Here is a 144,179-nt window from a genome sequence, read left to right on the forward strand (position 1 = left end):
CTTTAAAAGCACAAGAACAGAACAACTGTAATGTTTTTCACAGAAATATTTACAGAACAGTGTACTAACCAGTGTGTAGTGTCTGTTATATGTTATATGATACAGGCATGAAACACTTACTATATTCATAACCGAGTTAGCTAAGGTCCACTTCATGTGAGTTCAAAAACATGCACAAATTTTACATATTGAACCTTTAAGAGCAGTACATTAAGGAAAAGCTCATCTTCAAACATACAAATACATATTACAAAAAAAAGACATATTAGAGGATATTTACATAACAAATATAATTACAAACATTACATCCAAAGGAGCATCAGGTTCTGTGGTGAGGACAGACTTTGTGTAACACATGGAAGTGAATACATCAGTCACAGTAAAAAAAACAAATGGGGTCTGAGACATCCTAAAATATGTACAGTGTCACCCCACTGATGTACTTATTTGTGATTCTTCTAAATGTATTAACTGGAACAAGCTTATTTGGATTATTATGTACAGTTATTCAAAAAAGATTCTGCCGTGATTATATTTCTGCTTCATTTTGACTCAGTTCAGTGTCTCAGCGTGACTCAGGGTGTATTGACCCACAAAACACACACACAGAGAGAGAGAGAGAGAGCGAGAGAGAGAGAGAGATGATATTACAGTGAGTCATGTGTTCAATGGTTTAACATAGAGTTGTGAAATTCAGTGAAAGATTTATCACACATTGTCACCTGTTTTTTCCTTTTAAGGTTGCACAGTTCTCTTGCACCGACATGTAGCAGTAGGAACAAATGAAGTGCCTGAACTTCAACTGTAACTATTCTTTGTTCCTCTGTGACAAAATTAACACATGATCTACTTCCGTATAATGCAAGGTTTTACTTCTATATCCGTAACAATTTCCTAACAATTTTTTTTTTTCTCACGTATAGGTGAGACATGAAAGTAAAATACCCTGCGGCCATTGTGGCTGAGGGTAAAAACAAGTGCATCTTGGGTTTTCCTTGGGTTTTTACATTCTATCATTTACACACGTGTTTTTTTTCCTCTTACCTCATCAGTCAACCTACCTTTTACTTTTGTCATTCAAATATCTGAGTGAAATATGAAAGCTACAAACTGTGTGTGTGTGTGGGGGGGTTAGTGTTATGAACCAGTTGCCTAGGTCAGGGGTGTTAAACTCATTTTAGTTCAGGGGCCTTATACAGCCCAAAGTCATCTCAAATGGGCCAGACCAGAAAAATAATAAAATAATAACCTGTAAATAATGAAAATTTTTATCTTTGTTTTAGTGCAAAACAAAAAAGTAAAATGAAATGAAAATGTGCACTTTTACAAACTAACCTCTCAAAAAAAACTTTGAATAACCTGAACAAACATGAAAAAAAAGTGCAATTTTAACAATATATTGTCTCCACTTATCATTCATACATGTACATTACTAATCTCAGTCAGTCTACAAGAGTACAAAAAATTTAGTAACAGGCATAACTGTTAAAATTTTAGAGGTTGGAATTTGGAGTTGTCATTATTTATAGGTTATTATACTATTATTTTACTGGTTTGGCCCACTGGAGATCAAATTGAGCCGAATGTGACCCCTAAACTAAGATGATTTTGACATCCTTGAGAGTTAATGTCTTCATTATAATTTTTACACTTTTTTGCAAAATTTTTATACAAAACATTTTCTTTCTTTTTGACATAAATGTATCCTTTTCACACAACCTTTACTGATGAAAGTCAAACCTAACCATTTGTTCCATGCTGTCATTGAAGCTACACCTCCCCCATGTTTGTCTGGGAGCTGTTATCAAAAAAAAAAACACAGAAGTTTCCTGTCTTTGCTTATACTGTGTGACTTCCTCATACTATCCTGTTGCACATTTATGTGAAACGTTGTCTGAATTATTCATATGTTACAGTAACCTTGACCTTTGACCAACAAAATCTATTCAGTTCATCCAAATAAAGTCCAGGTAAAGAAATTCCATCAAAGCGTTCCTGAGATACCATGTCCTTCTTCCAGCTCCAGCCTGAATGTATGTACAGCATGAAAGTGTTCGGCTCAGAGCTTCAGCCTGAGTGACTTTGGGTGATGTCTCTGTCATCTGGGGGTTGGCTAAATCAGTCCGTGCTTTACAGAAACTGCAGCTCCTGTGAATCGCTGCAGCTCATCAACTGATCCATGTCCTTGTTGTGATTATCCAGCCTACGCCTTTAAAGGCACTTCACAATGTCGTGAGCGAAAAGGGATGACACCCATCACCTTGTAGTGCCCTGTCTTGTTGTGTTTGTAGTACTGGATGAACCAAATGATGAAGATTAAGGCTATGAGAACGATGACTGCTACCACCACACCAATAATAATGGGTATGTAGTCAACTGCACAGATGGATGAGGGACATGAGAGAAGAAAAAAAGGAAGAGAGAATATTAACACTTCAGAACCACTGTGAGAAAGCAGCACTGAGAGCAACACTGTGGTTATTTTCACCGACTCAGTTCACAGTCATTACCATCATGGGTCAAATGACAAAACATTAAACTCACCTTGAACCTGCACGTTGAACTCCACATGGAGAACTCCTAAGTCATTAAAGACGGTGCAGATGTATTGGCCTCCATGCGCAAAAGTAGCAGAGTTGACGGTAAAATTGCTGCTGTTGGAGACATGAGAGACTGATGATGGGAATGTCCAGTCATATGTGGGGCTGGGGTTCCCCTTAGCTGAGCAGTTCAGATGGAAAGGGTATCCATTGGTGACGATGACTGGATCTGAATGTGACGACCTGTCTTGATAAGGCATATCTGTGAAAAGAAACACGTGTCACTGCCGCACAATGGAAACTATAAATGTATGTGAATGGATCATTTAGTTAAGATAAGATAGAGTTAACCCTGTAGGACACAGGTGTCAAACATGCGGCCCGGGGGCCAAATCAGGCCCACCAAAGGGTCCAATCCAGCCCCTGGGGTGAATTTGTGAAAAATTGCAAAAAATTACACTGAAGAAATTAACAATCAAGGATGTTAAAATAATTTGGTAACACTTTACTTGAAGGTCTAGTTTATAATGCATTAAACGCACATTCATAAGACATTATAATGCATTTGTAATTCATTATAAAAGTCATTACAACAGTTTATGATAATGTACAACAACTTATACCAAGGTTAATATAGTACTATAAGTGTAGGCATAATGTATTATCAATTCTGCTTTCATAATGTTTTATACATCCATACTAAAGCAGTATGAAGGAATTTATTTCTTTAGGTAGGGGACTTTTGTTAGGTTTTGTCTCTGGTCCGTATACCCATCTATTTTAGGGATTTTGTTTTTCCAGAATAAAGAGTTATTAAGAACACTTGAATGTATAATTTTTGACTTACACTTTACTTAGAGCCAGCACATACTGCTCATACGTCCTCATACTTGTGCTATAATATCATACAATTGCTAATAACTTTATACAGTGTTGTCACTTTACGAAAAGCTCTTAAAGTCCTCCTGTAACTTATTATTGATGTTTATAAGGCATTATTCAGTTTCAGAAACTACTTGTCAGAGCAGTTCTCTGTGTCTTTATAACTATCTAGAGTTATGATGGTTAGAATGTGTTCTGTAACCCAGAAGTTGAGATTCTTCCTTCAAACACTGTTGTCACTTTGGTATGGATGTATAAAACATTATGAAAGCAGAATTTATTATACATTATACCTACACGTATAATACTTTATTAACCTTGGTATAAGTTGTTGTACATGATCATAAACTGTTGTAATGACTTTTATAATGCATTATAAATGCATTATAATTTCTTATGAATGTGCGCTTAATGCATTATAAACTAGACCTTCAAGTAAAGTGTTACCAATAATTTTAAGTCATTTCAGTCTAAAGTAGGTCAGACCAGTAAAATACTATCATAATAACCTATAAATAATGAAAACTGTAAATTTGTCTCTTTGTTTTAGTGTAAAAGAAAAAGTACAATTACACAAAAATGTTTACATTTACAGACTAGCCTTTTACAAAAAATGTGAAAATCTGAAATGTCTTAAGAGAAGTATGTGGAATTTTAATAATATTCTCCCTGTTATTTAATGTTTTGTGGATTTGATTTTAATTCAGATTCCACATACAGACCAATTACATATCAAGTGGGTCAGAACCAGTAAAATACTATCATATTAAACATATAAATAATGAAAACAGCAAAATGTCTCTTTGTTTTAGCATAAAAAAGTAAAATTACATGAAAATGTTTATATTAATAAACTGCTATTTTACAAAAAATGTGAATAACCCAAAATGTCTTAAGATAAGTGAATGCAGTGGTACCAATATTCTGCCTGTTATTAAATGTTTTGTGCATTTGTAATTGTAATGTCAGTTGTAATGCACATGAAAAAAGGATAAACTAATAATCTGAGGTATAATATTGTTAAAATTCCACTTGTTTTTCTTAAGATGTTTCCAGTTGTTCATGTTTTTAAGATTTTTGTAGATGTTAACATTATCATGATTTAATTTTAGTTTTTTCAATTATTTTACTGGTCCAACCCACTTGAAACTATATTGGACTGAATGTGGCCCCTGAACTAAAATGAGTTTGACACCCCTGCTCTAGGACCTAATTTGCGTCGGGTGACCAAAAGCATCTACTGATTTAAATGTTTAATACCTTCTGATCCACTAATCCTATCAATACATTTAAAGACCTGAAGAACATATGCATCCATTATATAAAATATTTAACCCAGTGCTACTTTTGTGGCAGTTCCCAAATCTTTTTTTTTTTTTTTTGTCTTTTTTTTTTTTCTTTATTTAACCTTTTTTAAGTGATTTATCACCATTTATCATAATATTATCCTCTATATTTTGTGTTTTTTCAGTGAAAATCAAGTATTTTCCTGTATTTAATTTACTGATCATGTACTTTAATCATCATGATGAGATTACATTTGAGGATTATATCAAAAAACAGACAAAACATAAGACGAAAAGTGACTTGTTTAGTCAAATCTTTCATTAACTGAACACAAACCAAGTGTGTCCATCCACTGTCCTTTATTAAAACTCTATGGGTTTTACTGGTGTTGAAGTTGTAGAAGATGACGGTGTTTCCACATTCACTACAGAGCCTCTGAACGTCCAAATGGGTCATATCTGATGACCATGAAAAGATGACAAACTGTATTTTACACCAATTATTTCTACATATTGATAGCATTAGTGTCTTTAAAGTTATTAATAATTTTAGATCAGTAGATGGTTTTGGTCACTGATGGATATTTGGGTCTTTATGGGTTAAATAATTTTGAACCCATAATCTTTTCAGTATATTGAAATAATTCAGGTAAAATGGAAAGAAAAGATTATGGGTAGCAGTGGCTTCATGAGTGACAATTATTTCCTCAAATAAAAACCTACAGTCTATTACAAGCCAGGTCTTTAATAATAGTCATTGTCAAGGTCAACACAAACAAAACAAAAAAACAGTTTTCAATTACAGATTAAGTAAAAATAAACTGGATAGATTTCTAGTGTACATCACATATGTGCTGCCACTAGTTTAATTTAATGCACTCAGCAGTGCATTATGTAGTGTTGTGATCTCAGACACTGCAGGCATGTGTATTTTTTTTTTTTTCTACCAAATTGTCCTATCTACAAACTTACAAGCACCACAGGAGGACACAATTAACAAAATAAAAGCTCAGTCAAATTATTATTTCTATCTATACTGAACAAAAATATAAATGCACGACTTTTGTTTTTGCTCTCATTTGTCATGAGCTGAACTCAAAGATCTAAAACTTTTTCTGTGTACACAAGGTTTATTTCTCTCAAATATTGTTCACAAATCTGTCTAAATTTGTGTTAGTGAACACTTCTTCTTTGCTGAGATAATCCATCCACCTCACAGGTGTGGCATATCAAGATGCTGATTAGACAGCAGGATTTTGCACAGGTGTGCCTTAGGCTGGCCACAATAAAAAGCCACTCTAAAATGTGCAGTTTTATCACACAGCACAATACCACAGATGTCACAAGTTTTGAGGGAATATGCAATTGGCATGCTGACTTCAGGAACCTCCACCAGAGCTTTTGCCTGTGAATTGAATGTTCATTTCTCTGCCATAAGCCATCTCCAAAGCTGTTTCAGAGAATTCATGAAGAAGACTGTGCGAGGAAAATGGTGGTCACACCAAATACTGACTGGTTTTCTGACCCCCCTGGACCACCCAATACAGTAAAAATGCACATTTTAGAGTGGCCTTTTATTGTGGCCAGCCTAAGTCACACCTGTGCAATAATCCTGCTGTCTAATTAGCATCTTGATATGCCACACTTGTGAAGTGGATGGATTATCTCAGCAAAGGACAAAGGAGAAGTGCTCACTAACACAGATTTAGACAAATTTATGAACAATATTTGAGAGAAAAAGGCCTTTTGTGTACACAGAAAAAGTTTTAGATCTTTCAGTTCAGCTCATGAAAAATGGGAGCAAAAACAAAAGTCGTGCATTTATATTTTTGTTCAATGTAAAAACCTGGCATTAATACAAGTCATCATCAAATAAAGGCGTGTTATCCTCTGCAGTTGAGGTAAATAAAGCCCAATGAGTAGTATTTATGTATTTCATACACTGTAAGCCCGGATAAGTAGAGTTTACTCAAAAAATTTGAGGCAAGTGACTGCACTTAAATGATTTGAGTAATGATAGACTAAACAGTTGTTTTAAGTAGGTTCAACTTTAATGCTAAAAGTATTGAACTTAAACTATTAAGTAGAAAACACTAAAAGACAAGTTATTTGTATTTTAAATCTGTTGTAAAACCAACCCCACTATCCAGCCATTCAACTCAGCATTTTAGGTTACACTGACTAATTTTCTCAATCGCAGCCAGATTAATATATCATTGATTAAACAACTTTTTTTTTAAGTTAATCAAAATTAAGATCTTATTCTAGACTAACATGGTTGCACAACTGTCCAAGATTACATACTGTCACATGAATGTAAGTCATTGTCAGAATAAGGAGTTCCCCTGATTTGACAAGATATTAAGAGTTCTCTTTCACAGTAATAGTCAGAGATGAACAGGAAAGCCATTGTTCTTCCTAAGGCTCTGACTCATGGTGCAGCTCTACAAAAATACAAAAACAAACACAAAAAGGCCAATAAACACTGCCATACACACATTAAATCCAAATTAACACTAACACCACAACCCTGCTGAACCCCTGCCCATAAAAATAACACATTTTCAACAACATGCCCAATACCCACAATGCAATACAAAGATAAAAAGGTGTGGTCATGACTAAAACTTAGTGATTTAATTCCATTCAACTTCAACTTTTTCGTACTTTCAACTATGTCTACAAATTAGTAAAATATACTTAACATTTTATAGTAACATCATAAAACTTAAATCATTTAAGTGCATTGTAATCAAAGCATTTTAGTAAATACAAATTCTGGGTTTACAGTGTATAACTTCCTTCCACTGTGTTTTCTTTGTTTCTGTACTTTGTTTTCTTTTCTCTATGTGCTCCTTTTGTTCACATAAAGCACACTGAACTGCCTTTGAATGTGAAACATTTTGTCTTGCCTTAAAAGTCCAGATATGTTATGTACTTCTGCAGTATGGACCTTCATATACCTAATTAATCCTCATTTACTTCCTCTGTTGTTGCTTTTTTTCATAACCTTAGTTTCTTTTTCATTCATCCTCCTTCCTCTTAAACCTATCATTTACTGGATGGTCATTAAAATGTCAGCTACTGTAGGGTGGAAGTGAAAGACAACTCCAATTTCTCTGAATTTGTGAAGATATCTTTCAATTCCCCTTCATAAAAAAAAGGAAGACTTCAGATACAGCACTTAACAGTCTCAGGAAATCAGAACGTCCAGACCTTTAACTATGCAAATTCCAAATCTATGATGAAACCAAAATCAATACTTTGTTAATTCTGAAGAGTATTTATGGCTGTCAGTTCGATGAGTCAATGAAATGAGGATGATTTTTTCTTTTATGTTTTTGTTGTGTTTTTGTTACAGTGTCAGCTGAAACACTTCCATAAAAACTGTTTTTAATATTCCATGTCTACATTTTGTGTGCATGTCATGTTCTGACCATGAAAATTACTGGTTTCTGTTTTTACCCAATTGGCTAACTTCTGACTGAAGGGGTATTGTAATCGTTTTGTCGTCTGTCTGTCTGCATGTCTGTCCATTCAACAACATAATTGCATTATCTGAAGAATGCATTGACATATCTGCACCAAATTTATACTGTGGAGGCATCTTGGCATGGAGCAGAAGCCTGTTGGAAATAGGTGACCCTGACCTACTTTTTCAAAGTCCAATGGCCTTGTACCTTGTACAGTTCTAATATCTAAGTACTTTCAAATATAAATATGTATATAATAAGTAACAATGTAATCTAAATTACAGGGCAGTAACTTTCAACAGAATCTTACACTATATTTGGCCGAGGGGTATTAAAAGTGTGCAGCACTTTACGTTAAAGTATGATTCAGAAACAAAAATCAGGATTTAAACTTCTGAGAAACAATGATTTGGCATTGTTATCAATATTGATGTTAGGGAAGTTATTTGCATTTTTATAATGTTTTGTTTTTTTGGCATATCACTCATATTTTTGCCAAGTTCAAACCCAGTGAAGACATACTGTTCATAAAAAAACCAACACCTAAAAATGGACATCAGTCACGTAAACAGCATGGTTGTAGCAGCCATAACTGAAAAAGGAAACTTACAAAAGTCTATGCAGGTTTTGTTACAATGAAATTAATCAAGATAAACTACAGCGCCTGTAAATGTTTGTCAAGTATACAACGGTAGAGTAATGATCAGACTCACAGTGCACAGTAGAAGTGATGTTTTCTGACTCCACCACTGGAGGATGCTCTGGTCCTTCAGGTCCCAGTTCCAGTCTGGCTTCACACCAGTATTGGGCTCCATTATCTTCTCTGCTGGGGTTGATGTCATGGGTAGCAGCCTTTGTCATCGGTTTCTTGTCTTCGCTGTGAAACTTTGATTGTGCCAGTTGTGTGTCTCCTTTGTAGAAGGACACAATAAGGCTGTTCACAGGAGCAACATCTTCAACTGTACACTGAAGAGTGTACGTATGATTCACAATCAGTGGTCCAGAGCCATTCATAAATCTGAGAGACACCCGCACTGGAGGATCTGTGAAGTCAAGCAGAATATGTGTGAGCTTTAACTCAAACTCAAATGTTTTCATCATCAATAGTGAAATGATTTACTTCACAGTTACTTACGGTATACAGTTACAGGCAGCTCTGTACAACACTGTTTACTATTATTATAATTATAGAAGCACAGAGCCGATGTGTCCCATTCAGTCAGCTTTTCAACCTTCCATGTTATTGTGGTTCCCTTTGTTGATTCACTTCCCAGAGATTTTTCCAGACCAATTAGCTTATTATGACACTGTTCTTTACACACAGTGCATGTGGCAGAGGTCGGGTCACCGTGCCTGACCACCAGGTGGGATGGACTGAACACAGGAGGATCTTCACAGATGTCCTCCGGGTTGACTGGAAGACACACATTACATATGAAACCACTTTACAGGAAGTTCAATGTGTTTTTTTTTTTTGTTTGTGTTATTGTGTTATTTTGTTTGTCTGTTATAAATCTAGCATCCACAATGGACATAACAGATGAGGGCTCTGCCCAAGGGATCAATACAGTTCTATCTAATGTAATCTAATCTAATCTAATCTAATCTAATCTAATCTAATCTAATTCAATCTAATGTAATATAATCTAATCTAACCTAATTTAATCTAATCTAATCTAATCAATCTAATCTAACCTAATCTAATTTAATCTAATCTAACCTAATTTAATCTAATGTAATCTAATCTAACCTAATTTAATCTAATGTAATCTAATCTAACCTAATTTAATCTAATCTAATCTAACCTAATTTAATCGAATGTAATATAATAAAATCTAACCTAATTTAATCTAATCTAATCTAACCTAATAATCGAATCTAATGTAACCTAATTTAATGTAATGTAATTTAATCTGATCTAATCTAACCTAATTTAATCTAATGTAATCTAATCTAATTTAATTTAATCTAATGTTATCTAATCTAACCTAATTCAATCTAATCTAATTTAATCTAATCTAATCTAACCTAATTTAATCTAATGTAATGCAATGTAATCTAATCTAATCTAATCTAATCTAATCTAATCTAATTTTTTAAAAAAAAATCACAACGTCTCAAATTTTTGTGCGTATGTATTTGAAAAGTCTTGTCTTCAGACCAGGTGTGTTAAAAGTTTGGTCTGATGGTGGCGCTAGAGGACAGGTCAACTTGCTGATAGGTTTCATTATCAGGGGGTTATTTATGTGTTCAACAAATAAACAAAGTGCCTGACACAAAAACTTAGTCAGCAATTTTATGTCAGTCATTTTCTGGAGGCAAATATTCTTTGGGTCAGATTGACCCCAAGGGTAAATGTGTTAGTAATATGTGAGGCTGATAGGAGGGTTAAAGCTGTCACAGCCACTCATTCCCCTTTCTCTTCACTCCACTCTCGTGCCCTCATCTGCATCACACATCTGTCCTCAGTCAACACTATTTAAGTTCACTCTCCCCTGCACTCTTTGTCAGTTTGTTGTTTTAATGACTTCACTAACATGTTTCGTCTGTGCCTCGCCTTATTCCTGGTTGGCCAGGTATTCCCCTGCAATACCCTACAGTTGTTTGTCTCATAGTTTGTATTTTGCGTGTCTCTGCACACCTCCCCTGTCTTAGCAACGTCTTTGTTTTAGTTACATTGTTGGACTTTCTGTGTCTCACCACACTCCCTGTGTTTGTGTTTTTGCCTTGGAGCTCAATAAAGAGCCTTTTTCTGTTAAACCATGGAGTCTGCTTGTGGGTCCTTATTCCCCGTGACAAAAACATACAGCCAATGGGCTAAAAACTGACCGTCTGAAGGGTCCAATCCAGCCCACAGGATGAATTTATCAAATGTAAAAATTAACAGTCAAGGATGTCAAAATTATTTTAGTTCAGGTTCCACATACACAACAATATGATCTTAAGTGGGTCAGATCAATAAAATACTATCATAATAACCTAAATAATGACAAGTCCGCTGTTGTCAGTCAACATGGACCATGTTGATCATCAGCCAGTGGATTTGAGCATCCCTCACTGAATTTAATATGAACAGGTATGATGACCACCTTCAATTCTAAAAGGCACCAGCTAGTTGTTTTAAATCACTTATAAAAGCCCCAATTGATAAGCTGTAATTATACATTGCTTCCTTCCTAAACTGGTCCCATAGCTGTCAATCATCAGGTGATGTTTAATGTCCTTTGACCAAATTAAGTTTATAAGACATACTGTACCTCTAAACACCTGGAACATTTTTATAAAATACATTAAAACTAAATGACTGCACACCAAATTTCAGTTTGAGCCACTGACACAACTTCTCATTTAAATTGTTTCATATGCGTGTTTTCTTTTTTCTCTATTTTCTTTTTCTTTATTAATCAATTTATTATTATTATTATTATCATTATTACTTTTATTTATTGGATTTTCTGGTCTTGATTATTATGCAATTTCATATCATTCTGATTTGGATAATTCTGATATAACTGTCAAGGAAACTGATCTGCAGACATGTTTGTTTACGGGATAACTGTAGCTATTCTTTTACATTTGAATGCTTTGTCCTCAGAAATGTTAATATTTTGATTTGTCTATGTATTTATGTGGGTACCTCCTGGAAGAGGGAGGGGTGTGGGACTGGGAGATAACAACTAGTTGTAGTGGTCAGGGAGGCCTTCGTGAGCCAGAAGAGTTGGAAATATTGACTCGAAACAGCTCTTTACCGTCACACTGCACATTTAATGTTTGCAGGGAAGCTCAGACATTCTTCACATGTCGCATAAACACACTTTTGTTGTGGAAAAAGTAAATAAAGGGTTTTTAGAGTCCTAATCATAAAACAAAAGCAGTGTATCGTACAGTAAGCAACTCGCGTCTGACCTCGAGGTATACAGGTTACATCCTCACATCAGTGTGTGTCACCACAATAATCACATGTATTTAAAGCAACAGTAGGGAGGCCATCATAACATAGTGTACACTGTAAAAAAAATCTGTAATTTAACGGAATTTTCACTGTTTATTTTACAGATTTTTCCTGTATTTTTAAGATACAGGAAAATATCAACAAAATTACAAAAATAGACTGTGATTTTACATGTCAAATGTAAAATAACATGAAAAAACTGTAACGGTGAATAACCATAAAATTTCCATTTTTTAAAAGAATTTTTTTCTTTCTTCACAGAAAAATACAGTTAAAATACATTTGCAAATGTATCATAATTTCACAAATATTTTTTTTCTATTTATGAGATTAAACTGTTAATTTAAAGTTAATACTGTAAAAAAATAATAATCATAAAATAAAATGAGATAAAATTACTGACAGTTCACCATAAAAGAAGTATTTGTTCTGTAAGTTTAACAAGACTTGTTTGTTTGACAAATATCTTGTGTAATTACGGGAGGTTTCAAAACAAAAATGTTGAATAAATGTATTTTTGTGAATGTGTAAGCATGTGTAACATGTATAAGCACTTATAAACTGTCCAAATACAGTTTTTATCAGTGGATTGTACAACTTAGTCTCACTGAAAATTATTTATATATATATTTATAGGTAATTTGATTGTTTTAATGCATGTAAATATTCTTTATTAAACATTAAAAAGTGAAAAAATATGCAAAATCTCATGTAAAGTTAGGGCAAAAAACTGTATTTTAATTATGGAAAATTACCACATTTTTATGAGATGGTTATTTTCCATTATTTAGCAGTATTTTTTTGGCACCCCCGCTGCCGGAATATTATGGGTTTTTTTAAAACTTTTTTTACAGTGTAATTAATGCATTTCGGTTCATTGTAAAATGTGTTTATAAAATGATAAATAAAGCTGTTTTTTTTTTTTTTTTTTTTAAAAACAACTAAATGACTGCACCTCAGAATGTTTTCAGACAAATAAAACATTTTTCTAAGAAAGAATTTGAGCCATATCAAAAGCACGCAAACTATCTTAAAAAATGCTGACATGGAGTTTTAAAGGCGATCAAAGCTTCAGCTGTAAATGTGGTCTGTGTACTGTATGTTGAATACTGTCACAGAAGCTTTTGCATCTAATCTAGTCTACAAAACTTATGAAATGCAAAACTAGAATATATAAAGATAACTGTGTAACTACTAGGCAAACTGCATGGTGTAGTTAACCTACTGTAAAAATGAAAAAAAAAACCATGCAAATAACTTGCCACAAAAGGAATGCTATGTTAAAATGTGAGTGAAGAGTACAAGGAAACTAGAAATGTGAGTGGGTATGATAATATACAACCATATTTTAACTTAAAGCTACACAAGGCACCACTAATAAGAGTGATACAAGTTCTGGCTACTTCATTCACAGAGAGGATTAAAGTTAAAATGACTGAATTAGAAGAAAACTCACCACAGCTGGACACATGGAGGTCATGGAAATGGTATAAAATGCAGATACCCAAAAGGATGCGGAGGAAAAACATGTTTTCTAAGTGTTAAACTGAGAGTTAAACAGTCGTTGAACGCAGGAACTCCCTCCACCTCCGTCTGAAGTCAGAGTAAAACTACAGCAGGTCCGTTTCCTCTGAGATAGTCTATGTTAAAAGGGAGGAGGAGGAGGAGGAGGAGACACATTCCTATCTCCTCCAATCTGTGGATCTGTGGCTTCAGCTCAGGACTCTAACGAAAGTGAAACACATTAGAATGCAGGGGTGTTTCCAAGTCATTTTTGGGAAATTCCGGCTTTTGTGTCCCTGAGTGCATGAACTCTGTCACTGAGCTCAACCAGGGGACACACCTAGCGAATGCAGCCCATAGCCACATAATCTGATTTTACTAGAAACAACTGGTTTTTGAAGTAATACTCTGACAACAGCTGTTTGTATGAGAATGAACATATAAGCTACAACTAAAAGTGAGCCATTGGTTTCAAAGTGTAAAAGTGTGGATTGAACAATAGCACAATAACATAAACTCTAACCAAAAGTAAAAACAAAACTGCCTTTCCTGTTTAATTCAAAGGCTCCGTCTGTGGTGTTTAGTGAAACTGTGCAATGAAGAAAATGCAGGATTCACAACTGACAATACTTGGAATTCTTGTGAGATTTCCCCTATTCATCACATGAAGGGAGGAGAATGGGTTGTGAGCTGGCACTTCCAGACAACTAACTGATGTGTCTCCTCTTAAGAAACTACGCAACCAAAGAATGTAAGAGTGTCATTGCTAATCCTGTCTGCTTTTGCCTCATGTTCCTTTTCCTCTGTCTCCTGTGTCCTTTTGACGGAGAAATTTGTTGTTAGTATACATTATATTAACTCTTAATCAGCCCTGAGCATTGTAAAGAGGAGTTGATAGTATTATTTATCTTGTTGTTGATGTTTTTGGGTTTTTTTTTTTTTCTCTTTTTTGTGTTTTGTAGGTTTGTTGTATAATTTGGGGGTTTTTTTGTTCTTTTTTTTTTTGTATTGTGTCTGTGTGGTTCCTTATGTCTACATACAGTACATGTTTATGACAATGCATAATTTTAAATAAATAAATGAAATAAACTATGCAACCAAAGAATGTAAGAGCGTCATTACTAATCCTGTCTGCTTTTGCCTCACGTACCTTTTCCTCTGTCTCCTGTGTCCTTTTGATGGAGAAATTTGTTGTTAGCATACATTATATTAACTCTTAATCAGCCCTGAGCATTGTAAAGAGGAGTTGATAATATTATTTATCTTCTTGTTTATGTTTTTTGTTGTCGGGGGTTTTTTGTTTTGTTTTTTTCCTCTTTTTGTGTTTAATAGCTTTGCAGGTGTGTTGTATTATTTGGGGTTTTTTTTGTATTGTGTCTGTGTGGTTCCTTATGTCTATGTACAGTACATGTTTATGAAAATGTATAATTTAAAATAAATAAATAAATAAACAAATATTAAAAAAAAATAAAATAAACTATGCAACCAAAGAATGTAAGAGCGTCATTACTAATCCTGTCTGCTTTTGCCTCACGTACCTTTTCCTCTGTCTCCTGTGTCCTTTTGACAGAGAAATTTGTTGTTAGTATACATTATATTAACTCTTAATCAGCCCTGAGCATTGTAAAGAGGAGTTGATAGTATTATTTATCTTGTTGTTGTTTTTTTTTTTTTGTGTGTTTTTTTGGGGGGGTGGTGGGGGTGGTGTTTATTCTCTTTTTTGTGTTTAATAGGTTTGTTGTATAAGGCTTTTTTGTATTGTGTCTGTGTGGTTCCTTATGTCTAAGTACATTAAAAAAAAATAAATATATATACAAAAAAAATAAATAAAATAAACTATGCAACCAAAGAACATAAAAGCATCATAGCTAATCCTGGCTGCTTTTGCCTCACGTACCTTTTCCTCTGTCTTCTCATCCTTGCTTTTACCTGTTGTTTTTATCTGTATTACATTCTACACATTTGATCATGTTTCAGTTCAGTTTTTTTATATATATTTTATTTATGGATTTTCAGTATATAAACAGGTTTGACATTAAAACAGAACAAGTAAAAAATAAAACATAAAAATACACGAAAAGAAGGAAAAGGAAAAGCTTGCTCATGCAAAATAAATTTGCAAAGGATATCATGTACAAAGCACCAGTTCGCGTTAAACTCAGAAGAATACGTTGACAAAGAGGAATATAAAGACACAGATAACAGGTAGGTCATTCATGACAAATACTTCACATCTTATCAAAGGTTGAAGAGTTAAGAGAGACATTGTGTCGAATTCATTCCATGTGCGACAAACTAGTGACTTCTGAAAGCCAGGCCTTAAAAGAAGGCGCCTCGTCACTCCTCCAATGAATTAGAATAGTCTTCTTAGCTATAACCATACCATATTATATTGTATTGTTTTACGATGCACATTAAGTGGAAAGATAGCGGGAGCTGCCTAAAATTGCAATGCGAGGATCTGGAGGTAGGCACAACAAACCCCGCCCCTCGCATGTATTGTAGCATATTTTGGCATGGGTCCAGCTGATGTCATCATGTCTATGCGTGTGCTGATGTCAGCATATCAATTGCCTCTATGTAGTCTTAAAGCATCTTTGAGTGTCCAAAAAAGCGCTATATAAGTGTGATGTATTATTATTATGATTATTATGATGATTTTATTATTATTATTATTATTATTATTATTATTATTAAGTTTGAAATAAATTGAAACAAAATTAATGTTTTTATAGACATTTGAAATTTTGCCCATTATAAGTAAATGGGAGAGAAAAACATTTTAAAAAATTCATAAAAAATGTGAACTTTGACCTACTTTTCCCAAAATGTAATCACATCTATTGTGGGTCACTGGCAATCTATAAACCCAATTTGGTCTGAATTCAACCAATAGTTTTGCTGCTACAGACATGTGAAATTTTGCCCATTATAAGTAAATGGGGGAAAAAAAGACTAAAAAATTCATAAAAAATTCAAACTTTATCCTATCTTTCCCAAAATGCAATGAGATCTATTCTGGGTCACTGACAATCTATAAACCTAATTTGGTATGAATTCAACCAATAGTTTTGCTGCTAAAGTGTTATAAAAAACAAACAAACAAAGGGGGGTGGGATAAATATCAGACAAAAAGTGGTTTAATTTGGGGCAGAACCAAAAGAGATGACCCAAGTTCCCTCAGCTGATTTACATTTTGGACAAGTAGGAGAAACAGAGGGGTAGAAGGAGTATAGTTTAGAATAGTGCAACCTAATATCTTAAACAGAATAAGCCGGTGTCTCCAATTAACTGAGCATTTGTGCATGTTTCAGTTTTAATATAGTTTGGACTGCTGTGCCCTTGTGGGCCACATATTCCATGAAAAAGGGATTTATTTTTAATTCTCATTGGATTTGATGCTCCTGAGACATGAGAATAGTAGCCGTGGTCAAGGTCAATTAGATCCATATGATCTCAATTTTGCTGCTTCAAACACATGAATTTTGACGTCTACACACTCACTTCCTGCCTAATACTGTTTATCCCACCCACTGGAAGGCTGGATGACAGTGAGATAACCACTTTAGTTGTCAGTGCTGATCAGGGTTCTTCACTATTACCTGTTTATGCTACTTTATTCTTCTAAAAAGCAAAGTTGTAGTTTGTAATGATGCAGTCACAGTCTTAATAGGATTTCATATGTATAATTCTTGTGTCCACATTACATTGACGTACAAATTGTATCTAATTTAACAGAAAACAGACACTGTACCCTATACACACATACAGAAGAATACAATCCCTTGTAAAACACAGTATTTGTCAGGTTGTGTGCACCAGAACTAAAAGGTCACGCTCTCTTTCTAACAGCTACAGCAGGGAAAGTTCAGGAAGGACAACCTCCCACTGGGATTGATCTATTTCCTGAAAACTCTGCCCCCCCATTCATGTCAGTAAATTCTGGAGACGCACACACTCGTCAGATTGAAGTACCATTTAATCGCATTTACCTCGTGCTATTTTATGCCCGTCTACTCCCTTCATACCATGCATATCTGCACCAATTTTCTTATCTGCTCCCTCCTCTCTTCAGTCTCTCTTCACCCCTCCCCAACTCAGCTCCGTATCAGAGGTTCAGATATTTTAATGACATGATGCCTGGAAAACAGCAGCACACACATGCAACTTCAGCAGAAAGAGGTGACATTTCAGGTATAACTCACCCTCCAGTGTTTAGGAAACGTATAACGGATAAAATTTACTTAAGGGGTCAAATGAGTGGCCATTTTTGTCAAAAAAAAATTGTAAGAAATGCATAGAACTGTGTTGAAATAATGCTAATACATTTGTGCACAGACTACTGATATTATTTGACAGTGGAAGCTCTATTTTCAGAAATATTGGATTTTGAATAGCACGTGTATGTGAAAACTTTTGCTGGTGGACGGACGTGACATTACCCATGATGATCTGGTCAGTACCAGTACTTTATTAGGAATAAACTTATGTACTTACTATTGATAATTCTCCTCTTATTCATAAATGTTAGTATTATGGATCTAAAACAATAACAGCTGACACAAAAACACAAAATGTGGCAGTGGACGGATGTGACATGGTTGTTACAGATCCCATCATACTGATGCTCGGCAGCCATGTCACCATTTCCACAAATGATCCCTGTGCAAAAACTAGGATCAGAATTATTTATTGTATAGTTTATCATCATACTAAAGAGTAAATAACAATATAGAATTGTTATTTCTTTATAAAAATGCTTATTATTAGAAAACTGTTGATTTAAAAAGTAACGTGTGACATTCTTAATGTATGTATTGGAGTAACATAAGCAGGATGGATCAGCACCATACTCCATATTGCAACCTGTAAAAATAAAACATGATATCTAGTATATAATCTTGTAAGAAAAATTGGGGAATCTAAAAGAATAGAATATTTGTTTTCAGGTAAATTCAGTTAAAATATAACTTGGCCATTTGTGACATGAAAATATAGCATTAATTGTGATGAAATTGGACATTTTTGAGCTGAAAACATAGTTCATATGAACATCAACATGTTGAACAGAACCGAAATCCTGTACATTTACATAACTTGCATTTATCAACACAAAGTTCCTTTGGGGATTCACTTAGATTGATTTCTTATGCACAAAGACAGAAATAGGACCTCTAAGCAAATTTTAGCTGATAGACACTGAAGCTAATCACTTAAAGCATCATGCAAAGTGGATTTTATTCAGCCTAATAGGATTTTTTTTGTCAATCTATGTGACACACCAATGTAAAGTGGAGATAGACTGATGACATGATGACATGTGTTGCTGGTTAACCCATAAGGACCCAGTACTACTTTTGTGTCAGTTCCCAATACATTTTTCACTCTATTTAACCTTTCTTTAGTGACTTATCACCATTTATTATAATATTATGCTCTGTATTTTGCATTTTTTCAGTAAAAATCAGTTATTTTCCTATATCTAATTCACTGATCACGTAGATGTTCATAAAAGCTCAGATTAAGGTTGAGGGTTTTTACATCAGAAACAGAGAAAACTGAAGAAAAAGTGACTTTTTCAGCACAGATATCAATAACTGGATGTAAAAACAAGCATTTCCATCCACTGTCATTGATCCAACTCCATGGCTTTTACTGGTGAATTAATGTTGTAGAAGATGACGGTGTTTCCGTGTTCACCACAGAGCCTCTGAATGTCCGAATGGGTCATATCTGATGACCACGCAAAGATGAATAACTGCATTTTACACCAATTATTTACATGGATTGTTAGGATTAGTGGATCAATAGGTATTAAACACAGTAGATCAGTAGATGAATTGGATCACTAGTGACTGTTAAGGTCTTTATGGGTTAAACAGTGCTGAAAGGATTTTTTTGTTCAAACTATCGATATCGCTGAAATTTGCACCAGTTGGTAGTTAGTATGAAATGTCTACACTTGTGCTCATTTCCACATTTTGACTTTGATTTTCAGTGATTCGTGATGGATTTATTTGTATGTATTTGTTATTTTGACTTAATTCAGCCGTTATCCAGTGCAGAAGTGCATCCACTGTGAAGACAATTTCCATAAAGTAACAGTAAAGACCAGGCAGCAGAGATGTAATTTACACACACGCACACACACACACACACACACACACACACACACACACACACACACGACGTTTGTCATAGCCAGGTTAAGTTAACCCACTGTGACGTTAAAGGGTGAGCGTATCCAGATTAAAGGAAACAACTTCTCTCACTTCCTGTTTGTGGTTTGTGGACATGCACATAGACTACTGATTTGGCCCAAGTTGGAGAAGCCTTTTCCTTAATTCATCCTGAACAAATTATAGACAGGGCTGGTGAGTCCAAGAATAGAAACCATTATTCTAAGAAATTCCCCAAGTAAAGCAAAACCGAAAGCATTTGTACAGCTAAAAACACAAATAAACATTTTAATACACCCTTTTAGAATATCAGTGTGTAAAATTTAGGGCTATTTAAAATGATCTAGTCGCAGAAATGGAATATAACATCCCTAATAATCACACAAATTAAGAATTATTGTATTTATTTCAAAATGAGTCATGTGTGTTTACTGATGGAGCTTCCACGGTAGCTTTGAACAGATTTTTCTTGTACTTTCTGTTTCGTAGCAGATAGTGTCTGGCATTAACCCTTAAAGACCTCAAACTACATTCTTTTGGCAATGTCCATATGGATTAACCTTTCCTAAGTGATTAATCAATACATATTATATATTATTGTAGCATTTTTCTGTTTTTCAGTGAAAAACAGGTATTGTCTCATATCAAATGTACTGATTATGTAAAAACTCTGTGTAAATGAAAAAATTATTATGCATAAGGGTCAAAACATGGTATTCTAAATCTCTCTGATGGGACATTTTAGTGACAATGTGATAGATTAGTGTTGCTAAATGACCCACATTTTTTATTTTAAATTAGTTTTTGCTTTAGTTGGACCATAAGGGATTATCCAAAACAAGGAGCTACTTTATATTGAAACAAATGTTGGAATGGCAATCAATTAAAGTTCGCTCTCTGACGGGACATTACTGTGTTTTGACCCATAAACAGAAAAACGCTGTCTGCTGTCTTTTATCAAATTACATGGGTTTTATTGGTGAATCAGTGTTGTATAGCATGACTACAGAGCCTCTAAACGTCCAAAAAAGACATATTTGATGCTGAAAATCTGAGAAACTACATTTTACTTAAATTATTTTCATGTGTTGATATCAGTGGATCAGTGCATAGATGCTTTGGCTGTTTGAGTGATTAGGTACGTTAGTGTCATCAACTATGTCTGAGTGTGAATCAGAGATGATATCCCCTAAAAGTACAGAACAAAACTGACACCAGCTCTAACATGGGACTTTTTTGTTTTTTTTTGAGGCCACTGTTGGTGAAACTGGCGGTGGGAAACCCCCAAACTATGGCCGCAAAAAAAGCAAAAGTCCCACAGAAAGAAACCGCTATTCTGACTCTAGATACATAGAAATAAATACATTCAGTGGTGAAAAAGCTGGAAGACATGAAATAGCATTAAGAAGGCAAATTAATAATAATGCCTCTTAAATGTTTTGTGTATTTGTAGAGCCACTGTGATCAGTTAGTTGAAATGCACATGTGTAAATTATAAAAGAGGCATAATGTTGTTAAAATTCCACTTATTTTTCTTAATAAGTCTCAGGTTGTTTGTTGTTTTTCACCTTTTTTAAAAAATATATATTGTAGATGTAAACATTTTCATAATGTAATTTTACTTTTCTGACTCTAAAAGATGATAAAGGTTTGGAGTTGTCATCATTTGTGGGTTATTATGTTATTATTTTACTAGTCCAGCCCATTTGAGATCATATTGGGCCGTATGTGGCCCCTGAACTAAACATCCCTTTAACTGAATAACTACATTGTTATTATGTACGTATGTGGACGTGATGGAAAACAGTATTTATGAATGTGACAACATAGTGGAATTTTCACTGTGTTACAAAAATAATTTCTTCCAATGTCGTCAAAAAATGAAGAAGTGAAACACCAGATCAGCTGAAGTGAATTCATGTGGTGTTAGCGTGGGGCTGGGGGTGGGGGTGTTAAAAGGAAGTGGACAGGAAACCAGAGTCAGATAGAGGTGAGGAGTTGCAGATGACTGGTGCTCATTTACAGAGGTAATGGAGCTTAGTCATACTTTGATTTCATCATTTAAAGGAAAAAATAACGTTTAGGGGAAGTAGTTTTGAGCTGTGTGATGAATGAGGTAATATTACAGCTAATAGAATATGACGTCATGTTCATGTACACTTAACGTAGTGATTTCCAACCTTTTTTTTTGTCTCATGACCCCATTTTAACATCACAAATTTCTGGCGACCCCAGACATTTAAAACAGAGACTTTTGTTTGCTAAAATTAATTTGTTTTTGATCATGTAATAGTTTGCTATACTATGTTGCAATTAAATATTAATTTTAGACGACATTTAGTCTATATTATGTATATTATTATGGACGGAGGCAGAAAAGCCAGGTGTAGATTACTGCACAAAGTCAGAATTTTATTTTCATTGGTCAGGATATGTACAGTCAGTCCAGCTTGGATTTACAAGACTGACAATTAATACTGAACAAACAAGAACTCAAACTATGAATTATGAAAGAGCTGCAGCATCTGAAACCAACTACATTTGAAGATAAACAGTACCACAGTGCTTCAGTTTCAGCTTCAGAGTCTGTCATGTCTTTTACGTGTTGTCAACTCACTATATATTTTTTATTACTACTTTTTTTTTTTTTTAATCAGTTACTAGAAATTTGAACCCATTTGAATTCCAGGCGACCCCACGTGGGGTCCCGACCCCAAGGTTGAAAAACACTGACTTAACGTGAGGTGTTTTTTTCAGGGCTGTCAAAAATAATGCGATTACTTCATTTCAGGTAATTATATGAAACACGTGTGTATTATGAGTAATAATAGTGAAGTATAAATAACAGAGAAAACAGTGATTATGACTACCTTGATGCACTATAGACACATTATGACTCAGTAAATCAACAATACTAAGTTGGAGTGATCAAATTTGACTGTTATGTAAAACATTTTTAAATTATATATTACATAGTACATGTCTATCCATGGAAACAACAAGACAAAATACAATATGTCAAAATAAAATAAAAAGGGCTGTTTGGCTTATGACAAGCAAAGAAAACATTTTTTTATTCTTTACCCTTAATATTTTAATTAATATTCCTGAACTGACAATCTTTCCAAGAGGAAATCCGCATTTTCCTCTGCTTAGATATGATGCAAACCATGCTTTAAGCTTTTTACTGGTTAATTATGGCTCAAAACTAGGTGAGAAATTTAAAAGACATATGTTTTCTCAAAATGAAGAAGTGTGCAGATGGAAAAACATGCATCACAAGTTTATTTTAAGGCTCATTTCCTAGAAACAAGCCTTTTCACTCTTTTTTTTTTTTTGCAGTAGGTGTTTAAATATCCTGACTGTGGTGCCTCCTGGTGGCTGTATGAATATTGACATGCAGAGTGAGCACATTCAACAGTGTGGGTCATATTTGCCCTTCCATGCATGAATTATGTGAACCTTAATGGGTCAAAACACAGTGATGTCCCGTCAGAGAGCGAACTTTAATAGATTGCCATTCCAATGTTTATTTCACAAAAGTAGCTCCTTGTTTTGGATAATCCCTTATGGTCCAACTAAAGCAAAAATGAATTTAAAAGTAAAAATGCGGGTCAAATTGTCTCTAAAATGTCCCATCAGAGAGATTTTGAATACCTTGTTTGGACCCTAATCAAGAGTGTTTTTATTCCTCTTTAGGCATGAAAAAAAAAACAATGCAATTGAAAAATTTTTTATGAACCTATTTTTCATGGAATTGCAAAAATATTCACTTAGCTGGACATCATGCATTTAATTTTTGAAGCAAAGAAACATGTATTTACTGATACACTGTGTGAAAAATATGAAATAAATGTTCTTAATGCTGTTAATCTGGTGTTTTATCACATTTTAACATACTCTAATATTAGTTAGTACTCACTTTATGGAGATAATATGCAAAAAAATAAAATAAAATACAGTCTAATCACAATAACAAACAATTGATTTCCACTTAAACATGTTAGTGCAGATCAGGTTTATCAAGAACAGCAAAGTTACAGTAATGGTATGAATTACAGTGTATGGGATGATGCATAAGCGTCCACTGTGTTGGCTGATATGGAACTAACACAATAAAATCCATGAATATACAAGAGCACAGGTGTAGAATATATGTCCACTGTAGTGACCAGTATGCATGAAAGGGTTAGAGATGCAGACTTATATTTTGGTATAATGTCTACGTGACTTAAACATGCATACAAAAGAAAATCCAACTCCAATGTTTGGTAAGTACAAAGAACACAAAATAAAGCTAAAGTTTGAGTTTTTATGGTCTTATGTGATAATATCCATGCACTTTCACTTAAAAATAGTTAAACGGTGGACATCACCTCACTATGTGTTGTAATGGAAATCTCAACTTCCTCAGATTCAACACAGGCGTCACTCGGAATTCTCCTCATCAATAAGTGATTAGAAGATGATTTGTTGTCTGGGATTCAATATTCTCTTAGACAATCTTCCCGTCTGGGCAGATTACAAATTCTCACCATCTTCTACTAAACTCTTATTGTGATAATGATTTTAACTCATTTTGTGAAATATATCAACATCAGCATCTGTATAGAACACAAAAAAGACAATCACGCAGATGAAGTTGGAGATTTTTTCCTTTTTTCGGCTGATTTGGAAATAAAAACACTGATTGTAAAGCTCTATGTAATCAGATTTGCTTGTTACACTATAATTAAAATAAACCGTACATTATTTGACTAACTTTTATTGGTCTAAAGGTGTAATATCATTAAAACTGCACTTATATTTCTGAAAACATTTTAGGTTGTTTTATATTGTTCAGATTATTCACATTTTTTGTGCAAGTATGAGTTGTAAATTTAAATATTTTCATAGTTTAATTTTACATTTTTTGACTGAAATACAGAGAAACATTTGGAGTTTTCATTATTTATAGGTTATAATTTTATTATTTTACTGGTCCGGCCCACTTTAGATCACACTGGGCTGCATGTGGGGCCTGAACTAAAATAAGTTGTTAAGGCTAATGATGTTCATTTCGTCTTCTGTTAATGTAATTATATTTTTCTTTTTCTTTTTTTTAGGCAACATCTAAAAAGTAGAAAAGCACCAGAAAAGCACCTCCCCCGATCACCACCAAAATTTAATCATTTGTTCCTTGTGCTAGTATCAACATTTCCTGAAATTTTCATCCAAATCCGTCCATGACTTTTTGAGTTATCTTGCACACGTACAGACAGACAAACAAACAGACAAACAAACAAACAAACAAACAAACAAACAAACAAACCAACACCAGCAAAAACATAACCTCCTTGGCGGAGGTTACTATACCTTGTCTGAACAAAAGAAAAAAAAAAAAGTATAAAATGAGTTGTGTGTTGTATTTTACATTCCTTCCATTTTTTTTAAATTATATCTTGCATTTATAACTTAGTAGAGAGACAACAACTACCAGCAAAGAATTTCTCGTATGTGTTTAAGTACTCAGCAAATAAAGATAATTCTGATTCTGAATTTAACTGTAAATAAACTTTTAATAAAATTATTTTTTGACATTCTACTAAGTGTATCTCTGTTTTCAGTGTTTAATTGCAATGATGAACAGAGTCTGTCAGAAAACTGTGGAAAACATGTAAAATTATGTCACAAAACTGTAAAAAGTGAGAGGAAATGCGTTATTTTCAATTCCAGGAACTGAACTATGAGTAGACATTGTAAATACTGTGATTACAATCTTTATTTCAGCACTCAAATTGTTTTTCAGTTTCCTGCTGGTGTAGACGAATGCGACACAATCACAGTATTATATTATTAAGCAAAAATAGGCTCAATAATAACAAAATTTAAGATCAAAAATGTGATGAATAGCATATTGTTAGGACAAATTTGTGGTTTCTTCAGCAGAACATAAGTCTGTGTGTGTTGTATAACAAAAACCTGACTCTCTACAGACTGATCTAAAGCAGGTTTTTAATAAATATCAAGGTTTAGATTGACTTCAGGTTATTTTACATCATCAGAGCAGAGATCTGAGTAAAATATTATGGATGAAAAAACACTGAACGGCACCAGCATTTCCTCACAGTCCTTTATTTTTGTTTTCTTCAGTAAAATACAAGGCAAAATATATGTAAATATTGTTGCATTATTTTTTCATTAGGGTCAAAACACAGTCATGTCCTGTCAGAGAGCTAACTTTAATTGATTGCCATTCCAACATTTATTTCAATATAAAGTAGCTCCTTATTTTGTATAATCCCTTATGGTTCAACTAAAGCAAAAATGAATTTAAAAGTAAAAATGTGGGTCAAGTTGTCTCTAAAATGTTCCATCAGAGAGATTTTGAATACCTTGTTTTGAGCCTAATCAAGTTATTTTTCCTAAGTGTTTTTAGTCCTCTTTAGGCATGAAAAAAAACAATGCAATTGAAATTTCTTTTATGAACCTCTTTTTCATGGAATTACAAAAATATCCACTCAGCTGGACATGGTGCATATAATTTTTGAAGCAAAGAAACATGTATTTACTGATACACTGTGTGAAAACTATGAAATAAATGTTCTTAATACTGCTAATCTGGTGTTTTATCACATTTTAACATACTCTAATATTAGTTATTACTCACTTTATGGAGATAATAAGCAAAAATGAATTTAAAAGTAAAATGTGGGTCATTTAGCAACACTAATCTGTCAAATTGTCTCTAAAATGTCCCGTCAGAGAGATTTCGAATACCGTGTTTTGACCCGTTAGCATTTTCCATACTGTCTCAACTTTGTCTTATTTGAGGTTGTGGCAGTTTTTAAAACATTTTGACATTATTTGCATATTTTCAGACACAGAAAAACACATTAGATAAAAGCACAATGTAAAAAACATAAGCCCCATAAAACTAAAACACTCATAAAACACTGGAAGAAGTAATAGATGAACAGCGAAAAGATTGTGCATTGTGTAAAAAAAACACTCCTGGTAACAGTAATAGTGCAGTTTATCTGTTGTTTTAGCTCAATATCTGTGTGTGAAAACATAATGTAATAACATACAGTGACATAAAAATACAAATAAACAACAGCATTACATTCACTGACAGTTTCTACACTGGGTTTCTAGTCATGATAAGTAGCCAGTCCACCATTTACAGACATAATTTTTGGTTTTCCAAGTTAAAATAAAGTAAATACAGTATATTTCTGAGGATAACATGCAATTTAACGTGCATCAATTGAGAAAAAAAAAAAAGACATTTGTGACTGTAGCCTCAGAAAACAAGTGGTTAATGAATAGACTAAAATAAATGTTGCTAATCTTGCATTAGCACCACAGGCATTTTCAGAAAATATATATTTATTAATATGAATTAAGGTGAATCATGTGTTTCACCATTAGTAAAACAATAACTTTTGATTAAAATGTACATACATAGTATTTTATTTCAAAGTACACATGTGGAATGAATCTATTTTTCTGTACGTTTTAGGTAATGATTCTGAACGTATCCAAGTTATTATGCACAGATACCTCAAAATTTGAACTCATTTTGTGAAATATATCAACATCACCATCTATATAAAACACAAAATAGAAAATTATACAGTGAAAGTTGGAGATTTTTTCCTTTCTTTTGGCTGATTTGGTAAATAAAGCACTGGCTGTAAACCTCTATGCAATTAGATTTGTGTCAGTAAAATTAAAACTAAAACAATTTACAAACTATTTGAGTAATTGTATTTTGCTTTTTTGATAATATGTCTTCCAATATGTCCTTCGCACTGATCAAACTATTGTTTCCACTAGTGATGTTTACATTTATGTATAATATATAAACTACATACACTGTGAAAAATGACCATAAAAATTGCAAAATTTACTTGAAAACTTTAAACTTTCACATTTGAGATAAGTTCACCCTTTTTCACAAAACACTTTTTTGATCAGTTAAGTTCATTTATTCACTTCTTCTTCATTCCTTGTTAGTCTCTGTTCTACTGTTGTATTTATGTCTATTGTTTTGTACTTTGTCTTCTCTTTGTTCTGTTTAAACTGCACTACATGTTTTCCCATCCTGGGATTGATAAAGTGTTTCTGATTCTGAATTAAACGCTGACATATTAATCATTTAACCAACATGAGTAATCATCTAACTCAGGGGTGTCAAACTCATGTTAGTTCAGGGGCCACATACAACCCAATATGACCTGCAGCGGGCTGGATGATTAAAATAATAACACAATAATACAAAAATAATATCAATTCCAAAATCTGTATGTCTAATTTCAATGTTTAGAGTGAAAAAAGTAAAATTATATTATCAAAATGTTTACATCCTTTAAAAAAATGTGGAAAAACATGAACAACCATGACCAAAATGAAATTTATTAGGGAAAAAAGTGCAATTTTAACAACTTATGCCATTATTTGGCCTCAGCTTCTCATTTTCACATGTTCATTACAACGTACAGATCACAGTGGATCTACAAATACACAACACATTTAACAACAGACAGAATATTGGTGCAATTACTCTTAATTATCTTAAAACATTTCAGGTTGTTCATATTTGTTCAGGTTTTTCACATTTTTTGTAAAAGGCTAGTTTGTAAATGTTAACATTTTTGTGTAATTTTTTTTTTTTTTTACACTAAAACAAAGAGAAAAATTTGTGGTTTTCATTATTTACAGGTTATTATGATAGTATTTTACTGGTCAGACCCACTTTAGATGGAATTGACCTAAAATTATTTTGACATCCTTGATTGTTAGTATCCTCAGTGTAATTTTTGTGTTTCACTAAGTCATCCCACGGGCCGGACCGGACCCACTGGCAGGCCGGTTTTGGGCCCTGGGCTGCATGTTTGACACCCCTAATCTAACTGGTCCTGGCTCTTTCTCTGATTTTTCTATAAAACATTAAAACATGGCTGTAAACTGATGAAGAGACCTCATTTTTCCCAAATCTCATCCATAAAAGAAACGCAACTGATGGAAATGAGCGAACAAATGTGCTCCTTCCTACACTCTGTTTTATTCCGGTCACTTAATAGACCTAGTGGAGATGCATACAATTCACACATTTTCTTATTTTTCTCTTTTATGGGAGTATACACCACATGCATTTGAGATAGACTGCATTTGATGTTTTGCAAACATAATGAAACACATCCAGGACATGACATGTTGGAACAGTCGAGAATTTTTTTTTTTTTTTTTATCTTGTTAACAATAAACCAAAAAAAAACAAACTTTGGATTTATTTGTGTCTGTCTGATGCAGAAACACCTTTAAAAAAAAAAAAAAAAAAAAAAAAATTCAACTAATATTTCATAATAATATTTGAGATTGTGTAAAATTTTAAGGGTGTCTGGAAACTTTTTTCCACTACTATAATAGAATGACGACTAATGTCAGCTTTATGGTTAAACTTTAAGCTTCGTCATGTGTTGCTGTGTGATATTTTTCTTTTGTTTCCTGGTGTTGCTTTCCTCTTTTTGTGCCAATACCCCCTGACATTAATCTTTCTTACTAATCTTTCTTACTTTCTTACTATATTATTAGTATCTCCTGTGTATACATCCATCTGAGAACTGCTGACATAAATGTTCAGGTTCAGACATCATTTTCATGTGTATTTACAGGAGATAATACACTTTACTGCCCATTTATTGCATTATGATAATGTTTTTACTCACTGCCTCCAGAACTCCCAAGAATTTAACTCAAACCGAAGCCAAGAATAAAAGCATGAAGCCCAAAGTGAACCTGTGAATCGGCGTTCTGCTGGTGCTGCCGGTGCTTCTAGTGCTTCTGGTGGTGACGACGATGCTGGTGGTGTCCAAAACCCTTTGTGTTGTTGTGGCTGTAGTTGTTGTGGCTGTAGTTGTTGCGGCTGTAGTTGTTGTGGCTGTAGTTGTTGTCGTCACACCTACAAACACCCAATAGCATTTTACTGTCAGTCAACATTTCTTTGCAATGAGTGGTGACTCAAATAATATTTTCTCTTATGTAGAAAAAAATTTGATTAGTTGCAGTTTATTGCAGTGTAAAGTGATTATTTTCATATGCAAAGTGAAGGCACTGTAATTGCTGAATTTCTTTTCAAAACTGCTACTTTTTTCTCCAAGTCCTTGATTTTATGTACTTTAACCCTTTCATGCATTAATTATGAGAACCTTAGTCTAGATTTTTTTTGTCTTGGGTGTTTTTATTCCTCCTTAGGCATGAAAAAAATAATGTGATCCAAGTTTTTTTTTTTTTTTTTTTCATGGAGTTACAAAAATGTCCATGCATTTAATTTTTGAAGTATAGAAATGTGTTTAAAACCCAATATCAGAAAGTGATATGAAAACAATGACAGAAAAACATTTTTAATGCTGCTAATCTGATGTTTTCTCACATTTTAACATATTCTAATGCTAGTTATTGCTCACTTCATTGAAATAATATCCAAAAAAAACCCTATTTTTGTCTCACAAATAACAATTGATTTACACTAAAACATGTCACTGCTGATCAGGTTTATCAAGAACAGCAAAGTTACAGTAATGGTATGAATGTCAGTGTATGAGATGATGCACAAGTGTCCACTGTATTGGCTGACATGGAACTAAAACAACAAAACCCATGAATATACAAGGAAACGGCTTTGAGTAACTGTCCACTGTAGTGACCAATATGCATGAAAGGGTTAATACTTGCACACCTACTGTTTTGGTTGAGTTTGTACCTGTTGTGTTTAGTAGAAAAGTTCATTTTAATAAATGTATGTATGTATGAATGCATACTTCGCAGTCAATTATGTTTTACTGACAGAAACATTTTCAAAACATATGAAAATCACAAAAGTGTATGAATATCACACAAGTTTGACTAGAATCATTCCAGTACCGACCAGTTCTTGAAATTATATCCAGTTTTTTATATGTTTTCCTCATGTATTTCTTATCTTACAAGATCATGTGCCTTTTGCGCATACTCTATAATTCTACTATGAGAGAAACTTTTTTCTGTACTTAATTAAGACTTTCACACAGAATTCCAGACTTTCCAAGTTCTGGAAAACAACGTTTCAAAATTCCATATTTTTTTAGACTTTCAAGACCTGCTCAGGCACCCTGTTTGATGTTTAATATGTAATATGCAGTATTTCAACAGTATTTCATGAAATTGGGGACGTAGGGGGGACGGCCCCCTCCTGTTCCAACATGACGGTCACCAGTGCATAAAGCAACGTCTATAAAGTAGGGCTGGGCAAGTTAATGTGTTATTACCGCGTTAACGCATTCATTAAATAACGCTGCCAATTTTTTTTTTTTTTATCTCGCGTTAATGCCATTTTATTCTAACTCCTATTCTTCTTCCTCTGCTTGTGTGCGTGTAGCGATTAGCTCGGCAGATAGACAACAGGTTTCCCCTAAAAAGCCGGAAGCCGAAAACTTTTCTCCAAATCTTTTACTTGAGACTCACTGTAAAACTGCAACATACAAACAGAATATGTCTGAGTTCTGTTCATTGTGTGGCACTATGTGAGTAAAAAAGGCATTAAAATAGTTGCCCCCCCATTTAATTTGTTGAAGATGTAAGCAGTGGTGCAGCTTGCCATTAGGCAAGGCAGGCAGCTGCTTGGGACCCCTAAGCCAGCAGGGGCCCCCAAAGGACCAAGAGACTTGACACAAACAGTCTAAAGAATAAGTTCACTACACAGCGGCAGTGAGAGGGTGCAGTAACAACTAGCTGTCTCAAATTCTCTGAAGGGGCCCCCTGAGTCCAAATTGCCCCTCCCCCACCTGTATATATATATATATATATATATATATATATATATATATATATATATATATATATATATATATATTTTTTTTTTTTTTTTTGCTTGGGGCCCCAGGGGACCCTTTCTGCGCCACTGGATGTGAGTAAAGCTACTGTTCTTGACTGTTTTGTTAGTGAGATGTGTGTTGTTAAAGGTATGTTTAGTTTCACCAGCAGAGGGCGCTTGGAGTCTTGTACAGCAGTAGCTGACATTAGTACATGATTATACAGAGCAGTTTAGTCAGTACGTGATGAGCCGAGAATGTGTCACCGAGTCCGCTCCGGTTAATAACTACATTCTGTGTTTTGGAGGTAAGCTGGTTGAATTTAACACACATAAAACAGTAGTCATGCTTCTTAAGCACCAGGTACCTTTTGAGGATAACACACGTTAAGCTAAAGTAGAGTTTTATTAGCGTGTGAACTAATGTGGCGGACGCAGGTTAACGGCGCGGTCCGTACATTAACAACTAGCATGCTAGGTGTGTCAGATATAAGCTAAATTGGACTAAACTAAGTGTCACAAATGCACAAGAGTTACATGAGACTGAAACTGTGAAGAAGACATGTAAAATGGTCTTGAATGTTATTAGCTAAGTGTTGCTACATGTGTGCACTGATACCCATGCTAATTTAGTTGCTAAGCTAATGTGATAGTTCGTGTCCTTTGCATGTGGCATATTGGTTAAAACTGTATGAAAAGAAACGGTGTTGTTAGTGGATAAATATCAGATCAAAGTGTACATGATGTGTCTTAAATACATCAAAACACATTGGTTTAAAGTAACAGTTCATAGAGTTAATTAGAGATTAAAAATGGTAATTAAAACAGGTAAAAGACTGGTTAACAGCAATAGTAAATGATTTATTAAGTTCATTAAGCATTTGTGTCAGAGTAAAATGCAGAAAGTGAATTTTGTTAATCGGTGAATCTTATGTTTTATGTAGAAACTGTACTTCACCCTGTTATAAGTGTCTGTTCAGAAGTAATGTTTCATATGTATTTGCCAGTACTAATAGTGTGTTGTGATGATAGTACATGATTATACAGAGCGAGTTTAGTCAGTGCGTGATGAGCTGTGAATGTGTTATCAAGTCTGCTCCGGTTAATAACTACATTCTGTGTTTTGCAGCCTTTGCAAACAGAATAAATATGTCGCACGCAGAATGAGTTGGCCCATCATTCCTGCACGTGTAACAATTGCCTTAGTACATTTACATGGCATTGTACATTTAAATGAATGGGAAAAAATCGCTAGCTCGATGCTAACTTGTATGGGAAAATTCATAAACACGCTACCGATTAGCATTTAGAGATTAATTTAAGATTTACAACGTCTTTTTTTCAGCAACAAAGGTTCACATCAGAGGTATTTTATACTATTCATTCTTACAACAACTGAACATAAAATACTCACAGGCAAATGTTTTTGGGGCCATACAAACAGAGTGAAAGAAACGTGTCTGTTAGTTCCTTCTTATGTCCGAACTGGCTACGGGAACACCGCAAGGACAAAACATACGTTAGCGCAATTTATTCCGACCACTAGAGGGCCCCCTTTGCTTGCTTTTAACAACTGAACTTCACATATTATTGGACTTATTAGTATTAGTACTTAATAGTGGGCTTAAGACTCCTGTCAATCATTCACAACCGGAAATAAACTGGTGTGGACATAAACATGGAGAAAAGTACCGGTCTGTTACATGGGCATTTTCATTTTAAATGTCTTCAGATGGTGAGGTTGATAAGGATGCCATTAAATTTTGTGAGGTCCCAATACATTTTACAATATAGTGTAGTGTGTCATGGACAGATGTACGGATGGACAACCCGAAAACAAAGGTACTACTTGCTAGTGCTTAAGCAGAAGCTTAAAAATCTAAGTGTAGTCAGAATACTGTATTTGAGGGGAAAGGGGGAGTTAGACGTCTAACTTAATGTGTGCAAAAGTCGTAAAATTAACAACTAAGCATCAGAAGAAGTGGCAGGCTAAAGAAAATGAATGATGTTGCATGGTTATGTGAATCCTATGTGTCCAAATCCTATGCCCAGTGATTTTATTAGCTATCTTCACATTTTGATGTTGTTGAGAAATGCAGAAAAAAAAATGAAACTTGTGCTTTCAGGGTGTTTGTAAAAGGGCGTAAAGGAAGGGTTGAACTCACGTTGAACAAACACAGAGTAGTCCACAGTGTCAGTTCCTAAATTGTTGCTGGCAGAGCAGATGTAGTGCCCTTCATCTGAGACACTAACAGGGTCCAGTGTGAAAATAGAATTGCCTGCGATGGTCTGGCCTGTCGGCAGCTTCCAGCGGTAATGAGTGCGTGGGCTTCCATAAGCTGAGCAGTTCAAGACTAAAGCATCTCCCTCGGTGACGTTGATTGGATTTGGATATGGTGGAACATCCAGCTGTGGTGGAACTGTGTGTGGATTCAAAAATGTAACAGATCAGTGACTCTAAAGGTAAAAGCAAAACACTTTAGTCTCTTCTTTTTTAGTTGTTATGTGATAATTTTACAGTCTGTGATGTAAGAGTAGGCTTTTATTTATAGAGATTTCATTTATTTAGTTATTTTCATATTATACACTGAAAACTATAAGTGATAGTTTGCTCAGTATCTGCCTATCATGACTTTTCCACCTTTTTTTATTGAGTATAGCCCAGATTTCAGAGTTACTACAAATGTTATTTTGTATTTTTCTATCTATCTATCTATCTATCTATCTATCTATCTATCTATCTATCTATCTATCTATCTATCTATCTATCTATCTATCTATCTATCTATCTATCTATCTATCTATCTATCTATCTATCTATCCATCCATCCATCCATCCATCCATCCATCCATCCATCCATCCATAACTCTAAAAGTTGTTTCTTATTGGTTCTCATCCCATCTGGTCACTTTCTGGTCACTTTCCCTGTGGTATTGGTTTTCTTCACCATGGCAGACTAGCAGAGTCCTTCACTTCTCCCTCTAGTGGACACATAGATCCCCCTTCCTTGTTGCTGGAAATAAATTCAGTTCATATCTCTACAAACCAATATATTGGTATCTTTGGCAGAACTTCATAGCTCTTGATTCTAAATATGTTAAAGGAGTGATATTTTGCTTTTTTAAAAAATGGAAATATGCATTTAAAAACATTTCCCTTTGGTCTACATAAACTGTAAATGCTATGTTTGGGTCTGAATTCTTCATTAATTCAACTCCACAGGTTCATCTTCAACCCTATTTCTTAGTAATGACACCAGAAAGGTCGTTTAAATGCAAATGAAGCACTTCATGGTTCTTGACTGTGCTGTTCTGTCCCATTCAACCACTTGTGTTCGTTAATACAACCAACGACTGAACATCTTAGGTAATCGGCTCGAAGTTTGGACATACTTTCAGTTTTTACTACAACCGCTGTTGCCAATTAACAATTATGTCATACTCAGAGAAATGTTAGTCGGAAGTCTTGACCTTATATGTGCAAATGTCATGGCATAGCTAGTTATAGATGTAACAAATTAAAGAGGAATTAAAACAGGTTGTAGAAATCCACTCGATTTTTGCCAGAATGAATATAAAGATAGCTTTGCAGCGCCTGGAGGGTTCAAATTCAAACTTTATGAACTATTAGCCCCCACAAATACACAAATAAATCTACCAAAGACTAATAAAAGTGGGTTTAGCAAAATATGACCCCTTTAATGATGATTTTAGGTCTTTTTTGAATATCTAACAGTCGAAGTACTACATGTATCACCTTTAAAACACATGACAGCAAAGTTAAAATCAACAGTTAAATGAATCATTATTTTAAAATCTGACTCACAATATGTATCTATGTTCACCTCTTCGCTACTCTTCCATGAAAAGTGCTCCGTTCCCAGTTGTAGTGTGGCTTTACAGTAGTAATTCCAGTTATGATATCCTCTCACAGGATGGTATTGAAACAGTACAGCTATCGTCACCGGATTCTTCTCTTCGCCATCTAACTTTGTTTCATTCAATTCTGTTTCTCCTTTGTAGAAAACCACAGTGAGTCCTCCCACTGGAGCAACGTCCTCAACTGAACACTGCATAATGTACGTATGACCCAAAATCATGGGCCCAGAGTGATTCACAAAGTTGAAAGACACCCTCACTGGAGGCTCTGTGAAGTCAAGGAGAATATGTGTGAGCATAAATACCTCAAACTCAAATCAGAAAATGGTGGATTTACTTCACAGTTACTTACGGTACACAGTTATTGGCAGTGAGCTGGAACACTGCCGAGACTCAGTGTTATAGTAGCACATAACAAATGTGTCCCATTCAGTCATCTTATCAACCGTCCATGTTATTGTGGTTCCATTCATTGAGTCAGTTCCCAGAGGTTTTTCCAGACCCATGTGCTTATTATGACACTTTTCTTTGCACACAGTGCATGTTGCAGTGGTCGGGTCACCGTGTTTGACCACCAGGTGGGATGGGCTGAAAACAGGAGGATCTTCACAGGTGTTGGCCTCTGGGTCGTCTGGAAGACATGCATTAAAGATCACATATTAAACTTTCATGAATTTTTAGTCATGAAAGAGCACAAAGCTGTCATATCCACTCACTGTATAAATCAGGGGTGTCAAACTCATTTTCTTTCAGGGGCCACATTCAGCCCACTTTGACCTCCAGTGGGCCGGACCAGTCAAATAGGAGCATAATAACCTACAAATAATGACAACTCCAAATTTTTTTATATGCAAAAAATAGGATTGAATTATGAAATCATTTACATTTTACAAACTATCCAAACAAAACAGATGTGAATAACCTGAAAAAACTGAAATTTCTATAGAAAAATAAGAAATAAAAAAATTTGATCAGTATTATGCCTCAACTGATGATTTATACATATGCATTACAGATCAGATCTACCAAGACACATAACAGGCAGAATATTGTTAAAATTACACATACTTTTCTTTAGACATTTCAGGTTGTTCATATGTGTTCAAGTTATTGACATTTTATTGTTAAGGGATATCAGAGTTTAATGTTCTCTGCAATAAATCAAAGAGAAGAAATTGGAGTTGACATTATTTGTAGGCATAATGTCATATTATTTTTTTCCACATTAAACCAAGAACATTTGGAGTCATTATTTCTAGGTTATTATGCTATTATTTTTGAGTTCAACACCCTTGACTGTTACTATCTTCTGTACTTGGCAAAGTCATCCTGCGGGCTAGATTGGAACCTTTGGCAGGCCGGTTTTGGCCCCCGGGCCGCATGTTTGACACCTGTGGTATAAATACTTCCATTTGCACTTTCTGTACATATTACAATGTAAAACCCACTGTAAATAATATATACATAAACATATATTTTTAATAGACCGGACCCACACTTCCACTCACTGTATAAAAACTCCAATTTGCACTTTGTACATATTACATAGGAAATTCACTGTAAATCCCAACCCAATGTTGTCTCTGTCACTTGTGGACTGTTTGTCTATATCAGGGGTGTCAAAGTCATTTTAGTTCAGGGGCCACATTCACCTCAATATGATCTCAAGTGGGCTGGACCAGTAAAATAATACCAGTGAAAAAAGTAAAATTACATTATGGTAATGTTTATATCTACATTGTTTCCTTAAAAATCTGAATAACATGAACAACTTAAAATGTCTTAAGAAAAACAAGTGCAGTTTTAACAATATTCTGCATCAGTTTATCATTCACACATGTGCATTACAACTTAGATTACATTTACAAATACACAAAACATTTAGTAACAGGTATAATACTGATAAAATTACATTTACTTTTCTCAAGACATTTACCATTGTTCATATTTCTTCAGGTTATTCGCATTTTTTGAAAAAGGATAGTTTATTAATGTAAACATTTTCATGTAATTTAACTTTTTTACACTAAAACATAGATAAAATCTGCAGTTGTCATTATTTATAGGTTATTATGACAGTATTTTTCTGGTCTGACCCAGTTGAGCTCTGTTTGGTTTATATGTGTATGTATGGAACCTGAAATTTAATGATTTTTACACTATTGATTGTTAATATCTTCAGTGAAATTTTGCATGTCACAAATTCATCCTACGGGCCAGATTGGACCCTTTGGCGGGCCGGATTTGGCCCCTGGGCCGCATGTTTGACACCTGTGGTCTATATTGTCTATATTATGTCTTGGTCCACATGTTCTGGGTTCATGTTGGAACTGTATGTCGTGAGAAATGTAAAAACCAAAGCCAAATTCCTTGTATGTGTTCGCATACCTGGCCAAGTAAAGTTGATTCTGATTCTGATTCCACACCAGGCCGTAACAGGAACTACTGCTACTACTCTGTGCTGCTCCCTTTAGCTAATCATCTTCTTCTATCCGATCTTGCTTTCTGCATCTTCTTCTTCCACACTAATTACCTGCACATCCTACCACGTGCCAACATCTGGGGCTGAAAACTCAACCCAGCATGGCATCAACTCAACCACGAGGCTACAAATGCAAATTGATCCCCGTAGACCGCCTTAGTTAAACCTCTTAGTGTCGACTGTCACATATTTGCATCAAACTGTTTCCATTATAGAATCAGCTGTGATGTATTTATACAACCAACGCTGCTTTAGGCACATGGGTGCTTCTATGAAACTGGTCCCTAAAAACAGGAAAAGATGTAGGCTATGAAGCAAGTTTGGAAGCACTTTGGGTCTATTTTAAAAATGAATATTCACTTAGATCAGTGGTTCCCAACCTTTTTGGCTCGTGTGACCCCATTTTAACATTTCTGGCGACCCCGGACATTAAAAACAGAGACTTTTTAATTTTTTGCTAAAACTAATTTGTTTTTGGTCATGTAATAGTTTGCTATACTATTTTGCAAATAAACATTAATTTTAGATGACGCTTAGTCTATATAATGTATATTATTATGGACGGAGGCAGAAAAGCCAGGTGTAGATTACTGCACAAAGTCAGAATTTTATTTTCCTTGGACAGGATATGTACAGTCAGTCCAGCTTGGATTTCCAAGGCTGACAATTAATACTGAACAAACAATAACTCAAACTATGAATTATGAAAGAGCTGCAACATCTGAAACTGACCACAATGAACATTTGAAAGATAAACAGTACCACAGTGCTTCAGTTTCAGACTCACAGTTTGTTATGTCTTTTATGTATTGGGATTGTCTCTGTCAACTCACCATATATTTTTATTTGTAAGTTGTTTTTTTTTTTTTTTAATCAATTACTTGAAATTCCAGGCAACCCCATGTGGGGTCCCGACCCCAAGTTTGAAAAACACCGACTTAGATAAAACAGATACTATTTTTTTAGATAAAACACATTTTATATTTTTTTAATATAAAAATATGCATGTAACATGGTAAAAAGGACACGAAAATTATGTGCCACTGTTTTTTGGAATATGTTTTTATTCTCTCACAGGTACATTTTGGGAATCGAACTAATTATGCATGGCAGAGTGTTTCACAAAAATGACCGCTGTTGCAAAATCATTCACTATTTATTTGAGTTTAACTGGGCAGGTTCTGCATGTAACTTCAGTAGACACGATGGGTTACATACGGAACCTGGAATGAGACTGAGATTCATGAAAAACCCAATTGTCTGGATTAGAAAAACCACTGGGATAAACAAATTTAACACAGTGCCTTTATTTATAGTGGTATATAAGACCATTTACAGGCATTTTTCCAGATCAAATGCACTGACACCGAGGTAGCATTTCATGTCCCAGTTTTGGTCCTATTTTTGGCCCCAATATTTCATTAAAAATGTATTAATTTTGGGATGGCTCAGAGCAAGAGTATGATTTTTTTTTTTTTTTGCATTTATCTGAGGTCATCATTAGGTACATCCTGGGGGGAAATATGTCTAAATTTCTCTTTTATTATTGGGTCTAAAAAACTGGAAAAGTGCCAGGTACCAAAATGAACCCAGTTTCATAGACGCACCCAGATTCAATACGTACCTAGTCAAGACACTGAAAATAATTTCTCTGTCTCCTGAAATGGAAAAATTTGTTTCATCACTATTGACTATTAGGCCTGTTATCACAAATTTTGCATCACATCCAAATTTATCTTATATTTGCTACAGTCAATTTAACAACTGCCACTTAATTTAGCACCCGCTTGAAACGAAACACACAGATAATTTCATTTTTTTAATATACTTGTATATAAAATTAGGCATTAAAATGACCAACCAATCAGATTTGATAAACACAGCATGAAATGAAACAGGACGTGAAACCTTGCGTAACAGCTACTGCAAGAATTCAGAGTTAATATTTGAAATTTACATATGTTTTTGCTATTTGTAATCTTGTTAAAATGAAAAGGAAAAAGAAGAGCTGGAAACAGGAAGAAACATCCAGTTTTGACCTCAGTGGAAAAGAGCATGGGCAGAAGAGACCATGTGGGTTCGGGTACTTACAATACTTGGCAAAATTCAATGACTTAATAATAATAATAATGATAATAATAATAATAATAAAAATAATAATAATAAATTGCACTATCCTTTAAGAAATAACAGTGGTCATAAGAGAAAATGGAAATTAAAGTGGGGCAATACAGTGAATGTTCTTGTGCTACTTGGTGAAACACTGGAATCTTACATACTTTAATAAACTGAATGGGAAAACAAATGGCAAAATTGCTGTTTAGTTGATGTTTTCAATGTATATTATAAGCAGAATGTTTGTGTTGCTTTTCATGGTTGTAAAATTGAATATGTAGCTGTTTTACTCTCAAACATGCAACTCCAACATGACTGAAGATGATTTAAAAAAACCCCTCAAATTCTGCATTTGTGGTCTGACGTACAGATTATGTGTTAGCTACACAAAAAACGGAATGAAATAAGGCCTCTCACATCCATTTTGACAATACCCTGACGGGGATTTTAAACACTTTTTACAGTAAAATGAAAAAAAAAAAAAATGCAGTTGGATAGTAAATGAAATTAAAGCTGCAAGCAGCATTGGGCGGGACCTCGCACCGGGTGTTCCGCCTCCCCCGTGATCTGCCTCCTGTGACCGTCGACACCTCAGCTCCACTCACCTCTCCGTCCCCATACCAGTTCCCACCCTTTAGTGTCTGTCCTCCTTACATCTGTACAGAACACCAGCGACCCTCTGCTGAAACCACCATCACCTTTAAAATGAGACTTTTATTTTGGAAACCCTACTGTGTGTATGTGCATTTGTTTTGTATGTGAGAGAAAGAATCAGTTAGAAACATGAATTGAAATTGTATGAATAATTGAGCATTAAAGTGATGATTTACCACATTTAAGGCTTTTATTTTGGAAAAACCCTATTGTGTGAGCATGTGTGTCTGTGAGAAAGAGTACTTTTGAATGAAGAAACATTGTACAAACAGTTGAGCGTTTGGTCATAAAAATGAAAAGAAGTTATGTAATAGAAATTTTGTATTATTGGTAATTGGGGTTTTATTTTGAAAAAATGTACTCCGTGTACTTTTGAATGTGTGCAAAATTTCCAATATCCACAATACAATGCAGTAAAACCTGTTTTAAAATGGAGAAAAAAAAAAAAAAAAAAAATTTGGTTTGCCTGGGACTTGAACCCTGGTCCTTTTTTTCCTTAGGCAGCTACATGAACCACTGTACTACAGACAGACACTTTCAAGTCTGCACCAGGAAGATTTTCATAGGGACTTTGTCATTGTGAAAAGTGAAAGTAAACATAGTCTTCAAAAAAATCACCATAATTCCATAACCGTAGGTCGTATCTGAAAAATTCTTTCATTTTTGGATTCTGCAGACTTGTGGGAATTTAATGAGGTATAAGTTTTTTGTCAAAAGTCTGAAATGAATAAGCAGTAATTGCAGAAACGTAGAGTAACTTTCAAAGGCAGATTGCCAACTTCCTGTTGGAGTTAGCTCATGAGTGTCAGTGTATGATTTGTCGGGCTCAATCAAACCAACATTTTGGCATTTGTTTCATGTTTCTGTGACATTCCTACTGGCCGCTAGGGCAGATTTTGTGTGTTTTTTAGTACATAGGTGGCGCTACAGAGTCCATTTTGGCACCCAAGGGGTTAATTTTGATATTGTATGAAAGTGTTCACCAGCCATGACATACATGGCAAATTTGGTGAGTTTTGGAGCATGTTAAGGGGGTCAAATGGCAGTCTAAAGTAGAAAAAGTATAAAAATAAACAAATTGTCATAAATCAATAATCGTACATCGTATGTCAAAAATTTTTGCATGTGAGCGTTGTGCTGAATCCCGTGAACGTGTAGATATGTCACATGTGGGGAAAAACTGCAAATTGAAACATGAGTTCCAAACATCGCAACTTTGCGGGCTTCTAAAAAAAAAAATAAGACAGTTAAGACTAAGTTACGAGACCACTTTTTTGAGGAGAGTCCACTCTATCTTTTGGGGCCATTTTGAAATCAATATGACAAACGGTGTCATCGGAGTTAGTTTTAGAAATTTTATTTTGAACGGCATATTGCGAACTTCCTGTTGGAGATAGGTCATCAGTGTCAGTGGATGATTTGTAGTGCTTCATCCAACAAAAACTTTGGCACTAGTTTCATGTCTGTACGATTTTCCTACTGGCCACTAGGGCTGTTGCCGTTTTTTTCCACATAGGTGGCGCTAGAGAGCCCATTTTGGCACCTATGGGGTTAATTTTTTTCATTTTATTAAATTTTTCGCCAGGCCTGACATGTGTGCCAAATTTGGGGAGTTTTCAAGCATGTTTAGGGGGTCAAAATCCAGGTCAAAGTGGCGTCGGAAAAATAATAATAAAAAACGAACGAATAACAATAGGGCCTTGCTTGCAGGCAAGGCCTCTCACTGTGTGAGAGGGCCTTACCTTTCGGCTCGGTCCCTAAATATAACTGGTTTATTTCTTTTAAATAAATTATTTGCCTCAGAAATTAAATGTGCTAAATCTCACAAGATTAAATAAGATGAACTGGAAAACAAATGACCAAAGTGCCGGTGCTGATGTTTTCAGTGTAAATGATAAAGTCTTCCACATGCACAGTCCCGGAAAAAATTATTAGACCATCAAAAGTCATCAAAAACAATAGTTGTGCAATCAAGTACTAATTCGTGTGTGTATCATGTGACTAAAACAGACAGAAAAGAAACCATGGAATGCCTAAAAGCACTGTTTTTGGCAGCACAATGCCATAGCTATTGATGTAAGAACTCAAGTGATTTTGGGTATTATCAAGAAAACATGGAAAATGGCTAGATATCAGCTCTGAAATTAAACTCTTATGAGCTATTTTTGTTGTTATCATCATATTTGTCCAAACAAATATACTTTTAGTTGTACCAGGCATTAAAATGAACAAGAAACTGAAGAAAACAAGGGTGGTCTAACATTTTTTTCTGTGACTGTATATCTGTCGTGGAGGCGTAAACGACAAAGAAATTCGTGGAGAATGGATTGGTTGTCCATCAGGCCTTTCTTTATTGTGCACAAGTGAGAAACTGACAGACGAAGCTTTGCCCTCTCAGAAGTCAGTTCTGACCAGTCCAGGAAGTCAGTCTAACTTATAGTAGTCTGCGCTAAGATTAAATGTGATTGGTTAATATGATGTATGATGCTGTCGCTAAGCAGAAGAAAGAAAATAAGATAAAAACAGACAGGATGTAAGACCTTGGAGTTGTCCTGGGAAGTTTTAGGGAGTTGGGTTATGCTGTACCTTGTGGTGTCGTAAGAGATAAAGTAGCTTTTAAAACATGCAGAACTGAGAAACTGACTGAGAGTAAACATTCATATATAGGCCTGTGGTTAGAAAGAGAATGAAAACTGAAGACCCATCACAGGTGTCTTAAAAATTAAGAGGAGACTTACGGTCAGGATTCAAATCAATATTAACGTATGTGTTTACGTACATTTATACAATAGATTTTAAATGTTCCAGTATAAAGACTACGGTGGCCCAGAGGTGCAACAACCCAAAAAATTATCCATAACAAGAAAAATAAGAGCACAGCCCAAAAAATTAGTCACTATAAGAAAAAAAAGAGAACAGCCCAAAAAATTATCCGTAATAAGAAAAATAAGAGCACAGTCCAAAAAATTACCCACTATAAGAAAAAAAAGAGAACAGCGCAAAAAATTAGTCACTATAAGAAAAAAAAGAGAACAGGCCAAAAAATTATCCACTATAAGAAAAAAAGAGAACAGCCCAAAAAATTACCCACTTGCCCGAAAAATTATCCACTATAAGAAAAAAAGAGAACAGACCAAAAAATTATCCACGATAAGAAAAAAAAAAGAGAACAGCGCAAAAAACTAGTCACTATAAGAAAAAAAGAGAGCAGCCCAAAAAATTTGTCACTATAATAAAAAAGAGAACAGTCCAAAAAATTTGCCATTATAAGGAAAAAAAGAGAAGAGCCCAAAAAATTATCCACTATTAGAAAAAAACCCAGAACAGCCCCAAAAAATATCCACTAGCCCAAGAAATTGTCCACTATAAGGAACAAAAAACAGAACAGCCCAAAAAATTATACAGTAGCCCAAAAAAAATATCCATTATAAGAAAAAAAACAAACAAACAAAAAAAAAAACAGAACAGCCCAAAAAACTATCCACTAGACCAAAAAATTATCCACTATAAGAAACAAAAGAGAACAGCTTTTCTTATAGTGGATAATTTTTGAGGCTGTTCTAGTTTTTTTTTTTCTTATAGTGGATAGTTTTTTGGTCCAGTGGATATTTTTTTGGGCTGTTCTCTTTTTTTTTTTTTTTTTCTTATATGGATAATTTTTTGGGCCATTGCACCTCTGGGCCTCCACAAAACACCCTGTAAAGTGAATGTATTGGAATGTACAGACTGTGTTTTGAAGTTGTTCTGGTTGCTCTGATACAAACATTCCTCTGGAGTTTAACCCATTCTCTCATTATTTCTCATAATTTCACATTTTGTCCTAAGATTGTATTACCCAACCAGCATTTGGACTGTTTTTGTTCATTAGTGACTCAAACTTGGTAAAGTTCCACTACTTTAATTCTGTTTGTTTTTTTCTTTCTTGACCACTATAATTAAAGATGGACCATATTCCTTATTAGAAGTGGGAACTATGGGCTTTTTGGAGCCATCAGAAGTCTTTATTTACAGTATTGAACAGGAAGCCCTTTTAAGGTACTTCTTTAGCATGTGTCTTTTAGAGTATATATACTAACCTTAATGTCAACCTGGTACTAACCCACTGTTGTGTTGTGTCTATCTATCTATCTATCTATCTATCTATCTATCTATCTATCTATCTATCTATCTATCTATCTATCTATCTATCTATCTATCTATCTATCTATCTATCTAAAAAACAGACTGTGATTTTACATGTCAAATGTAAAATAACACGAAAAAACGGTAACTGTGAATAACCATAAAATTTCAATTTTTTAAAAGAAATTTTTTCTTTTTTCACAGAAAAATACAGTTAAAATACATTTGCAAATGTATCGTGATATCACAAATATTTCTTTTCTATTTATGAGATTAAACTGTTAATTTAAATAAATAATAAATACTGTTAAAAATAATAAATAAATAAATAAATAAATAAAACGAGATAAAATTACTGACAATTAACCGTAAAAGAAGTATTTGTTCTGTAAGTTTAACAAGACTTGTTTGTGAAATGACAAATATCTTGTGTAATTACGGGAGGTTTCACAGCAAAAATGCTGAATAAATGTATTTTTGCGAATGTATAACATGTATAAGCACTGATAAACTGTCCAAATACAGTTTTTATCACTGGATTGTACAACTTAGTCTCATTGAAAATTATTTATATATATATTTATAGGTAATTTGATTGTTTTAATACATGTAAATATTCTTTGTTAAACATTAAAAAGTCAAAAAAATATGCAAAATCTCATGTAAAGTTAGGGCAAAAAACTGTATTTTAATTATGAAAAATTACTGTATTTTTATGAGATAGTTATTTTCTGTTATTTAACAGTATTTTTTTGTGGCACCCCTGCTGCCGGAATATTGCTGGGTTTTTTTTGTTTTTTTTACAGTGTATTTTTCTCTTTTTTCCATCCTATTTGCTCCCATGTCCAACATGAGATCTATCTATCTATCTATCTATCTATCTATCTATCTATCTATCTATCTATCTATCTATCTCTCTCTCTCTCTCTCTCTCTCTCTCTCTCTCTCTCTCTCTCTCTCTCTCTCTCTCTCTCTCTCTCTCTCTCTCTCTCTCTCTCTCTATCTATCTATCTATCTATCTATCTATCTATCTATCTATCTATCTATCTATCTATCTATCTATCCCCCCCAGTGGCCATCAGTAATATTACAACTTCATGTTACTTCTTTTCTGAGCCACTTTTTCACAAGCCTGATGAATCCTGGCACCATCATCTTGGAATGTTCCTGGAAAAAACCCATTTCTGGGAAAAACCTGCCCCTGTGGGAGGTGTTGTTGAAGCTGCTAAATCCAACCAAAGATCTACACCTGTGTAACACACACTGTCACTGCAAACACAGGTGAAAATCAGCCTCTACATAACAGATAACCCACCCTGAGGGAAATATTACACATCAGTAACCTTCTACAAACATTCCATTAAAAAAAAAAAATGCAAGTAATAAAACACACCATGCTTCACTAAAATACCAAAAGACAAGTTGTTATCATGTTCCTTTACTTTCTCAAAAAGCTCAGTGCATAAATAAAAGTTGAGTCTGTCCTGCTTAAAGAAACCGACAGTCAACAAATATTATTCCTGGAGTGTGGTGTAAAAGAGCTGAAGTGTGTTTAAAATAAAAAAAAAAGCTAAAGAAATAATGACTGAGTAGTGACTAAACATTACTAAACGTACAGAAATCCAACAGAAAGTCATGACTTACCACTGCTGCGAACATGAGATACACCCAGAGAGTTCACACAGATAAGGAAAAGAAAAACACACGGAGACATTATTCCATGTGTTTTATACGCTCAACTGGTGTAAACAGCAAACGTCCACCTCTGTAGTGCCCAAGGAGAAAATGAGACCACTTCCTTTAAGGTTTGTCTGTTAGAATGAAACAATGCTGGCAGCAGCCTGTTCTCAATAACACTTCCTCTGGGTTTTTTTCCAGAATGATGTTGAGTGACTGTGAAAGTGAAACTGGACGGAAGGCTGCAGATAAACACATATAAGAGCATGAACAACTGTAAACCATGGACATTATAGATAATTAATTTAGGATACATCATAAATAAGAACATTACAGTAAAATGGATAAATAAACATTCATTTCAGTATAAAAACAAATATAGTTTTAAACAGCTTTAGGTTACACTGTAAAAAAAATCTGTAATTTAACAGAATTTTCACTGTTTATTTTCCAGATTTTTCCTGTATTTTTTAAGATACAGGAAAATATCAATGAAATGACAAAAATAGACTGTGATTTTACATGTCAAATGTAAAATAACATGAAAAAACTGTAACTGAATAACCATAAAACTTCTATTTTTTGAAAGAAATATTTTCTTTTTTCACAGAAAAATAGTTAAAATACATTTGCAAATGTACTGTAATTTCACAAATGTTTCTTTTCTATTTATGAGATTAAACTGTTAAAGTTTAATACTGTAAAAAAAATAAATAAATAAAACAAGATAAAATTACTGACAATTAACCGTAAAAGAAGTATTTGTTCTGTAAGTTTAACAAGACTTGTTTGTTAATTGACAAATATCTTGTGTAATTATGGGAGGTTTCACAACAAAAATGTTGAATAAATGTATTTTTGTGAATGTATAACATGTATAAGCACTGATAAACTGTCCAAATACAGTTTTTATCAGTGGATTGTACAACTTAGTCTCACTGAAAATTTTATGTATTTATTTATTTATAGGTAATTTGATTGTTTTAATGCATGTAAATATTCTTAGTTAAGCATTAAAAAGTCAAAAAATATGCAAAATGTCATGTAAAGTTAGGGCAAAAACTGTATTTTAATTATGAAAATTACCGTATTTTTATGAGATGGTTATTTTCCGTTATTTGACAGTATTTTTTTTGGCACTCCGGCTGCTGGAATATTACCAGTTTTTTTTATGTTTGTTTGTTTTGTTTTTTTTACAGTGTATTTTTCTCTTTTTTCATCCTATTTGCTCCCATGTCCAACATGAGATCAAGATTATCAACAAATTTCCCCAAGGGGAGAATGAAATGTATCGCAGACAGTGAGCCTGAGACCCTGGAAAGTTAAAGTTTTTTTTTTTTTTTTTTTTTTTTATTAAATAATTGTCTTGATTGGTAACAGCATAATGCAACAGTTTTTTTCAAATACATTTATTTATCTTTTTATGAAATGTCCTCTGCAGTGGACAGCATTTTTATTTATTTTTTTAGTAAAGTTGTGAGACTCTTTACCCCTACAGAGGACAAAAATGCACTGCTGCAAATCTGATAACTGTTCATAATCAAATAACTGTACTAATCAGATCGGACACATTTATATGCACTTCAGAAGTACTTCAGAACACATGTGAATGTAGTGACGGTAGAATCAAACTACCTGTTATTGTCTTCCACACATGTTTGACTGTCACTTCCAATTGTCTATGATTTAATTATTTTTACACATGTGCAGATGTAAAACAATGAAATAAATCAGATTAACAGGTACATATGCATGAAGACAGAGTATTGGGGGGAAATCCAGGTGTATTCATCTGATTTCTCATAATCAGATTACTGCTGTTATCTGCTAAAACATATCAGATTATACTGTTTACATGATCACTGATAATCTCATGAATCCAGAAATCAGATAATGATTGGAGTATTAGCGTGACTGAGCCCATTTACATGCACACCAATACTCTGATCATTATTTCTGGAGTTATCAGATTATTCATCTGATCATGTAAACAGGTTAGTCTGATAGGTTTTATCAGATAACTAATCTGATTATGAGAAATCACATTAACTCTTTCGGTGCCAGACAGTTAAGGGGCTAATAAGCCTTAAAAGTGCCACAGAATTTGGCCGTTTTTCAGTATTCCGCGTCGTTTTTATAATATTTGAAGAATCCTGCAGGAAACCGCTCGGTAACATCCGACCGATTGCTGATTAGATTCAAAACGCACCAGACGCAGCCGATTCATTATTGATCGTAATTTGCATAATTTATAGTAATAATAATAATAATAATAATCTTTGTTTATATAGCACTTTTCATACATTAAAAACTGTAGCACAAAGTGCTTTACATATCAGTTTAAAAATCAGTACCGCCCCCCACCCACCCACACACCCGCGCACACACACACACACACACACACACACACACACACTCACACACACACATATACATGCAAACCCACAAGCTCACACATACTTAAGAAGACTGACTGAGCACGGGTAGACCAGAACAAAAATGTACAAGTAAAAGTAAAACATCAATTTAGGAGGCGCTGTCTCGGAGCCATCCGCACCAGGAGGCAGCCGCCGACCCCGGCGACCAGGCACCAGCAACACAGCCCCGCATCCCAACTAGTGGGAGAGGGCCAACTGGGACCCCCACCCACCAGAAAGGAGCGGACCCCAGGGAGAGAAGGCGCCACAGCCCCCGGAGTCCACAGCCGCCCCCCGGCATGGAGGGCTCCCTCTGATGAAACACCGGAGAATAAGAAACACTAAAAAGATATAAAAATATTATTCGGTCGCGTGACCTCAAATTCCCGTCTGCTTGGTCTCAAAAGGGGGACACAGAAAGAACGTCATCGAAATGTGAGAAAGAAATGGGGGTGGATGGTTTGTTTGTACACAAATGTGGCGTGTTCTCCAAAGCCGATCTGATCGGCCCGTGGCACTTTACAGGTTGTTTTCGTAAAGCCGATTTAATCGGCCCATGGCACTGAAAGAGTTAACACACCCAGATTTCTCCCCAATACTCTGATTTCTTCACACATGTATACAGGTTAATCTGATTTCTTACATTTTTTTACATCTGTGCATGTGAAAAAAAAATCTACATAAACAGAAGTTACGCAGCAACAACGTGAGCCTGAGGAAAAAGGTAAATAATGAAATGAAATGAAGGATGGCAGCGACATGTGACCTATTTTGTAGTCTTATTAGCTCCCACATTAGGACAGCTAATGCTGACGCCATAGGCGTCGCCATGGTAACAAGACCATATGTTTTGAAAATAACAGGAAGTGTACGTCTTACATCATAACGTATGTACGTACTCTGAAAGACATCAAATAATGGGCTGAAACATGTAAACCAGGGTTTTTCAATTATCATATTTCCAAAGTTCATGCAAACGCGTCGTACTTGATTACAGCAATTATCGGATTACTCCCAGTTACCAGATTTTTATGGTCATGTAAACAGGCTTAATGTCCCACCTTTAGAGAAAACATGAGCCTGAACAGATTAATGTCAAGTTTACATCCAAATGTGTCACAAATACTAATAGAAGTTTCAGCAAATCTGCAAAAATAAAAACTTATTTTAGAGTAAAATTAGTATGAGATATGATCTACCAAAACGATTTCTGATAAGGAAATTATTTTGTTCACCAAGTCACTTGTTTTATGCATTTGCTAAATTTGTGGCTTATTTTCTTATATGTTCTCAACAATTTTTTTATTATTCATTTCATTTTAGTGATTATTTTGCTCATTTTTAGCTACGTAAGCTATTGTCGTCATGTGGCATCCGGCGTCATCTGTCGTCGATTACAGAATTTTCAATCTTCTTCTCTGAAACTACAATTCTGATTAACTTCATACTTGATATACAGCTTCTATATAATGATGTCAACAAAAGTTAGTGAAATTATTTGGATCCGGATCTGATTCTGGATTTGGTGCGACTTTGAAAAACTTCCCCATTATAAGAGATAGGAAGTGGATCGATGCAATAACTCAGTAAATATAAATGATATCCAGTGTAAATTTCTACAGTCCAGCCCTGATGGGGAGATGAGCAAAACATAATATATGAATTATGAAAGAGCTGCAGCATCTGAAACTGACCACAATGAACATTTGACAGATAAACAGTACCACAGTGCTTCAGTTTCAGCTTCACAGTTTGTCATGTCTATTATCTATTGGGATTGTCTCTGTCAACTCACCGTAGATTTTTATTTTTAAGTTTGTTTTTTTTTAATCAATTACTTGAAATTACAGGCCACTCCATTTGAATTCCAGGCGACCCCATGTGGGGTCCCGACCACAAGTTTAAAAAACACTGACTTGGACAAAATGGACACTGTCTTTTTGATAAAACATTTTATCTTATTGTGGTATTCAACTCAGAAGATCATGTATTCAGGGAGTGTAATCTTCTCTTTTACTCAAAGACCATTACAGAGGGTCATGAAACAAGGGAGCAACTTAGCTCATGGTGCAAGAAAATGAAATCAACAGAATTAATCTTTCCACAAGAAAACAACTAACAATAAGGGTAAAACACATCATAACTAAGTAATCTTAACAGGAACAACATTTCTTTTAAACTTAGAACACTGTAAATACATAAAACTATCCCAAATAACTTTGTCCCAATGCGTGCTGGGAAACTTCCCCCAGCTGCTCCTCCAACATGCCACATTATTTTTATATAAAAATCTGCATGTAACATGGACACGAAAATTATGCACTACTATTTTTTTTTTTTAATGTTTTATTCTCTCACAGATACATTTTGGGAATTGAAAAATCCAAAACTATTATAACCTTGGTGTAGATTACTACACAAAGGGAGAATTTTACTTTCCTTGGTCAGGATATGTACAGTCAGTCCAGTTTGGATTTACAAGACTGACAGTTAATACTGAACAAACAAGAACTGAAACTATGAATTATGGAAGAGCTGCAGCATCTGAAACTGACCACAACGAACATTTGACAGATAAACAGTACCACAGTGCTTCAGTTTCAGCTTCCATTTCAACTCACCATATATTTTTTAATTAATAGGTTTTTGTTCTATTTTTCATCAGTTACTAGAAATTTCCGGTGACCCCACTTGAATTCCAGGCGACCCCACATGGGGTCCCGACCCATAGGTTGAAAAACACCGCCCTACAGGAAACTCCTCATCCTCCAATTGACTGCAAACCTTTAAAATCAACAGGAAGAAGATGAAAAAAAAAAAAAAAACATTATCTGACAACAAAATAAAGCAGTCAAAGAAATGTAGCAGACTCTATTTGCCTCTGAGATGCAGTGGAATATAACTATGGAAATACTCGAATAAAGTACGTGTATCTTTAACCTTATTTAGTTACATTTCAACATTGGTCGTGCTGTTTGCTCGTGTTGAAGCAGACATTCCTCCACTTCCCGGCGATGTGTATCTGAGTTTCCTGAGAGACCGCCCATAACTGATGGACAGATCCTATTAAAGTGCAATTCTACTGGATCTTTTCTTCCTGTGTTCAGAAATGACCAAATAACAATATTTTCGGTAACTCTGCTGTTATTTTACTTATCCCTTCATCGGCAGAACGTAGATGAGAACGAGGCACAATTTAAAGATACACATCAGCGTCCGCCACACTACAGGAAATGGGAGAGGTGTCGAACAGCACGACTTTCAGGAACTTTATGAGCCTTCAGAGAATTATGTAACAATGTCTGTGAGCCAAAACCAAAAACTATGAACTGTTTAATCCAGCTACCTGTTAACTTGAGGAAGAAACAGTCATTATTTGAGCAGAGGTTCATTCTTTCCTCCTGTAGAAGTTCGCATACGTGTACACAAAGTAAAAATAAGTCTGAAGTTTTTTCCTGCAGAAAAACCCAAAACTCTGCATTACTCTAAAATGCATAAAGTCAAATGTTGCCTTTGAGAGACATTTCTAAGGAGTGTTTTTGTACAAAGCTATAACTGAACCTCATGTTATATCTAAGTTTACTTTATGTTAGTTTGGTTTAGTTTAGATGCAAAAAGATAAAGCTTTAAAAAGACGAGAGGTTAGAGACAAAAAAAGTGGTTTATGCAAAAAAAAAAAAAACAGACAAGCTAAAAAAGCTAAAGCTACAGCTACAGGGGCTTAAAAAATTCTTGATTTTTTTTTTTTTTACTCAATGTGTCATCTTAAAATTAAAATTTTGCAAATTAATCATCTATAATTGCATTGATTTGATATCTGAATTATAGGTGATGTGTAATATTTAGTTATGTTCCTTGTGAAAGTAGCCTGTAGATAATTCATGGAATTATAGTGTATATACAGGGTGACCCAAAAAAATGGGAATTTTTGAAGTGCGTATTGGCAGACATGAGCAAGTGGCAGCACTGCGAGACAGTTACCTTGAGTAAGTAAACACACCCCCATTTTAGTAACCATCGGCGGCTGTGCGAGAATTGTTTGGTAACCGTGTGATCTCAAGATTCGGTAACGTTCCCTGGCCCCCTAGATCGCCAGATTTGTCCGTTTGTGATTTTTTCTTGTGGGGCTATCTCAAGAGTAAAGTGTACACGACTGGACCAAGAACTCTGGATGAGTTAAAACAGAGAATTCAGGATGAAATTCACAGTATCCCAGCTGAGATGTTGCAGCGGTCAATGAGGAATCTCAACAGCAGATTTCAAGAATGCATTCGTACAGGAGGACGCCATCTACAGGAAGTAATTTTTAAAAAATGAAAATTCCATCATTGTTTCTTAAATGGCATGTTTTAAGGTTTCAATTACTATGAATAAAATATTTTTCTTCCATCACTCTTGGTTTTATTGGATTGTTAAAAAGTTCCCGTTTTTTTGTGTCACCCTGTATTTGTGTTTAACCTCACAGGTGAACTGAGGCACTTCCATGATTATATCAAGCAGAATTATCCTGGAAAAGAACCAATTCAACTCAAAAATCTGGATCAAATCCTCTTTTAAGACAAGATTCATTTAGTTTTTCCTAATGTGGAAGCAATATTACCACTATTTCTATGTCTGATGGCAATAAAGTATTCAGGAGAAAAATCACTTTCACAGCGAAAGAGAATTAAAAAAAATGAACTGAGAGCAACTATGTCTCAAGAAAAATAGTCTGCGCTGAGCATCATGTGCATAGAAAGCCATAAGTTGCGTAGCATATCTTATGATGACATAATCAATGATTTTGCTTTTGCAAAAATAAGAAAGAAAATGTTTTAAATTGGGGGTAGACCTCAAGCAGTGTCCAAATATTTAAAAATTCAAAAAAATACAAAGAAATGTTATTTTCACAATATCTGGCTCAAGGAAGGGTATGATCATTAATTGGATTGTCAGGTTCTATTGTATGGTGTGTGTATATAAACATGGGGGTGCAGACGTGTGTGTACAGCAGTAGACATAAACTGGTGTGTATGTGACTGTATGTGTGTATGTAGATAATCACAATCTTATGTTGTATATCAAGTGATTCAGCACCAAAAGTCTGAGGACTGGAATTAGGGGGTAGGACTGGATAAGCAGTGGTTTCATCCTACCCCCTTTCAGGCACAACAGTTGTTCTTTTTTTTCTATTATTTGATTTTTTGTGTATTGTTTATCGGTTTTTGTTTTTTTTTTTCTCTATTGTTTGATTTTTAATTTGTGTATTTATTATTTTTATTTTTGTTTCATGTTTTGTATTATGTCTGAAATAAACCAACCTAAACCTAAAACCTTAGAGGATTCTCTAATACAATTTTTGTGATTTTACAACATGATCTTTATTATTGAATATTCATAAAAACTAAAAGGCAATATATTTTAAATTTTCCATATAATTAAAAGGCATATGTACATTTTAAAGCTTTCTGTAATTTCTTTTACATTGTTTTCTTTCATTCATTCGTGCGTATCATGTTATACTATTTTAGTTTCATAACATCTTTTATATGATTTTCATGCAATGGATAAACCAAAGGATGATCATGTTACAGTGTTTGTCCCAATGTTATAATATTTTTGGATTTTTCATTATAGTTTAGTTTTATTTAGTTTTGACCCTTTTTTCTTTAATTCAGTTAGTTTTAATTAGTTTTTAGAGCAGGTTTGCTCATTTTTTATTAGTTTTATTTTCTAAAAGCTTAGTTTTAGGTTTTTTTTTTTATATCTTTTCTCTTCTTCTCCACTGTATTCAAATAAATCCCAGACAGGACGCTGCTGCTTTCTCCCAACTTTAGTCTCCATGTTTCCAGGTAGAGTGGGGACGAGAAGACAACTGGAAACCACAAATGACGAGAAGTGACGGACCGTTAAATATCATTTGGTGCCAGCTGCTAAAATTACTTGAGGGAAATAAATTGATTTCATATCAGTCCAACACTGACAAAGACAAAAACTCAGGGAATTTTATCCATAATTTTTATATGTTTTAGTTTTGTAAGCACACGATACAGTTTCAGTTAGTTATCATTTTTAGAAATTACTTTTATCTTCTGACCTTTTTGTTACTCATGGTGTGTGATGATGCAAAACAGAAATAATATATAATTTCAGCACAAATACCTTGAAATTAAAGTTATGAACCGGTTTAGTGAAGAACTTTAGTGCTTAAAAGTGTGTAAAGAACATTTTAATGTAAAGTTTAGTAATCCAATGTAAAAATCAAATGTGCATATAACATCTACAGTCTGTACTTTAGGATTATTACCTTTCGCGTAAGACTATGCATTTTTCTGCTTTTATTGATTTTATCATGTGAGCGTGAAGTAAAAAATACAACAGGAAACCCGTAAACTGAGAAATTTATTTAACCCATAATTTTACCTTAAACAAGACACAGAAAAAAATACAAAAACTGTAAAATTATGGACAACATTTACAGAAATGTCTGTTCTGTAACAACCACAAACACTAAGTCTGAACATACTAACCAGACCCTTTTCATGGTAACTCGGAGTTCCAGTGGCGTTCGTTGGGTAACACCCGGCTGAGGCGTAGGCAGCAGCAGATGGTCGGCTCATAAAACACAGCGTCCGGTTCCTCCGACTTTACTTCGGTGTCACTTTTTACCTGGTGTGTGAAGCGGCTGAACAGTGACGGTTTGGGAGTTTTCCGCAGCGTTTTCTTCTTCACGCATCCCATATCTATGAGCGCCTGCAGAGCAGAGATGATGATACATCAGACTGATTCACGAACATCACAAAAGTCACTGTAAATGATGCACATGAAACCACCAACAAATGTAAAAGACACGTTTTCAGCGGCAAATTGTGAATTATTCCAATGATCTCAGGTTTCCTAGATGACAGTGAACGACCTATGAAGGAGTATTAGGGCCACACTGGCTATGAAAAGTATGATTTAAAAAAAAAAAAAATAGACAATATTTTCAGTTGTAATACCATAAGAACAAAGTTGGGATTTAAAAGTCAAATATGAACAGAATAAAGTAGGAAAGAATCATATTTCTGAAAATCTTGAACGATCTTTCTCATATTCTCTTTGTCTAATATGTACTTTTTACCTTCGGGAAGTGAAATAGAGCCTGTAAATATGAGGGAGAGTCAAAAAGTTCGCAGTCAAATGTAATAAAAAGTTTAGGAAAATAACTAAATTATTTTCCTACATTAGCTTCATTAGAGTCTAAACACCTCTGCCGTCTTTGTTTCCACTGGTAGATTCCTTCATTGTAGAATTGCTGGGGCTGTTTTTGACACAGTCTGAGAACTTTTTGACCCCCTCATATAAATCAAACCGATACAAGCGCCCGTTCCTTTCGTCAATCACTCATCTGAATAAACAACCTGAGTAACTTCAATCTTGAATTTAAACTCAATTTTAAATTCAGTTTTTATCTAGTCTTATTATTCTGTCTCATCAGTTTTATTGGTCTTAGTATTTTTATTTTTTTGTATTATTATTGGATTGGTTGTTCATTGATATGTAGCTGGGTCATTCCACCTCAATTCAACAAGTGCCTCCTGCTCGACCATCTTAGATTCGCTTGAAATTTTTACCATATAAAGTTCAACACTAAAAAACACCTCAGCCAAAATTTCAGATTGATATATCAAATACATTTGAAGAAAAAAATTCATGAACAGGGTACCCCTCTTGTCGTTTTTGGTGCATTTCGCGATTGTCTTAAAATGTAGCAAATTTTAGAGTGCAATATCTCAGTAAGTTTTCTAGCTAAATGCATGAAATTTTCAGCAAAGAATGACTACCACATATAGATTGCATATGTATATTCTCAATAACATTGTCTTTATTGGGACTGTGGTATGACCTTGTGAAATCTGGAAAATAAACTTGAAACTTTTACGAACCCCTATATTTATTGACCAATTAAACACAAACCAAATATGATATATTGCAAATAATTACACATCCTTTTACATAAGTATATAGGGTAATCAGATCAGCATTTATTAATGGGTATGATCCTTTTTTGTTGTTGTTTTTGTCATAATAAAATCGCAAAATAACATTTTTCATTAATTTTCACTTTCAAATACCACAGGTATGACATGGAGTACCAACCAAAAGAACTTATTTTCTGAAAGACCATCACATATACTTACAAAATGTAAAATTTCATGATGGTTCCAGGACTCACGATGGTTCTAGATTGGAGTGTAAGGATGTGTAATTATTTGCAATATATTAGATATTGCACTTTAAACTTTGCTGCATTTTAAGACGATCGCGAAATGCACCAAAAACGGCAAGGAGGGGGGGGGTACCTTCAAGAATTTTTTTCTTTGGATACATTTGATATATCGGTCTGAAATTTTGGCTGGGCTAGTTTTCATGGTTGAACTTCACATGGTAAAAATTTGAAGCAAATCCAAGATGGTCGAGCAGGAATTTTTTTCTAAACCCGTTGAATTGAGGTGGAATGACCCAGCTCTAAATGTAGACGCAGAGGTGTAGCACCATATGGCAGGAGGATCGGATGATGTCTACTCAGTCATTTGTGTCACCTGTTTTAATGTGATGTATATGACGTGTATGTATGTTTGCAGCTGTGTGGGACTGTTGTCCACAAAAAATTTCCCTTAGGACAAAATAAAGTTTATCCTGATCCCGAAATGATAACAGTCAGGAATGAGATCAACCCTGATACAGAAAACAAATAAGGTTGGATAAACTCCTGGTGCTTTTCACATAATGTAAATTTATTTAATTACGCCTTTGAGCACCAAAGTTGCAATACTGTGACAAGCAACATAACTGAATGAAACAGCTTTTTGAAATCTTGATATTAACCCTTTCATGCATGAATTATCAGAACCTTAGTCAAGATTTTTTTCTTCAGTGTTTAGCCATGAAAAAAACAATGTGATGTGTGTTTTTTTTTTTTCTATAGAGTTACAAAAATATCCATGCATTTAATTTTTGAAGTAAAGAAACGTGTTTAAAACCCAAAATCAGAAAGTGATATGAAAACAATGAAATAAAAACATTTTTAATGCTGCTAATCTGACGTCTTCTCACATTTTAACATATTCTAATGCTAGTAATTACTCACTTCATGGAGATAATATGCAAAAAAAACCGTTCTTGTCTAACAAATAATTGATTTACACTCAGACATGTTACTGCAGATCAGGTTTATCAAGAACAGTAAAGTTACAGTAATGATCTGAATTACAGTGTATGGGATGGTGCATAAGTGTCCACTGTGTTGGCTGATATGGAACTAAAACAACAAAACCCATGAATATACAAGAGAACAGCTGGAGAAGAACTGTCCACTGGAGTGGACAGTGCATGAAAGGGTTAAAATGGAATAATATTTGAATAAAAACAACACAAAAACCCTTTGTTGCCTAAAGGGTTAATTCAACATTATATACATACTATTTTCAACACTTTGTTCTTCTGGATGATTCAGTTTCAGTTCTTATGTGATTTCAGTCATTGGACGTGCATTTGTGTTAATATCTTAGATAAACTGTAGTTAAAAGCCTTATAAAAAATGAATGTCTACTCACTGCTTTTATTCTGAAACTTTTACAACAAGTACTGAGTTTGTATGAGGGATGTAACAATATGAAAATTTCATATCACGGTTATTGTGACCAAAATTATCACGGTTATCATGATTATCACGGTATTGTTGAAATTGTGCTCAAAATATTCAAAAAGTACTTATAGACACACTGAAATAATTTAACCAAGTTGTATTTTGAAAAAACAAAATAATAGGCACAATGCACTCTCTCTTGGCAGAAACGTTCAAGTATTAACCCTTAGTGGTCTGAGCCTATTTTGGCTGTTTTTCAGTACTTTTGAGTTTGCCTTTATATACTACATAAAGAAATGTTTACTATACCCATGTTTGGTATCTTTTTTTTCAGCACAACTTCATCTATCTCATCTGTCTATTATTTTTTCACTTTAACCTACTGTATCAACATAAAAGGCCAAAAAACACAGAAAAAATATAAAATCCAATTTGAAAAATGTATATAATTTATTGTATAAATACCACAAAGATGCTTAACGAACCTTTTCAAAGACTTTAAAAGTGAATACTGGTTCTAAATATTAGGTATATAAAATCTAAATTGTAATAAATTAAAACCATACTCAAATATTTGACATAAAAGCAGATCTTTACATAAGCATTTTCTCCGGAAAAGTGCGGTAATCAAACACGGTTATCATGATAATTAGAATTTAAATAGCGATACTAACCGTCGGCAATTTAACCAGTTTATTGTAATACTGGTAATCATTACATCCCTAGTTTGTATGAAGTGCAGAGATGTAACTTTAATAGCACAAAAAATGATAGTAAAAAAGACAAAAAAAAGGTTCACCAGTTCTACTTATTAGACAAAGGCCTCTGTTTCTGTTTGTACCTTTTGAACCAGAGAAAAATAAAAACACCTGTTTGAGGAAGCACAGTATTTTGAGTCATAATATTTCAAGAGAAACATATAAAAAATTGATGAGAATAAAACTGTAATATGTTGAGACATCACATTTCATTATGAGATGTTGAAATTCCCTGCAGACGTAAATGCAGCAGCAACTCCAGTTCTTTTTATTACAGATTTACTATTTATATTAATGTTCATATTATATGCTATTTATATATTTGTATGGTCCACATTCTATGTATGCACCAAACCACTGAAGCAAATTCCTAGTAATGTGAACCCTGTTTACTTACATGGCAATAAACACGATTCTGATTTTAAAAAGTCGCTGACATAAAACTCCTAAGAGTGCGAATGTTCATCTACCTCAGGGGTGTCAAACTCATTTTAGTTCAGGGGCTACATTCACCCCGATACGGTCTCAAGAGGGCCGGACCAGTAAAATAATACCAGTGAAAAAAGTAAAATGACATTATGATAATGTTTATATCTACATCGTTTCCTTAAAAATTTGAATAACATGAACAACTTAAAATGTCTTAAGAAAAACAAGTGCAGTTTCAACAATATTCTGCCTCAGTTTATCAGTTTATCATTTACACATGTGCACTACAACTTACATTACAATTACAAATACACAAAACATTTAGTAACAGGTATAAAATTGATAAAATTGCATTTACTTTTCTCAAGACATTTCACGCTGTTCATATTTCTTCAGGTTATTCACATTTTTTGTAAAAGGATCGTTTGTTAATGTAAACTTTTTCATGCAATTGTACTTTTTTTTTTTTACACTACAACAAAGATAAAATCTGCAGTTGTCATTATTTATAGGTTAAATGACAGTGTTTTTCTGGTCTGACCCAACTGAGATATAATTGGTTTATATGTGGATGTATGGAACCTGAAAAAAAATTATGTTTACACTATTGATTGTTAACCCTCTGGTATCCGGGCGCGCCTTTTAGGCACACTTTTCACTTCGTTTTAAAAAACTTCACATTATTTTTCACAATTTAAATAAGGTAAGAATTCAAAAGTTGTTCATTTTTGCATGATCTTTAAAATTCTGGCCACCAACTAAAATATGCACATTGTAAACAAAAGAAAATTACAAGACTAGCATCTGTCTCCCAAGTGTGCCTAAAACGCACTATTTCCTCCATTTGATATGTATGATTAGGGCTGACCTTGATTTACAAAAACAAAATCCAATTAGAGCAGAAAAATAAATCAATATATAATATTTAATAGTTTGATTTATAGGTGTGCATTTTTGGCACACTTGGGGACAGGTGCTAGTATTTTTGAACATTTGACCTAGCGCCAAAAATAATAATGCAAATTAACCAGTGTTGCTGTTAATCATTGACATATGCCAGGCTGCAAAAATTAAATAATATGTGATCCACTTTTTCTGTAGTATACTGAAAAAAATTTTTTTGTGTTTTTTGCATCCAAAAAAATGGCTTGTTTACATTACAAACACAACATTTAAAGGGTTAAAAATAATGACAATTATTGAGTATTTGGTATTTTTATTTACGGCTCAAGTTGATGAAATAGATAAAAGGGTAAAAGAATTAAAAACAAACTGTATTAATTTTTTTTTTTTACATTATTCCACAAGTGTGCCAAAAAGGCACACTTGGTGCTTAGTAAGGGCCTTGCTGGACGGGATACCGGAGGGTTAATATCTTCAGTGTAATTTTTGCATTTCAATAATTCATCCTACGGGCCAGATTGGACCCTTTGGCAGGCTGGATTTGGCCCCCGGGCCACATGTTTGACACCTGTGGTCTACCTGAACGAGGTCCAGTACGGCCATGGGCTGCAGGACGTCTTTGTAATGCTGCAGCAGCGTGTCCTGCAGGATTCCAGGGTGGGACATGATGTGGTAGAGGACGGCCTCCATCATGCCCTTACACACCTGCCGGTTCAGTTTGCCGTCGACCATACGCCACGGACGACTGATGAAGCTCATGTTCTCACTGTGAGGACGGAAAGGAAAATGAGAATCAGAGGAATGACGACCTGGAAAACACCGGACCTTTTAATGAACGCTGCTGGTCTCTGGACTCACTCAGTCGGATCGGCCTGTTCCGTCGGACCACAGCACGGCTCCTCACTCACACTGTTTCTTCTCAGTCTCGTCACTTTTTCTTGTCTCGTCTCAGTTTGCATCTTGTCTTCTTTTTCCGGCTGTGTCCTCTTTAACTCTTCCTCTTCTCCTCTCTCTTCATCTGCTCCTTCTTTCTGCTCTTCCTCCTCATTCAGTTTCTCGCTTGTATTTTCACTTCCTGCCTTTTCGTCCTGGTTTTCATCCAAAGCTGCTTTTTTGGCTGGAGTCTCCTCTGTCTCCTCCGTCCCTTCCTGGGCTCCTCTCCGGTTTCTTTTGCGCATGAAGGGGATGCGGTGCTGATTGTCCAGAAGCGGCAGCCCTTCGGGGGTTAGTCGTGACTGGGACCAGTGGTTGGATTTGATGGTTAGCAGCCACGGCTGGGCATGTTGCATGAGCACCCATCGAGCGCCTACAGCCCCGACCTGCAACACTTCGCCTTCTTCTACCAAGTCCTACGGCAACAAGAACATCACATTAGAGACAAAAGAAACTCATGTCTGAGAAGGTTAGGGTCATCAGCCTCATGGGACTTTTCACATGTTTGTTTGGTTTATAAGATGTTGGACGTTGGAATAATCCTACCATTCCATTCTGATCTCTTATTTCCTCTACAGATATGTCTTTTTATACGGTGCTTTCTTTTGCAGGGTTTAGTCTTTTTAATACCATGGTTCACTTCTCCACATCTGTACATGCCATTAAAACACATTCATCCCAAAACACTATTCTGCAAAAATGGCGGCAAGATAAATTTTAAAGGTTCATTATGGGAGGTTTGTGTGTACTTACATTAAGTTTGTGATGGAGTCTGTTTTGTGTATCTTTTTGTTTTGCTGTTAATTAATTCAGGGTGCTTGCTCTTTATCCAAATAAAAATTCCAGACTTTTTCAAAACCGCTATTCTTTCCCCAAGGTCTTGACTTTTATACTTGCATGTCTACTTTTTTTTTTTTTCCCATAACCTTTATTTAAGCAAAACACCAACTGACACAGAAACTTATGTACAATAATATACAATATTTACATTAAGTCATTATAATGTGGGGGAAGGGAGGGGGGTGGGAGTTAGGATATATGGCATGAAATGTACAAAATAAACTAAATGGATGACTGACCAGGTAGTATAAATCAATGTCCAGTCTTGGTTGTGTAAATGTTTTGTGTGTGGCGAAGTGTGTAAGGTGTGTATGTGGTGTGAATGTTGCAAAGTAGGCTTCTAAAAAAGTCAGGGGTACGACCAAAAATAATCATTAGGGAACTGAAACTAAGTGAGAAAAAGAGAAAGGAAAAAGAGAGAGAGAAAAAAAGGAGGGAAACAGGGGGTAATAAAATAAATAAATAAATAACCAAATGAGATTCCAAGTACAATTTATCTAAATATGATGCCATCAGTGTTAATGCTTTTGCCCCCACTGCCTCACCTCACCATCACAGCCATGTTGCCAATGTGTTTTTTTTTTGTTTTTTTTTTTTAATTTTATTTTACTTTACTTGTTTTTTTTTTTTTATAGTGAAAATAAACTCTAAACCTATATTGGGAAATGTTTGTAGGGAAGTGTCTATATTGCGCCATAAAAACATGCAAGGTTGTTGCGTGTCTACTTTTTTGGTTGAGATTGTACCTGTTGCGTGTAGTAGTAAAGTTCATTTTAATACACACACACATTTTTCACACACATTTTGGTTATATTATGTAAATACTGACAAGTGAGTTCATTCTAATTTGGTATAGGCCTATTTTGTTCATTGTTTTGGCTTGAAGTCTAAGGATAGGAGTGAGTATTTAAAACGTTCTTACCTCCGCCAAGGAGGTTATGTTTTTGTCGGTGTTGGTTTGTTTGTCTGTCTGTGTGTGCAAGATAATTCAAAAAGTTACAGACGGATTTGGATAAAAATTCCAGGAAATGTTGACACTGGCACAAGGAAAAAATTATTAACTTTTGGTGGTGATCAGGGGTTGGGGGGCGGGGGGGCTACGGGGGCCCAATGATCTGCCCTGACGGAGGTCTGTGCTCTCCAAGTGCTTTTCTAGAAAAGACGGCGGAGGTCTGCGCCGTCTTTTCTAGAAAAGCACTTGGAGAGCGCAGACCTCCGCCAAGGCAGATCAGTGGGCCCCCGTGGCCCCCCCACCCCTGATCACCACCAAAATTCATTTGTTCCTTGTGCCAGTATCAACATTTCCTGAAATTTTCATCCAAATCCGGGGCACTGATCTGCCTAGGCAGAGGTCTGCGCTCTCCGAGTGCTTGTAGTTATGTTAAGTTATTTGATGATGAGAATGGGGGTGGGATTAAATAAGTTTTTCGTCTTCCCACTCCTTTTTGAGTGTAGATAAATAATTTCTGTAAATGCTTGAAAGAAACAAACAAACAAATGAATGAATAAATAAGTGTATGAATGAATGAATGTATAATTCACATTAAATTATGTTTTACTGACAGAACTGTTTTCAAAAGCGTTTCAAAATTCCATACTTTTTAAGACTTTCAAGACCAGAGTGTTTACAAGCACCCTGTAATTGGATAGTGGTGCAGTAGTTAGTGTTGTCACCTTCAAACTTTTAGCTTTCGTATTTTGCACCAAAGATTGCATCCAATTTCAATGTACTTGTGCAATGACAACAAAGATTCTATTCTGTTTTATTCTACTGTCAGCTTTCATCCATGTACAAGACCTAGCTAAAGGTTCAGAGTTGTGTTTACCTGCATGTATCGCTGCAGGCTCCTGGTCCGTCCAGAACGCGGCTCCTCCAGGTCTCTGTGAGCCTCCTTGAAGTCCTGTACATCCACGCCTTTGTCCCCGGCTTCATCTAAACTCCTCCTGATTCGAGCACATACCTCGGTGTCCTGACGAGTGTATCCCTTCTGCTCGATCAAACGGCCGTCACGCTCCTCCGCAGTTTGTGATGAGGCAGAGGACCTGATGGAGGAGGTGAGGACCGGGGGCAGCAGGGATGGACCACATTTGGATAAGTCCAGCGGAGGAGAGCCTCAAAATGACAGAAAAGGAGAAAACCTTAGTTTCTACTGATCAGACTGTTTGTACATGTCTAGTCTGTAGTGACACTTACTTGGCACAGTGAACATGTGATGAGCAGGTGAGTTCCGCAGCTGCAGCCTCATAATACAAGACTCCACGACGATGTTATCAGTGGTGTTCAGGTTACGGAGTTTGACTAGAATGAAAAATACTTACATATTATAGCGGTCTGAGAATACATATAACAATAATAAATAATATAACAAATATGCATGAGCTCATTCTCGGATTTTCCTACTAGGTTGTTTGCCAAAGCATAAAAACTTCAACAAAATCATTAACCCTTTAACCCCTGAGATGTCTGTCGCGAGTGCTCTGAATGTATGACTTATTTTAAATAGTGATAAAAATTCAACTGTTTCCTCAATAGGAAACATTTTCAAACGTGCTGATCGAACAGACCTTGTTCTGTCCAGAGACACCTGAGCATGCTCAGTGCATCACCCACCACCAGTGGAATGGGGGGCAAAACACCCCCAGACCGACGCCCTATAAAAATAGATGGTTTAAGGCTTTTTTTTTTGTTTTACTGTTGTTTGCAGTGTTGTGGTGATTTTTCTTTATTTTCTTTTTTACGGTGTTTTTACTGAGTTTTGACCGTGTAACTGCTTTTTGTGGTTCAACCAAGTGCCAAAAAGCAGCTGGACTGATTTGGGGGAAAAAAAAGCCACCCCCCCGCCCCCCCAAAAAAAAAAATACAGAGTCAAAATTTAAATCCTTGTTGTTATTCAGTGTGTTCCAGTTCACAGTTCCTGTTCAACATCCTAAATCTCTTACTGATGTACATTCTGAGTGCCTTATTTAGTAAAAACCCGTAAAATGTCAATTCCTCTCTGTTTTTTTCTGTTATTCCACCTGTTATGACCTGAAAACACACAGTAAAGCAAAACCACTGAAGAAAAGGAACCCAAGCACATATTCACAGCAGCTTTTATGACATTGAAACAGACACACATTCACAGCAGCACGTTTACCTGGAATAATGTCTCAGGGGTTAAAGGGTTAAATATACCTGTGCACAAAGACTGCTACTAATCTGACTTTGGCTTCCTATTCCAATTATGTCAGAAGTCAACCAAATTCACCAAATTCAACACTTTACCTGAGTTGGTAATCAAATTCAACTTATTGACTATAAATCTGGTGAAGAAATAATAACTTCAGACTTTAACTCTTTAAGTGCCAGACAGTTAAGGGGCTAATAAGCCTTAAAAGTGCCACAGAATTTGGCCGTTTTTCAGTATTTCGCGTCGTTTTTATAATATTTGAAGAATCCTGCAGGAAACCGCTCGGTAACATCCGACCGATTGCTGATTAGATCCAAAACGCACCGGACGCAGCCGATTCATTATTGATCGTAATTTGCATAATTTATAATAATAATAATAATAATAATAATAATAATAATCTTTATTTATATAGCACTTTTCATACATTAAAAACTGTGGCACAAAGTGCTTTACATATCAGTTTAAAAATCAGTACCGCCCCCCACCCACACCCACCCGCACACACACACATACACATGCAAACCCACATACACATGCAAACCCACAAGCTCACACATACTTAAGAAGACTGACTGAGCACGGGTAGACCAGAACAAAAATGTACAAGTAAAAGTAAAACATCAATTTAGGAGGCGCTGTCTCAGGGAGCCATCTGCACCAGGAGGCAGCCGGCGACCAGGCACCAGCAACACAGCCCCGCATCCCAACAAGTGGGAGAGGGCCAACTGGGACCCCCACCCACCAGAAAGGAGCGGACCCCAGTGAGAGAAGGCGCCGCCACATCCCCTGGAGTCCACAGCCGCCCCCCGGCATGGAGGGCTCCCTCTGATGAAACACCGGAGAATAAGAAACATTAAAAAGATATAAAAATATTATTCGGTCGCGTGACCTCAAATTCCCGTCTGCTTGGTCTCAAAAGGGGGACACAGAAAGAACGTCATCGAAATGTGAGAAAGAAATGGGGGTGGATGGTTTGTTTGTACACAAATGTGGCGTGTTCTCCAAAGCCGATCTGATCGGCCCGTGGCACTTTACAGGTTGTTTTCGTAAAGCCGATTTAATCGGCCCATGGCACTGAAAGTGTTAAATATGAGCCACCGATCAATGAAAAATTGATTAAAAAAAAATATAGAAAAGCACTCGGAGAGCGCAGACCTCTGCTGAGGCAGATCAGTCATCCCCCCCCGATCACCACCAAAGTTTAATCATTTGTTCCTTGTGCCAGCATCAACATTTCCTGAAATTTTCATCCAAATTCGTCCATAACTTTTTGAGTTATCTTGCACACGGACAGACAGACAGACAAACCAACGCCAGCAAAAACATAACCTCCTTGGCGGAGATAAAAAACAGAAACAAAACCACACCTATTCCAGGAGAGCAGTATCCTCGCATCATCAGGTAGTTGGTGTGTGATGCTTGATGGGCCTTCACCTGCAACCTCTTTCGGCCCTCACACTCCTCTCCATCATCATCGTCGTCATCTTCATCCTCAAGCGTGGCCATACTGATAACAAAAAAGACAAGAGTTTACCTCATCTTACATGTCAAAATAAATCTGAAGGGATTTCATGACAACACATTTAAAGGTTCAATATGTATACGTACATAAATACACTAACTATTTCTAATGGTAGGCGGTGATATAAACTCTTAAAGGTACTGAACAACTCAGGCGTAGATGTAAGGATATTTATAGAAAACTGAGTCCTCTTCATTACATAAATCAGTTTACAGGCTGTTGAAGATGTAGACAACCTGACAACCATTATCTTAAAAATGGAATCCCTGCTTATTATCAGTATATTAGCTTATTGTATGTACACTTCTACAGTCATACTTGTTTTCACTCATTCACTATGTTTGTTTTTCTCCCATGGTCTGGGTTTGAATCTCAAAATTCATTGCAGCTTAAAGAAATTTACCAGTGCTTACAGAATTGAAAAATCCATCTACTTAAGCACAGTCGCTATTAAGTTACTATTATGTTGCACAATGTCAGTGGAATATTAATATGCAAACATGCAGTGATGTTTAAATATGTAGTGGTTGGAAAGATAAACATTTATGTCATAAACTACCATCCAACATCATGGACATGCATTTAAGGATAATGTTGGACTTTCATTTATTTCATTGAAGTACCTTTTTCTGAGGAATGATATATCTGTAACAGCTAAAAAATTTAATGCTCAAGTTTGGATGTATTTTTGGTTTTCTGTATTTCTTTATCAACTCATGATCAACATTTACACAGTGCGACTTCAATCAAATTTTATTTACCTAGTGTCACGTCATAACAGAAGTTATCCCATGTGTTATGACCCATAGGTACAGTAGATCTATGTCTCTGTGGGTGTGTGTTTCTGTGTGTTAGTGGATGATGTCTTGCAGGTATGGCACTTGAACTAGTCCATGGATTGGACCAGCCAGCCGGAGGTGGACTATATATGTGATAGGATCTGGGTGGGCCCCCTGTCGTCTTTCCCTCACTCCCAACCATGTTTGTTTTAGGTTTGTGAAGGCAGCAGTAGGGGTGGGCTGCCTTTTTCTGAGTCTCTGTTTGTCCTGTTTTGATGTAAGTAGGAAGGTTAGACTGTACTTTGGTTACTCTTTCTTTTGCAGGTCAGCCTTTGTTCCTCAGTTAGTTATGTTTGTTATTTTGGCCTTGGCCCACCCCCAAGGCAAGGCTGCAGTTATGCTTCATTTATGCATCACATTTATTCATATTATTTGTAAATAAATCCATGTCTGTTAAAATGCACAAACTCAAGTCCTGGGGGTTTTGCTGTGGCTTGGGAGGGAGGGAAGGTGTCCATTTGTTCATGTCATGCCCTAGGGTCCCCTAGCTGGGGTGTAACACATGACACTTTACATTTAGAACTGGTCTAAACCAGACTCTTAAAACTTAGACGTTTATAACTTTTTGAGACCAAGGCCTCTCAAGAAGTAACTGAAAGCCATGATGTTCATGTCCATAATCAGCATAAAAAGTATAAAATTTGCAGAGAAACTGCATCTCACCTCTTGACCACATCGTTGTCCACTAGGGTGCTGTCCACCACCACCATCTGTTTGGGGATGGACATGTGGACGGACACCAGCCCCAGGGTCATGAGGCTGAGAGCGGCTGCACATGCTCCACCTGGAAAGTCCAGAGAGAACTGCACCAGGTTGCTCACATCCAAAGACTCATCTGGACCCGGAGATGCTGTGTTTAAGGACCCTCCAGGATGCTCCGTTTCGGGACTGTCCGTTTCCTCTCTTGTGGAACCTGAAGTTAGACAATCATCTTGGTTTTTGAGTTCATCTGGTCTCGTTTCTGCCTCTGTTCTTTCATTATCAACGTCCACTTCCGTGATCTTCTGGTCTCCCTCCGTCTTGCTTTGGTTGTGGTCGTCTTCCTTTGTGCCGTCTGGTTCAGTCGTCGCTCCGCTTTCTTTCTTTCCCTTCTTTTGAGACGTCTTCCTGGACTCCAGCATTTCCCCAATCCCGGACCTGTTCTCTGTTTCATGGTGGAATGATGTGAAAGGTCTGTCGTCTCCTGCCCCACTGTTTAACAGAGTCCTCAAGAAGCGGAAGGTGTCAGTGCACAGAGTGTGAGGAAAACGAAATGAGAAAGACCTGTTGAGAAAGAGAAGCCAGGGCTTGGTCAGTATTCACCAATGTACTAACATCTCAAAACATCTGCAAATAACTGACTGATTAACAAAACCAGTGCAGTCTGAACGAATACTGTGCACTTAGAAAAACATTCAACACTTCTGGGAAAAATGTAATTAAAATGCCACTCACAACAGCTTTAAAGAACAGGAGTAAGAGTACAAGAACCAAAAATGTTTCTGAAATCCATTTTTACAGTCATCTATCTTGATTATATCTTAAGAGGTTCTAACTTCTAAGTTATTTCTTCATCTTAAAAAGTTTGCAGGGTCAGAATTTCAGACCATCTGGTTATGGAATATAACATATTTTTTCCTGGACACAAAGCTCTACTGTGTAGCTTTGTCCATTTCTGTTAACATAGTCTATGATTTGGTGAAAATGACAGATAATGGTGCTAGAACTCCTAAAATACCATTGAGAAATTTACTATGTCCTCCTAAATGTTTCTATCCAGGGTGCTGGCTCTTTATCCAAATAAAACTTCCAGGCTTTTACAAAACTGTTATTTTTTTCCCCAAAACCTTTACTTTATGTACTTTTATACTTGCATGGGTACTTCTTTGGTTGAGATTGTACCTGTTGTGTGTAGTAGAAAAGTTCATTTTAATAAATGTATTAATGAATGAATATAAAATTTGCAGTAAATTATGTTTTACTGACAGAAACGTTTTCAAAACATACGAAAATCACAAAAGTGCATGGATATCACACAAACAAGTTTCACTAGAGCACAGCCAGAAATATAAAAGGATGAATGTATAGATGGATGAATGTCATGTCTTCTCATGGGGTGTGTGGTGGTTTGTTTCCCATAAATGTAATATATCCCATAAGTTGAACACATAAGCTACACGAGCTTTGACTGGATATCCTTCCAGTACCGACTGGTTAATGAAATCATATCATCATAACAATCAAGTTTTTTTTAGATGCTTTGCTCATGGATTTCTTATCTTACAAGATTATGTGCCTTTGATCATACTCTAAAATTATGAGAGAAACTTTTTTCCATACTTTATTAAGACTTTCAGACTATGCAAAGTGGCCACATGTACCTCACAAGCTCATTTACCTATTCCCCACCTCCTGAAACTTCGCAAACTTTCTTTTCCTTTCTTACCTTACCACCAGAAAAGCTGTATACTCATGATTAATTTTTTTTCACTTTTTATCACAATGATGCACATTGTATTATGTTATAAACATCTAGAATTATGTTTCAAAATAGCAAAAAGTTTCGAATTAAAAGTAGAACACAAAGTTTTATCCAAAAGAAAAGGGAAGCCACTTGGCATTCTTCAGACACACTTGCACTGAGTTAAAGATTAAGATAAAAATGTACACGGAGTCGACCCGAGAGCACCTGCTAATTTTCTTTTTTGACATAAAGTTTTATTTTTCAAAATGTATCACCTCTCTGTAAGTAGCTTTGGCTTGCCATCTAAACTGGCAGAGTTACCATCAAAAATGAATAAATAAATCACATCACAGAGTTATAATTGCAAACACTTTCAAGCACTTAAACCAAAATTCAAGTACTATTCAGACCTTTAAAACACAACATTAAAATTCAAGCATTTTGAAGGATTTCAAGCACCCGTACAAACCCTTAACAGGAGATATAAAAGTCAACAACAGTTACATCACATCAAAGAGGATTAAACGGATAATACTGTTGTCAGTTACAAGCCTGGAGTTGTGGTATTTCTTTGTGCTGGAGGTACCTGAAGTAGGACTGGGACAGCTGGTAGGACATGGGCAGGATGGGCAGCGCTCTGTTCTTCTTCGGCCCAAACATCTTACTCACTCGACGTCTGTTGACCAGACCTCTCTTCCTGCAATGTATGAAGACTTGACACAGCAGCTCCTGGTTATACTGACTGTACATGTGGAAGGTCTACGGGAGAACAGACATGTAAAAGAGAATGAATGAATGAAAAGAAGTATTTCTCAACCAAACTGGACAATACAGATGTGAATCCATAACCATAATGGATGATGTCAGGATTTAAGTTATTTATACTGTTTTTCTGACTACTTTTATTCCCAAAGCACAGATGTTGAGTATCTTCCGGCACAAGGACCAGTGGGAAAATTAGTTACTTTCAATAAGTTTTAACAAGCGCTAGATCCTATTAAAACCTACCCAAACTGTATTAAGATTTCAAAGCCTTTTTTTTTTAAATTGTCAATTCACTAGATGCACGAGACATGCAGAGACTTGCGATACCATATCTCTCTCACCTTGTTAAATTTCATAGAATTTAAAAAAAAAAAAAGTTAAAATAGAATAAGGATAAGTGGTAAAAAAAGAGGTCAAAATAGAAAAAGAATAAATAAGTGGTATAAAAGATAAACAATAATAGAATATAAAGAGTGGAATATAAAGTGTATATATCAATCTATTTAAAATAGCAGTGGTGGAGGTGAGGAGGTGCATAATGGAACAAAACAGCAGCAGATATGACAATAATGACGGTCAGCAGCAAATAGGAGAGTATCACAGAAATGCTCTCTACTGAGTCTTGAGTGCATTAAAGACATTTAAAGGCCTAAAATATCCAAATCAGAATACTAGACAATGTCTTATCAATATGATAATTAAAGAAACACACATAAATAAGTGTGCAAAAATATTTTTTATTATTAAAATGATGCGGTTATAATGTGGCATTAAATAGTCTGATGGCTACAGACAGGAATGATTTTCTGTGCATTTGGGTGGTATCAATAAATAAAGACTTTTTAAAGCACTTGAGAGGCCCTCGATTGGGTTTATGAGAAAATTAAAGGTATCAGCACCTGAAAAGATCTGGAGTTCTTCATCTGAGAGTTGGTCATGGCCAGAGTGCTTTGAATCAGATTACAGAGGACGATTGCATGGATGTCCTCAGTGCTACAAACACAAACAGATAAAAACAAACAAAAAAAAACAGGTTACATAAAGACTCAGACATATTCAAAGTGCCATTTTCTAAGTCTAACTGAATACTTACCAGCTGAGTATGTCTTTCCATAAAACCTGTTTTCCACTGTCTATTGCACAGATTTTAAACCTGCAAAACATTCAGTGTTTTGTTAAAAAGAGGTCACTGCTTTTGTGAAGTCTGCAAATACAAGGGTGGTAAAAGTCCATATACTTTGTAAAATATATTTTTAAAAAAATACTACTGAACTCTGTAAAAATAAAAAAAGTAGAGGCTATGAGAAGAAATGATTAGTCTAGAAGGATATTTTACACACAGGCTGTTTCTCTACAAAGTACCTCACATCATATAAGTTCAAAGACTATAAAACCATTAAGAAAAAACAAACACTGAAAATGCTGAACAGAAATTCTCTCCAATGTGCAAAGTAGCTTTCAACAGCAACAGAAATTGAACTTGAAAAATTACAACACCATTTCTTTGCTATCTATTCATCGAGTAGATCTGATAGGATGTTTGTTTCATTAATTCATTGTCATTGATTTGTCTTGCTCCTTCTTGTATGTTTTCACCTTGTTATGTTTGTTGTGTGTGAGGGATCTTTGTGATGATCTATCTTTTCTGTCCCATCCACTTAGGTTGAAATCAGTCTTAATGTTGGGTAGGAAATGTAGTTTACAACGATGCAAAATAAAAGTACTCAATAATTCTGCTTAAATGCATTACAGCTAAAGTTAATGAGTCTGTGTTGAGGATGTAATGAGTGCAAAGTAGATATTTGCAGGGTTTATCCTATATACATCCTGCAGCGGTGCCGTGCTGCAGCAGAAAAAAACAAAACAAAACAAAACACTGACTTTGAAGAAGCGTGATGTGATAAATTTTAGTACAAGTTGTTAGCTGCTAGTTAACTGACTTGGCTATTGCTTTAGGCGTCATAACACAACCTCCTCCCTCCCTCCCCTCTCTGTCTACACTACTGAAGCAAACAATCTGGAATCCACATAGAATGGAAAAGAAATATTGTACAACCAGCTGCATACTGTAGCAGCGTTTTCAGACTGACAGAGACCCGTGCTGGTGCCGATAATAACCACTCTCACCATTTCCATAATCTTGTTTTATTTCTAGGTGAAGACTGACCTGCACAATAAATTCCAAGGGGAACATTTAGCGTCCAGTTTGAGAATCAGCATTAATGGTCCCCCCATCCCCCAGTTTAATTATCAACAAGCCTTGGAGCTGTTCTTACAACAGCCCAGACAGATCAAATGTTCAAATGGAAGATGTGGCCTATGCCATTAAACTGGCTTAAATCCTTTACCGGTGGCACACCATTATTTTTTCTTAATGTCTTTTTGTTATAATCAAAGCTGAAAATCAATACAAAATGGTACTTAAATGAGGTAACTAGTTCAAGATAACTTGAATCTGGTGATTGTTAAGTTGCAGTTTGTCAATTTCTTCCCACAAAACTCACCAGAAGTCACAATTTATAGTTATTTTGGAAAATTTTCCCCTGGACCCACCTATTGTTGCTGGTTACTGACACAGTACTGCTGCTACAAAAATTTCTAGGGGACACATTGTATTTGTGTTAAAATGTAGCAATCGTAATTGCCTAAGTCTAGTTTTTTTCAGGTCATAGCCAATGATGCAAAATGAAGCAGCAATGTTAGGAGAGCAAAGTTATGCAGATATCACAATCTGGCCAAAAATATGACTAAGGCAGTTATGCTATGAGGCTAATGATGTGGAGAACAGGGAAAAAACAAACTTAAGTGAAGCACATATAAAACTCTTCTTATGTAACGAACTGGTTGAATCATGTTTGTGTTTTTACCGAGAGCACAGCTGCTGTTTGGTGTCTGGCAGGATGCTTTCACTGGAGTTCATGGCTGAGCTGAACTTCTGCCTGAGCAGCTTGGTGTACTCTAGGAACGCCTTACTACAATCCTACAACAACACAGACACAAAAGTTAAACTGTGAACCAGACAACTGCAAATCAGGATTGAAAATGATCATGAACCTAAAGGCAGATCTACCTCAGGTTTATCAGGATCAGCAGGATTGTTCTCGTCCAACAGTCTCATGAGATGTTTGTCCTGGTGAGCTTCAGCCAAGCAGATCCTGAAACGAAGACTTAAGGTGAGCAAAGCTGAGTGGTTATAAAAATGTGTATTACTGGAATGTGTACTCACCTGTAGTTGAGGAGCGTCTGAGGATTCTTGAGGATGTATCGTGTACGACGTCCAGTGGCAAGAGACGTTTTATCCCTGGATTTCTCAAACTCAGCGTGGAGCAGGTCTCTTACCACACAGTAAGGAACAAAAGGCCTCTTGAGCTGCAAAAGATCAATATTAACTGTACGAGACGATCACAACACGACAAACACTGTGTGGGTGGAAATATTAGGACACATCACGTCTACAGCTTGAAGGAAATCCCATTCAGACTGATACGAAAAATTATCATCATAAAAATGTTCAAGTCAATAAATATTATGATACATGTTGAAAAGGTTCTTTTAACTTCAAAGGCTGATTTTTCTTCCTGAGTGAGAGTTGAAGGAACCAGGAAGTTACTTGTGGTTACAATGTAATGAATATTCCATAAATCTAGAAGTAGAACACATAAAATAAATATAATTCTGAACCCATAAGGACCCAGTGTGACTTTTGTGGCAGTTTCCAAATGAATTCTTCTCTCCGTTTAACCTTTCCTAAGTGATTTATCACCATTTATTATAATACTATCCTCTGAATTTAGCATTTTTTCCACTGAAGATAATCTATTTCTCTATGTTTAATTGACTGATCACGAAGATGTTCATAAAAGCTCAGAGTAAAATCAATGGTTATTGTATCAAAACAGAAAAAAACTGAAGGTGTCTTTTTCAGTAAAATATAGCTTTAATTGAATTTAAACCAAAAAACACTGAGGGATTTTTGACAATGCAAACCCTATTAACCCTAAAGAGTAAAAAATATTTATAGCAATGATATTTTTTGCATTATATTCTCATATTTTTGACATTTGTCACTATTCTTACCTAGCACAACCCTCGGTTAGTAATGAAGCAAATTAATTCAATGTGTCCCAATACTTTTGTCTATGTCGTGTACGTTAGGAAGCTCAAAAAGAAATACTTAATTTTGGTAACAGCAAAGTACAAGTGGAGATTTACCTGCTCAGGGAATGAGCTGTAAGTTACATTTCCATTATGTAATCATCAAATTACTCTAAACAAATCTGTTATTGTGATTTTTGCTTTGAAAAATGATATAAAAAGACAATAGTTGACAATAGTTTATCATGTGTCGAAGGCAGCAGTAAAAAGATTACATTTTGCGGAAAAATTGTAATGCTGCTACTGCAAGTCTAAAATATTGCATAATATTTCAAGATATATGGTGTAATTGTTCTGTAAAATAAGAACCAGTCAAACAATGAGTGCATACTGATGATGAAGTACTACCTCTCTGACTAATTCTTGTGTTCTTCTGTGTTTTTATGCGTACCTTGCTGTTGAGCAGGTGTGAGGCCACACTGCAGAGCATCATCAGTGAGTCCTCTTGCACAGACCAGTAAACTCTCTGTCTGGTCATCAGTTTTAAAGCTTTATGGTCTGCCTCGTCATGGGCAGGGGTTCTCTTTTTAGGCTCTTTAGATTAAAAATGATTTAAAAACACAGAAAATGAGGCACAAACACCAACTGTTAGCTCTTTATCTTGTTCATCTTGTCTCGTGTTGTACCTTTTTTCTTTTTGCGTGGGACCTTGACCACCTCCTTTTTGGTTCTCTTCCTCTTCTGCCGCCTTCCTCCAACCACCTGCTGGTTTCTGCTCGCCGGCTCTATCGCCACCTACAGGTGAGAAACCCAGAACGACAGAGAACAGAGTTTGCAGTCTGAAGTCTGTGCTCATGACTGATGCAGGACACGACAAAACTAACTACTGAGACGCAACCAGTGGAAGGTTAAGGCTTGATATTAATGTCGTGCCCATAATGAGACACATAACTCAAAACCCCTTCCTCCCAAAAAATATGCTCTAATATTTAGTCTTAGCCTTATTTAGCCTTCAAAGTCCCAACATTTATTTCTGTTGTTTCAAGCATAAAACAATTTCTGGATAAATTTAGGTTTAGGTCAGATTATAATAATGAGACTATACGGAGCAGTATTAAAAACAGGATGTAACCAACGGGTAAATGAGTGAACCAATGCTTGAAATATTTAATTATGCCATAGGAAGACAGAAATTTCCCAAAAAATACTCCCATGTTCTAATATTTTGCTGGACTCCCTTTAGTTTTCATTATGGCAGATGGTCAGTGAGTTTATGCAATGTCAGAATATTTATTTCCATAATTTTTTTGGACACATAACATTGCTGAACCTAGACCTGACGAACTGAATCAACCCCAGATCATAACACTGCCCCCACAGGCTTGGACTGTAGGCACTAAGCATGATGGGTAATAACTTCATCACTCTGGAACTGGGTCAATCTGGACTCATCAGACCACATGACCACTTCCACTAAAACACAGTCCAACCTTTATGCTCTCTATCAAACTGATGGTTATATTATGTGTATATTAAATATGTTAATATTAGGGCTGTCAAAATTAACACATTAACACAGATTAATCCATCATCATGATTAATCTGATTAAAAATTTTAACACAATTAACCCATCTGCAGCACAGAATGACTCTGAACGTCTCTGCCGACACATTTGGGGCACTTTGTCCAAGTAGTTAGCGTCGCACATGAACAAATGGGCAGTTGATCTGGTAGTGACAGGCAGCAGAACCAACCCATAAAGGTGGAAGACACTAAGCAGCACGTTGGCCCTCTGGATGGAAATATGACAAAAAACCCCAAGATGGAACAGCTGTTTCAAGTTGTTTTGTTGAAACTGTTGAAGGTGTTTAATAAACATGTTATGTGCATATATATTCCCTTCTTTCTTGAGTCTGTCTGCTCATGCAAAATTAAACACAATATAGATTAAAAATTAATGATATTTAATCATGATTAACTGAAATTAATCCACAGCAACCCTGTGATTAATCTGATTAAAAACTATAATCGTTTGACAGCACTAGTCAATATATGTCATATTATGAAACTGCAAATAGATGTAACAATTCACTCTTTGCTCTTCATTTCTTACATTTGTGGCTCTACAAATCAAAACATGTATGTAAATGGATAAAGACAACACTGTATTGCTGTAACACCATCAACTATTTAAAAAAAATACCAACAAAAATATCCAGGGAAATACCTCTTCTTAGTCTTGAGTGTTAATCTGAGTTGTGACATGTCCATATTATTACTATTGTTAAATTAGACTGAGGATATGTAACGGCTGCATCAATTTACACAACACACCTATGATAATATGTAATAAAAATGACATAATTCATACCTCGACAGTTTCCTCTGTGATGAGCATTTTCTTGGCAGTTACGTAACGAGGTGTTGCAGATCCTCCTGTTTACATAACATTCATGTAATGACATGATGGAAATACACAATAAGTACATTTGTGATGAACACAAACACAGTTATGATACAGCAGTGAAGTTGTAGATTACATCAAAAATCTATACTTAAAGGTCCCGTATTATGCTATTTTTCAGTCACGTCATATAGGTCTCAGACCCAAAAACATAGTATTTAAGTTTGTTCGCCCCAAAATCATCCTTTTTTCGGAGTTTCAGCGGTCAAAAAAGTCTCTCTCACCAGCCCTCCTCAGAACAGGCTGTTTCTGGGCCTGCTTCCGGGTATGCAAATGAACGCATCTGTCCACGCCCACTCCCCCTCCCCTCTCTGGGAGAGGACGCGGCTTCCGCTAGCGGTACAACGCGCTAATGTTGACTGTGAAGCCATGGCTCTCTCGTCTACAATACACATGTCTCAGACAGAACGTCTTTCCAAACACTGGCTTTCTTTGCCTTGAGGAGTGATTGAGCCCCGACGGAAAACGGCGGTGTTGTGTCGGGTTCGTGGACCTGACACGGAAAGACGCCTGCCGCCACTAATGCAGGCAGCTACTAACAAGCTTGATGCTAACTATACTGATGCCAACCACAAAAGGCCCGTGTTCAGAGTAGTTCTGTTGAATGTCTCTTGATATTATCAGCTCTTGCATGTTAACGGGGACGCAAACGTTAGCAGCAGTAACCGAGCTATGTTAGCTGCCATGCTAACGTTAGACGTACACAACCACCAGCTTATCCGTAATGTAGGGTTATGCAGTAAAGATACAAAAAAATGATAAGAACTTACATCTCCCACACTTGTACTTGGGTCACGAAGCGTTGGTACTGCGTCCTTCTGGATTCAGAGTCTTTGTGCTAAGCCGGAGCTGTATGGGCCCATGTTCGAAAAACACTCGTCCGTGAAATGCCGGGCACACACATACAAGCGTTTGGGAATGTTGTTTGGTACATGACCGTCACAGATAGAATCCAGCCACTTTTTACGGAGAGGCTCGGAAGTGGGGAGCAAAAATAAACTATCGTGTTGGTGTGTGCAGCCAACAACACCACAACTTGCGTGTCTGACCTTCGCCATGTTTGTTGTCCAAAAGGTACTTTGCCAGGGCGGGGCTCGCTTTGCCAGGGTGGGGGCACAGTCAGGGGGAGGAGTTAAATCCGTTTATGTCGTCATAAGCGGACCCAACTCAAACTCGGCCGTTTGAGCAGGCATTTTCACTAAATGTGGTGTAGCAAGGCAGGGAGGAAACAGACAGTTTTCAAATTCGAACCTCATAATGAGGCTACTGCAACACACACTACTATAAGAAAACTTTCACAAAGTGAGATTTCCATAATACGGGACCTTTAAAAAAAGAAATAAACAAACTGTCCTCTTCTATGTGTTTTGAGTCAAAACAGCAGAGTCTGCACTAATATATCAGACAGAAAAACCTCTCGTGTTTGATAAAGGTGTTAAAGATAGTATTGGTAAAAACAGCATCACCAAGTTGCAGATATCACAACTCACCAGCTTTAAGCACGATTCTCAGAGCAGTTTTACTCAGACTCTTCAGTCTCATCTGGGCCTCCTTTGGACCTAAACCAGGATGCCTCTGAAAACATTAGGACACATTTACAACACTTGATGCGCTTACTGCACAAATACACTTTTCTTTAGTACTTGACATACATACCGTCTTGACTGCGAGTAGGTGGTTGGTCCACAACCAGTTGCGTTTAAGGTGAGCAAAGAACTCAGAGTCCAGACCTCCTGCTCCTTTACCGTCTCCTGGTATCGAACCGTCATCACACACATCGCGACTCCCTCTGTGTAAGATTGGGCACGCATTAGAATTATTTTACTTTATCACACTGGACATTAACTACAGTGGCAGCTACTAAACCTGTTTGTGTTAAAGAGCTACTGAATCTTCACCTCACCCCCCTTTCTCCACCTGACAACAGGGGCAAACAGTCTTCACTACTGGGCATGGTCAGTGGTGCAGCTTGCCATTAGGCAAGGCAGGCAGCTGCTTGGGGCCCCTAAGCCAGCAGGGGCCCCCAAAGGACCAAGAGACTTGACACAAACAGTCTAAAGAATAAGTTCACTACACAGCGGCAGTGAGAAGGTGCAGTAACAACTAGCTGTCTCAAATTCTCTGAAGGGGCCCCCTGAGACCAAATTGCCCCTCCCCCACCTGTATGTATGTGTGTGTGTGTGTGTGTGTGTGTGTGTGTGTGTATATATATATATATATATATATTTATTTATTTATTTATTTATTTATTTATTTTTTTGCTTGGGGCCCCAGGGGACCCTTTCTATGCCACTGGGCATGGTCAAGCAGTTACACAAGGAAAAAAAATTGTTAAGATGATAATAAGTCAGCCAACATCTACCTGGGATATAAGTGTAATACATGGATGGAGAGGGTATTTCTAGTACTCTGAGGCCATGTTAAGACATTTGTCAATTTCAGCCATTTTCACTGAAATCTGTGTGAAAAACATCTTGGTTACGTCGGGTAAAAAATACTACATCAATAATTGGCACATTTTTCAGCATATCAATAGCTGCTGTTTTCACATGAAGTTGCCAAAATTAACATTACCATAGTGTCAGTGAAACCACCATGTGTTACTGTATTACCATATTGTATTTTAAGGAAAATGTGTAAAACCTACACCTACATTGTCAAGTTGCAAATAGGCAAAACTGGCACAAGTATGCCCTGCATCAAAATAATCCCTGATAATTTTTTCAGTGGTAGCCAAATCTATAAATAAACTTCTGGTTTTCCCACCTGCCAGAAAGACAATCCAGTCAGCCTCCAGATCCTGGTCATGGCAGTTACCTACCTTTTACGGTAGAACCTTTTTCATGTTTGTGTGATTTTCTTTTTCTTGTGTGTGTGGTTTTTTTTTCTGTGCCTTTTTTTTTCTTGTGTGCTTTGTGATTTGTCATTGTGGTTTGCCCTTCAGGGCCACCGTAGGTTTGGATATAACAGTTACTACTGGTAGAAATGAAACTTAAGGTCATCTCACTGTTCCTAATTTAGTGTGCTGTTAATAGATCAGCCACAGAAACAGATACTCATTTGTGAGCTTTTTTGGATAGTAGTTACACTTATTTCCATGCTTAGTAAATCTGGACCATAGCTTTTTTATCATTATCTGAGATACCACTGCATTGTTTTCTACATCATGCAGATAAACTATTAGTCTCTTACTTGAGCAGATATGCCAATCCTGCAAACACAGCGCGATCACGCACAAACGATGGAACTGCTTCCTCCTCTGTGATAGACCTTTTACTGCGGATGACCCCTGTAAATGTGGATAAACACACACACAGGAACCATTAAAAAGTGTAACACTATCAGATATTATTTTATCACTTTGATGTGTGTGTATTTACCCAGAGGTGTATTGAGACAGACGCACATCAGGTCAAACCAGTAGTTTTCTGTGTCTTCAGCTGTGTTGAATGTATACTGACGTCTCTCAAATGGTTTGTCAGGTGACTCTGTGACCAGCCAATAGTGAGGCTCAGCGTTGGTGGTGTCAACAATGGTGGCGTTACACTTCACGTACACATACACCTACAGTGAATTAGATCAGAAACAGATTGTTCAACAGACGTTTTAAATAAGTTTGAGTAAATATGGACATGTCTTCATGTTACGATGCTGGACATATTTAATATATTTTTCATATTTTCTATTCATCATTTGTCTTTAGTCTGTGATTAACTTGACTTTTTGTTCTTCTTGTGTGATGCTTACCTGATCTTTATCCTTAAACTTCTCCACAGGACCAAACTGTATCAGACCCATGTAGGCCAACTTCTGCAAGTTCTCATGAAAATTGAAGATGTACCTCCTGATAGAACAGAACAAATGAGTCAGAGTTACAATCAATTGAGAGAGTGGGAGTAAGCGAGGGAAAAGCAGAGAGAGTCACCGTTTATAAAGCAGCTGTCTTCTCATTTTGGACGGCAGAGACCTAACGAGGTAATGCTGCTTCTCTGTGTCGTTCAGATATTCCTCCAGTCCATCAACCTACACACCAAAAGACATAGCAGTCCAAACACTGGCTGATTAATACACATTTGTCACATATGGGCTGCCATGTCAGACAATATTACTTCACACTAGTCTGGTTCACTGGATAGGGTCTGTTGGAATAATCCTGGTACTGAATGACCATTTCAGCCAGCATTCTCTTCCTTTGCTCTATCTGTGAACTTATATCAATGTCATCCACACTACTTGAAGAAACATCAATCTACAAGCTGCAACTACGCACTAAAAATGGCATGTTTTGACAAAGACATACAGTTGTGGAAAAAAATTATTAGACCACCCCTTGTTTTCTTCAATTTCTTGTTCATTTTAATGCCTGGAACAACTAAAGGTACATTTGTTTGGACAAATATAATGATAACAATAAAAGTAGCTCATAAGAGTTTAATTTCAGAGCGGATATCTATCCATTTTCCATGGTTTTCTTGATAATAACCAAAATCACTTCAGTTCTTACATCAATAGCTATGGCATTGTACTGACAAAAACAGTGCTTTTAGGTATTCCATGTTTTCTTTTCTGTTTGTTTTAGTCACATGATACACACAGGAGTTAGTACTTGATTGCATAACCATTGTTTTTGATGACTTTTGATGGTCTAATAATTTTTTCCACAACTGTACATCTGTTTAGATGTCATTTTAACATGCTTCCCCTCATACAAATATTCAATCAGATCTTATTGATAACAACACTGGAGCACACTGTAGAGCAGTGTTTTTCAGCCTTGGGGTCGCCTGGAATTCAAATGGCGTTGCCTGAAATTTCTAGTAATTGATAAAAATAAAAACTTACTAATAAAAAACATATGGCAAGTTGACAGAGACAATAACACTACATAAAAGACATGACAAACTGTGAAGCTGAAACTGAAGCACTGTGGTACTGTTTATCTTTCAAATGTTCATTGTGGTCAGTTTCAGATGCTGCAGCTCTTTCATAATTCATAGTTGGAGTTATTGTTTGTTCAGTATTAACTGTCAGCCTTGTAAATCCAAGCTGGACTGACTGTACTCATCCTGACCAAGGAAAATAAAATTTTCACTTTGTGCAGTAATCTACACCTGGCTTTTCTGCCTCCGTCCATAATAATATACATTATAAAGTCTAAATGTTTTCTAAAATTAACATTTATTTGCAACATAGTATAGCAAACTATTACATGATCAAAAACAACAAAATTTTAGCAAAATTTCTCCGTTTTGAATGTCTGGGGTCGCCAGAAATTTGTGATGTTAAAATGGGGTCACGAGCCAAAAAAGGTTGGGAACCACTGCTGTAGAGACATAGCAATCCACTATATTCTTTTTCTTTTGAGGTTTATATTTCTTTATTTTTCATTTTTGTCTCCCTTCTGTATGTCCATACCTACTATGTGTTCTCAAAAAAGAAACAATAAAAACTAAGTGTTAAAAAAAAAAAAAATTCCATCACAGCAGGTTCTCCATGACACAGTTTTGCAAAGAAATTATTGCTGCTGTCCAACACAAGAATGATTTGCTTCAGAAAAACAAACTGACCAAAAAACACAGAGAATTTTTACCCATGTTCCAGAATGATAGTGGATTAAGTCAGACATATCTTCAGAGCTGGCAAAGTGCTAGTAAATTGTGATGCTAGATCTGGATATGGGAGACAGCTTCCACACGAAACAGGATGTGGTATGTTCTTTCTACCAAAGGTTTTGTAAAACTGGATTAAAATAACCCTTAAAAAATACACAATAGATAAGCACAATGCTGGTTCCAGTTTGACTGTAAATGGAAACAAACCAGCTCTAACTAATGACACAGGTATGAATTTCCCTGAGGATTTCTTGGGAGGGATTTCCTGTCATTGTATTGAAAATAATAAGTAGTTAGTTCTGACCTGATAGTTGATCTGGATGACCTGAATGAAGACAGACAAGGGCAGGCAGAGGAGTAGGTCACCCACCATGGCCCAGCCACTGCCGTAATCTTTATTAACACGGATAGGAGGGATGTATTTTTTCCATGAATCCTCATCCGAGTACACTATCAGAGGAACAAGAATACAAAAAATAAAATAAAGTGTTTTTTTTGGAGATTCTCCATGAAAGAGTAATGTACATCATCTATACAGCACATTAGTGGTCAGTGAGTGTTAATATGCAGTAAAGTGATATGTAACAAATAAAATATAAATGCTTTGCTACTGTACATAAGTAGTTTTTCTTTTGCGCATTACATTTTAACACAAATATCTGGACTTTCTACTCCTTACAAAAGATGAAAACAATATAACAAGATATAGCAAGACATAATTAAGATGAAACAAGACAAAAACAACAAAAAATGTAACAAGATGAAAACTTCAAGACAAAAATGTGATAAAAGAAAATGCAACAAGACAAAGACGACATAATAAGATGCATTGAGACAAATCCACATAGGATAAAACTAATGTAAATGACGTAACGAGATGAATATGAGTTTGATAGGATGTACCGGTCATTTCCGATTGGGAGTGACCAGCAGACATTGCATCGTCATCCTCATCAGTTGATGAAGTTGGATCCAGGCTGGTCACAGCTGAATCACCTGCCTCAGGCTCTACAGAGCTGATGGCAGCGGCTTCAGATGACTGTGTTATGGACTGAGGTGCATCTGAGGACTCGGTAGTGGCGTTAGATTCAGAGCTGTTTAAGAGAGTTGATTGTGAGCTGTTTCGGAGCGGGTGTCCATAAATCATGTGCCAGAGGAAGTTATGAACAACACGCAGACGATGCATCTTAGGCTGGAAGCCCAAACTCTTCCCCAGTCCTTTCACTGTAAAAACAGAGAATTAAACACAAAACAATGAGAAGAGAACAGGGATTAAAAGGGAGGAATTTAGCACTGACAGAAAATGAAGCAGGCTGTGCTGCAGAGTCAGAGGTGTGAGTAACACGTTGGCTGTACAGTCAGACAAACCTGGTGTGGGACTGAATTTTGTGTCTTTGCTGGGTTTTTTCTTGTTTGCTTTGTTTTTTTGGCTTTTTGGCTCTGTCCCATCTGACGCTTTTGTTTGTTCAATTTTTTTTTCATCAGCCTGACTGTGGTACAGAAGAAGAAAAGAGAGGGAGAAGACCACATAATTAAACAAAAGCCAACAAATAAGATGCGTTGACAACAAATTTGAAGTACGTTCAGTGAAGGTCAGGGGTCACTGAAATGCATAGAACAGAGCTCATACTTACATGAGGCTGAACAGTTCACTGTAATTCTCCACTTACCATCCAGCTGAGTAGGAGCTGGAGATCTTGAAGCGGACCTGTTCGATACATCTCTGAACAATGTCATCAGTAGGTTGAACTGAAGGATGAACAACCATCTCAAGCTGTGGAAACAAAGATAGGAAAGTTCACATCACATCAAAGAAAGGAAAGGAGGAAAGGAATACATATGGAAATGATCAATTGTCAACATAAGAAATACGCTAATGTGCTATATGTACAGTTACCCATGAAGTTGGAATCAAATATTTTTACTTCTTCTCATGAAATGATTGTGATAATGTTATTTATTCTTGATAGATAAAGTGTAAGTGGGACTTAGCATTGCAACTGAGAAAAATTTAAGTTCTTAAAATGCTATTTTTGTGTGGTTAAGTACTGAAACTAAAATTTTTGGGCCATAAAAGGGATGATTTTCATTTTATTATTACAGCCCTACTATAACTGGACCAACTCAGTCCACTTTTTTCCTTTTATCCTGACTTTGACATGACCTTGATCTGTCTAAAAAGGTACAAACTGAGGACTGGTTTAGTTGGTACGTTTATACAAAACCACAGCCACCAAAAACAATATTTCTTCTCAACTATGAAGTCATTTTTTGATGTTTTTAAAGTTTTGACAACTTAGCTTGAATGATGCAGAGGTCTGTAATACTTGCTTGATTGTTCTAATAAAAATCTGAGGTTTAATGAAATATCAATATACGTGAATATTGTGATATTATACTTTCTGATACTGTTAGTTCTCAAATCCATGTGAAGCATCTTCATTTAATGGATTACATGCATGTATTCATGTCCGAAGCATAATTTTGATCATATAATAAATGTAGCTGCAAATCTGACTGTTTTGATTTCATTACAAAGTACTTTTTAAACGCTGAAATTAGGCATATGGTGGTGTAATCTTAGAAAAAGCATTCAAAAATACAAAAATCCTACATGTATTTGCCTAAATCATTGCATTTTTCAGTCATACTCCCTGCATCATATCACTAGATTTTTAACATCAGTACATGATCTGAGAAATAAAAAAATGAATAACAATAATACAATGATACAGAAGATGGTCATACTGAAATACACAATAAAACCAATATAAAAATGCTCATATTTTTGTTTGCATAACGTGACTAGTGACTAGAGTGTAAACCAAACTTCTACTAGGCCTGTTGTCAAAAGAGCCATATTTGTTCTTTGTTGTTACTGATAAGCCTTTAATTGTTAGTTTAGTGTGAGATTCAATAATAAACTGTTCCAGTGCGATGTGTTTAAGTACCTTTTTGCTAACTCCATCCTGTATGACAGTGGTTGTGTAGAACTTCACTAAACCTTCTCTGGACAGAGTCTGAACCAGGCGCAAAATAGTTTTCTTGCAACACTTTGAGCTCATTCCATCCTCCTTCTCTTTCTCGTTGATCATCTTCTGCAGCCTGGACACATAATGCATGTTGATAGTTTTATCTCTTTCACACTGTGCTTAAATGTTTCAAAATGAAATGACAACATTGAGGCGAACTGACGGGAAAAGGCCGTCTATGACTTTGGCGTCGTGGACGGCCTCGACGATCATGTTCTTTCTCCTCAGGAGGCGGTACGTCTCGTGAGATCTCTCCAATGACTTTCTGGATTTGTCACTGCTGGAGACCTGCACCAATCAGAGAAAGGAAAGAAGAATTTTTTTTTTTTACATATATAGTATCATCTATTTAAAAAACCACAACAAATCACCAATGAAACTAACCAGTTTCGGAGGTGGAATATCCTCCACAACCACAACGCTGGTGTCTGCTGCAACAGAAACTGCTTCACTCTGCTCCACAGGAATGATTGAACTTGAGCAGAAATTGTCTTCGTCACCTGGGGCTTGCTCTGAAGAAAGAATAAATTTTTTAAAAAAAACTTTAATAAATGAGCTAATTTTTCTAGTAGTCTTCTTTGCAAATTCTGAAAGATGCTTTCTAACCCCAAAACAATTAGGATGTTTTGAATGACATTTGAGTCTCAATAGTATTTAATTTTGATATGCAGCATCCATTTTCTTCAGTTTAGTCTCTCAATCGAAACACTAACATGGAGCTGCAGAATGATGCATTTTTGTTGATTTATCCAGTTAGTAAATTAGTTGTCTAAAAAAAAGCTTGTCTTAAAAAAAATGCCATTCCGTTTTAGATCACTGCAGAAAACAGCTGAAGTAAAACATCAGCAACACATCACAAAAAGAAAAAAAAAAACAAAACAATAACTTAACTCCAGAAAATGAAATATGTTACAAATTCAAGCCTATTTTATGTTGTTATAATTCTTAATATTTCATCAGCTGCCATCAGTCCCACTCTTACCTGTACAGGAAACAGAATCTGTCCCGGTCCTGGACTCGTTTAAGGCTGAGGATTCACCTAAAGACAGAGCACAGAGTGTGAGGATTAGCTGCAAAACCACAGAGGCCTGGAACTACCTATAAAACCAGCCTTTTGATTACAACTGTGGGCGGCTGTGGCTCAGTTGGTAGAGCGGGTCGTCCAATGACCATAGGGTCGGCGGTTCGAATCCTGGCTCCAACTGTCGAAGTGTCCTTGGGCAAGACACTGAACCCTAAATTGCTCCCAGTATGGCCAGGCAGCGCCTTGCATGGCAGCAGTCGTCCGCTGGTGTATGAGTGTGTGTGTGAATGTGAGGAAATGTAAAGCGCTTTGGTTACCATGAAGGTGTAGAAAATGTCCTATTCAGTTCAGTCCATTGAACAGATCATGGTTAGGATGCAAGGTTAAAGTCTACTTTATTTATATAGCACTTTCAAAACAACGGAAAGTATTGTACAAAGTTGTAGATACATGCAAGACATACTAAAACTAGTAAAATAAGAATAAATACATGATATATAAAAACTGGTAAACTACACTACCCAGATGAAAAAAATTATGGATTTAACTGAGCCAATAGTTTAGGTCCTTCCATTAAATAATTACTGCAGAGGTTAATATGTTTCATGTCTTCAATTCTTTAACTGATGCTGTGAGTAGCTTCTCATTTCTTAAACATCTATCAGTTTGATAGAGAGCATAAAGAATGGACTGTGTTTCAACGGAAAAAGGTCATGTGGTCTGATGAGTCCAGATTGACCCTGTTCCAGAGGTGGACGAAGTGATTACCCATCATGCCTAGTGCCTACAGTGCAAGCCTGTGGGGGCAGTGTTATGATCTGGGATTGGTTCAACAACATTATGTACTTAAAAAATGATGGAATTAAGTATTGTGACTTTGCATAAGCTGACTGAAATGACAGTACAGTGAATGTGTGTCATAATCAAAGCTAAAGACTAATTAAGGCAAAGGTTAAATATTAGAGCGCGGGACTTTTTTTGTATACCGATACTTTGTGTAAATGGACATGAAAAAGCTCAGCGATATTTAACACTTGAATATGAAGAACTTCAACGTCTACTTACATTCAGCAGCTGCCGCTTCTACTACAGAACTCTCACGCTGTGTCTGGTTTATTGTCACATCACTCGTCTTGTCCGTCGTCTCTCCTCCTTGTGATTTATCTTCATCACTGCCACCGCCGGCTGGTTTCTCCTCTTCACCAGCACACACCGTCACATCCTCCTCCGCCTCTTTTTCTGCATCTCCACCTGCTTCCCTCTGCTTCCCCTTTGCCGCAGGTGTTTTGCCTTTTCTTTTCGTGGACCGCTTAGAGGTTGAAGGTGTTTTAGGTGAGGCAGGTGCACTGTTGGGTGGTACTGGAGCAGAGGAGCAGAGGAGCTTGTTGCGTTCCTGCTCTTTGGCAAACAGCTGGAGTTTATCACTCACACCCACACACCTGTAGAGGAACAAACAGGATAACATTTGGCATCACAGAGTTCCTATTAAACTAAATGTACAGGGTAGGGAAGCAAAATTGACAATGAACATTTAGTTGTTTTTTCTCAGCAGGCACTACGTCAATTGTTTTGAAACCAAACATATATTGATGTCATAATCATACCTAACACTATTATCCATACCTTTTCAGAAACTTTTGCCCATATGAGTAATCAGGAAAGCAAACATCAAAAGAGTGTGTGATTTGCTGAATGCACTCGTCACACCAAAGGAGATTTCAAAAATAGTTGGAGTGTCCATAAAGACTGTTTATAATGTAAAGAAGAGAATGACTATGAGCAAAACTATTACGAGAAAGTCTGGAAGATACTATTAAAGAAGAATGGGAGAAGTTGTCACCCGAATATTTGAGGAACACTTGCGCAAGTTTCAGGAAGCGTGTGAAGGCAGTTATTGAGAAAGAAGGAGGACACATAGAATAAAAACATTTTCTATTATGTCAATTTTCTTGTGGCAAATAAATTCTCATGACTTTCAATAAACTAATTGGTCATACACTGTCTTTCAATCCCTGCCTCAAAATATTGTAAATTTTGCTTCCCCACCCTGTACAATAGAATAGAACAGAACAGAATAGAATACAATAGAATACAATAGAATGCCTTTATTGTCATTATACATATGTACAACGGAATTAAGAAACAACTCTCTTGTGGTGCGTAGTGCAAAACACTTTAAAAGAAACAAAAAGTGTAAATATATATACAAAATAAAAAACAAGCATGTCAACCAACCAAGAAACTGTAGAGATAAATATATACTGTACTTGGACCCTGGCTGAACACTGAGGATATATGTTGAATATATGTCCTTATTCGAGGTATAGTCACTATTATGTGTTCAGTGCCCATATTGCACTTGGGTAAAATGTGCTGCTAAATCTGGACTGGGACAATTGAACTGAATTGAAGTTTTATAGATACTGACTTGTGGCTGATGAATTTTGTGATCCTCTGTCGACCCACATCCTCCATGAATCCCTGCAGAGAAAAATACAACACACATATAATGAAGAACCACAGGTATATACTCCAACAAGTATCCATTAAAAAGAATACAGCTCCCCTAAATGTGTATTCATGTTAAATCAGGGGTCACCAACCCTGGTCCTCAAGGGCTACTATCCTGCATGTTTTAGATGTATCCCTCTTCCAACACACCTGATTCAAATGATCAGTCTATCATCAAGCTCTGCAGAAGACTGATAATGACCGTCAGGTGTGCTGGAAGAGGGAAACATCTAAAACATGCAGGATAGTAGCCCTCGAGGACCAGGGTTGGTAACCCCTGTGTTAGATTTTGTGTACTGAAATAATATATTGTACTTAATGAACTCATAAACTCTAGTATTTTTTGAAGTTTATGCATTTTAACCAAAAATGACACAATTTTGTCAAAAATCGAAGTCATGTAATTGTCAAATACAAAGCATCTGAATGTGTGATGCATGGTTTTAAAGAAATACAAACAAAAAGTCTTTGTTTTCATTGTTGCTACACACTGTGATCAATCCCAACAACCAGTCTTGCAGTCAAACTAATTATAATATACAGAAGAAAAAGGGTTCTGTTTGACCTCTAAATACTGGATGCATAATGGTGGTCATGGTTTCAACACACTCTCTGTTGATTTCACATATTGACGCTGCAGGCTCAACAGATTTAACTAGTGCTGCCGCGATTAGTCGACGTAGTCAACCATGAAAATTAGTCAATGGCAATTTTTTTAGTCAATAAGTCGTTTTACAATTGACTGCCAATTTATTTTTGGCTGCGGCATCTGGGAATTGTGCCGGCATTGGCACTTGCAGTACCTCAAATACAGAGAGAGAGACCGTCGTTTTATAAGCATCTTGAGTTTCATTCCCCTGCTCTTACAGTTCACCCACCCACACACACCTACCCACCCGCTCATCCCCCCTCCCCGGTTCTGCAGATCTGTGCGCACCCGTTCATCCACCCCCACCCACCCCCTTATGTGGAAAACATCCCACTGTGTAATTTTTTATTTGGTAATTAAGTTATTTATATTGTTTACATCTGTCATGGTACAGGTGACATTATATGTTTTGGCCCTTGAGTTGTATTCAAAATAAAATGGACACAACAAAATAAACACTTGATTTTTTAACAAATTTGTATTTTAGATTAGTCAACTAATCAAAAAATTAGAGAAAAGATTAGAAAATTAGTCGTTAGTGGCAGCACTAGATTTAACCATATTAGAGCAGAATTAAAAGCGAGAAACCAAGTAACACAGACTGCTAGTGGAAAAAAGGCCACATTCTTTTGGATCAAAAAAATTACTTCAATTGACCAGCTTCCCCCTCAGAATTCATTGTAGATCAGTGCTTCCTTGAGATTAAAAGTTTTGTTTGTGATGGATGACCCCTGGTGGAGGTCATGTGGACGAGGAAACAACCACATATCCGACAATTGAGGCTGTGCTGCCATGATCTCATGTACAAATAATTTCACAGGTTTTATAATTCCTGCTGCAACAAACCAGATAAAGTTTGGATCTGTTGATGAGGATCCAGTTTATTTTGGTGGTACACTAATACGTCAATATTTTAGTTGTGGTGGACTTACCTTAATGACACCTTCTCTCTCCAGTTTTCTGCAGATCATGCGAGACTCCAGTTTGCCAACGTTCATCTTACAGCCTAGAGCCCTCATTGCAATTCCCTTTGTTCCACTGGCAACAACTATATTCACAAACAGAGAACCGACAGTGAGTGTATGACTCTGTTCTATTCACTGGAGTGTTATTAATGTCAGAACTGTCCTGCTCAAACATACTGATGTCATAGGCCTGTGACAGGACGTCCCTCTCCATAATTCGTCCCTCTGGGGTAAATGGCCCTCTTCTTGCTCCACTTTCATCGTCATCTTCATCATCATCATCATCGTCATCATCAGCCACACCCTTCTTTGAATAAGGCTTGACCATTTTCAAACAGCGCACGAGCAATTTATCCCCTAGAAAATGCATGTTGTACAATATCATTACAGTAATTCTCAAAATTATATTCCATATCCAGATCATTTGGAGTCTTTAAAGAAGTGGTGAAGGAGAAGTGTAGTTCTTTTCTTCAGAGAATGTAGTGTTTTCATAGCTTGTGTAAATTGGGGTGTTTTTTATATATACTAACTTTATACATTATACTTAACGGCAAGGGATCTGATGGAAAAATAATGAGTGTACGAAATGTTTTACAAATGTATCCTTCATGATGTCTTGATTTGTTTCACAGAAGTATGAAGGCCAGTGGAAATACAACAAAGAAGAACTGTTGCCTTATCGGTATCCCACACTCCAAACTGGGCCCAATAGAAATTAGTTTTGACCAAGGTCACTCCAACTTCAGTTAGCAGATAACTTGTCTGTTGTGGGGAAAACCATGATGTGTTTTGGGTGTAACATGCATTGTGTTTAAATAACGATGTTTTTCTCTGTTCAAGGAGCACCTCTCCCACAGTCCTTGAGTTCTGTGAGATTCTGTGCACTGTTTCAATTAAGAGATGCTGACTTCCACATCCTTGTTAGTGGTGATTTCTTCATCCACAGGATCCTAACATTCCCAGGATCATCCTTCCATTACTCAGTTCGACAAAAACTAAAATTCACACTTTCAACTACAGATTCACACAAAGAGGAGCCCTGGAGGTTTTCATCGATCTGTTCTGCCAACACAGGGTTTCTGTCTCTAGTTCTGAGTGTGTTCACACAAAAGTGGCGGCGTCAGCAAATGGTAATCTGTAACCAATATGGACTGCATATTTCTCATAAGAACCACATCCTATAATTTAAAACAGATATGAGACATTTAAAAAAAGAAAAAGGCTAAGAGAAAGACAGCTACTCAGGCCAAAGTCAGGAGGGAAGATAGAACAAACTGTTGAACAACAAACAATATCAAATTATGAAGATGCAAGTGGATCCGACTATAAATGCAGTAGTTTTTTTCATGAAATTACTGTGTTCTTAGATGTATTGTCATTGCATTCAAAACCCTGTATCTAGGCTTATACTTTCAATTAAATGAAGAAAAGAAAAGAAAAGAAAAGAAAAGAAAAGAAAAGAAAAGAAAAGAAGAGGAAAAGAAAAGAAAAGAAAAGAAAAGCCATACTGCTTATTACGTTGTTTCCGTTGCACACTACCTCTTTTGGTTTTGCAGGGCCCAGAACTTGGATCCACCTCCTCCATAGGTACACGGCAAAGGTCAGCCAATTTACCTGCTCGCATGTACTGATATACACGCTTGAATGTTCTGTCATCCACGTTCTGTACGAAAACACATTACTATTAGAGTAAAGAGATGAAAGATTACACATAGACTCAGTGATGCCCAGAGAGAGATACTGAGATACTCACAAGATGTTCTCTGAGTGTGACCAAAGTGGTAAACTGACCAGGTGTCCTCTGCAGGAAGGTGGACACCTGCTCCATTAGTATGTCATATTTGCTCCTTCTGAGAGACAACCACATATTCATATTTTAGTCAGAGATGAGGATGAAGATGAAGAAGTAGAAGAAGAAGTAGAAGAAATAGAATGAAAATGACAAAGGCTACATACAATTGAAGTCTTAAGTCTAGCGAGCCACTCAAACAAAAAAATGAGAAATGGAGTGAGACTATTTTTTGAGTCTAGACTGTTTAATTACAGCATTCACTTTGTAATTCTTTAAAAATATTCAACAAACTGCCTGTCTTTTATTTATTTTGTTTATTTATTTTATCTTTGATCTTTTATGTTTATGTTAATTGTTAATTATATACTACCTGTTCTTGTATGGAGAAACATGTTAAGTTCGCCATGTACCAAGCCTTTGAAAAATTCAATAAAAACTTGAATTCCAAATAAAAATAAATAAATAAATTTAACAAAGTAAAAAAAAAAAGAAATCTGTATATAAAATAATGACATGAGATAAATGATAAGTAAACATTTGCGTTAAACAATGAAAGTTTAAATGCAGCAGAATAAAAATAAATCTATACTTCTTCCAAGTCATTACTATGCATGTCAGTATTTGTTTTAGAATTTGCCGATCTTCAGTTAATTTTTTTTTTGCCTCTTTTTGGAATCATACAGTGGGTGAAGTTGGGTGAAATTACTCTTTTAAAGGATGTGGTCAAATGCCAAGACATTTTTTATTTTTTAATGTGTTAACAAGTTTTGAGTGTTTAATTAAATCCAAACCTGTTATAATATACTGTAAGTCATTCACGCCAGTAACAGTTCACTACAAATGGTCCTAACTGGTATTGAACCAGGATTACAAAATGATGAGGAAAAACGCATTCAAATGTCATCATAAATTACCATTTTGTCATTCGTTTTGGAAACTTTTTTCAAATTTGGAAACAGTTTTGGAACATTTTCGGTTCACAACCTTGATGGCAGCTCTACTTAACTGTTCTGAATGAAAGCAGCTGCAGTATTTTAAAGCAGCAAACACCAACCTGTTAACATGGAAGCGTTTGAGCAGCAGGAGGATGGAGTGCTGCTGCTGTCTGGACTGTCTCACTCGGGTGACGTGAGACTGTATGGTGATCAGTCCGTGTCTGACCAGAGACTTCCTCAAGTAGTGCAACTTACGAGCATCGATTCTGTGTAAATACGAAAGCAGATGTTAAACAGTGAAGAACCAAACCCAGGCTTGTTGTGCAAACAGAATGACTGCGTCGTACTTGAAGGAGCATACGTGCAGGTCCCTCTGCAGCTCTCCCTGCCAACGGGCCCGGCCGACTCGCTCCAACACACAGTAAGAGTCATCACTGAGTTTTAAGTCCGGGTCGCTCTCAGAACCAATCAGAGTTCGGAATCGCAGTTTCTGAGAGGCCACGACAACCAGCTTTCGATTATATCTGAAGAGGAAATGATATGAGAGGAGAAAAGGTTAGGTTGGACGCACTTATTGTAAATGTCATTGAATGTCATTAATTACTTTCTGTTTGCTGAAGTTTATAAGTGAAAAAGAGACAACATAAAAAAAAAAAACTGTTCTTCTATTGGGGCAGTGCAATATGATGATTTATGTCATGTGAATTGAACATGTGAACAAATATTCTAGAGCCCGACTAATATGGGATTTTTTGTGGCTGATGCTGATACCGATATTGAGGGCAAAAAAAGCTGATATCTGATATATTGGCCGATAACTGGTACTTTGGCCGCTATATGAAAAAACAACATTAATATTCACAGGATATAATAGTTTTATATTAGATAATGGTGGACATGTGAATTAACAGTTGCATAATTTTTTGTTTATCTCACAAAGACATTTTACACAACTTTAAAACACTGTATAATTCTATTTTATTATACTAGTATGTGACCCATGGGGAATATATACTTGAATAGCAACAGTTTTAAGTCTATAAATAAAGGCCCAGTCTGACAGGAATGTTAAGGAAAATGAGAATGGAATAATGACGTACAAATGTTCAGTCATAACTCCCTGTTTATCTGCTGACATGCATTTGCTTGACAAATGAGAAAGATCAGGATTTCAGCTCAAATTCCCCCCAAAAAACCCCACATTTCTTGGTGTTACAGACAGTCTATCATAGCGCATGGTTTCAGTCATGTCTTACTTCTGAGGTCAGAATGCAGGTCAGTTTGTGCTGATGTTTGTACACTTTGCTGTGTACTCTGTCCTCTATGTGGATCTGCAGACAAGATGTCTACAGCCAAAGGTTCATAGATATATCTCACCTAAACTATCTGCTTCTGTCTCCTTTAGGACAATGGATACATGTGTCAGTTATTATGTTGTCCTTAAAGTTTGGCACACAGATAGGTTATGGGTGTATTTACACACATGACCAAACCTGGAGGGACATCCTTTTCCACTTTCCATCAGATATTTGTACTATGTAACTTTGTGCAATGGGAAGTAGATTTAGAAGGTGATTCTTCAAACTCTTGTAGCATGCAAACTGCTCTGAGAAGCTTATCTGAATAAATGTTTCCTGTGTAATACATCCAGAGTCTTCCAATTGTCGCTTGGTCTTTAATGTCTTTCTACACTTGCTCACTAAAAAATATTACCATCATGGCATAACAAAACTGGAGTTTTTTAATATCTAAATAAAGCTGGACTGAAACGTGCCCTTAACATTTTTTTCTTTTTTTTTTTTTTTTTTTACTTTACTGCGATCTGAAAGTAAAGTCAATTTAATCAAAGCAAATCAACTGTGACCACTTTATCCAACACAATACGTTCATATCTACCACTTGTAAAATCCAATAACCAAATTAAACAACATGATCTAGCTGTATAAAAATGCCTTTCAAGTAAGGATTCCTTGATATTAGAAGAGTATATGAATATGTACAAACCCACCTTTTCAAAGCACCATCCAGGGTAATCAGCGGAGTGTTGGACTGGGAGCGAATATGCTTTGTAACATCTTTCCTCTCCTTGAAGTAGATGCAAGAGCCTTGTATCCCAGCCTTGTTTTCTAGAATAATCTGGACTGGGTAAATATCTTTCTTTGTTTCAAAGCATTCTTTGGTTTCAATGCCTGTTTCGGGGTCAATGTCCTGAAACCTAAAAAAAAAAAAACAAAAATAAAAAATCAGATGAAAACAAAAATAGACATGATTTTTTAATATATATATATTTTTAAAGGACTGTCATAGATTGAGCCCATCAAGTTTGACAGGCATTAAGGAAAAAGAAGTATGTAGTTTCAACATTGTGGAAACAGTAGGATCCAGCGTTTTTTTTAGTATTAACACAACAAAGGCAAGGGTTAACTAGTTCTCCATATATTAATTTATTTATTTAGATTAAAGACAAAACTGTATGAGTATTCCACTTACGACCAACTACTTCTTCAGCTGAAAAAATACAGGCACAGTGTGGAAAATGCAAATAACAAAAGAAAGCAGTGACATTAAAATGTACTTTGATATGGATTTTATTTTACACAGTGTGAACACAACATAAGTCATGTTGTGTTTGGTTAACTTCTTTTTCATAACATATATGTCGAGGCCCAAAACGGAATCTGGCCCGATTCAGATTCGGGCCGGCCCAGAATGGAATTCTATTCTAGGCCGGCCTAGAATGGAATCCTGCTGCTATAATGTTATTTTTATACCATGTTTAATGCAAATGATCTAAATTATTACAAAAATCAATACATGGAATTTGCAAATATGTGAAAAAAAAATGAAACAAACAACATTTTAATTGTAAACTATAAAATACTTTATTTACAAATAGAACCTAGTGGTACTCCCCACCAATATATGGTACAGTGAAATCGACTGAAATTGACAATAGTTACTCAAGGTATGTAAGACTGAAAATGTAAAATTATGACAAATTATGGAATTATGGATCATTTGCATTAAACATGGTATAAAAATAACATTATAGCAGCAGGATTCCATTCTAGGCCGGCCTAGAATAGAATTCCATTCTGGGCCGGCCCGATTCTGAATCGGGCCAGATTCCGTTTTGGGCCTCGACATATATATACATATCCATCTGTTTTGGGAATATACAAATATTATATCTAAGAACAGCCATTTAGTTGACCCACATTAATTTGCCATTAATCTGTCTAGCTCAGGGGTGTCAAACTCATTTTAGTTCAGGGGCCACATTCCCCCTAATATGATCTCATGTGGGCCAGACCAGTAAAATAATAACAGCAAAAAACGCAAATTTATTTTATAATAATGTTTACATCTACAAAGTTTCCGTAAAAATCTGAATGATATGAACAACTTGAAATGTCTTAAGAATAACAACAATATTTTCCCTCAATTTATCAGTTTATCATTTACACATGTGCCTTACAAATTACATTACAATTACAAATACACAAAACATTTAGTAACTGGCACAATATTGGTAAAATTGCATATACTGTGCTTCTCTTAAGACATCTTCAGGTTGTTTGGTTCCTTTGGCGGGATTTGGCCCCCGGGCTGCATGTTTGACACCTGTGTCTTAAGAAAAACAAGTGCAATTTTAACAATGTTCTGCCTCAGTTTATCATTTACACATGTGCATTACAACTTACATTACAATTTCAAATATACAAAACATTTATTAACAGGCAGAATATTGGTAAAATTGCATTTATTTCTCTGACGACAGTTCAGGTTGTTCACATTTGTTCAGGTTATTCACATTTTTTTTGTAAAAGGATAGTTTATTAATGGAAACATGTTCATGTAGTTTTACTTTTTTCCACTAAAACAAAGATAAAATCTGCAGTTTTCATTATTTATAAGTTATTATGATAATATTTTACTGATTTGACCCAATTGAAATGTAATTGGTCTGCATGTGGAACCTGAATTAAAATGATTTTTACACCATTAATTGTCAATATCTTCAGTGTAATTCATCCTAAATGGCTTGTATACTGCACCTAAGCTTTGTAATGGGAGGAAAAACCCTGAGACCAGATGACAGAGGCTGGACTCACCGGTCATCCAGCTCCACATCATCTCTGTTCTGCGGAAGCTCATAGAAGGTTAGCTCGTTGTTGTTGACAAGCGAGCTCCAGATAAACTCTTTGGTGCAGTCGTCGAGCTTCAGGGGAAACTTTGGGTTTCTATCCTCTAGTCGTATCCAGAGAGTGGGAATAGTTATACCGTCCAGCCCCTCCAACGACACTTCATCTACTACTAAACTCAGCGGATCCATGTCGACACACCACCTGGGGCTAACGCTAACGCTAGCAAACGACTAACATTTAAGCAGCTACATGAGTCCGTGCTGTCCTTCCTGCAACTTCGACAACAATAAAAAAAAAAAAAATATTCGTGTGCTTTTGTTATAGCAGAGTAGTTCTAATACACTTTAGGAAAAACACGCATATAAATACATGGTACAATGAAAGTATTCGGCTAGCGTGCAACTGTCTGTGTTTACAACCGTGTTTCAACTTTGACCCCACGCTCTACGTCCGACTGACGCAGAGGTAGACGCTGCATTGCGTCATCGTCAGCGCCATATTTGACAGGTCAAAACTGAAGTGTAAAAAAACGAATATTGTTCTCAGCCACCTCTGCTACGTAAAATATGAACCTGTGTAACAGAGGAACTGTACAGTTTGTTTCCTTATAATCTTTATTATGATTTTAATCCGGAAAGATCACAGCTCTAGTACTTTTATTGGTTCACAGTTCTGTCTTGACCGGTCCAAAATGGCAGACGCGTTCACGTATTACAGCAACTGGTTCTAGCAAAGTTAACGCAGAGGCCACAGGGGGGCGACCAATGACAGACCAAAGAAATGATACTATGCTTTTATCCTCCTGAGACACAGCAATGCATTTTTGTCCTCTGTAGGGGACAAAAGTTTGACAGTTTTACTTAAAAAAAATGCTGTCCATTGCAAAGGACATTCCATTCATAAATAAATAAAAATAATTTTTACAATGTATCTGGAAAAAACTGTTGCATTATGCAGTTTCCAATCAAGACAATTGTTTAATGTAAAAAAGCTAAATCTTTCACTTTCCTGGGTTTCACGAGGATATTACACATTAACACATGTAAATGCAAAAGGAAATAAGTGATTATTTTATTTTTTAAACAAAAAAAAAAAGATTTCCTGTTTGACAGAGTACTTTCTATTATTTAATGATTTATTCTCTTGAATAGTGAGTAAAGTTTTTTTTTTTTTTTTTTTTAGCATTTTTAAACACGGCATCTGGTGACCACAGAACAGCACAAATTAGGATAGATGAATAAAAACAAAACTGAAAAAAAAAAAAAAAAATCAACAAAAAATAAAACATGTAAGGTGAGTAAAAATATGATGAGACATGCTAACAATTACAACATATGGTAAATATACATTTATAGATATATCAATAAAATACGCCCAATGTTCACAAGAAATGGCATAAATTATAGTTATCTTCTTTATCAGAGACTGTCTGAAATATAAAGGAGACATAATTATATTATAGAATATAGAATAGACATTTAAAAACTGCATTCCAAACACATTTTTATCGATGTATTTAGTTTTATCATGTGCATGGTTATCACCTTCGCTGAATACTTCACTTCAAAGTTTTCACACTATTGAGTTATATAAGTAAAGTAAAACAGCCCTGGGATTCTGCGAGTTCGATTTTCACTTAGGTCTGTGCAGTTTCCTCCAGATTCTCTGGTCTCCACCACTGTTAAGAATATGCATGCTAGGTTAATTCTCTTGCCTTCATCCTCACAAAAGTTCTGAGTCAAACCCGTAACTGTTCACTGCTACTTTGTGGTAGTAAGATCAATAAAATGAAGATTTGTGTATCATGATTCTACTTGACACACACACATCTTATTTAGAGAGACAAAGCCCTGCAACCCATTTCTGGTTTTAATCAACACAGAATACTTAGCAACAATATCAGTGTGCTATAACTGCATAAACCTTTGTACCAAATTAAACATGATTAAAAATGGTGAAATTCTAAACTCTATCTGGTCTGTCATAATCTTACATTAGAATTTTGTATTGTAGATATCACCGAGTCAACTTCAAGATGGTAATATTAACTATTCTTTTGTTACAAAATCTAACATTTTTAGGTGGATTCAGTATTACTGGCCTTTAGTTTTTCTGAATTAAATTGGTGCAAATGTTACAAATACAAATCCACATTTAACAAACCTGATGCATCCTTTTAAAACAAGCTTTTAAGAGTCATAAATCGCTCAATTTGCGCATTGTTATTTGTCACTGACCCATACACAGAAGGGAAAAATGTCGGTAATTTAAATGAGTAATTAGTTAATGTGCCAGTACTCCAAACTGTTTACCATCATAACTATATGGATTATCTTTTTGCTTTACATGTTCATTAAGACAAAAGTAAACCGTGTTAACCATATCAAAGTCACTGAACAGCAAAGAGAGGGTTACACAAAACCACAAGGATTTATTCAACATCTTTATTATGAAGTACCTTTTTAAAAGAAATGTACAAGTGGAACCAGCACAGTGACATCTTGGCGTTCACCTTTGAAAAACAGAAACACCATGGACATGTGGTGCAGGTCTGAAGACACGTATGAAATGATAATGTACATATTTACAGCAGCGGATCTATCAGAACAGAGGTGAGCGAGCGAGCGAGCATGATTTCACTGTAGCTAAAAATACATCAGGACCGACTGGAAATAAAAACTTTACAGTAAAAGCATGGACTGGTTCAATAAAACATATTTTTGAAAGATAATATGATAAAGGCACTGTGTTTCACACAAATTGAAGACTCAACAGTTGTTTTTTTTTTTCTGCTGTAGGATAATCATAGTCACGAGAAACAACGCTTAACAAATGTTGTTGATGGACTGTCCCTGGGCGTTCTTTCTAACAAAACAGAAAATATATCAGAGGGCCAGAAGAGTTCATCAGAAACATTAAAATAAAATAGATAATTCAACTCATCAGGAAAACATTCCTTATAAAGAACATGCTTGGTGATTATTAAAATTACATTTTTTTTTATAAACAAATACATTAGAAACTAAATTTTTCATTTTATATCAAAGGCATAATGGGTTGAAGTAAGGACAAATACGTTTTCCAATCCCATGAGTCCCTTACTGAACTCATTTTGTTCGACATTCCTGCCGACGTTTGATGAACACATTCAGTTCATGAACCAGCATAGATGACGCAAACAGCACTCGCTGAGGTCCACAGTTTGAGCTCGAAACTGAAGACGGACTCAGAGATAATGACATGATCAATGGAGAGACCTCCTCTGCAGCAGGTATGTTTAAAAAAAAATTTAAAAATAAAAGGAAAATTACATTCAGCTTACGTAGCTGGTGTGTCGATAAGCACCGGCTGTCGGCGCTGCGTGGTATTCTGGCCTCAGGAGTTTACTGCAGTACTGTACTGATGTGAGCAAGCCAAGGAAAAGCTCCAACACTTTGGGAAATTTACTGTCTTACAAAGATATGACGTTCTTGGGCAACAGTCAATGTGGAAAACGAGATTCTGTTTTGTTTTTTGGTTAGGAATTTAACACACAGTAGGTATTTTTTGCCTCCTCATCTCAGACAAAACCTTAAAACATGTTGCAGATCCACCCCTTCATCATTACCTTTCACAATAAAAGCCTGAAACTAATAAACTGTGTGACTGAATATCAGAGTAAGAAGTAAATACAAAATAGCAGTTTAATTCAAATCACCTTTAGTGACGTATGTTCACGCTGTTATTTCACTGAAGTAAAATGATCGAAAAAATGGGACACAACACTGCTGATAGGCGACAAAAGAAAACCAACCATAACAGAAAAAATTCATTAGATTTCTCTGAATTTGAAAATCATTGGAAATATCTAATGTAACACACAGACACAAGGCAACTAAACCTAACGTAGGCCTAGGCACTTTTTTTACATTTTAATGCAGAAATGCTAGATGTGTATTTCGATTATGGATGCAGCAGCAATAAATGTATCAGTTTGTTCACTGCAATCTGTCCTTTTGCAAATAAGATGATAGTGTTGAAGGACTCCAACTACAATCTCGCTTCTGAAATATCTACATACTAATTGTTACAAGTCTTAATGTGAATTTCACATAAAAGCATTCCAGATATCCCTGCCATTTGTGACAGGTACCAATGTCTATTCAGATATCCTCAATTTAGTTGAAATTAAATTTCAGATGCAACTGATGTCTACAAACATTACTGACGACTAAAATGAACAAGAATTCTGCCGGAGAAATTGAAAGAGTAGCCTGAATACACATGAAATGATGCATTTTTTTTCCAATAGGAATTATAATGTGGGTATGTTAATTGTGTTTTGGTAGAATGTCATTATAGATATCTGTCATGTACAATTTGACTAGTAAGATCTGAATTAACTATATGCTTAATAAACATCCATATCCACATACGGATTTCTACAATATGACTACATAGAGGAGTGTTGTGTCTTAAATGTAAACAAAAAAAAACCAAACAAAAAACCTTGCTATATGTATTTCCCAAAATGCAGAGCGATTCATTTAGGCTACGCTGTGAATGTGGGAATCTAACAAGAAGAACAGATTCCCTTCTGCTCTGGCTAGAAACAACACATCTGATACTCGTGGACTGCAAAAGGACACTCGTGTAGGCTTTTACGCGACGCACAATATGCTCTTTGGCTGAGTTACACAACATGACACAGGCTCTCACACGTATTTCAGAGATAAGCATTCGACATAGTAATAATGGCACTGGCCAGGCAGGCGGGCAGGCACCTAGACTGAGCTCGGAGGTAATGTTACACAGGCTCTCAGTATCGCAGAAAAAACATGAGGTCCATTATGAGAGAGAAACCAGAAAAATAACAGACGTCATTAAAAAAAAAAAATCATGTATGTGTGCTCCTCTTTTTTGTGATAATTCACTAATAACTGATTTATCAGGGTGAAAAAAAAATCCTTATGGGATACTGCACACTCTAAGGTAAACAGTACAGATTTGGGAGCTGTGGTATAAAGGGGAAAAAACCAACATGACTGTCCTGAAATGACTAATGAACTAGCTTCAAAACATACACAATAATACGACATTAAGTTGAGATATGACAAAATTAGGCTGCATTAATAGTACCTGCCTTGTACATACACAATTCAAATAAAATGAAAAACAAGTAGCTAGGATACTTGTCTTATCAAAAATATGTAGCTTTGGTAAACACGTTTCGTAGAGAACTGTTGTCTGAACATGTTGACGAATCACTACATGACATCTAGGGAACGGGGGTGAATATGATTTGAGGCTACGAAGTCAATGAGAGGAGAAGCAGGCTCCTGTTCCACTTCCCAAGAATACTCCTCCTGATGAGGAACAGAGACCGCAAAAAGACAGGGAGGTTCTCAAAAAAAAAAAAAAAAAAAAAAAAAAAAACGAGAAAGAAAGAAGCGCCTTCTTTACTGTCCCGAGCACCGATTTTTTGAAGAGTTTCCGTGGTAATGTAGCAGCATTTGTAATGGTCTGCGGAGGAAACGGGCCTCCTCCAGAGCAGAAGTGGAAGACTACTCATCCTCTCTCCTTCAAGCCATCCTTTTTTCCCCCATCAGTTGTAGTGGAAATGGAAGACTGGCCAGATGTCAGATTTAACAGCCTTCACCGCAAAAAATCCACAGTGGAGACAAGACAGGTGAAATTATTTAAGTCCTTTCCTTGTTTCGTCCAGCCCAGCACCTTCTCCTTCTGTAGGTTCGATCCAGATATCCTGATATTTCAGAAAACTTTCTCCACGCAGCCCAATCTCCTTAAAGTCACACGTTGCTTCATCCATCTTTCTACTTTCTTATGTTCTTTTTCTCCCAGCTAACTTTCTATCCAATGTTCTCTTCCCATCTCCAACACATGATATTTATTTTTGCAATCTTCTGGTTCATCTTCTGTTCCCAAAAATTTCAGTCGACTTTCTCCACCTTCCCGATGATCTTCTCTTCAAATATAGGCAAGATGGCGTCATCATCGCGCACTTCCTCAAACACCACGCCGCAGTCAAACTCGTCGCTCACTTTCTTGAAGTAGAACCTGCACAAAAAAACAAACACACAAGAGTCACCCATTTGTCACTTACAGATGGAGTTGAATCTCTAGATACTTGTAAACACAAAGAAGAAAGAAGCTGAATATACCTAAACTGTTTTGAGAGGCTGTTTTGTGGTGTGAATTTCTGCCATATGTATGAGGTGTTCTCACCTGTAGTGGCCCTTTTTGGTAAGCAACTCCTTGAACTGGCCCAAAGTCACCACCCGGCCTTTTACTGATGTTCTGTATGGGATTGGCTCTCCACAGAAGTAGTATGCGACCGTCATGTTCTCACACAATTGGCGCTTCCCAGTCTTATGCCTAGAAAAAACAGAGACAAAGGTTAAACATTTCTGACAAAACTGTTTCAGAGCCGGAGTGAAATTAACACAATTTAAAAGGCCAACTTGTGATCGCCATACAATCACAATTTTGATACATTAAGTCTGTCACATTCTCAGTGATACTAATATTATGTAATACTGATGTGAGAAATCAGTATCTCTGCTCATGGCTGCAAACATGTGCACAAGGCAAGGCTGAGATTGCAGAAGCAGTGTCCTGTTTGTCCTTTTTAGCTGAGCTTCCCCAACAGAGGAAAAGAAACACGTTTGATATTTGTGGTTGTGGCTAAATAACTACTAAATTTACATCAAATTATATTAATATTTAATCCAAATTTTCGTTACATGACACATAGTTGGGTGACCCAAGAGCTGAATGGTTAGGATGCATAGAATATGGGTGTTCAGTTGTTTTATTGCATGTCTTTTTACTACTCTCTTGCTCCACATTTCTTGTCTCTCTAAACTATCCAGATTCAAAAAAGGATACTATATTATTTCGAAATCCCCCAAAAAAGACACTCTAGCATCCAAACAGTGTTATAAAATGACAGAACTAGAGAATTGGTTTCTTTTCTCGTAACAAACTGAATAATCCAGAAAGATGCTTATTACCAATGCCAATGGAGAAAGGCTATGGGTAGGGTAGTCAGTGCTGTCTGTGTGTCATTATGTTCACACAGTCACTTCATAAGAAATACGAGCTTATTTGAACCAACTCAGCAGTAAGGTTGACCATGACCTCCCCTGGTCACTCAGAAAGTCTGAGGTCAAACAATCAAAGTTCAAGATCACATGACAAAATTTATTTTAAACCACAAAGTCTACTATGCAGGCATATTAATGTCCAAATAGTGATTAAGACTCACATGCTCATTTCTGGTAAATATGAATATAAATATATATATATATCTCACGCCATGTTTTACAAAATACAAATATAACAAATAAAGGGATACTGAATTCGGTATTATGCCGTGTTTACACTACGTGTTACCGGCTTGAATCGACTCTTCCTTTTTGTGTTTCCATTGCGTAAAAGAACCTGGAATCTGGTACCAGGTAAAATTATTTTTTTTACTTGCTCGGGCAACGTTCCAAAACGGACGACGAGATACTGAAATGTGATGTGTACACACTGCAGACCACTGTTTGGTCAGAGAGTTGTCTCTGCATCATTGTGTCATCAATGTGTGACACGCCATTTTTTAAAAAACAGATTCGGAATTTTACAGTAAATATACCGGTAGGCTAATCCATGATGACAGCCCGCAAAACGACACTGTGGTCGGTCAAGGAGGTTCAGACATTTCTGTCCTTGGTGGCTGATGAAAAGATTCAGCGTGAGCTTGACGGGACAACACGCAACAAGCGCGTTTATCAGCAACTCTCTGAGCAGACATCACGGAAGTTACACGCAGGATCGCTATGACGTCCAGGTACTCTAATGTTGGTAGTATCCTGTAATGGAAGTGGTCTCCACAAATAGTACCTGGTACCCGAGTCGAGTCGGTGCCATGTAGTGAAAATGCAGCAGTAGATAAAGGTTCCAGGTGTGGTTCAGCACTAGTGACATCCCTTTATGGTGGCTCTTGGTGTGTGGAGTAAAGCTGTGACAATGCATTGCTGGGTTTGCTCAGGTGTATATGGTAACTGTGAGCACCCTGACCAGATAAACAGAATCAGCTGGACATGTTGTGTACCTCTGCTTGGCCTGCTGTAATGCGGTCCTCTTCCTCTCCTCTTCCAGCCTTCTCCTAGCCTCCTCCAGCTGGGTGAGGGGGTTTGGAGCCGGGTTGGGGGGCATAGCTGGGTCCTGGATGAAGGGGTGAGAGGGCTGGACCTGGGTGGCTGATGAGCTGGAGATGGCAGGGGACACAGAGGAGGTGTTGTTGCGCAGCTGGGCTGAGACCCAGGGGTGCACGGCTCCAGGACGCTCCACTGAGGTGGGACGTGGAGACTCGCTGCTGGTTCCGGTCCTCCTGGAGCCACTGGTGCTGCCACTGGGGAGAAAACAAAGCAGCCAACAAAGAACGTCAAACAGGAGGTTAAAAATAGTGCTTCATATTTATTCAGTAGCGTCCTAAAATGTAGTTGTATGGGTGACTGAATTATTATTTGGGAGGGAGGAAACTCAGTATAATGATGTAAACCTGCACAGTCGTGAACCACGGATTAGTATTTGGATTTATTTTTCGTATTTTAACTGAGGTGCCAGCTAGGTCTCTTTCTTCTGGAATGTTTACAAAGTCATTAAGTTGTGGTCGGTCTGTTGTTTGTTTTAGTTTAAATACCAGCCCCCAGACACAAAGGATGGAAGTAGAAACAAAGAACACCTCAACTCCTACACAATGAGTGAATATAAACAAAACTAAACCCAACAAAGGAAACAAACATGTTTTCAAGCAGTAAAATGAATATACTGTATATATATTTAACCAACCCCCCCCACCACCACACACACGCGCACGCACGCGCGCACACACACACACACACACACACACACTCCCTCCCTCCCAAGGTCTCAAAGCACAGTCCAGATTCACAAACCGAAAATTCAAAAACTGTCAGATTTAAAATACTAAAAAAGAAAAATACAAGTCATTGTTAATGTACTTTTGTAATACAACCAGTTGTATCTTAAAAATTACATTTGCTGTTTGAAGCAACTTGATTTTTTATGTGTGTAACACTATTTGGTTGTTCCTTGCGTATGCTTTCTCTTAACCGAGTTGTGTGACTCACCCATGGGAGCCCTTCTTGTGCCTGAGCGCCTCTCCTTCCATCATCCACTGCAGAATCTTCTGGTTTCTTTCCATATCCTCCAATGGTACCTGGCCCTCCAGTCCACGCCCACTTTCCTCGCCTTTGCCTGATGTCTCTGATGTCTTCTTGCAGCCTCGCCGCGATAGCGTGCTTCCTTTACTACTGCAGAATCAAAAGGTAACAAACCACACATTATTAAATCATTGAAACATTTAAAAGGACAATCTAGTCAATGATAACACATTCCTCTCTTTCATACCTGTAGCCCATGCCCTCCAGCGTGCTGGCCCCAGCGCCGTCAGCGTAATTGCGAATTCTCCCTGCATACTGGTTGGCTGGGTCTCCATTCCATAGGAAGTTGGGCTGAGACCGAGATCCCGCCTCTTCCTGTCCTTCTCTTCCTCTATGGAGGTACGGCTGCTTGTGGTGATGCATACCTGAGAAACATGTTGGGATCAAACTCATTAGATGCATACGAACTTCGACTAAAACATCCAAACACACTGCTGCAGCTTCCTTCCACACAGCATTACATAGCTGGTGTGTTCATTCCACGCAGAATAACAGATCATACATTGCAGTGTGTTTGTGATTTCTGTCTCTTTGCGCTCTCTCCCCTTCCCCATCCTCTTACCTTTGACCCCCGCAGCAGGCAGGCTGTGGCCTCCCCCTCGGTGTGGGGGGTAGTGAGGTGGGCCAATCCCTCCATCGGGTGAACGTGATGATTTTGGAGGAGTGTGGCGACCCCCTCCTAATGTGCTGTTGGTTGCCCCAGGTGACTGGCAGCCTGGTGTTTTCATCACACGTTGAACATGCTCATCCAAAATAGATTCTGGGTCATCGTCATGGGAATCCTCCATAGCAACTAGGCTGCCGTAAGTTGCGACTGTTGCCGTGTTAGCAGTGGTCTCTGAGTATCGGGCGCCATAGAGAGGTGGAAACGATGAGGGGAGGGGGAGTGGTATGCTATGAGAAGACATGGAGGTTGTCACGGAGATGTCTGCATCGTCCCCCTCTTCTTCCTGTAGGAAAAAATTAAGTACTTGTTAAGAGGACATAGACTGGTACATACACTAGTAATTAAACATACAATACAAAGACAGAACCACCATTTAATGTGCTACAGCAGAGTAAACTATTTTAACACATTTGAAGCTGTATAGTTTAGACATGAAACAACAGATCTGATGTGGCAACAAAACAATATGAAATGGTTTTACTAGGGCTGCTGAAGAAAAAAAAAGAAAGTAAAAAAAAAACAATCAACTGATATATCCCACCACTCACTTTGATAAGAGGCAATGCTCTATCTTGTCAGGACTAATGGTATTTAGTAAACAGAATATTTAAATGTAAAATAGAATTAATAGTCTGCCAGCTGTGTGATGTGTGACTGAAGACTTATCGGCCATTCTACATAAAATGAACAGCTGCTAAATGGAATAAATTACTCTTGAATGAAAATGACATCATGTCACTTGGAACACATCTGCAGCGGTCCACTCACCAGTCGTACTCTCTTGAGCCTCTCTTCGAGTCGCTCCTGAGCCTCTCTTTCTCTGAGAACCGTCTCCAGCCTGCTGATGAGTTCAGCTGCAAACCTCTCTGGCTCTACATGGATGTCCTTTGGCATGCGGTATGTGCGCTGGACAGAACAAGATGAATCATTGCATGACTTTGTGCGCTGGACAGAGCAAGACCAATCATCATATGACTTAAATTCATATACATATCTGATGAGATTTAGGTGAATAAAAATGAAAATTACCAATCTGAAGGCACAGAATAAATGGTATAAACTTTTAGAATCAAGACTGCAGAAAATACGCATTGTCTATAACACTCACAGGTATATGAGGTAGGGGAACACGTCCATTTGCTTTGGCACTTTCATGCATCTCCTTACGATGCTGCTTCCGATATCTGTATGGAGGAATACCATCTCTGCAAACACACAGATAAACAACAATAAATCACTGACAAATAATGAGTTGTGGTTATTAAGAATCAACAAAGAAGATCAATAGTGTTGAGTGTTGTCAGTAAATGTTTACTTACATACTGCTGTCGGTCAATGACAATGTGTCCGCGTCACTCGACATGCTCTGTTGCTCACTGTCATTGGCACTAGTTGCTGGAGCGCGAGCGTAGCCCATGTTTGCGTAGTATGGGTTCACCGGCTCTCTCCATGGTCTGAGGATGAGTTGACATATCATAATGGAATGTGTCATTTAGTAAAGGGTGAACAAGATCATATTAAGCATTTAAAAATGAGATTTAGGTCTGAATGTCAAAGTGGGATTGAACAGCAGGAGTAACTATGACTTATGAGTTAACATGATGATTACTATGCATGCATTTCTTACATTCTACGTATGATGTAGAATGTAAGAAATTGCAGTCTTTGCAAACACTATGACACATACACACACCTGTATTCCCTGCTGTCCTGCCTCCTCCTGCTGGCCGTCGCTCTCTGTGGCACTGTCTGCATCAGCAGGCTGTGAGTCAGTCTGCCAGCTGGTGTGTCTCCACACTCCTCATCTTTCTCTTCCTCCACCTCCCTCGTTCCTCCTCCACATCTACACAAGAGAGCAGTGAATGTGTCATTTAAGAAGTGAGAAATACTGCCTACATTTTTTTTGTAATGAACGTGAATCCAAAATAATGACAGTGGTGTAAATGTGATTCCACAACTCATCTCACCTCCACTCTTCATTCTCAGTGAGTGTGGGTAAATACCCAGGCACAGGCTTCGCTGGCCCCGATGAAGGGCTCTGATCACTGGGGTTAGGTTTGGGACTCTCTCCTCCTGTCCGAGTGTACTCCAGGTACAGATCTGACTTCAGGAACAAAGGGTAGGTGTTCTCCTCCATCATGGCCTGAATCTCAGTCTGAGCCTGGAAAACACACAAACAGCAGTCACACATCTGCACAATACTAAATGATATATTTAAATACAACCAGAACAACTGCTGATGAAGTGAGTGAGGAGAAGACGCACAGATGTAAAGTGCAGCAGTTACTCAGACAAAAACAACATTGACAGGGGCATAAATGACAAAGTGGCATTTGACCCATGGGCCAAAGCCAGTGTGTGAATGAGGCTATACAAAGGATGTACACATTAGACTCATTCAAAGTAAGTTGGATAGTTTACTATCCAGAGCTCAGAGATCATGTTCAGAGTCAAACTACAACTAGAGATATTGCATTTGTTACCTGAGACCATGGGATTTCATTAGCTAAAGACAGATTTTTTTTTTATTTTACTCAGAAACTTGATATTTATTAAAAGAATGTGCAAAATGTGTGTAAAGGGAGTGCCACTCAAACTAATTTGTGTCCTACAAAAATTAAACAATAAACCAAGACATATGCAGGACAAAATAGACTCCTGTACTCTAGTATTCTGCTAATGTCTTCCTGGTCTTGTTAGAATATAAATGAGTTACTGCTCAATTTGGATGAACCGTTATTTTTATCATCTGCAATATGGAGACTCTATTAACCACCACCAACTAGTAGAGGGGGTCATTCATAATCTGCAAGGTTGTTGGTTCAATCCCTGATGAACCAACATGTTCAACTGTCCTTGAGCAAGATACCGAAACCCACATTGCTCTAAGTGATTGTTTCACTGGCGTGTGTGAATGAGTGAGTGTTTGTGTGGGGAGAGGTAAGTCATACAGATAAGAAACCAAGAGAGGCGGAAAGTTTGGAGAAGTAAACCTGAAACTAGCTTTATTCAGTAATTATGCAATCTCACTTTGTATTTTTTTTGTTTATGTAACCACTTGGAAAAGTTTAGTTCCTGCAAGTATGATAGAACCTCACATTCTGTACAGAGGGCAAAAGGAACACTCGGGATACCCTGAAAAAAATGATAGGTGAACGAGGAGGGTATGTGAAGAGAGCATGCGAACAAAACACTAACCTGAAACTTTAGTTCTTTATTGTGGTTTATTTACTAGAGCAGAGGAATACCAGCAGTTGCACGCTTTTATGCTTTGACGGTGGTGTGTGCATTTCTGCAGCTGCTTTCCTTGTTAACATTTGTAAACAGGGACAATGAGTGGTTTTGATTCTGCAAACTTATTTTGGAACTGCAGATACTGAATTCTACATGGTTTTAGTCTCAGCTCCCATTTGTCTGTTATGAGGAAAGTATTGTCTATATATATATTATGAACGGTAGCCTCAAAAGTGAATTAAATGTTGAGCTTATGTATCCTCCCTGCAAATGCAATACATCGCTCCTAAACAATAATATATGGAAATTTTTGAGACTGACCGAGTGATTAATTTGGCCAATTAATCTGCGCCAACAGACAGTGTTGTAGACAAAACCACCAAAACCACAACAGTGTCATGACCAAGACCAGAATGTGCTAAACAGAAGAAAAGACTAGATCTTTGAAGGAGTTGGGACCAAGTCCAAACCCGACAGACAGACAGACAGACAGACAGACAGACAGACAGACAGACAGATGGACGACGACCTGTTGTGTTGACAATACCCTGCAGCATGGGCCGAGGGTAACCAGCTACAGAGTATGTCCATTACAGGTCATTGTTTATCATGGGCAATAATGCAACAATAGAAACAACAATTATTTGCACAAGTTTGGTCATTTCAGCAAAGACTGAGACTTTCAAAAAGAGACTGGTCTCAATACTGCTGCTAAAACACTGCTGCTAAGACCTTTTACCAAAACTGGTAGCGAAACTAAACTCTGATAATGGCTGAGGGCTAATGCTACATTCCAAGATGAAGATGGAGCTATGTTGACAGTATTCCAGTATAACAAGTTAGAACACCAATAGTAAAACCAGCTCTAGTTGTCGGAACTGGTTGCTAATTACTGACATGAGTAAGTGAACTGTGATGCATGTGGGCAGGTTGTAGAGTGCACATTAAAAGGCAGCCACACCAGCTTTTATGAGAGGATGGAACGGGACGAGGCTCTACAGCTTCTCATATCCAGAAGTAATCATTAACATATAAGGGAACTTATAAAAGGTCTTTTATTAGAGAAGAAAGCTGACAACACTAGAACTGTAATCACTTCCACGATGACTCTGTACTGATGGAATGTCACGACAAAGGATTACACGTCATTAAAGTCCAAAAAGGAAATTGTAATTCTTACTTTGCCCCACTGATCTATTCATTAAACTTACTTTGACATCATAAAAGCTCAAAATATATCCACCCGTGAAAATGAGATGAACTAAATATATCTTGTTGCAATTATTTGAGCGAACTGAAAGTAACTGTGAATCATTCAGCTCAGCTTCATTCAGCTGTGTAAAACTATCAGAAATGACATAATTCATCATTTCCAATTACTTTTCTACTATCTGAGATATTACTAGTGATCTTTGAATAAAAACATGGCATCTGAATGACATCTGAGTATAGGACCAGGTATTGTGTGAATTTTTCTTTTTCACTGATGTGTTGCATATTGCTGCTGTATACTGTTCAATTTCCCCATGGTGGGATCAATAAAGTCTTATCTTATCTTAATTAGATCAATTCCAGTTCTTAACAAATCCATGTTTCAATTCCAAAAAGGTTTAATTAAAGATAGCGTTCAAAGGTTACCTGATAAAAATGTATGCCAATTATAATGTGGGTAAATTGAAGTTAGACAAACAACAGACAAATACATAAACACAAGTGATTATGCTATTTCTACCCTCAATAATATAGGATACACCTCCTACAATTATTATTCAGCCTGATATCATTTGTTAAAAAGATCTGCCCAGTAATTTGAACATCTTATTTTGAGATTTGTTTGAGTGAGAGGAATATTTGGTTCTGTAAGTCAGTGTTTAATTCTGAACACACATCTCAACTGTCTAGAAGACTAAAACTGTTGATTCTATAATAAAATCTATTGGAATGCTTATTGTAGGTATCATCAGACATCAAACGGCAGATTAATTTGACCACAGAATCTTGAATATCCCTTTTCCCTAACCCAACAAATGTTCCGATCTGTGACTCAATAACCATGACCCAATCCGAACTGTGAGTTTTGTGATCTGTTGCACTTCTAATGCCAATGAATGACCATTATTATTCATGAAGTGTATTACTAGACAATAATCAGAATTTTGCTAGTAACATAATTAGAGCAAATGTACCTACAGCACTAGAGTCAATAATAATAATAATAAATGCTGCACTCATCTGTGTAATCCAACAATTATTACTCTCTACACAAATGATATGTAAACGTTTCACCCACCTGTTCGAACATGGCAGGGTCTGGGTGTGGCCTTCCGACACAGTCTCTGATGAAGCTCTTGGTAGCGGGCTTGATCTGCCTGGACACTATGCCACTTCCATCTACAATGTATTTCCTGTAGATGGCTTTGGCCAGCTTTAACCTCTTCTCCTGGCTGGTCTTCCGGAACCCCGAACAGGCAAACCAAAAATCAAGAAGGTCTGCGCAGCCCTCCTGACACAGGAAGTTTCGGAACAGCTGGATACCTTCTTGGTCGTCCAGGAGTGAGTGAAGAGATTCAGCCCACTTCAGGTAAGGTGGCGTTGGTGACGCCGAGCCCTCGGGTTCATACCCCAAGTCCAAATCTGGGCGGCGTGGAGTTGCAGATGATGAGGAGGGTGTGTAACTTGACGGATCCCCCATTTTAGATGAAGCGGATGACGGAGGGAAGCCAAGGGTTTGGGAAAGGGTGTTTGGACGGGTGTTGGCCGATTGGACTGGGGGGTCCACATCTGATCCCTCCTCACCAGGTACTGGGGGTCGTGGAGCATCCTCTGTGAAGTGCGTAGGGCCGCTCAGAGGAGCCACAACCCCACCTCCACCCCGGTACCCGATCCCGTGTAATTCTCTGACAACACTCATGTCTCTGATTGCACAAGGCAGAGGTCAGATCTTCCCCAAGGATTTTGCAGATAAAGAATTCTCCCTGCAGCAGAAAAAGAGAGAGGTAAGTGGCTGCAGAATGGAAAACATTAAGACACAATGTTTACATTTAACAATTATTCTAATTTTGGGATTTATCGTCACATTTTCCTCCAAATGAAACCTTTCTGATCAAGAAGTATGGGATAAGCTGACAGTGGGATCCTTTAGATGAAATGACAAGCAAGCAGTTATAACAGAAAGTAAGATCCATTACAATGGACAGTTTGTTAATCTGGGGTGTACAGACTGCACAGTCTGGGACTACAGATATCATATCTTTATGACTATTTAATCTTTATTCTGGGGCTCCATGTTTATAACACACAACCCGTTTACAATCAACAAACATCCCCTGTGGTAGACATGGATACCCAAAAGATAAGCACACCAACTAAAGACACTTATTATAACATTATGGAAGAGAATATCAGCAGGTTTTTGGATATGACCAAATATCAAAATACCATTGTTTAATGGAGGGTCATTGAAGGAATGAAATATTGGATTCACATGGTTGAACATCTGCTACTAGAGGAAAATTAAAATACATTATGGATTTATGCATGCGCAGCTGCATGTAAACAGGAATACTACTACAATATTGACTTTTATTAACCAGGTTAACGTTTTAGGAATACAGTCTTTCAGAATAAAAGCATAAGGCAATGGAATATTCTGTGCAGGTTAATGTCTTCAATATTTATTATAATCTGTTTACACAGATAATAAAAATGTGTATCCTTCTAATATTCTCATTTAAAAAATGATTTTTTTTCCTGTGAGGGACTTGCTTGGCCAAGTCACCTTATACTAACAAATAAATCGTATTTTGATCATTATTGCAATATAAACATATTGCACAAGAAATACTTAAAAAAAACTTATTTTATTCTTAAATTACAGATTGCCCTAAGTTTTGTGCCGATAAATGAATGACTAAAGCAAACTCTTTCATTCATCAAAGGTTGGAACTGCAGTAATTTTCATATTCAAAATCCCACCTATATGAGAACAAAACTTTTGGTATGTAATCATCAACTATAGTCTAGCATTTTAGGATTCCTAAAATGGAAACGTTTGGAGGTACAGCTGACTGTATTTTAGTCTGTTAACTCCTTGGTAACATTGTTGTAAGGAAAGACACTTTAAGAAATGATGACACAGACACAGAGTTTGCAATCTGATTGGGTCTTATCATTAGCAACATATGCTTCACTCATTTGTTGAACCCACTCATGTGACCCTTTTCTGGAAGAAAATAAGACTTTACTACCAGCTGTTAATTCAATGTGGTCATGGGATTACAGGCTTTTCTTGTTTGTGGTCTCTATTAACAGTTGTTGTACAGTTGATTTCTACATTTTATCATGCCGCTGACTTTAATAGCAGACAAGCTGTTGATTGACAATTTCTGACAATACCCATGTCCAGTTGTGGTATGAGCTCACATGGTCATGTGAGATGAATTTCAGGTATTTACAACTGACAGAGATGGTTAGAGAAATTTCATTGAATTTTGATGGAGGCCATTTTCATTTTAACATCAGAAAGTAACACTTTGAATGTAGACTTGTACATCCACACTAATGTGTGAACGTACACACTATCATAATCATCTCAATCATGTAGGTGTTGTGGCTGAAATGATGACGACAACTGACTTGACTTCAACTCTGCTCGCTTTAAGAGTGAGGAGAGTTAAGAGCTTCACAATCTACTATGTTATTATTGAAGAAGCAACAGTGGGATGAGCACGTTAGAAATTAAAAGCATTATTACAATCAGAATCCGTTTTAATGGCTAAATGTGCGTATACATATATTTAGCTCTTTTTCTTTGTTCTCAGTGTACTTAAGACATAAATAGACACAACAAGAACAGGACATGGAAAGTAAAACAGGAGGTACAAACTTAAAACATTTGGAAAAACAAGAAAGATTCATAAACAAAATAAAAGATACGAATAAAAAAACTCAACATTTGTTCGGTAACATCCAATTAGTATAAATAGTGCAAATAGCGTTCTAATACAAAACCTAGGTTACCTATGCTAAAAAGCTAGCATGTTAGCTTTGAAAGAAATGTAACACTTGAGACAGCCTGTAACTTGCAACTAGCAAGTAAGAATAGCGTCAACAACAAAACTTGTGTACGTAAATTATACAGCTGAAGTTTACGTCTAAGTTTTTCACGTCAGCCTAAATGAATCGCTAGTGCCAACAGCTGTCAAATCAAACCTCAAACTTCGTATGGGAAGACAGAATTTTCTACATGACCAACAAATGTTAACAAGCTAAGGCAGCTAGCTAGCCTCGTAGCAATGCCAGCAACGATGCCAGTGCTTTGAAGTGAGAATCTCATTCATCTTGGCCTGCAAAGACGGTGGGGGATGGGTACAGAAACAAACTCTACAACCACACAAGACGGGCCTGCGTGCAGAAACACTTCAGCACACAAGCATACTTGGTACATTCTTTCGCGTCGAGCAAAGTTGTACAGAAACAACACCAACTACTACTATAACAAACTTCAACAAACCAGCCGATGTGAGATCAAACAAAACAAGAAACCGAGGGCACGTTTTCGACTCTACGAGCTGCAGCGCCAGCTAGCCTGGTGCGCTAGCTAGTTTTGGTTAGCCTACTAGCTTGTTTAGCTATGTAGCGTTTAACGTCCCGTGTTTTCCATAAAAGTAATGTGTCCTACCGTCTCTGAAAGCCCGTTCCCCTTAATCCGCTGCATTGGGGATACTGGCACGAACTGTGTGCTCCAAAACGCAGCATATGGATAGCTTTCTGTTATTAAATATTAACGAAAATAACCCGTCGTCTTGCCCTTAACTCCCCATGGTGGCTGGCTTCTGAGCAATAATACAGAGCGAGAGAATACGTGCGTGCACGCCGACTCCGTGCGGCGTGTGGTACGTTTGTAGAACTACAACAGATAGAAGTGACAATATACGCCGACGGTGTTCGTACAAGCACTGAATCCACTTATAGATCAATATACGACTCTTTACAGTGTATTTGGTTTTGAAAAAGCAGGAATAACCAAACTGTAGCCTACTAACAAAGAGTAAAACCAAAGTACTCATAGCGATGGGAAATTTTATTTATCGAATTCGGTCGATTTTTGTGTATTTTCTATTTTCTTCTATTTTACATCTTTGTCTTAAAAATCTGAAGGTAATAAGTCTCCGTCACACGCATGCACTGGTGTAAAACATCCGAAATGTAGTGGATTAAACTATAAAGTGACTTCAAATCCTAGTTTTTTTTATCTAATTAAATTTAAACTTACACTCTAACCCTAACGATGGTGTAAATATATATATATATATATATATATATATATATATATATATATATATATATATATATATATATATATATATATATATAAAGGAAAATAAAAAATACTATTTACTCTCAAATAGTGGAGCATAAATTACAGTAAAATTAATATAGCCTACTCTAATTAACTTCCTGTATACTAAATTGCATTTAATCACAGAAACATTCAGTTACATTCAGTTAATGTACTCAGTTACTCTTCAGCAGTGGCAGTTAAATAGAAAATATTCTACTAGACTTAAAAGCTTTGTGGATTTGCACAATTGTTTAACGAGCCTACTGTATTTATGTCGCACTTCTACACCCTTGTGATGAAACGACGTCCATTAGCGCCTCTGCTGGCACCAACAGGTCATTACAACTAAACCACATAAATTAATATGGTAAATGCACTAATTAGTGGCTATTACAATACAATTTTAACGCGCTAAAAATAGCCTACAGGTCAATACCATAATAATGCAAAAACAGGCAATAATATATTTAAAGTAGAAACACAAACCAGCGTAGAAAATGTTGAGCACTTTGTAAATGAGCAGGTCTGAATGCAGGGAAAAGTGAAGCAGCTCACATGACAAACACACACAGAAGCAACAAGTCGACTCTTACCTTTGGACAGGTGTTCAGTTTACGGAGCTCATGTCTGCAGGAGGAGAGCCTGAATGCAGAGAGCAGGAGCAAGAGCACACCGCCGCCTCCGCCACCTGAGCATCCTGCTGTCACCCCCCCTCCCCTCCCCTTCCTCCCTCTGCCGGCTGTCAGTCAGTCAGTCCGGAGGAGAACGCACCGAGCCGCTGCCCTCTGAGGCTGCGAGAGAAAGAGCAGTCTGCACATGCAAGCACACATCTCTGCATTATCACATCCACAAATGATAAAAACAGTACATCCTGCAAAAACACTGAATTGTATATCATTCAAAACAAAATTCCTGCATCATCTGAATCATCATTAATCGTGAATAGAAGGTTTTTATAGATATCTCATGTGAAATATACAGTAAAAAAAAAAAAAAAAAAGATAAGGTAAGTAAATAAATTTTATATTTTCTTAATAAAGGCTAGATTATTTATTAAACAAATATAAAGTTTTAAATTGTTTATTGGTTATTGGACTACCACCATCACTGTGGTTTGATTTACATCTTTTATATTGTATTATAGTTTATCTTTTACACCACTTTATTTATTATTCTTCTACTTTGTCACATTTTTTTAATTGCATGGCATTTAAATATCAAGGTGAGAGACAAAGACTCGCTCAATTTTCTGTTTGTACTGTTCACCTGGTGAATTGACAAAAAAAAAAAGTAATCTTTTAACCAATTTCTGCATAAAAATCTAACTGTATAATAATGATTACACTTATGATGAAAAAGCAGGGATATTGATATTGTTTCATTCATTTTAGTACCACTAATTTCCACCCAATTTTGTTGCTTTCTTGATGTTATTTGCTAAGTAGATGAAGACTGATTACACTTCAGATAATTAAGAGGTTGTAAAAACCTATATCACATATTTATACCATTGATGTAAATCTTGCTAATGTGATAATATCCTGTAGATTGAAAATATTTGTCACATTTAATCATTTTCAATATTCATTTTAATTTCTTGAAAACATATTAAAATACACTACAGGTACAGGTAACCAGAATAGTGGTTAGTGACTGATTTTTTTTAAAGTTGTATTTCATTTTAAGTGACAAATATTGAACTTGTACAAATCAGTTTTTCATGTGAAATTAATTTGTTTACATTAAATATTCTGTCTGTATTGTATATACAAAGTACGTTTAAATATATTTCTGCAGTTTAGTTGAGTATTTTAATATGTGGGTCTGGACTGCAGGCTTTGGTTCTGCATTGGCTTCATCTTTCTGAACTTGGTGCTTAGGATGTGTGCAGGTGTGGTGTTGATACACGGAGGTCACGCCTGTCTGTGATGCGTGCATTAAGACCATCCATGTTACGCCCAAGAAATGCTTATTCTGGCGTTTTGGATTTTGTCCTTTATTGTTTTTACAGCACTTTCAGACTACACCAGTTAAAGTATACTATGTTTGCTATGGATTACTTATTTGTGGTGGATTTCCCACTAAAAACACAACTGGAAAGCTTTCTTGAACAACCGGCTCCATAATGCACTGTGGTTTACCATCTCTCCTGTTGCTGTCCCAGGTGGGGGGTTGGGGGTGGGTCTGGGGGCTCCTCTGGGGTCCAGATGATCATCCTCACCTTGGTCCAGTTTTGGATTGTCTGATTTTCCATCCTAAACTGAACCTGTGCAATAAAAAACAGAATCAAGTCTACAAATTATGTTTATTATGAAAGAGGGCAACACATTAACACCAACGTTAGTTTAATATTTTAACAGTGAGTTTTCTTTATGAGCTGTTTGGTCTGTCCTCTTCTTATTGGTCCAGGACTCAGATGAAAAAAAAAAATCACACACTTTTGACCAATAAGAACATAGAATATTGAGGTCACTGTCAATCAAATATGATCAACCCCAATTATAATTATTGCTTATTAAGTCATTAATAGTGTATGTAATGTTGTTCTATAGGCTTTGAAGACAGGATATCTTAAATTTTGTAATAGTAAGTATACGATACTATGCTATTAAACTTGTACTGTCTATCACATAAATATACTATATTTAAATAATCAACAGATTCATAATTTTATGACATAGGTTACATCTCAGAATGTTCATGACTTAGACAGAAATAGTTCAGGCTCGATTTGACCGTCTAACTTTGAATATAACTTTGTATAATATGTATAAGTTTTGATATAATTAATATGAGTATTTCCTGTGTGATGCATTAAACAGCAGTTTCTGTTTCTATATTTTGTTTTTGTCGTTATTTCAGCCGCATTAACAAAGAGATCTTCATTATAAATAGTTACTATTTTAAAGTATTTAAAAGTCATTTATCACATTATCTTTGAATGAACGTAGATTCAAACATACATATTTATGAAAAAGCAGATAAATACCTGCCTCTGCATTTAATGAAAATACATTTTACTGATTGTGGCTGAAATCAGCAAATATTGGCCGATACTCATGTCAGGTAGGTATATTGTTGCTTTGGTCACATAATGCAAAAAAAACTTGACCTCAGAGACCTGAGAGATAAAAATGTAATTACTGAAACATCTAAGCATCATGTTTGTGTCGTCATATTAAGATTTTAATGTTGTCTGTACCACTTACACTTCCATGAAATATTCAAAGTTGACCTTGAACTTTATGTCTTTCACTTTTTAACCACAGTCTTTTAAACCATTCACTTATAGTCACAGATATTCGATGTGTCACCATATAAGACTGTCAGGTGATAATGATGATGACGTTGGTGATGGGTTTGTCTGCAGTGGTGATTCGAGGAAACAGTGATAAAGTTTTGGCCGTGTGGTCTGCAACCAAACACACACACACACACACACACACACACACACACATACACACACTTCATTATGAAAATGTATTCACATCAGTTTGGCTTATGTCCTCCGTAGTCAGCACTCATACACATACACATACACATACATATACACATACATACGCAGGTTGCCTCCTGCTGCAACAGGCTGCTGGTGTTCAGACTGCTGCAGTGCCCCCAGAGACAATGAGGGGAGACAAAGAGAGAATACTAAGGAAGATGAACTTGACCTTTATGATGTCTTGGTGAGGAGGGGTTGGGGGCACGATGATACTTATGAATCTATAATGAATTTCAACTGTGTGTGTTTCTGTGTGTGTATGTCTGTCTATTTGTCTGTTGAGGTCTTGCATCTTAGCTGAAGAAAGGTCATCACATGGGGGGGGGCTCTGTCCTATACACTGTAAATGCACACATTCTATCTATCTATCTATCTATCTATCTATCTATCTATCTATCTATCTATCTATCTATCTATCTATCTATCTATCTATCTATCTATCTATCTATCTATCTATCTATCTATCTATCTATCTATCTATCTATCTATCTATCTATCTATCTACATTGTGATGGGAATTTTAATTATGTCATATGTGAGTAACTGTGACTAATGTATGTGGTAAGTATGTGGAATGGACTGTGATCTAGTTGAGCAAATAACAGCCAACAGGACAATAGTTAATCTATGCTGAACAAAGATGTGTATATGCTGACCAATGCTTCTTCCAAGTATAAAGTCACTCTCTATCCACATTTGAGTCAGTGGGCTCCTCTACACGTATGCTTATTCTTTTCCACCTTATAACCACATAATTTTGGTAACACAGCCATTTTTGCACATTTATTTATGTATATTTCTTTAATTATCATATTGATAATATATTGTCTAGTACATATTGTACAAATTGCTGTTCCAATTGTGTTTTAATAGAGTGTTTTAATATATATATATACTTACTTATTTGTTTGTTTATTATTTATTCCCTCTTTTTTTCCCTCTTTGTTGTATTGATAATTTCTCTCCTGCTACTTTTTATTATGCTTGAATAGAGCAATTGTAACAAACAAAAATGTCCCTCTAGGATTAATGAAGTATTCTGATTCTGATTATTGAGAGTCTGCGGACCCCGTCCTTGGTCAGCCAATCAGTACTGTTGCTCTGTTAATCGTTACTGTTTATGATTCTCCGTTTGTTTAATTTACCTCTGTGATAAACTCTAATGTGTTTGACATTACAGCGTTTGTTTGTGAAATCTTGTCTACCACCACACACGTCTATTCCTCCATTCCAACAAGCTTAATATGGCCTTAAGAGTATGACAATCAAGCTGTCTATCCCATCAGTCATTTCAACCCAAAATTTTGCAATTTTGCAATGATTCTAGAATTTATTGAAAAATTTTCTTCACAAGTGGGAAATGGGGCAGTTTTAACATTCTGTTACAAAGCAACTATAGTTGTACCATATCTAAAAATATGATCAAGTTGTTCAAGATGGGTTTCAGTCTAGTCCATCTCCTATTGTGTTGTATTGTATTGTATTGTATTGTATTGTATTGTATTGTATTCTATTCTATTCTATTCTATTCTATTCTATTCTATTCTATTCTATTCTATTCTATTCTTTTTTATTATTAACTTTCTTTATCGGAAGCAATTTTACAGGTAACAGCATGACAGTGCAATGTGATAGAAAGGACTTCCATTCTTTCCTTTTATTTTTCATCCCTCCGACAATCCCACCCTACCTAAAAGAAGACAATTCTTAATGTAAATCAAATATTGACATATGATCAGTACAGAATACATACAGCAATTGTCTAATTAAGAAAAATAAGCAACTAAAATGAAATAGAAAAAACAAAAATAAAAAATGTAAAAAAAAAAAAAAAGGGTGGATGGGGGCTCAGTCATCACTTATCAGGCAGAGATGTCAAGGTTTCAAAATAATTTAAGAGAGGTCTCCAAGTTTTTTCAAATGACTTTAAGAAACCATTGAGGGAAAATCTAAGTGTATTACAATCAAGCTGTCTATCCCATTAGTTGTTTCAACCTGAAATTTTGCAGTTTTGCAATGATTCTAGAATTCATTAAAGAATTTTCTTCACAAGTGGGAAATGGGGCAGTTTTAACATTTTATTATTTTCTCATAAAAGAAAGCAGCTATACTTGTACCACATCTATAAACCATCTTCTATTCTATTCTATTCTATTCTATTCTATTCTATTCTATTCTATTCTATTCTATTCTATTCTATTCTATTCTATTCTATTCTGTTCTGCTCTGTTCTGTTCTGTTCTGTTCTGTTCTAACTGCAAATGATAGAAATATGAATCCAAGTCCTATAACCCTGAGCATATGTTGAGGGTCAAGAAATTGATTTATAACATATATATTTCTTTAAGGGTGTTCAAATATAGTGGAATTATTCATGGTGATGGGTATGACCTAAGGGGGTGGTTGTCTAGTAATGGATGCAGCAATAGTGAAATGCTGGGCTGATGTTTAAAATAAACCAAATAAACTGATGCTGATACTGATACTGAACGAGCAAAATTCAGTCACACAAATGTATAAAACAACATTAAATACAACACAACAGATCAACATTGACCACTTCCACCAATGATGATTTAAAAAAAAAAAAAAAGATGTTTACTTTTAGAAAAGACATCCTGAATCATGTGAGAAAGTACATCTTATTTACTCAGTGTTTGCATTATGGGGATCTAGTAGAGTAAACATGGTATCATTCACCTTTTTTCACCTAAATTAATGCAAAAAAATTGACTGGACAAAGTGAAAAGTATCCAAGTGTTGTGCCAAACACAAACATTTGAGTGAATAACAATTATATAAAAGTTAACAACAGCTCAAATGGGGCTGAATGTGAGATACTGTGTCCTTGGCTCATCCTCAGCCTGATTCTCTTTACAGTGGGATTCAACCATCCCTCTGCCATGTTTTTGTCTATCTCCTAATATCAAACAAGAAACACCCTTAATGTCTGCTTATTTTTATTGTAATCAGCTTAATTTACATTTAATGAACACTGAGAGGTGATGGACAAAAAAATCTTTCTACTATATGATTTAAGGATTGTATGAGTCCATTTACTGAAGTTTCTTCTGATTTGTCTGTTATCACTTCCTCAACTTATATCTAATCTTAAAAAGCAGTAACCTGATGTCCAGGACTATTTACACCTCAACAACAAACAAAAATGAGCAAAAATAATCAACAAAATGAAGAAAATAACCAAAAAAAACGCAACATAAATGAAGGAACACTCAACAATATGGACAAAAATTAACTAAATAATCAATAAAACTTACAAAATATCCAACACAAAGGGTAAGGATCAGAAAAATATTCCAAAAAAAATGAGACAAAAATGAACTGAAAATAAGCAAAATAATCAACAAAATGAAGAAAATAACCAACAAACACAACATAAATGAAGGAACACTCAACAATATGGACAAAAATTTACTAAATAATCAATAAAATGAACAAAATATCCAACACAAAGGGCAAGGATGAGAAAAATGTTCCAAAAATATTCCAAAAATGCAATGAAAAGAAACAAAATAATCAACAAAATGAAGAAAATTACCAACACAACAAAAATGGAGTACTCAAAAACATGGAAAAAATTAACTAAATTATCAATAAAATGAGCAAAATATTCAACACAAAGGGGAAAGATGAGAAAAATAATCCAAAAATTTGAACAAAATTAACTGAAAATAAGCAAAATCAACAAAACGAAGAAAATAACCAACAAACACAAGAAAAATGAAGGTACACTCAACAACATACAAAAAAATAACTAAATAATAAATAAAATGAGCAAAATATTCAACACAAAGGACAAGGATGAGAAAAATAATCCAAAAATTTGACCAAAATTAACTGAAAATAAGCAAAATAATCAACAAAATGAACAAGTATACAGAAAACACTTAACAAAATGGACAAAAATGAACAATATACTTAACAAAATGAACAAGAATTGGAAGATAAAGTGAGCTCTAGAACAGTGTGGACACAGTTGCTGTTTATGGAGGTCTGCCTCTCGACTCCCAGGACTTCAGGGATCTGCTGCTAACTCATCTTGGTCCAGATAACACAGCACACCTTCAGAGGTCTGGTGGAGTCTAGGCCTCGGGTCAGAGCTGGTTTAGAGGAAACAGGGGAACCTGCACAATTTTAGACAGGTGGTAATAATGTTCTACCCCATAGATGATCGATTGGATGAGATCCAGTTGTGGTTCTTTAGATACTTTTGGTCAGCACTAACCACTTTACACTGAGAATGAACAACAACAACATCTGGAGAAGTTCTGGCCCAGTGATTTAGTCATCACAATTAGTCCCTTATTACTCCTTTAGGCAAGTGACTATTTTTGGTCATTTCCACATACATTACAGGACAGTGACAGCAATGGTCACAGGGAAGATAGTGAGTCAACAATCTTAGGTCCAATGTGGTCTACAGGGTCTGTAAGGTCCACCTCTGCATGAACAGTGAGTGGACCTGCTTTGTTCGGTACCATGAAGTAATGGTACTAATGTAAGGAATGATGTTCTGTGGGATAATGTGGATGTGGACGGGGGTCTGGATCAGCACTTATGTTGGTCTAATGTTCTGAAAGTGATGCTCTACTGTTGTACAATACATGTTCCTTTTACCTTACATGTGTTTTTCTTGTATTTTTTATATTTACTTCTTGGAATTCTTTTTTTGCCATTTACAGGTAAGGAACCAAATATGGTAACTTCATTCACCTTGACTTTTTTACGAGACAATAAGTAATAAGGTCTTGTTAGGTCCTCCAACAACACACTAAGGTTGAAATTTGGAATTTCAAAGTATTTCTATGTGTTAGAGAAATATGATATTAGACTATTCTCTGTAATATATACCAGCTGTCCAGAGCACAAGTCATAGACGAGTCGTGATGACATATCCTACGAGAAAGCACTCAGGATATGTCGACCATTTCTTCTCTATCTACATCAGGGGTCTCAAACTCATTTTCTTTCAGGGGCCACATCCTGCCTGATTTGATCTGCAGTGGGCCGGACCAGTAAAATAATAACATAATGACCTATAAATAATGACAACTCCAAATTGTTGTCTTTGTTTTATTGCAAAACAAAGAACAAAAAACAAAAAACATTAAATTATGAAAATACTTACTTTTATAAACTATCCAAACAAAAAAGATTTGAATAACCTGAAAAAACTGAAATTTCTTATGAAAAATAAATGCAATTTTAACAATATTATGCCTCAACTTATCATTTTTACGTGTGCATTATGGATGGGATCTACAGAGACACTAAACACTTAGCAACAGGCAGAAAATTGTTAAAATTGTGCTTAATTTTCTTCAGACGTTTCAGGTTGTTCATATTTGTTCAGGTTATTCATGTTTTATTGTTAAAGGATAGTTTGAAAATATAAATATTTTCATAATTTAATGTTATTTTTTTGCACTAAAACAAAGACAAAAATTTGAAGTTGTCATTATTTATAGGCATAATGTAAGATTATTTTTTTCACATCAAACCGAGAACAAAATATGGAGTCGATATATTCTGTAGGTTATGCTATTATTTTACTTGAGATCACACTGGTCTGTATGTGGAACCTGAGCTAACTAACTAATTCAACAGCCTTGACTGTAGAAATTTTGCACTTTGATAATTCATCCTACAGGCTGGACTGGAACCTTTGGCGGCCCGCATTTGGCCCCCGGGCCGCATGTTTGAGACCCCTGATCTACATGTTTTCTGTCTCGTGGCACCAGTTCGGTGCCAGAGCGGCCTGTTGCCCTTAGGGAGATCAGGCCATAGTGTAGGTGTGAGAAGAGCACAAACGCGGTCACTGCATCATTATGTTTGGGTACTTGGACCAATGGTTGTATTATCCATATTCTTTCATAAGAACTTAGACTTCCTGGTGTTAGTCAGTCAACTGCTGCATCTTGTTGTATGTACTTGACTCCTTGCTGCAAGTAAAATCATCTGATTCCAGAATCCAGTGACTCTGTCTTCATTCTTAGATGATATCTCAGAATTTTTCTGTCACTATGAGAACCTTATAAAGCAGGGGTGTCAAACTCATGTTAGTTCAGGGGCCACATACAGCCCAATATGACCTGCAGTGGGCCGGATGATTAAAATAATAACACAATAATAAAAAAAAATAATATCAATTCCAAAATTTGTATGTCTAATTTCTATGTTTTAGAGTGAAAAAAGTAAATTTATATTATCCAAATTTTTACATCCTTTAAAAAAATGTGGACAAACATGAACAACCATGACCAAAATGAAATTTATTAAGAAAAAAAGTGCAGTTTTAACAATTTATGCCATTATTCGGCCTCAGCTTCTCATTTTCACATGCTCATTACAACGTACAAATCACAGTGGATCTACAAATACACAAAACATTTAATAACAGACAGAATATTGATACAATTACTCTTAATTCTCTTAAGACATTTCAGGTTGTTCATATTTGTTCAGGTTTTTCACATTTTTTGTAAAAGGCTAGTTTGTAAATGTTAACATTTTCGTGTAATTTTACTTTTTTTTTTTACACTAAAACAAAAAGAAAAAATTGTGGTTTTCATTATTTATAGGTTATTATGATAGTATTTTATTGGTCTGGTCCACTTTAGATGGAATTGACCTAAAATTATTTTGACATCCTTGATTGTTAATATCTTCAGGGTAATTTTTGTGTTTCACTACAGGGTGGGGAAGCAAAATTTACAATATTTTGAGGCAGGGATGGAAAGACAGTGTATGACCAATTAGTTTATTGAAAGTCATGAGAATTTATTTGCCACAAGAAAATTGACATAATAGAAAATGTTTTTATTCTATGTGTCCTCCTTCTTTCTCAATAACTGCCTTCACACGCTTCCTGAAACTTGTGCAAGTGTTCCTCAAATATTCGGGTGACAACTTCTCCCATTCTTCTTTAATAGTATCTTCCAGACTTTCTCGTAATAGTTTTGCTCATAGTCATTCTCTTCTTTCCATTATAAACAGTCTTTATGGACACTCCAACTATTTTGAAATCTCCTTTGGTGTGACGAGTGCATTCAGCAAATCACACACTCTTTGACGTTTGCTTTCCTGATTACTCATATGGGCAAAAGTTTCTGAAAAGGTATGGATAATAGTGTTAGGTATGATTATGACATCAGTATATGTTTGGTTTCAAAACAATTGATGTAGTGCCTGCTGAGAAAAAACAACTAAATGTTCATTGTAAATTTTGCTTCCCCACCCTGTAATTCATCCCGCGGGCCAGACTAGACCCACTGGGGGGCCGGTTTTGGCCTCCGGGCCGCATGTTTGACACCCCTGCTATAAAGGATAAATTTGCTCAGATCCCTGCTTTTTTAGTTAACCATCAAGTTTGAGGGCTAAATGTTCACTTGCTGCCTAACATATCCACCCACTGACAGGTCCCATTGGAATGAGATAATCAATATTAACACCACTTTGCCTGTTCTTCTCATAATGTAATGCCTGACCAGTTTATAAAGTTGTCAGCAGCGATGTATAAATAGATGTCTATTCCAGAAATGTCAATAAATGCTCTGATCTATGTATTTTTGCCTCATTTTGTGCCTTTCTTCAGCAGTGTCAGTGGAAGGTAGACAGGAAGCAAGGACAGAGTGTATGAGTAGGATGAAATATATCAAAGGTAACCTATACTGGGACTCAAACCTGGGACAGAACTGACACAAACTGTCAGGATCTGTGTCTGGGTGACTCTTTGCTCCTCCCTTTTAGTTATGGACCTGTACCTGTGTGACCCTCAGCTCCTCCTTTTCATTATCATCATTAATCATCATCAGATTCACCTGCTGGCGCTGCGTGGCTGCAGCCAATTACCTTCAGCCTATTTAAGGCTTTGGTTTGCAGCCATGCAGCGCTGGTCCATTTCTCCATATCCTCTCCATAACCCGGACATTTATTCATCTCATCTACGGACTCTGACCCAGGTTTTGTGTGGGTTTTTTTTCCCTATGGACTCTGATTTAGCTCTTGTGTTAGGTTTTCTGTTGTGTTGTTTTCATTTTTTTTGTTAAATAAACTTATTTTTTTCCCTTCAGTACCGTGCATTTGAGCCCTCTCTTTTTCCCCGTCGTGACACAAACCACCTTGAAAAATTAAACCAAAACACGTTTGTTCCATCGAGTACCTTGAAAGTTATCACATCCAAATATCACAATATGTAAAACCTTCTAACATCCTGCGATAGAGGACTTACTCCATATCTGCCACTTATACTTAGTTTTACCCTTTTTGTTACTTAATTATCCATAAATATAAATCTATTTCCAAACTCTAGATTAGGACACGCAGGTGCATTACAAGAGATGTTTTTCTGAGTCAGCAAATCTACCTTTCGATAAAAATCACTACGTGTCAGTAATAGAATAAACCAGTATAGGAAGCCTCCCTCGTTAATTCTCCACCAGATTATTCTATTCAATCAGTCTTGATTCTGTCTTTTGCTGTTTCTACGGACGATTTTGACATTCCTTATCTTAGAATAGCACTGAAATCATTTTACAACTGGTAAGTAATTTCATCTAATATCTTAATAATACAAAATAAGCATCTGTGTGTGTTTTTGTTTTATAGCTTAAACAAAATAAATACAATAAATATGACTGTGGAAAAATTCCACCCCCTGACCCCCATATGTAAAAAAAACAAACAAAAAAAAACTAATGACCATAGTGATTATAAAATAATTCATAATGTTACACAGCATCATCTGACACAACAATAACATAATAACTCACCAATGGTAAGAAATGTATTATCAGTCTAAAAGGGTAAATGGTTGAGACGTTCTGCTGAAGATGCATTTTCTCTTTTCATTGTACCACTGTCAGATTCTTTTCCGTTCATTCCAAAGGGGTGGGTGGTTGGGTGGGTGGGTGGTATATGATCACAGTTTATGACTAATTCTTTTGCCCCTGAAGTCATACATAATTATTGAATCCATTTGTCACAACCCAGATATCTCCCAAATATTGTGACATTAAAATTATACCAAAGCTAGATAGTTTGAATTCTAGAGTTTTGTGTGGGATTTGAATTTGAATTTGTTTTTTTTTCTCCTTTCTTTGTTCACATCATAATGATTTTTTTTGCTGCTTCATTAATATGTAAATCTTAAAAACAATCATGTTATTCATCACCATTTTAATCATTTGTTCTTGCTTGCATGTTTTTATTATAACAGTAATCGTATTTTAGTAATTCCAACAGTAATCTATTTTTTAACAGGCCTCTCCTCTCCAGTGGGGATTTGTCTTCAACCGTGTGTTAAAACTGAATTGGTCAAAAACCGATTTATTTATGTAACAGCTGAAGCGATAGAAATATTGGAATTTAAAGCAGTGGTTCCCAACCTTTTTTGGCTCGTGACCCCATTTTAACATCACAAATTTCTGGTGACCCCAGACATTAAAAACAGAGACTTAAATTTTTTGCTAAGATTAATTTGTTTTTGATCATGTAATAGTTTGCTATACTATGTTGCAAATAAACATTCATTTTAGATGACATTTTGGTTATATAATGTGTATTTTTATGGACAGAGGCAGAAAAGCCAGGTGTAGATTACTGCACAAAGTGAGAATTTGATTTTCCTTGGTCAGGATATGTACAGTCAGTCAAGCTTGGATTTACAAGGCTGATAATTAATACTGAACAAACAATAACTCAAACTATGAATTATGAAAGAGCTGCAGCATCTGAAACTGACCACAATGAACATTTGAAAGATAAACAGTACCAAAGTGCTTCAGTTTCAGCTTCAGGGTTTGTCATGTCTTTTATGGACTGTGATTGTCTCTCTCAACTCACCATATATATATATTTTTTTACAGGTTTAAAAAAAAAAAAAAAAAATCAGTTACAAGAAATTTCAGGCAACCCCATTTGAATTCCAGGCAACCCCACGTGGGGCCCCCACCCCAAGGTTGAAAAACACTGATTTAAAGTAATGCTAATATTGTGTATAATTACTAAGTTTGTATTGACTGAAATGGGCAAACTGTCCCATGGGAGTATCTTCCCCTGAGCTGTGGGGGAAGATACACTTTTCAATTTTACATCCCATTTTAGAATAACAAACCTTTAACATGCTGTGATTTAACAACCCTTTATATATGGTCACAGTGTACATATTTTATATTATGTACATATTATATTGAGATTGAAATTACATGTATTTTGGCAGTTTACCCTCCTGAATATTCATGTTTTGATGAGTGTGCTTGTATTGGTGGTGTATTCTGCTTGTTTTGCCAATGACAGGAAAACACAGAGAGATTCTTAACTCTGCATAGATATGTTTCATTTGATTTATGTGTTTTATGTACATGTTTACATTGAAATAACATTGTGATTCATCAAACACATACCTCTTGGAAAAGGCAGGTTTATTTATTCTTAGATAATATTAAAATTGCCGCAAGCGAGGCAATAAAAATAGTCAGAGTTGTTTATTTTTATTCATATATTTCCCCTTGTTAAAAGGATTTTCATATCATTAGATAATGACAATTATCATGAAAACCTTTTTTTTTTTTCCTGTTTAAAATATAATTCATGATCCTTAGGGAAAGTTATGTAAACCACATGGTCATTTGTGGTTTTAAACTATTATTTATGGTCAGAACATGACAAAAAGTTGTGAAACAGCAGATTTCAGAAATCAAGATGCAGAATATTAAAATTATCTTTAATAATAAATCCTTTGTTGGTCAAAACTTACATGAAATATAACGCATTGAAATTCTTTGTAATGCATGGAAAATAAAACTTAAAGACAAATGCTATCATATTTGTGATATGTAAGTACATTATGATAATTATGGCTATTGTTTTGCTAACCATCCTCTACTTCTAAACAGGGTCTATTGTGATTTGAGTGGTGTTGTCATTTTTAATATGTTTGTGAGAACTAAACATTTGGATATGAAGCTCTTGTGACTATACAGCTGGTGTTAGATACTGTAATTAAAATGTCATTCATACACGAATGATCCGAAGCTTCCACGACAGTAACTAGTGACCCTGTTCCTTTACTTAAACTATTTGCAGCGTTGGTAAAAAAACAAAAGCCCCTGCATCAATCACTCATTGTCAAGTATGTGATGAAAACAACTATTTCCAGTGAAGATAAAAGTGGATTACTATTTCTTAAATTGAAGGGAGAGTCTCCCTTTAGACGACTGAGACGCAGCTTTTTGTCAGAGTGCGGATCCAGCTCAGGGGTCCCTTTTGTTCCAGCTGCCAGAGCAGATTTAGGCGTCTGTACGGAGGCCTGTCAGAAACAGGCTTATCTCTTGGGGGCCTCCCCAGCACAAAGACCCATTTAGATACTCGCAGAGAGTGAAATCTTCATTATATAGGTCTTTAAAAAAAAAGAAACAGACCTCTGCTCTTTAAGAAAATTAATTGAGGACGAGTTTTATGTCCAACTGGAATAGAAAGTCCGAAACAAAAGATGACGACATCGGTCAACACTCAGGATCATATCATAGACGATGTTTCAATTCTGTTTAGTTGCATATTTCATGTAGATTTGAAGGCAATGATGTCAAAGAGAATCAAAGCTTTTATCATACTTCTTAATTATGTAGTTATTCAGTGTCCTTTTTTTCTTATAGAGTGCCATTATTTGGTCACATGAAAGAAGAAGACAATAGATGAAGAGCTGGATCCATAATATCAACATCAAGGCTTTCCATCCATCTGTCCAAGTATCCATCTATCTCTCTCTCTATCATCCACCCGGCCATCCACCTATCCATCCATCTGTTGGCCTTTCCCAGCCATGGCTGCAGTAAGGGTGTCAGTATATCTGCCATGGCGTCCTGCTGATGTGTATTGTGATGGAGTTGAATACTCCAGCTACCAATATGGCCTGCACCAATACTGGATTAGCCACAGTGGATTAGCTGGCTGCCCTCCTGCTGCTTATTCAAATATTGTTTCACGTATTGTCATCAACCGGGACAGAGCTGTGGCCCGGTAGTCTGTGAGCTCCAAAATATTCTTAAAGGAAAAAAAAATATCTTTGAATCCATTTCCACCCGACAAAAGATTTCATTTTTCAGCGAATTGACCATTTCGGAGTTTCGGAGACTGAACTAGAACAAGGAGAAAAAGGGATGGATGGATGTAGAGATGATGGAAAGCAACACCCAACCAAGGCCAAAATCAGGCATGAAAGCGAGCCTTGATCTTTGATACATGGTGTTTTTCCCTTTTTTTCTCCTCCTGTTTCCCTTTCTCTCTTTCACCCTCTCACATACACTTGGGAGTCAAGGCAATTGATGTGCTGCCTTTGATGGCAAAAGGAGGCCTATATTAACCAGCCAAAAAAGACCATGATGAAAGGGGGCTGGAGAAAAAGAAAGAAATGGGTAGAAAATGTCTTATTAAAAAGAACTCATGATGAATGCTGGGGATGGAAGTGATGGTGACCAGACATCTGGGCGACCGTTGGAGGGTTTGATGGTTAAACGGCGGCGAAAGGGAGGAAAGGTAGACGGTAGAGCTTACCGTGCTAGCCCGGCGGTAGAAGTGCTGGTGTCTGAGGCCGGCTTGGTGGTTCCAGTGGGTCATCCTGTCTGAATGAGGGGAACGGACGCAGTTGCAGAATGGCCGCCGTTCCTCTTGACGATGCGGAGGTTCTGGACGCCAGTGGTGGACGTCCCATAGCATAAGCGGTCGCCATCTTTGTCCTGTTGTTGTCTTGGATATATCCTCTCCTGCGTCCTCATCCCTCCCTCTCTCTCCGTCTCTTTGATCATACCTCCCTCCCTTGCTCTCTCTTGCCGTATGACATCATCACGCAGCGGTATCGACAGGCATCAAAGAACCTCTGGGCAGGACTTTGTATCTGTCGGTCTATGTGCATTTGAAAGGGGTGTAAATATGGAGCATAAAGAGTAGTGCTGTAACCCACCCCCCCACCCCCGTTCCCAGCATCCACCACTGTTCTTCTCTCCCTGCAGATGGATGGTTTATTAGGCCAATACAAAACTAAACACACACATGCACACACCACCCATCTCTCAGACGGGTGTATCCCGAGGCCCCCTGCTGTGCCTGCAGCGTTTGAAGATGTGTTTAGCAGCTTTATTCACCCACAAGCTCGCTCCTTTTACCCTCATCCTCCTCATCCAACTCTTCATGTTGTTTCCAAAAACAGTCATTTAGTCAATGAGTTCATTCTTTCTCAAACTAATATAAGAACTCTGCCGCTTACGCCACTGCCCTCCCCTGCTCTTTCGCTCTTACCTCTTCCAGCTGGTTGGTACCATTTCCAATCCTGTTAGAGTTGTATGTCCTCTTAAGGAGCCCTTCTGTCTGTCTGTCATCTGCCTGAAAATCACATATACATGTTTCACTGTCACGTTCCCAATCCTCCTCGGCAGCTGTTATCCAATCCAATGAGATCTTCCCTGAAAACACACACGGAGTTAACAAAAGAAAGAGCAGCATTTGGCTAACATTAAAGCACTAGCAAATGACATGCACTTGATTTACAAACATTAATCCTGCGCTAGTGTCTTGTAGTGCTCAAGAACAGTTTTGGCCTCATCTTTCACTTGTGTTTTTATTCTGTCTTGTCTCTTGGACAAAGAAGATTCTGGATTTGCCTTGTTTTTCAGGGGGCTTAGATGCATGCAGATGCTGTGTTACACTGTTTTCCTTTGGTGTGTAGATGTTTAGAAGTTTAGGAGTTCTGTTTACATTACAAAAATTGACATTTTTCAGATAAAAAAATATATACATATAATTTCACAGAATTTTGACCAGTTTTAGAAAGATATATTAACAAACAACTGGAAAGGATAGAAGTAAAAATGAATAATAATTAAAAAAAAAAAAAACAGCTGAAGAAGTCCTCTAATACTCAGATCTGGGAAAAGTCTTCTATGATGCTCTCCACATGCTGTTTTTAGATGAATTTGGATTAGGTGTCCCCCAAAATAACTTGTGCACAGCACCAAAATTGCAATGGCAACAGCCAGTACATTGTCACCACAATTACTGCAAACAGTAGATGTCAAACTTCCTGCTTCAAATGCAACCTATTACTTGGCCCATTTCTAGAGAAGAAACTGCAGCTGCCTGGAGGAGATATCAGTGAAATATTCTGTAATAAAATTTGGCAATCTGTAAAGTCAGTAATGCAAGAGGACAGTATAAGTGACACTAACGAGGCTTGCATGACATTTTTTCCTTCCACCATGAATTCATGACACCTGAAAACAAGTGAAATTCTCATTCCCTGTTCTTTTGTCAGCTAGGTGCTGCTTATTCGGTCTTGACTCAGTCTTGGACAAAGAGCATTCAGACTACAAGACCACAATTGTTGATGATATTACTAAACTGCCTGTAAATTTATTGATTTATTGTTAACATCATTCCTGTTTTGTTGTGTTCGGCCATGAGTGCATTTTCAGTCCACTGTAAAGTCGCAATAACAAAACACGTTGGACTGTCAATCCCTGCTCTTTCGTTCTTACCTCTTCCAGCTGGTTGGTACCATTTCCAATCCTGTTAGAGTTGTATGTCCCCTTAAGGAGCCTTCTGTCTGTCTGTCATCTGCTTGAAAATCACATATACATGTTTCACTGTCACGTTCCCAATCCTCTGTACAGCTGTTATCCAATCCGATGAGACCTTCCTGCAAAACACACACAGAGTTAACAAAAGAAAGGGCAGTGCCTGACTGACAGGGAATCACAACCAAATGACAAATTGAGTTTATAAAAGCCACCCCGTATTTAACAGTAGCCTTTATCCAGTTTTGATAAAGACATTCAAACAATTACAATTACATTTTTTTTTTTAAACTTGAGAAGCAGTAAATGACTGTATTGCCAACAAGAAACAAACTGGAAAAAAAAGTCTCACCTCAACCCTCTAACTTCCACTTGAAGCCCTAATCTTTAAAAATTTAAGAAACTTTCACAACGGAGAATGTGGTGATCCTAAATATAAAAATGATTGAATTACATACAATTTTTTTGATAAGACAAAGAAAAAAAAAAAACATTTTAGAGGCAAACCTCTACTATAAACAACATAGCTAACTCTGAAATGTACTTTTTTCATGGATTCCTAAAGTAAGGGGCTAGGCCAGTGGTTCCCAACCTTTTTTGCTTCATGACCCCATTTAACATCACAAATTTCTGGTGACCACAGACATTCAAAACGGAGACTTTTTTTTTTTTTTTTTTGCTAAAATTAATTTGTTTCTGATCATGTAACAGTTTGCTATACTACGTTGCAAATAAACATTAATTTTAAATGACATGTAGTCTATATAATGTATATTATTATGGATGGAGGCAGAAAAGCCAGGTGTAGATTATGACACAAAGTGAGAATTTTATTTTCCTTGGTCATAACATGTACAGTCAGTCCAGCTTGGATTTACAAGGCTGACAATTAATATTGAACAAACAATAACTCCAACTATGAATTATGAAAGAGCTGCAGCATCTGAAACTGACCACAATGAACATTTGAAAGATAAACAGTACCACAGTGCTTCAGTTTCAGCTTCAGTTTGTCATGTCTTTTATGGATTGGGATTGTCTCTACCAACTCACCATATATTTTTTTTTATTATTAAGTTTTTATTTTTATTTTTTCTCAATTACTGGAAATTTCAGGCGACCTCATTTGAATTCCAAGTGACCCCACATGGGGTCCCGACACTGGGCTGGGCTTACAAAAAGACACTTAATACTGTTACGTGCCAGGAGGTCTAGGGTGCCAACACATAACAAAAACTAAAAGAAAGAAAAAGATGGTCCAGGAGGCACCAAAGGAAAACGTGGAGAGCAGGTCGCTTGTAGCAAAATGACTGAAAATTTATTATAGAAAAATAAATTGTACATAGCCACAATTACTTAAGAAAAACATAACATAAACTGCGTCAAACAAAAAGCGAACTGCAGCGATGGACCCAGTCTGGTCTTCATGGTTGGCGCTCCAGGCTTTTATAGGCAGGCAATTGAATTCAGGTGTTTCCATTTGGCCCCAAATTGAAGGCGGAGACAAGGAAAAAACAAAAAAACAGAACCGCCAATGGCCCCAGCCGTAACAATACACTTAAAATACAATTAATTTGAAAAGTAACATTTTTTGAACATGAAATCCAGCCACTGGTTCCACTTTTAGGCCTAGACCTATTTCCAGTCCCAAGCCTTGATAAATGGAGAGGGTTGAGTCAGGAAGGGCATCCCATGTAAAACTTCTGCCAAACTAACCATGCAAATCCCAACCATGACTTCCATAGAGCATCAGTTGAAGCCTGAGTGGTTAGCAACAACCACCACCGAACAGGGTTGACAAACACTGGGCCGGTGGAAATTGGGCTGCTGTTGCTTGAAGATAGAGAGGAGTAAGACGTGTCTGTAGACAGAGAGAGAGAACCAAAGAGGAAATTTATGGATGTGGTGCAGGAGGACATGCAGGTAACTGGTTCAACAGAAGAAGATGCAGGGGACAGGGTCAGATGGAAGATGATGATCTGCTGCGGCGACCCCTAAAGGGAGCAGCATAAAGTAGTCGTAGGTGTTTAGAATATGGCTAAAATACCTCACAAACACTGCTTCCACCCTTTATTCTCAAATGTTTCAGCAGTGACCTGATGATGAAATAAGTTTTAAATTGATGTTGTAGCGCTTAACTTTGTGACTCTACAGTTGAGGCTGCAACAGTAATGGACAAAGGGCAACAAGTCAGATGGTCACACAACTGAGTGTTACACTAACATCAAACTTTGACATTTTGCTTTTCTTACTTCCTCTTATGATATCTTTCTTCAAATCTCAGAAACACATTCGCTTTAAATGGGCTGAGTATCAGGGTGGATGGTGTATTTTTTTTTTTTTATTTTTTTTATACCATTAATGTTGCTAGAATTGCCAGTGAATTTCAGTCAGTTTTCATACTAAAATCTACAGACGTCTACAATAAAAAAAATGACAATGATCATAGATGATGAGCCAACTGTCAGAAAAGTGATGCTGAAAGTCTACGAGTCACTCCAGCAATTCAGTTCGGACAGCTGGGTAGAATACTGTATTAAGACCACATGTATTATGGCTCTTCGTGTGGCCCTATTGTGTTTATTCAGACCTGTACTTAAGTAAAATCCTTCTCAATACTTTTTTGGACCCTGATGTCCATCCATCTGTGGTTGGCTAAGAGCGCAGTCACACACGCCGTGGTAATACAACAGAGCTTTGGTTGACTTCATTCTAAGCGCTGATCACTGGATGGAAATAAAAAGAATCTTATTTACACAGTCACACACAGCTGATGCCCCAGGTCCGCCTCCTGTCCTCACTACCCTGTTTTTTTTTATTTTTTTTATTTTCCTGAAGTTTCTATTCACATCTTTACTCTGTGCACTGCCCTCCTGCCTCGGTGCCCCCAACTCTCCTCTCCTGTCGAACTAATTGTCAAGGTTCTTGTTAGCATTATGCTAAAACGCGTCTCTCTGTTGCAAAAGCCATCCAGTGATATGGAAAGTACCCTCACCAGGGATTATACAGCTGATGAGAATGAGAAAAGGAGCTGAATTTGTTCTTATTTTATGCACTTTACATCTATTTTCAGCTTCCCTACTCAAACTAAACTCCCTTCTGTCTGCTTCCACTCCCTTTTCGTCCTTGTAACAATCACATAAACATTCATTTACATTCAAACAGCAACTTCATCGCAAGTATTAAGAAAACTAATTTCACAACCTTAATGGATGCCCTAAAAATGCACACTTATTTCCACTAAATGACTACCCATAATCCTAATCAGCTAAATCCGTCTGCCGATTGCCCCCTTTCTGCGGGGACAAATAGGACCGTTTGGGCTCAGTATGAGTACTCCTGTCCTACCTGTAGGATTGTTGGGGTAACAGCTAATAGTAACATGCAGAGAGGCTGTAGAAGGTTGATAAGCGTTTCTCATTATTGAACCCATTCACATTGTCAGCTGGCACACACACACATAACACACAGAAACACACACACACACAGAGCATCTCAGAGAAATGGAGGTTTTCCTAAACATATTCCCATCCCCCTTGACAATACATACAAATAAATAAATTATTGGGATTGTGCATCTGTTCAATATGCAAAGTGAAATTAATGTGGAAAGCTACAAACTGACACCTACCTACAGGGCTGCTGGACCAAATCACTGAAAAGCCTCACTATACAATAGCTCTGCAGTAAATACCAATTTGGCAGTGCTCATAATGGCTTTTTGTTGCAGCTGCTAATCATGAGGGTTGAACTCTGGTCATTTCTGAGGGCATCATTTGTTTTCAAGAAAACACTGCAGTATTTTTCCAGCCAGTGACACTTTACTTGTAAGTAATGTTTCACTTGACAAACGCTGCTGAAAACCAGGTGTTTAGTCTATGTCTTGATCTAATTTGAGAGCGTTTCCCTCTTGTTTTTTTTGCATTTCTTTGACGTGTTGCCCCAAACATATTGTGCATTAAGTATGTCAGCTTGATAATCAGGCAAATAGAAAATCGTATTGTAATGTTTGGATTAGGGCTGCACTAATCTCACTTACTGTGCATGTAGGAAGGTGAGTTTGTAGCACATAACTGAGAGGCGATGTAGCAATGTTAATTAGAGGTTGACCGTTATGTTTTTCTGTGGCTGGTAACAATACTGATCATTAGTAGGAAGTCATTTGGAACTGATGTACTTTTTCAGTAAAAGTTAAAATTTAACAACACAAACTCCAGCACCAAGCTTTGTTGAAATGCATATGCAATACACAGTTCCAGCTGCAGAATGGAACAGACTATTTAAAGGAGTGATATTTGGCTTTTTTAAATGGAATTATGCATTTTAAAACATTTCCCTGTGGTCTACATAAACTGTAAATACTAAGCCTGGGTCTGAATTCTTCATTAATTCAACTCCACAGGTCCATTTTCAACCCTATTTCTGAGTAATGACACCAGAAAGGTCATTTTGAACGCAAATGCAAATGAGCCACTTCATGCCCCACCCCTTCCAGGTTTTTGACCGTGCTTTCTGTCACGTTCAGTCACTTGTGTTCGTTAATACAACCAACAACTTAACATTTTAGGTAATCGGCTCGAAGTTTGGACATATTTTCAGTATGGACTACAACCGCTGCTGCTGATAAAAATTCAATCGTACTCGGAGAAATGTTCGTCGGAAGTCTTGACCTTATATGTGAAAATGTCATGACGTAACTAGTTTTAAAACGTAACAAATTAAGCAGGAATTGAAACGGGTTGTAGAAATCCACTCAATTTTTGTCAAAATGAATATAAAGATAGCTTTGCAGCACCTGGAGGGTTCAAATTCAAACTTTATGAACTATCAGGGTCCAAATACACAAATAAATGAACCAAAGACTAATAAAAGTGGGTTTAGCAAAATATGACCCCTTTAAAGTTCACACTTATTGTCCCCGTAGGGAAATTCAACATACAAGGAGTTTTGGGACCAACTCCAAATCTGACAAGAGAATGAACCTAGCATACATTTCTGATGGTGGGGGAAACTGGAGGACCTGGAGAAAACCTGCACAACACAAAGAGAACATGCAAACTCCACAAATAGTCACAGGTCCAACTGGGAATTTAACTCTTCCTGCTATGAGGCAACAGTGCTAATGGCTGCATCTCCACGCAGAAGAAATAACATTTTCACTGCATTCAAATATTTGTGAAATTATTGACTCAATTCAATTTAGTTTAATTCATCGCTGCAGGGGAAGTAAAAAGAGAATGAGAGCACTACATTGGACATAGGCAAGACTTAAGACATCTAAAGAAAACATGTAAATATTAGCTAGTGCAAATGAACAATAGAAAATGGAACCATAGAAACCCATAAAGTGCTTAGATATGAAACAGCTGTGTAATAAGAGGAATACAGCAAGTTATGGTTAATTTCAAGACTCCTCTGCTTCATCTTGCCTCAAAAAATTCAATCATATTTCACAGTTGTGACCACTCATGGTTTGTTATTTCTTACATATTTACTGTCACTTCTCATATTGAATTTGAAGGATTATTATGGAAACTGAGAGCCATGCGTGCAGTCATTTTCAATCCCATAATTTTGAGATGAAAAAAAAAAAAAAAGCATTCTGTTGTCTCTACATAACACAGCTGCATTTCTCATAACAAAAATGTTGTGTTACATGAAATTAAAAAGCTTGTTTAAATAAATAGAGCAAATTAGTGAGAAGGCGCAGTCCTAAAAAGGCACTGATGGGAACGTCCAGTCTTGCAGATTAGGAACACAGATGCAGCCACTTTATTTCCCAGTCTGTAGAGCAGTGCCAATTAACACAGTGTCAAATTGCGCATAGGCACACTAGATGAGGGTATTCTACGATAAGCAACAACAGCTGCCTGTGTTGTTCATATAAAAATAAGCGTAGTTTTTTTATGCATATTACCAACAGCCATCACGATATTATCACAGACTGAAGGAGATGATATCTACAATACATCCACCTGTATAAGAGTATGTTTTTTTTTTGCAGAAACTTCACACTTTACATGGTGACACACAATAACACTTTTTGCTTCTGGGATTTTCACACAACATAAGGCATGTGGTGGAGGTGCAATGAGACAAACCGCCAAAGTAATAGGCTATTAATAAACTAATTTAAACCTCAAGTAAGTGAAAGGACTCCTGCAGTCTCTGACAAACTCTGAACCAAGACGATTTATGCCTGTGCATGTTCATTCTGCTCTGAAAAGAACAGGCAGCAGTTGTTAGAGGGCTGAGGCCATTGTTCGGGTAAAGTGAGACAAATGAGACCCTGGAGAGCACTACTTAGCCACTCATAAAGGTCAGATATGAAGCCACACCAGTGGATGCTAATCCTGACCCCAGGGACTGTATGCACATGCGCCTGCGCTTGCAATTGTTTCACAGGCCTGTGACATTTAAACCTGAATGAGTGCACAGTCCTGGGTGGCAGAACAGTGTCTACGTGCTTATATGCCTATTTGGCTGGAAAGCAGTGGGCTCTGGTGCCCATGGAGGTTTAATTAGACATGGCCTTAGGGACAATTAAAACATCAGAGGCAATTCTTCTGTAGACAACACAGTGGTGACGACTGTAAATATTCTCCTGTTTTGAGTGTGCTGCTCCTGGCTAAACGCTGTTCTATGCAATACTTTGTATTTCATGTTGTAGTTTCTGATTATTAGTCACACAGATAATTGCAATTAGTTGACCTTTGTGTCAATTTCATGCCACTATTTCAACACAGACCTCAAAATAGTCACAACAAAATTCTTGGATGGAGGTTAAGGCAAAAACAAGGGAGTCGTTCATTAAAGCTGCGTGTGACTTTTGTCACCAATTTTTCATCAAATTTGTAAAACCTTGTAGAAGCCAATAATGTAATACAACCGATAACGCAATAACGGCCGATAACGTAATTAATTTGCCATTTTTAAAATGTAATAGGCCAATAATGTAATATCTGGCCAATAATGTAATAAAAGTCCTGAAGTGATAACGTAATAGCTTTTGGCCATTAACGTTATGAGCTATTATGTTATTGGCTCAGTTATTACATTTGCAAAGAATTTTTTTTACCAGGCCAATAACGTAATAACCAGCCAATAAGTTATAACGTTATTGGCCAGAAGTTATTACATTATCGGTTCAAGATTTTTATTACGTAGTTGGCCAGATGCTACGTTATTGGCCAATTACATTTTAAAAACGGCAAATTTATTACGTTATCGGCTGTTATTATGTTATCGGCTGTTATGACGTTATTGGCTTCTACAAACCTGAGACATAGCCTAAGTATCACAAATCCGTAAATCTTTCTGTGATAATGCACCTGAATTTCTTTCCTTACTGTGAACAATTTCAAAGTTGACTCCATCACAAACCATCCATTTGTTTACATACCAAGCCAGTAGGTCACTTGGGTATTTTCAGAAATTTGTTGTGATGTGCATTGTGGGAATGGGAATTCCATGCAGCCGCAGTATGGCCGCAGCAGCAACAAACACTGAAACAGGTTCATCGCTTCTTGCTGCTGTGGCTGCGTAGAATTCGGAAGGCCCAAGCGATGGTTTGGTTTTGGTTTTGGTTTGGTATGTAAACAAAGGACTACTTGTGATGGAGTCAACTTAGAAATTGTTCACCGTGAGGGAAGTGATTCAGGTGCGTAATCATGGAAAGACTAACGGATTTATGATACTTAGGTTATGACTCAGGTTTTTCAGATTTGATGAAAAACTGGTGACTAAAGTCATACGCAGCTTTAAAAAAAGGATCATGGTTTGGGTTTGAGGGCATTTTCACAGAGCGTACTCGAGTCTGTATCTGTGCCCGAGTCCGGAAGTGACTTAATCACCACTCCGACAACGGAAGTGGGTTAATCACCATGAGACCATAGACGGCGTTCCTGTTGTCTCCTGAAAAAGCCTCGGATCCGCATGGCCCAGGCTCGCCTTACCGACCCAACCACTCAGAGATATATCAGGGACAATGAAGGTCACTCTGCTTCTCTTTGCCTCAAACAGGCTAACAGATAGGTAAGGGTTTGTCTTCTTCTGACTTACGCATTTGTAGGATAGCGACAGAATTCCTTCCACATCTGATACGCGCATGTGAAAGCAACATCTGCGAGAAAGGTGTGAACATATCCAAGTATGGTATGGACTTGAGTGTGCCCT

At 36.4% G+C, this 144,179-nt stretch overlaps 4 protein-coding genes across 8 annotated transcripts; all 4 read right to left on the minus strand.

Annotated features, from left to right (window-relative positions):
- Positions 1 to 1,657: 1,657 nt before the first annotated feature.
- LOC115429510 (vascular cell adhesion protein 1-like) lies at positions 1,658 to 13,738 on the minus strand. 2 transcript variants are annotated; one of them, XM_030149040.1, is made up of 6 exons: positions 13,590 to 13,738; positions 11,523 to 11,524; positions 9,317 to 9,584; positions 8,895 to 9,224; positions 2,545 to 2,802; positions 1,658 to 2,376 (listed from the first exon to the last, which is right to left on the minus strand). In XM_030149040.1, the coding sequence occupies exons 1-6, from the start codon at positions 13,660 to 13,662 to the stop codon at positions 2,204 to 2,206; spliced, it is 1,104 nt and encodes a 367-aa protein (XP_030004900.1). In that variant the 5' UTR covers positions 13,663 to 13,738; the 3' UTR covers positions 1,658 to 2,203. The 2 variants fall into 2 exon arrangements, with proteins under 2 accessions (XP_030004900.1, XP_030004892.1); XM_030149032.1 differs by lacking the exon at positions 11,523 to 11,524 and having other exon boundaries at positions 9,317 to 9,595.
- A 15,371-nt stretch (positions 13,739 to 29,109) lies between these two features.
- Positions 29,110 to 46,767, minus strand: LOC115421316 (intercellular adhesion molecule 1-like). Of its 2 annotated transcripts, none has more exons than XM_030137182.1 (5): positions 46,545 to 46,767; positions 35,880 to 36,158; positions 35,475 to 35,795; positions 33,814 to 34,068; positions 29,110 to 29,761 (listed from the first exon to the last, which is right to left on the minus strand). In XM_030137182.1, the coding sequence occupies exons 1-5, from the start codon at positions 46,612 to 46,614 to the stop codon at positions 29,556 to 29,558; spliced, it is 1,131 nt and encodes a 376-aa protein (XP_029993042.1). In that variant the 5' UTR covers positions 46,615 to 46,767; the 3' UTR covers positions 29,110 to 29,555. The 2 variants fall into 2 exon arrangements, with proteins under 2 accessions (XP_029993042.1, XP_029993129.1); XM_030137269.1 differs by having other exon boundaries at positions 29,110 to 29,710; positions 33,810 to 34,068.
- An 8,579-nt stretch (positions 46,768 to 55,346) lies between these two features.
- Positions 55,347 to 98,871, minus strand: gtf3c1 (general transcription factor IIIC subunit 1). Of its 2 annotated transcripts, XM_030142149.1 has the most exons (40): positions 98,405 to 98,871; positions 96,298 to 96,504; positions 94,637 to 94,813; positions 94,409 to 94,555; positions 93,316 to 93,412; positions 93,102 to 93,225; positions 91,740 to 91,919; positions 91,530 to 91,645; positions 89,866 to 89,918; positions 88,503 to 88,876; positions 87,396 to 87,452; positions 86,798 to 86,925; positions 86,577 to 86,701; positions 86,333 to 86,486; positions 85,052 to 85,155; positions 84,750 to 84,871; positions 84,285 to 84,605; positions 83,686 to 83,831; positions 81,695 to 81,792; positions 81,517 to 81,613; positions 81,150 to 81,333; positions 80,962 to 81,058; positions 79,426 to 79,558; positions 79,260 to 79,344; positions 77,677 to 77,741; positions 75,991 to 76,099; positions 75,756 to 75,898; positions 74,436 to 74,578; positions 74,280 to 74,364; positions 74,077 to 74,189; positions 72,303 to 72,362; positions 72,109 to 72,202; positions 71,031 to 71,203; positions 68,665 to 69,264; positions 67,008 to 67,147; positions 64,662 to 64,766; positions 64,294 to 64,580; positions 61,553 to 62,043; positions 61,274 to 61,460; positions 55,347 to 55,726 (listed from the first exon to the last, which is right to left on the minus strand). In XM_030142149.1, the coding sequence occupies exons 1-40, from the start codon at positions 98,623 to 98,625 to the stop codon at positions 55,514 to 55,516; spliced, it is 6,555 nt and encodes a 2,184-aa protein (XP_029998009.1). In that variant the 5' UTR covers positions 98,626 to 98,871; the 3' UTR covers positions 55,347 to 55,513. The 2 variants fall into 2 exon arrangements, with proteins under 2 accessions (XP_029998009.1, XP_029998017.1); XM_030142157.1 differs by lacking the exon at positions 55,347 to 55,726 and having other exon boundaries at positions 61,349 to 61,460; positions 61,549 to 62,043.
- Positions 98,872 to 101,140: 2,269 nt separating this feature from the next.
- LOC115423831 (axin-1-like) lies at positions 101,141 to 117,446 on the minus strand. 2 transcript variants are annotated; one of them, XM_030140892.1, is made up of 13 exons: positions 117,255 to 117,446; positions 113,865 to 114,549; positions 110,308 to 110,501; positions 110,034 to 110,183; positions 109,660 to 109,794; positions 109,449 to 109,545; positions 109,109 to 109,246; positions 108,236 to 108,623; positions 107,861 to 108,038; positions 107,581 to 107,760; positions 106,539 to 106,838; positions 104,663 to 104,812; positions 101,141 to 104,494 (listed from the first exon to the last, which is right to left on the minus strand). In XM_030140892.1, exons 2-13 carry the CDS (start codon positions 114,483 to 114,485, stop codon positions 104,368 to 104,370), a joined length of 2,658 nt encoding a protein of 885 aa, XP_029996752.1. In that variant the 5' UTR covers positions 114,486 to 114,549; positions 117,255 to 117,446; the 3' UTR covers positions 101,141 to 104,367. The 2 variants fall into 2 exon arrangements, with proteins under 2 accessions (XP_029996752.1, XP_029996751.1); XM_030140891.1 differs by having other exon boundaries at positions 107,581 to 107,763; positions 117,255 to 117,445.
- Positions 117,447 to 144,179: the final 26,733 nt, after the last annotated feature.

The sequence above is a fragment of the Sphaeramia orbicularis genome, chromosome 1 (assembly GCF_902148855.1).
Source record: "Sphaeramia orbicularis chromosome 1, fSphaOr1.1, whole genome shotgun sequence".
NCBI classification, from domain to species: Eukaryota; Metazoa; Chordata; class Actinopteri; order Kurtiformes; family Apogonidae; genus Sphaeramia; species Sphaeramia orbicularis.

Excerpts from the sequence above, each read along its gene's own strand:
- LOC115429510 (XM_030149032.1), bottom strand. The coding sequence starts at position 13,662 with ATGTTTTTCCTCCGCATCCTTTTGGGTATCTGCATTTTATACCATTTC. Across the intron at positions 9,225-9,316 it reads GCTGCCTGTAACTGTATACC|ATCCTCCAGTGCGGGTGTCT; the intron begins GTAAGTAACTGT and ends TTGACTTCACAG. Across the intron at positions 2,803-8,894 it reads CATCACTTCTACTGTGCACT|ATATGCCTTATCAAGACAGG; the intron begins GTGAGTCTGATC and ends TTCTTTTCACAG.
- LOC115421316 (XM_030137182.1), bottom strand. The coding sequence starts at position 46,614 with ATGTCTCCGTGTGTTTTTCTTTTCCTTATCTGTGTGAACTCTCTGGGT. Across the intron at positions 35,796-35,879 it reads ACTGCCAATAACTGTGTACC|AGCCTCCAGTGAGGGTGTCT; the intron begins GTAAGTAACTGT and ends TTGACTTCACAG. Across the intron at positions 34,069-35,474 it reads GGTGAACATAGATACATATT|TTCCACCACAGCTGGATGTT; the intron begins GTGAGTCAGATT and ends ATCCACACACAG.
- gtf3c1 (XM_030142149.1), bottom strand. The coding sequence starts at position 98,625 with ATGGATCCGCTGAGTTTAGTAGTAGATGAAGTGTCGTTGGAGGGGCTG. Across the intron at positions 86,702-86,797 it reads ATATTCCACCTCCGAAACTG|GTCTCCAGCAGTGACAAATC; the intron begins GTTAGTTTCATT and ends TGATTGGTGCAG. Across the intron at positions 64,581-64,661 it reads TCACATGTTCACTGTGCCAA|GCTCTCCTCCGCTGGACTTA; the intron begins GTAAGTGTCACT and ends TGTCATTTTGAG.
- LOC115423831 (XM_030140891.1), bottom strand. The coding sequence starts at position 114,485 with ATGAGTGTTGTCAGAGAATTACACGGGATCGGGTACCGGGGTGGAGGT. Across the intron at positions 110,184-110,307 it reads ACTGAGAATGAAGAGTGGAG|ATGTGGAGGAGGAACGAGGG; the intron begins GTGAGATGAGTT and ends TCTCTTGTGTAG. Across the intron at positions 106,839-107,580 it reads CACAAGAAGGGCTCCCATGG|TGGCAGCACCAGTGGCTCCA; the intron begins GTGAGTCACACA and ends TTTTCTCCCCAG.